Source organism: Agelaius phoeniceus, chromosome 1 (genome assembly GCF_051311805.1).
Source record: "Agelaius phoeniceus isolate bAgePho1 chromosome 1, bAgePho1.hap1, whole genome shotgun sequence".
NCBI lineage: Eukaryota > Metazoa > Chordata > Aves > Passeriformes > Icteridae > Agelaius > Agelaius phoeniceus.
In genome coordinates this window covers 2,413,273-2,514,630 of record NC_135265.1, presented here as the reverse complement: position 1 = coordinate 2,514,630, position 101,358 = coordinate 2,413,273, and the positions used below count along the sequence as shown (strand labels likewise).

General features: G+C 49.5%; 5 protein-coding genes across 19 annotated transcripts; 2 read left to right on the top strand and 3 right to left on the bottom strand.

Annotated features, from left to right (window-relative positions):
* Positions 1-7,642: 7,642 nt before the first annotated feature.
* Positions 7,643-57,075, bottom strand: GJC2 (gap junction protein gamma 2). Of its 5 annotated transcripts, none has more exons than XM_077184227.1 (5): positions 56,689-57,075; positions 54,976-55,146; positions 54,407-54,482; positions 50,175-50,285; positions 7,643-13,595 (listed from the first exon to the last, which is right to left on the bottom strand). In XM_077184227.1, the coding sequence occupies exon 5, from the start codon at positions 13,573-13,575 to the stop codon at positions 12,325-12,327; it is 1,251 nt and encodes a 416-aa protein (XP_077040342.1). In that variant the 5' UTR covers positions 13,576-13,595; positions 50,175-50,285; positions 54,407-54,482; positions 54,976-55,146; positions 56,689-57,075; the 3' UTR covers positions 7,643-12,324. The 5 variants fall into 5 exon arrangements, with proteins under 5 accessions (XP_077040342.1, XP_077040372.1, XP_077040436.1 ...); XM_077184257.1 differs by having other exon boundaries at positions 54,976-55,031; XM_077184321.1 differs by lacking the exons at positions 50,175-50,285; positions 54,407-54,482; positions 54,976-55,146; positions 56,689-57,075 and adding an exon at positions 46,440-46,536.
* A 1,158-nt stretch (positions 57,076-58,233) lies between these two features.
* Positions 58,234-73,434, bottom strand: GUK1 (guanylate kinase 1). Of its 3 annotated transcripts, none has more exons than XR_008534648.2 (8): positions 70,650-70,801; positions 64,920-65,033; positions 64,155-64,196; positions 63,330-63,426; positions 60,900-61,075; positions 59,611-59,695; positions 59,236-59,321; positions 58,234-58,411 (listed from the first exon to the last, which is right to left on the bottom strand). XR_008534648.2 is itself a non-coding variant. In XM_077183728.1 (8 exons), exons 2-8 carry the CDS (start codon positions 65,029-65,031, stop codon positions 58,376-58,378), a joined length of 597 nt encoding a protein of 198 aa, XP_077039843.1. In that variant the 5' UTR covers positions 65,032-65,033; positions 73,296-73,434; the 3' UTR covers positions 58,234-58,375. The 3 variants fall into 3 exon arrangements, 2 of the variants coding, with proteins under 2 accessions (XP_077039843.1, XP_054493158.1); XM_077183728.1 differs by lacking the exon at positions 70,650-70,801 and adding an exon at positions 73,296-73,434 and having other exon boundaries at positions 60,937-61,075; XM_054637183.2 differs by having other exon boundaries at positions 60,937-61,075.
* Positions 70,776-72,456, top strand: MRPL55 (mitochondrial ribosomal protein L55). Of its 7 annotated transcripts, none has more exons than XM_077184011.1 (4): positions 70,776-70,811; positions 71,372-71,456; positions 71,817-72,003; positions 72,242-72,456. In XM_077184011.1, exons 2-4 carry the CDS (start codon positions 71,434-71,436, stop codon positions 72,383-72,385), a joined length of 354 nt encoding a protein of 117 aa, XP_077040126.1. In that variant the 5' UTR covers positions 70,776-70,811; positions 71,372-71,433; the 3' UTR covers positions 72,386-72,456. The 7 variants fall into 7 exon arrangements, with proteins under 7 accessions (XP_077040126.1, XP_077040262.1, XP_077040219.1 ...); XM_077184147.1 differs by having other exon boundaries at positions 70,777-70,811; positions 71,820-72,003; XM_077184104.1 differs by having other exon boundaries at positions 70,801-70,864; positions 71,820-72,003.
* On the top strand, positions 72,525-75,779 carry C1H1orf35 (chromosome 1 C1orf35 homolog). 3 transcript variants are annotated; one of them, XM_077183580.1, is made up of 9 exons: positions 72,525-72,585; positions 73,394-73,530; positions 73,623-73,776; positions 73,855-73,900; positions 73,987-74,069; positions 74,158-74,230; positions 74,562-74,641; positions 74,903-75,061; positions 75,233-75,779. In XM_077183580.1, the coding sequence occupies exons 2-9, from the start codon at positions 73,437-73,439 to the stop codon at positions 75,441-75,443; spliced, it is 900 nt and encodes a 299-aa protein (XP_077039695.1). In that variant the 5' UTR covers positions 72,525-72,585; positions 73,394-73,436; the 3' UTR covers positions 75,444-75,779. The 3 variants fall into 3 exon arrangements, with proteins under 3 accessions (XP_077039695.1, XP_054491821.2, XP_077039722.1); XM_054635846.2 differs by lacking the exon at positions 72,525-72,585 and adding an exon at positions 72,614-72,844; XM_077183607.1 differs by lacking the exon at positions 72,525-72,585 and adding an exon at positions 72,623-72,748.
* A 1,857-nt stretch (positions 75,780-77,636) lies between these two features.
* Positions 77,637-92,522, bottom strand: ARF1 (ARF GTPase 1). Its single transcript, XM_054635963.2, has 5 exons — positions 92,364-92,522; positions 82,937-83,116; positions 81,655-81,765; positions 80,916-81,040; positions 77,637-79,242 (listed from the first exon to the last, which is right to left on the bottom strand). Exons 2-5 carry the CDS (start codon positions 83,082-83,084, stop codon positions 79,081-79,083), a joined length of 546 nt encoding a protein of 181 aa, XP_054491938.1. The 5' UTR covers positions 83,085-83,116; positions 92,364-92,522; the 3' UTR covers positions 77,637-79,080.
* Positions 92,523-101,358: the final 8,836 nt, after the last annotated feature.

Below are 101,358 nucleotides of genomic sequence, written 5' to 3'. Positions count from 1 at the left end.
TGATTTGCTCTCGCAATTAAAAAATAACTATTGGGTGAATATTAAGAAAAGCTTTAGTGAAATGTCCTCTGTGTTCTCCCCATAGTTCCCTTTCCCCCCCTGTATTGTTGCCATCAGACAGCCTGGGTTGTCCAGGACAGGTACAAAGAAGCTGCACAGATGTCCCTGGCATGGGGCAGCTGGGAATGGAAAAGCTTGGGGGTGCTGAGGGGGTGAGGCATGGTAACACCTGAGCTCCAGTCCAGTTAAAGAAGAGCTGACAGGCTTTGGGAAGGGTCAGGGCTAGCTGATGCAACCCCCAGGGGTATAAAACACTGAGCATCCAGCTTGAAGATGAACTGGCCATGTGGTGTTCATGAGGGGCAGCTCCCAGTGCTGCAGCTTTTTCCTTGTGTAGTCCTTGGTTGTATTTTTGTTAAGGTTTAATAAACCTCTTTAAGTTTGCAAAGTGAGCAGTTGTGTCTCACATCCCTGTCCCGGCTGCTCCACGTTTAATTGGAGAATCAGCCAGGCTGGAAAGGACCTCTGGGATCATCGAGTCCAGCCATGCCAAGCAGAGCATGGCATGTCCAGTCATTCCTTAGCACCTCCATTGCTGCCCCTAAAATTCAAACAGAAAGGGCACTGAGCCGTTCTCCCCCTCCAGGTTTGGCTGTTAGGGTGGAAAGGACCCCAAAGGTCCCTTTTTTCTACTGGTTTGTTTCCACAGGACTCCCCAGCTGCCCTCCATCCTCTTTCAACACCCTTGGAGAAACTGTCAGTGGAGTAAATTATAATGTTTGCTCGTGGGAATTTCTGCTAAGTATTGCATGGGAATAAAACCATGGAATCATGGAGTGGCTGTAAAGGTCATTAAATCCAACACCCTGCAAGGAGCAGGGGCATGTTCACTCCATCATGGGCATGTTCAACCCATCAGGGGTATCTTCAATCCTCTGGGGTCATTGAGTCCAGCCATGCCACCCAGAGCATGGCATGTCCAGTCATTCCTTAGCACCTCCATTCCTGCCCCTAAAATTCAAACAGAAAGGGCACTGAGCCATTCTCCCCCTCCAGGTTTGGCTGTCAGGGTGGAAAAGACCCCAAAGGTCCCTTTTTTCTACTGGTTTGTTTCCACAGAACTTGCCAGCTGCCCTCCATCCTCTTTCAACACCCTTGGAGAAACTGTCAGTGGTACCAGATTGGAGTAAATTAAACATTTGTTATAACAGAGTAAATGATAATGTTTGGCAGTGTATAACACTTGGCAATTATAAAAGCTGACAGTTTAGCAGGAATTTCTGCTAAGCATTTCATGGGAATAAAACCATGGAATCATGGAATGGCTTTAAAGGTCATTAGGTCCAACACCCTGCAAGGAGCAGGGGCGTGTTCAGTCCATCAGGGCCATGTCCAATCCATCAGGGATGTGGAAAATGTGTATTTTATGATTGGCTTTCCTCAAATATTAAAATGAATATGATATATGTTATGTTAGAAAGTTATGCTGTATTAATTTTCTTAAGTAGTGTGTTAAATATAGTTTTAGGTATAACAAAATGTTAAAATAGAAACTATGCTATGTAGGATACTTTTTAAAGAAAGGACTCGCAGCGAGATAGCAGCCACAGGACACCTGAATCCTTCAGAGAAAGAGAATTTATTGCCCCATTATCAGGAGAAATGAACTTCTTCCCACCTTGCTCAGCCCTGAAGATGCAGTTAGGATTAAGAGGAAGAAGTTGACACTGCCCTGACAGAATCCTGTGTTTGAATGGAATTTATGCATCATGGATGAGGTGTATGAATATGCAACAGGCTGTTGCTTTTAAGGGTTAATCCTCTGTTAACCTGGGTCCTTTTTCAGGCTTATTTTGCCCAGAAAAAGGTACCTGGACATCTGTAACTCTTTGTTTCTATTGTCTCATATTGTCCTAATCCAAATTGTCCAAATTATCATTACTCTAATTATATTGCTATTTTTATAACCACTCTATTATCATTAAACCTTTTAAAATTTTAAAAACAAGTTTTTGGCGTTTTGCACGGGGGCATGTCCAATCCATCAGGAGCACATTCAATCCATCAGGGACAGGTTCACTCCATCAGGGACAGGTTCACTCCATCAGGGACAGGTTCAGTCCATCAGGGACATGTCCAGTCCATCAGGGACAGGTTCAATCCATCAGGGACAGGTTCAACCCATCAGGGACAGGTTCAACCCATCAGGGACATGTCCAATCCATCAGGGACATGTCCAGTCCATCAGGGACAGGTTCAATCCATCATGGACAGGTTCAGTCCATCAGGGACATGTCCAGTCCATCAGGAGCATGTCCAGTCCATCAGGGACAGGTTCACTCCATCAGGGACAGGTTCACTCCATCAGGAGCATGCCCAATCCATCAGGGACAGGTTCAATCCATCAGGAGCATGTCCAATCCATCAGGGACAGGTTCACTCCATCAGGGACAGGTTCACTCCATCAGGGACAGGTTCACTCCATCAGGAGCATGTCCAATCCATCAGGGACAGGTTCACTCCATCAGGGACAGGTTCAACCCATCAGGTTGCTCACCCCAAACTGATCTTGAATATTTCCCAGCATGGGGAATCCCTGTGTTAAACCCTCCCAGTTAAACCATGGAGCTGGTGTTGTTTCCCTCTGTTTTTCCAGTGGCTGTTGCTTGGTTTGAGCCCATCCTGCCCTTCCCTCTGCCACCACCAGCAGCTCTCTGGGCAGGGGGAGTCTCCTGGCCCCCATGACCTCACTAAAACCTCCAGGACAGGCAGCACCAGCACAAACCCACCCTGAATGAAGGGAGGCTCATTTTCCAGGAGCTGCAAATGTGCTGAGTTGATGCAGGGCTGGGCTGTCCCCTTGTGCCCCACAGTGATAACCTTATCACACATCCCCCAGTGTGTCCTGGCAGCACTGAGACATGTGGGGGTGTTCACCCTGGAATCCATTCCCACTGGAATTTGGGGCTGGAGAAATAAAGGTGTTGGCAGAGGTGACCTTGGCACGTGTTTGTGCTCTGCCCACCTGCTGGCACCAGCTGTGTGTCCAAAACGGGGCTGGACAGGCCTGCCTGGCTCTGGGGCAGCTGGAGGAGCAGAGAGCTCTTGCCCAGGGTGGTTCTTTGCTCCCCCTGGAAGGGGAAATGTGCCCAGAGCAGGAGCTGGGTTTGCTTTTTGAAGGAGAAGGGGGGAAAGTCACAAACCTGGAAGCACAGCTGGGCTGGACTCCAGAGTCCAACAGGCACCATGGAGCCACATTTGTGGGTTTTTTACCTGTTCCACATCCCTGCTCCACCCAAGCCTTTATTTTATATTCTTTTAAGATCTTTTGAAGGTGAGAGTTCTAAGGGGATATATTGTTATTTTTGGTATGGTTATATATATTATTGTCATATATTGTTATCTTTTGAAGAGCTAAGCTTACATTTTATCTGGGGCAGGAAAACCTTATAGAAATACCACTACACCAAGCTGTGGGGATGGTCAGTGTCCATCCCACAGGCAGCCCTTTGCCAGCTCCCTGCATTCCCAACCACCACAGGTGTGCTGTATCAAACCCCACAGAGACATCTGAAAGGGCAGCAAGGAGAATAAAAGTAAAAATGGAAAACAATCAGGCAGCCAGTTTGAGCCTTTATTTGTTTCACCACTTCCTACTGCTTCTATTCCCTCCCCTCTGGGTTTGCCTTTCTTTTCTCATGGAGTTATTCAGTTATTGCATTAAAAAATGCATGGAGTTATTACATGCAAAAATGCATGTTTGAGTCCAGAATTTAGTGGCTAATAAAGTCATATTGAAAAATTTCAGTGTCAGGAACTACAACCCTGCCAGTTTGGTGCATTAAATGAGCTCAGGGCATGGTTTGAGACGATCCATGGTGTAACTGAGAGCCCTGGGAAGGTTTGTGGCAGCCCTCAGTGGGTGTGTGCCTGTCTTCACTCAGAATGGGGGGCCTGAAGCCTGGGGGGAGGGACAACACAATTCCCAGAGCTTCCATGCCTTTAATTTCTACAGGGAAGTGTGAAATTCTAGTGGGAATCCACTAGAATTCCACATCTAGTGGGAATCCACTAGAATTCCATATCTAGTGGGAAACCTCCAGTGGGACTCCACTAAAATTCCATATCTAGTGGGAATCCACTAGAATCCCATATCTAGTGGGAAACCTCCAGTGGGAATCCACTAGAATCCCATATCTAGTGGGAATCCACTAGAATCCCATATCTAGTGGGAAGCCTCCAGTGGGAATCCACTGGAATCCCACATCTAGTGGGAATCCACTGGAATTCCATATCTAGTGGGAAGCCTCCAGTGGGAATCCACTAAAATTCCGTATCTAGTGGGAATCCACTAGAATTCCACATCTAATGGGAAGCCTGCAGTGGGAATCCACTGGAATTCCACATCTAGTGGGAAGCCTCCAATGGGAGGTGTCCCTGCCTGTGGCAGAGGGTTGGAACAAGGTGATCTTTAAGTTCCTTTCCAACCCAAACCATCCTGGGATTCTGATGGTGCCCCTGACAGCTCATCCCCCACCAGCTTTGTGATTTCTGGGGGTGTTGGTGGAAGGAGAGCTGGTGGCACAGGGTGACAGGACACAAATTCCCACCTCTCAGCCCGTGAGATGCGTCAGGGTGGCTCAGGATCCCTTCCCACAAAGGACAGAGTTCCCTCCCTGTCCCTCAGCACCCCCTGGGTGCTTGCACAAGCTGCCAGCAGCCTCCTGCTCCATCAAATTTCCACTCTCTGCTCTCCCTGAACTGCCTGAAACCCTGGACAGCCTGAGGCTCCCACTTGAGAGGGCTCATCCTTGGCATTTAATTGTCAATAACTCATCCTGACCAGGCATAACCTCTGCAGGCAGCCCTGCAGGGTAATTCTGCCATAATAAACTCGTTTTCTCCAGCTTTTTCCTTGGGTTTTTAAGCACAACCCCCACGTGAGCTGCAATTATTCCTCCCAATCCCTGTGCATGAAATATTCTGGGAGGTCAGCCACAGAAAACCATAGCAGCACTCCTGGGACAATATCCCACAGCCTTGGAGAGGAAAACAGGGACTGTGGCAGCCTGGGCCATGCAAAATCACTGCTGGTAGGGGGGAATTGCAAGCACAACAGGCAGGAATAGAGCAAAGTGGAAGCTGAGCTTGGAGGGAGTGAGTTGGTGCATCCAAAAGCTGCTCTGAAAGGAGGGTGGGCACCACTCTTTTCTCCCAGGGAACCAGGGACAGAGGAAACAGCCTGAAGTTGGCACTGGGTGAGGTTTAGATTGGATGTTAGGAAAAATTTCTTCACTGAAAGAGTGGCCCAGGGAAGTGGTGGGATCACCACCCCTGGAAATGTTTAAAAACTGCGTGGATGTGGCACCTGGGGACGGGGTTTGGTGGTTGTGGTGCTGGGTTAATGGTTGGAATCCAACCCAGAGGACTTTTCCAACCTTAATTAAGGGCTCTGTGATTCCTTCTGGGGGCACTGAGAGGAAGGGACAGCTCTTACTGCATTTCCATGGTGTGGCTTTGTGCTGGTGTTTTACTGTGGCTGAGAGTAAAATGGAATAGGTTGTTGTTGTGTTGTCCTAAAGTCTTTATTTTATATTCTTTTAAGATCTTTTTAAAAGTGAGAGTTCTAAGGGGATATATTGTTATTTTTGGTATGCTAGGAGTAGTGAAATAGTAATAACTGAGTGGGATTTTGAGTAGGTAAGAGCTAAGCTTACATCTTGTCTGGGGCAGGGTAACCTTATGGAAATCCCACTACCATGGTAGAATTGTGCCTACGAGCAAAAAAGGCCTCTGCTCTCTGCTCCAGCTTTTTAGATCAAGGCACTTAGTGTAAGTTTCTACTAAAAGCTAAAATCTATATTCTAAATCTATATTTCTATTTCACTTTGTAGCTTCATATATCTCACTTTCTCCAGGGGTTTCAGGTCAATCCCTGTGCCCTGAGGGGCTTGCATTCCAACAGCCTGGGAGGAGGGACTGGGAGCCAGGGGGATGCTGTGGCTGGAATTCTGAAATTCTGTGACCCCAGAGAGAATTGGAGAGCCACTGGCAATTTCACTCTGGCTTTCCAAAGGAATGGGAGGGGTTGTGTGTGGCATTCACATTCTCTGAAAAAATCCCTTCGCCCAGGATTTTTCTCCTAGGAAGCTGAGAAGCTTTAGAGGAAAATGAAAACAATTCTGATCTCATTTGCTTCTCCTGTGTTGTGCTCACATGTGGAATGTGTTTGGAGATTGTTCACCCACAGGTGATTGTTTCATTGGATGCTGCTGTGAGTTGTTTTCACTCTTTGGCCAATCAGGGCCAAGCTGTGTCAGGACTCTGGAAAGAGTCAGGAGTTTTCATTATTATCTTTTTAGCACTGAGTATCTTTTCTGTATTCTTTAGTATAGTATCGTATTCTTTAATATAATTTAATATAATATTATAAAATAATCAATTAGCCTTCTGAGAACATGGAGTCAGATTCATCATTCCTGCCTGGCACGAGGGTCCCTGCAAATACAATAGTGGTGATTACTCTGCCTGTTCCCAAAATGCTGCTGGATGGGGGCTGCTTTTGCCTTTCTTCCTTCTGTGAGTTGGGATCAACCCCCAGGGCAGGGACACCTCCCAGCAGGCCAGGCTGCTCCAAGCCCCATCCAGCCTGGCCTTGGCTCTTCCCTGTCTGTTGGTGGGACCACATCCTGTGTCCTGCCAAAGAAGTTGTCAATTGTCACCGTCACATTTTCTGAAAATTCCCTTCACCCAGGAGTCTTCTCCTGTGAAGCTGAAAAGCCTCAGAGAAAAATGAAAACAATAATTACCTGATTTGTTTCTCCTGTGTTTTGCTGCTTTGGAATGTGTTTGGAGATTGTTTACCCACAGGTGATTGTTTCATTGGTTTCATGTGAATTGTTTTTACTTAATGGCCAATCAGGGTCAAGCTGTGTCAGACTCAGAGGAGAGAGTCAGGAGTTTTCATTATTATCTTTTTAGCCTTCTGTCTGTATCCTTTCTCTATTCTGTAGTATAGTTTAGTTTAGTAGTATTCTTTTATAAAATACAGATCATAAAATAATAAATTAGCCTTCTGAGAACATGGAGTCAGATTCACCATTCCTCCCTTCGTTGCAAGTCTCAGAAAATACAGTCAGTATTTTACTTATATATTACTCAGTCAACTTAGCTTCCAGAGAAACAGAAAAAAATGCATGTTTGAGTCCAGAATTTTTTTCCTGAGGACATTTGGAGAGGGGTTGTGAGTGCCCAGTGTCTGTGATTTAATGGGAGCAGCACACACTGAGGTCCTTGAAAAGCCAGGCTCTCTCACAAAGTGCTCTCCCATCCTTTGCTCACCCTGAATCATCAATTTCTCCCAGATTCCCCAAAGTTTCCTTGCTTTTGAAAGGCCAGGCTTCCTTCCCCCAGCAGCCTGAGCTCTGTGCCTGAGGGATCTGCAGTGATTCATCAGGGAGACAAGGCATCCCAAACAACACCAAGGTCAAATGCTTCTTAAGGCAAAACTATTCTGGGATGGTTTGTGGCCATAGCAGGGAAAACAGAGCTCCTGCGTGGCCAAACCAGGCCAATCAGAGATGGAGAAGGATTTCTCCTCATCACTCAGAGCCCTGCTCAAGCAAGCACCACACGCTTTACATACTGTAACAAAATGTAAGTTTTATTCCATATTATTAGTAATGGATGTGGAATAGCCACAGTTGAGTTGGACTGATGTCCCTTTCCCTTTTGACCAGTGGTTCATATTCTAACTACAGCCCAGATGTAACATTTACACTGCAAAATACTTACAGATTCAACCTCATACTCCAAAAGTTCCTAGTACAAATACAGTTAGTACATTAAAAAAAAACACAAACAAACAAACAAAACAAAACAACCAAAAAAAAAAAAAAAGAAAGAAAAAAAAACCCCACCAATCCCAGACACTTTGTAACAGCACAGACTGGTTATGGCCTTGAGTTTAGTTCAAGTATTTCCCAGTGGAATGCAATGCAAGCAAGAAGGTAATCTGGCTTTTGTGGGACATTCCTGGCCCTGAATGGTAAGAAGAGAAATGTAAGTGTGGGCACTTTATCTGACCAAGTTTAGTGAGAGAGTCAACATTTATGATTAGTTCAGCCACAAAGCCAAACCTTCCTTGTGTGTGTGGACAAAACTGCTACCTGGAGAAAAAAATAAAAGCAAAGCATTAATTACACCATTGGCATTTCTTCCATGGCTGATGCTCCACCCTCTAAATTAATTTCCACGAGCTGCTGGTTGAGTTAGGAACAATTGTGGTGGGGATTTTGCTTGTGGCTGTGAATATTTTGCTGCTCTATCCTTTTCCTGCCCCCAGTGACAGGATGAAAGAAGGGATTGCTGCTCCTGCCTGGATAGGAGTCATTCCTGCAGGGTCATCATCATTGCATTTGGTCACCTTTGTGGCAGTGACTCAGTGGAGAAACCCAGCATCCTAAAGGGTTTACACACTCCTCACAGAGTGGAGGAGGAAGGGGGGAAGTGAGCAAATCAGTATATATAACAATAATAATAATTGTAGTAATAATCTTTTCCGTTCCTAGGAATGTCTGACCCATGCTGGCTCCTGTGTGTGGCCCAAATGGGATTTGGAAGAACTTGGTTCCCTCCTCCTCATGCTCAGAGGATCAGCAGTGTCCTCCAGGCTGGCTGGGACCTCACTTTGCATCCCTGCCAGGCACCCCTGACACCAGCTGGGAATACACCCCTGTGCTTGAGTCCCTGGCTAAACTCTTGGAAAACATGGGAAAGCAGGATCAGCTCCCCTTGGGAAGGGATGTTGTGCAGGGAAATACTCCAGGCCTCAGGGATGAGCAGGGCTGGGAGTGGTCACCCCATGTCCCTGCCCAGCAAGGGGGTTATTGATCCCCCAAGAGTCTGCCCTGGCTCTGGCACCCATCAATAATGCAATTATTGACTCTCCCTGCAGAAAACAGCCTGTGCGTGTGAGATGTGAGGGTGACACCAGCTGGGGAGAGGCTCCCAACCCTCTGCAGGACCCAGGGGTCACTCAGAGCCCCCTTGGCTCACTGTGTGACAACAAAAACGGGGTTTGAGGGAGGGCAGGAAGATTCTGACTGTACAACCACACATCTGGAGAGGGGAGCAGCGGGGTTTTGGGGAGGAGCAGAGTGCAGGAAGAGGAGAAGGGAGGGAAGGTGACACGAGGAGCAGCACTGCCACACTGCTGCCAAGCCTTCAGGTGGCTGCTGCTGGTCCAAAGACACCAGAGAAAACCATGCTAGAAAATCAGCCCTTGCAGAAAGGTTGGTGGGGCTGGAGGTGTTCAGCTTAAAGCACATTTGAGGGTGAAAAAAGCCTCCAAACAGCCAAAATATGCAGAGGTTAAAGGCATGAGACTGTCCATGACTCCATGGGGTTGCAGAGAGGGGGTTCATGGCACCCTTCAGGGACTCATTTGATGGTGGCAGGTTGGCCAGAAGATCCATGGTCTTTTCCCACCCTGCTGCTCCAAAGCTGGAATCTCCTGCTGGGGTATTGCTGGGGCAGCCCTGCTAGACAGACTGGGTTTAATGGGTTAATCAGGTCTCTGTGACCAGCTCTGGGGGGTTTTAGCTTAAAATCTGCCCCTGGCTTTCCCTCTTTCCCTGGCTTTGGGAGGTTTCAGCTTAAAATCTGCCCCTTGGTGAGGCGTTGGCCAAGATTTTTTCCTGGAGCAAGAGCAAGGGAGTGACATTCCTGTCCCTGGTGTGGTGACCCAGGGGGGGATCTGCAGGTCAGCAGGAGCTGAGGGGCACATCTGAGTCACCAGCAAGTGCTCAGGCCATGGATGGTGCTGAGGGAGGTAGGGGCAGGAGAAACCCAAAATCCTGCACTCCTGCCTTCCAGCATCGTGTGGGAAGCACAAGTTTATCTGGGGCTGTGGGACTGTTGCTCATGGAAAAGGAATCAGAAGAACCCAGGCAGCATCCAGCCATGGTTACCCTCAGAGTTTCCATCCCTCCCTCGGGATCACAGCTTTAAATGCACACAGTTTCCCCTGGGACACAGGGCTGGGAATAAAGGAGAAGTGCCACTGATGTGAGGGACGAGCTCATGCCCTGCACAGCTGCAGTGACCAGGGAACAAATTTCCACCCAGGGAACAAATTTCCCCCCAGGATCACCTCTCTCCTCCCCAGCAGCCTGGGCTGTGGCCCTGTAGGAATTTTTTCCCAGGTTTCAGCAGCCCTGTGAGCAGCCACATCTCCTGCTGTGCCCAGCACATCCCCAGCCAGCAGGGAGCCCATTCCCACGCACAGGACAAGGACAAACAGAGCACTTGGATATGTTTGTCTCCCCAGCACCATGGTGTGACCCTCCTGAGCCTTTCCCCCCTGCAGAAGGGGAAGGGTGGATGGCACTGCTGGCTGCTGCTGTGCTGATCCTCCTCCTGCATCCACTTACCCTTTTCTCGAGCTGCAAGAGCAAACAGCATTCCAGGCATTTTACCAATACCTTCAGCAGCACCAGGAGCAGGCCTGGAAGGTTCCCCAGACAGCTACACAAAGCCACAAAGGGAATATTTGCTGCTGGATACCTTGCAGGATTATTTGATTGCAGGATGTTTCTCTGCTTTCTTTTTAATTCTGATTTTTTTTTTTTTTTTTGCTTCCAGGACCGTTCTCTAATGCATCACACAGCTCAGCCAAAGTTCCCAGGAGATGAAAGGCATATCCAAATTCCCTGCCTGTTCCCAAAAATGGCCAAAGGGATGGACATTTAGGGAACAGGCATCCTCAGGGCTTGTTAGGGACTGACCTCAAGGACATGAGAGTGATGTCCAGCTAAAAATCAGGAATATCCCATGAATAAGAAATCCTGGCACAGCCCAAGGGAACAGCTTGGCACAGGGACAGTGCAGTGCTCAGGGAGAATTTACTTCTTTTGCCATAGGTTTGATCCTGAGGGCTCTGCCTGTCTGGGTTCTCTGTGGTGGAGATGAAACCACACTCTGACCAAGAACAGCAGGAGCCTTGGAGCTCAGCAGCTTGATTTTAACACACACCCAAAGTACTCTAAGTGCATGAAAACCACCCTAAAATCAAGCCCAGCTGAGAAAAATTCCCCATAAACCCAGGAAAAACTTCCTGCTCTTGTCCTGGTCCTGTCCCCACTGAAGCCAGACCTTCTGCAAAGCCCTCCCAGTTCCCCAGGTGGGGCTGGAGGCTAAAAGGCCCAGGATGAGATCAGCCCCAGCCCTGGAGCAGCTGGTTTTTCTCAGGGGAGGTGGAAGGCTGTGGAAGGAGCAGAGGGTTGATATCACATTTACACCAAGCTCTCTATGTCTACGTTCACACTCACGTGTTCACGGTGCCTGTATCTACACATGGACACACACACACCACTATGCATAGATCTGCCTCCTGCCACTATTTATAAGGGTTTGATTAATCAGAAAAACAAATTTGCCAATAGTGCTTTTCCTCAATTAATCAGAAAAACAAATTTGCCAACGCCGGCTGCCGAAAATTCAGCAAGTAAAGGAGCCTCAACCCTTTACACTTTTGTTTTCCTGGTTGCATAAAGGCACTTTCTGATGATGTGAAGCAGCAGTTTGTTAAAAACCCTGTAACTGCAACAATTCCCATCACATCTGTAGCAAGTGCTACACAGGCACCAGTAGGATGCAATGTCACTGCTCGCTGCTGCTCCAGAGGCTTTGGAGCAGAGGAAGGAAAGAGGAAACCTTCAGCCCTGTGCTGGTTTTGGGTCCAGTCGCTCTGTTCCTGCCCCAGACCCAACCTGGGTGCCAGTTCTGGCTCACAGCATCCAACAAGGCCCTCATTGGCATGTGCCAGCCCAGGCAGGCCATCAGCTGTGAGCCTGCCACCAAGGTCCCTGCAATATGTCAGTGGTTTTCTTACCAAAGGATCAGGAATTAATTTGATTAAGGGTGTTTAGTAATTAAACACTGCCTGGCCTGCAGCACTCGAGCCTTGCCGTGCAGGAGGGTGGCTGATCCCTGTCAGCCTCACTTCTCTCCTGAGCCACCAGCAGCTCCTCTTCCCAGCACAGCACATGGTCCAGTCTCTGCTGGGGGCTCTGGTGCTCAGCCAGGGGCTGGGAGGTGGGGAGGGTTTGCTGTTACTCACTGGAGGTTCCCAGCTGGAGAACACGTTGGAAACAGGGAAGAAAGTCTTTTGTTAACTGGAAGACAGCACTAAATTGGTCTGAAACTCCTTTCACTCTCTTGACTTCCACACGAAAACCAAGCCCTGCGAAACAAACGCGAGATAACACCGAAAACCAGAAACAAACCAAAAATCAAAACCCCTCTCGTGCCTTCCTGACAGAGTTATATCCACACGGACGTCTTCCCATCTTTACTGCTGGAGCTGCCTTTCTCCAGCGAGGCCTTGGGCTTAGCACCTTGTTTCTCCTGGGCGGTGTTGGCCCTGTTCTGCTCCACCACGGTGCCCCCCGAGGCGGGGCTGCTGGTCCGAGAGGGCTGAGTGTTGGCCTGGGTGCTGCTGTAGCTCTGGAAGGCGATGTCCAGCTGCTCCTGGGCCACCCTCAGGTGCTTGTGCAGCGTGGACAGATCGGCGGGCAGGTTCTCGTCGGGGCTGGTGCACTGCTGCTCCTGAGCCACGTTGGCCAAGTTCTGCTCGTGGGCCATCAGGCTGTTGGGGATCTTGGTGGACTTCTCGGATTTGACGACCAGGTTGTACTCGGGAGGGCAGGAGATGTTCTTGGGGTAGGCGTAGTTGTAGGGCGGCTGGCGGAAGCTGTTGATTTTCCGGTTGCGGATGGCATCGCGGATGGTCCCGAAGCCCAGGTGGAACATCTCGCACATGTTCAGCAGCAGGCACAGGCAGCTCACCACGTACATCACCAGGAGGAAGATGGTCTTCTCCGTGGGCCGGGACACGAAGCAGTCCACGGTGTGGGGACACGGGACCCTGTTGCAGACGTAATAAGCTTCCACCTCAAAACCGTAGAGCAGGTACTGCCCTATCAAGAAGCACACCTCAAAGGAAGCCCGGGTGAGGAGCTGGAAGACGTAGATCTTCATCAGTCCCTCCTGCTGGATGCGCCTCCTCCCGTCGTGCTTCTGCTGCTCCTTGCACTTGGGCTTGGCCTTGTTGGCCTTGTCGTGCTCGGCCGCGTCGTCGGAGATCATGGGCTCCTCCTCGTCGGCCTCCATGGCGTCCTCCATGTTGCGCACGGCCTGCCAGTTGAGGGCAAACTGCTTCTTCTTCTTGAAGCCCTTGAGCTTCTCCTCCTCCTCGGCCGAGCGGGCGATCCTGTGGATGGCGTAGCCCAGGTACATGACGGAGGGCGTGGAGATCATGATGATCTGGAAGACCCAGAAGCGGACGTGGGAGAGCGGCGCGAAGGCGTCGTAGCAGACGTTGTCGCAGCCCGGCTGCTTGGTGTTGCAGGTGAACTTGCTCTGCTCATCGGAGTAGATGGACTCGCCCCCCACCGCCGTCAGGACGATGCGGAAGACGATGAGCACGGTGAGCCAGACCTTCCCCACGAAGGTGGAGTGGTTGTGAATCTCTTCTAGCAGGCGGGTGAGGAAGCTCCAGCTCATGTTGGTCATAAGGGCTGCTCAGTTAGAACCTGCAGGGAGAGGGGGGAGATAGAAAAAAATAAACAGGGATGGGAGGTCACATCTTGTGCCAGAGCAGTGACTGACCCTTGTGCTGGGCACTGGTGAGGCCACACCTCGAATCCTGGGGTCAGTTTTGGGCTCTTCATGACAAGAAAGAAACTGAGGGCCAGAGCAGTGATTGACCCTTGTGCTGGGCACTGGTGAGGCCACACCTCGAGTCCTGGGGTCAGTTTTGGGCTCCTCATGACAAAGAAGGACACTGAGGGGCTGGAGAGTGTCCAGAGATGGGAATGGAGCTGGGGAAGGGGCTGGAGCACCAGGATGTAGCCATGATATTTTCTGAAGAATCCCTTTGCCAGGATTTTTCTCCTGAGAAGCTGAGAGGCCTCAGAGGAAAAGAAAAACAATGATTATCTGCTGCTGTGGAATGCAACAGGTGCATCTTTGATTGGTCTCATGTGGTTGTTTCTAATTAATGGCCAATCACAGCCCAGCTGGCTCAGACTTTCTGGTCAGTCACAAGATTTTATTATCATTCTTTTCTATTCTGTTCAAGCCTTCTGTTTAAATCTTCTCTTCTATTCTTTTAGTATAGTTTTAGTATATCATTCTCTTTTAATATAATATATATCATAAAATAATAAATCAGCTTCTGAAACATGGAGTCAAGATTCTCATCTCTTCCCTCGTCCTGGGACCCCTGTGATCACCACCACACCAGGAGGGGCTGAGGGAGCTGGGCAGGGGCTCAGCCTGGAGCAAAGGAGGCTCAGGGGGGCTCTTGTGGCTCTGCACAGCTCCTGACAGGAGGGGACAGCCAGGAGGGTCGGGCTGTGCTCCAGGGAACAGGGACAGGAGGAGAGGGAACGGCCTCAATCAGCACCAATGCAGGTTTAGATTGGATATCAGGGAAGATTTCTCCCCTTAAAAAGTGGTCAGGGCTGGAGCAGTGGAGGATGCTCCCACAACACAGAGACTCGCCCTGCTGAAACATCTTTCATTAGTAAAGCCAGAAAAATGCAAAGAATCAGTGGAAGAATGGGAATATTTATGTTTACAGGCCGATGGCCCTTTTAAGTTCCTCTTGAAACAAAGCAAAACAAAACAAAACTTTAATCAAATACAGACTGTTTCAAAAATAAACCTTGAGAAGCTTTCAAGAGAAAAGCATGGATTTATTAGGAAACCTGGACAGCTGGGGAGGAAGAGCTTGTAACAAGCATTTTGTGTTTAGCTTAATGTGCAGCGAGTTCCTTGGGTGACCTCAGGCAGCACTAAAGACAGGAGGCAATTTCACTGCTTGGCTGGCACAGATACTGAGAGATGAGAGCAGTAAGGAAAGCACCTACACCCCCCCCCCCCCAAAAAAAAAAGAGAAAAAAGAAGAGAAAGGAGCTGTTTTCCTATGTGGAAGAAGTATGGGCATCAACCAGAACTCTCCATGCTGGCTGAACAAGGCTGAGTGGGGAAAATGATCATAAAATCTCCAAATCCTATAATTTTTGGAGGTTGTAAGGGACCTTAAAGATCCTATGCCATGGGCAGGACACCTTCCACCAGACCAGGTTGCTCCAGCCCCATCCAGCCTGGCTTGGTGATGGATGAGACACCAGCCTGGCCTGGCACCACTGGAGACACAAAATTCTGCTGTAGGGTTTCCATGGTGGGAGCACAGCAGCAGGGAGGGAAACGTGCCCCACTCTGTTGTCCACATCCAGCCCTCCTGGAATGCAGCTCTGCTCCCACTGCCTCCCAGGAGAGGAGCCAAGCAGGGCTGCTTTGGTTTGCTCAGCGCTCTCGAGAGCAGGCAGATGGAATTTTCTAACCCTGCTATTTCCAGATCAAACAAATCCCCTGTGAACACAAACCCCCAAGTCTTCACACGCCGGGCTGGGGCTGTGGGAGAGCTCTGCAGATGGTGCTATTCCTGTTCTGGGGCTGGGGAAACTGAGGCACAGCTGGGTCATCAGCCAGGAGGGGTGGGGAAATTCTCCTCTCTGCACCAGCCCCCAAAGCTGCTGGGAGCAGAATCCTGCTCTCCTGGCCCCAAAAGTGATGCCTTGGTTGCAGGTGGGATAATTCAGCCACTGCAGGACATGGGAAGTGATGGCCGTTGAGATATTCTTTATTTATTGAGGAAATTTGGTTTATTCAGGGGTGAGATGGGGAAGTTCCCTGTATTTAACTTTCCCTCTGTGGTGTTCACATTCAGATGAGGGCAATTCAGGGTGTTAAAGGATTTGCAGAGTTAATCCAGGCACTCAGCCAAGCTCCAGCTGTTGGGGGGCTGAGAAGGGAAGACCCTGCTGGGGAAACTGAGGCACAGCTGGGTCATCAACCAGAAGGAGAGGTGGGGAAATTCTCCTCTCTGCCACCAACCCCCAAAGCTGCTGGGAGCAGAATCCTCCTCTCCTGCCCCAAAGTGATGCCTTGGTCAGGGTTGCAGGTGGGACAGTTCAGCCACTGCAGGGCATGGGAAGTGATGCCCACTGAGATATTCTTTATGAACTGATGAAATTTGGTTTATTCAGGGGTGAGATGAGGAAGTTCCCTGTTTGAGTGCCTTTTTTTTGCTTCCTTACAGTGGGTACACCCCAAGGAGTATTTAACTCTTCCTCTGTGGTGTTCACATTCAGATGAGGGCAATTCGGGGTGTTAAAGGGTTTGCAGAGTTAATCCAGGCACTCAGCCAAGCTCCAGCTGATGGGGGGCTGGGAAGGGAAGACCCTGACCCTGCTGGGTGTGGGGCATGGTGCATCTGCCTGTGGAGCATCCGGGGCTGGATCAGGCAGGGCTGGATGCAGCCCCACCTTGGCTGGCCCCATGCAGGTGTCCAACCCCCCCACGAGCTCCAATCTGCACCCCAAATTAGCTGCAAGCCCCAAATTGTTCTTAAAAATGCACTTTGAATCCTGTAGGGCAGTTCATCCAAATTTCAGGGCTGCCTTAAAGGGTTTCTGAAGCTTACACCAAGGATAATTCACCGTTTTCATAATTCACAAGTGTTACTCCTGGGCACAATGCCCAAAGCTCCAATGCACCTCCCAGGAGCTGTGTGCTGGGGCAAGGAGGGTCTGACCAAGGTTTTCACAGATTTTGGAGTAAATATTCACGTTTTGAAGTGGTATTTGTCAGGGTTGTTAGCAAAGCACCCCCTGTCTCCTCTAGGAGACACATTTTAGGAAGGGGAACCCAATGAAGTGGTCCCAACTCTCCAGAGCCAAGGAAAAGGAAGGGAATTGTAAAAATATCAGAAGTGAGGGGGTGTTGCTTTGAGAAGAACATCCCTGGCTACCAGCTCCACCCTGAGCTGTGGGTGCTGCCACTGCCCCTGCTGCCCAGCCCTCTGTGCACATCTGGATCTGCAGGAACATCTGCAGGAAACGGCCCTGAGCTGTTCCTGCACCCCGGGACCCTCCCGTGTGGGGTCACACCTTGGTGAGCATGGCTGAGTGGGGAAAACGATCATAAAATCTCAAAATCCTACAATTTTGGGGGGTTGGAATGTGGTTTTTACCAAAACACATTCTGGTAAAAGCTCCCTGGCTGTTGGGGACACCCCTGTGTGCCCCCCTGCCCTCCTGGCACTGGACCTGAGAGCAGGAGCCAAAGGAAATGAGGTAAAAACCCTTCCCTAGAAACCAGTTTGGTTAAAATTTCCGTGGGGTTTAGGATTCAAACTGTGGGATTTCAATGCTTTTAATTGCTTGGGTGGGGGGTTAGGGCACCATGATGTTTTGGAATTAACTATAAATAAAACAAGCTTCCAAGGAAAGGCTTGTTCACAGTGCAGGACTGGCACTGGGAGAAGGCTGTGTTTCCTCTCCTCTGTGTCTCCTCTCCTCACAGTCCCAACCACCAAAGCACAAAGCACAGATTTTTGCATCTTTCCACCTGCTGCAGACCCAATTCCTCTGTGCAGTGTGAAAATTATGCAGTCTGGGTGACAAATAAACCCATCTGGGTGGATCTGCAGCAGGCAGAGGGATTAGATGAGGTGGTTCGTGTAGCTTAAATATCTTCCCACGAAAGGATTCCTCATCCCTGTGGCTTTGAAACCCATTTATTCTGTCATCCATCATCACCTCCAGAGGTGGCACACACAGGGCACAAGCTCCACTTCAAAACAGCTACAGAGGACAGGTTGGACTGCTCAAAGCACCACCAGCTCCTAAAGCAGTACAGGAATGAGATGTTCTGACCACAGTGACTCCCCAAAACCCCCTGACCCCTCCACACAACTGCAGGCACAGCTGTAGGAACTGGGAAAAGTTTAAAAACTGAGTGTAAAACATGCCAAAGAATGAAAAAAACCATAAATCAGTGCTAGCTGGCTGTCAGTCCATTCTGGACAGTTCTCACTCTGCTGCCTGAACTACAGTGCAGATTGATGTGGCTGAATTAACTCCCCAAGAAAGGACTCCCCATCCCTGTGGCTTTGAAATCCCTTCATTCAGTCATCCATCATCACCTCCAGAGGTGACACACAGTGTGTTAAACACATACAGGGCAAAAGCTCCACTTCAAAACAGCTACAAAGGAGGGGTTGGACGGCTCAAACCACCACCAACTCCTAAAGTAGTCAGAACTGTGTGTAGCCAATACAGGAATGAGATGTTCTGACCACAGTGACTTCCCACAGCCCCCTGACCCCTCCACACAACCGCAGGCACAGCTGTAGGAACTGGGAGAACTTTAAAAACTGAGTCTAAAATACACCAAAGAATGAAAAAAAACATAAATCAGTGCTAGCTGGATGTCAGTATGTTCTGCATGCTGCCTGAACTACAGTGCAGATCCATGTGGCTGAATTATCTCCCCAAGAAAGGACTGCCCATCCCTGTGGCTTTGAAATCCCTTCAGTCAGTCATCCATCATCACCTCCAGCATATGAGACACACACAGGGCACAAGCTCCACTTCAAAACAGCTACAAAGGACAGGTTGCACTGCTCAAAGCACCAACACTCCTAAAGCAGTCAGAACTGTACAGGAATGAGATGTTCTGACCACAGTGACTTCCCAAAGCCCCCTGACCCCTCCACACAACCACAGGCACAGCTGTAGGAACTGGGAGAACTTTAAAACCTGAGTGTAAAACACGGCAAAGAATGAAAATATATAAATCAGTGCTAGCTGGCTGTCAGTCCGTTCTGCACACTTTTTGCTCCACTGCTTGAACTACAGTGCAGATCCATGTAGCTGAATTATCTCCCCAAGAAAGGACTGCCCATCCCTGTGGCTTTGAAATCCCTTCAGTCAGTCATCCATCATCACCTCCAGAGGTGACACACAGTGTGTTAAACACACACAGGGCACAAGCTCCACTTCAGAACAGCTGCAAAGGAGGGGTTGGACTGCTCAAAGCACCAACACTTCTAAAGCAGTACAGGAATGAGATATTCTGACCACAGTGACTTCCCAAAGCCCCCTGACGCCTCCACACAACTGCAGGCACCGCTGTAGGAACTGGGAGAACTTTAAAAACTGAGTGTAAAACATGCCAAAGAATGAAAAAAATATAAATAAAAAATATAAATCAGTGCTGAATTATCTCCCCAAGAAAGGAGTCCCCATCCCTTTGGCTTTGAAATCCCTTCATTCAGTCATCCATCATCACCTCCAGAGGTGACACACAGAGTGTGAAACACACACAGGGTAGGAACTGGGAAAACTTTAAAAACTGACTCTAAAACACGCTAAAGAATGAAAAAAAAAAAATATAAATAGCTGCTAGCTGGATGTCAGTCTGTTCTGCACGCTGCCTGAACTACAGGGAGGGGGAAAAATCTACTTACAGAGACATGATGCTCCTGGCCGTGGCTTTCCCTCCTCCACCGGCATTCCTGTGCCTCCAGTCCCTCCTCCCTGCCCTGGATAAAGCCCCAGCAGCTCGGGCCAGCCCCGCTCCAGCGCTGGGCCAGCCGAGCTCCCTATTTAAGGCGCTCAGACCCCGCCTTTGCCCGCAGCCCCTGCCCGACCCTTTCCAAGCCTGGGGAGAAGCTGGGAAGGTGCTCCACAGCCACTCCAGGAGAGAGAAAGGCACTGGTTTTAAATCCAAACAAGCTGCCGGGGCTGGTTTTAGGAACGCCGCCTGGAATTCTGCTTGAGTGAATTAATAGCATCAGCTTGTGGCACTGGTGAGAGGTTTGGAAAGGCTGAGAGCGTGACTAATAGGGAACATGTGGAAAACGCATTTTGGTAAAAGCTGCTTGGCCGTTGGGAGTGAAAAATAAATAAAATAAAAGAAAATGAAATGAAATGAAATGAAATGAAATAAACCAAAATAAAATAAACCAAAATAAAATAAAATAAAATAAAATATAATAAAATAAAAGAAGCTCGCTAGTGGGGAAACCTGCCCTGAAGCTCCTGCTTTGCTGCACTGCCAGGAAAAGCTGTCCCTGTCCCTGAAGGAGGGGATTCCCCTCTCTCCAAGCTGGTGGAAGGAGCAGAGAGCAGGTGAAGGATGGGAAAGGGATTTTGAGAACCTACAGAGACTTTTCTGGCTTCTTTGCAGCTGCAGGAATGATAGCAGGGATGGGGATGCACAGGAAGCCTGAGGCAAGGGGTTCTCAAGAAGAAACCTCCACCCTGATGGTCCAAGGAGCAGCTGCTCCATCCACGAGGAGCTTTGGCATTGCCATTCCAGCAGCACCAGGGCTCAGGGTGTCAATGCTGTTAACAGAATAAATAACATTTCTGCTGTGCTCAGAGTGGAAGTGGACAGTCAGGACAGAAATTCCAGCAAGGATCAGATCCCTGAGGGCAGAAAACATGGGAAGATCTGCACTGGGGATTACAGGGGGTGTTGGAAACTGTATGGTTTATCAGGAGCTGGTGCTGACAAAACAGGATATTCAGAGCTCTGGCTGCCCAAAAAGCCTGAATGGACCTGGAAGGGCAATTCCTGCTCATTGGAACTTGTTGCCTGGATGCTCTTGCAAGAAGCGGCTGCATTTTATTGCAGCTCCATTCCTCGAGGTTTCCTGTTATAAACTAATTACTCACTTATCATCACTGATAAGTTTATTCCCTGTTTGGAATTAGTCACCCAAGATAGGCAGGAAAAGCCTTATCAGCAGGGTGAGGTGTAGGGATGAACACACCTTGGTGGGAATATGCCACACCAGGAAAACCAGGGTCTGGGAGGCATTTTTGGGGGATAAACCTCTAAAAAAGTTAAATTACCACAACCCTGGCTTCATGCTTCAGCTTCAGCATGTGGCACAGTGACAGCTCGCTCTCCCCAAGGACACAGGGAGGTTCCAGAGGAGAGCACCAGGGCTGGGGATCTCCAAACCAACCCAGGGCTGGAGATCTCCAAACCCCTCCAGAGCTGGGGATCTCCGAACCAACCCAGGGTTGGAGATTTCCAAACTCCCCCAGGGCTGGGGATCTCCTCACTCCTCCTAGGGATGGAGATGTCCAAACCCCTCCAGGGCTGGAGATCTCCAAACCCCCCAAGGGTTGGGTTTCTCCAAACCCTCCCAGGGCTGGAGATCTCCAAACATCTCCCAGGGCTCGAGATCTCCAAATCCCCCAATGGTTGGAGATTTCCAAACTCTCCAGGGCTGGAGATCTCTGAACACCCCAAGGGTTGGGATCTCAAAACCCTCCCAGGACTGGGAATCTCCAAACCCCTCCTGCGCTGGAGATCTCCAAACCCTCCCAGGGTTGGGGATCTCCAAACCCCTCCCAGGGCTGGGGATCTCCAAACCCCTCCCAGGGCAGGAGATCTCCCAGTGGATGCACAGGGGCAGTGGATGTTCCTTGGGTGCATCCCCCACAATCAGCACATGTCACACCTGCTCCTTCCTAAAGCCACACCCTGTGACATCCACCAGTGCTCAGGGATGGCCACCAAGAGCTCGTTCCCACCCCAGAGCTGTGGTGAAAGCCCCACCTGCTGCTGCTGGTGCAGGACGGAGCTGCAGGGAAGTGCTGTTGGTTATTTAAAAATAACCAGCTGAGAACAACTCCCAGGCTCAGCTCAGAGATAAAAGGCAGCTCAGCGTGGTCCCAGCCCCGTGGGTCAGGCAGATTTTCCAGGCTCTTTGCTTTCTAACCATCAGGGTTATTTATACACACAGCTCTCATGGCTGGGTGAAGATTTCTGTGCTTCAGGCAGGCCAGGGAACATCTGCTCCTGCTCCAGCCATCCCTCTGGCAGGGACTGAGGGGTTCCCATCACCAAACCAGCACCCAGGCAAGGAGGCAGAGCCATAAATGAATGTTCAGGGAAAAACCCACCCCTGCAGCATCCTCAGTTCAATGCCTGGCCGGGAGAGATGGGAACAAAAGAGAGGAGACAGAGGGGAAAGGGTGTGATGGAGCTTTGGGTAATTGTGGCTGCTGCTGGCAGTCACCTCTCCAAGCCACCTCTCCCCCAGGCACCATTTGTGTTTCAGAGCAGTGATCTGTGCATATTTATTTAAATGTCCCATGGAAATACAGGAGTGCTGTCACCAATGATAATGAGACCTGGTGTAACAGCTCCTGCTAGAGCAGGAATGAGGAGTGACCATAATTACCCACTCTGAGCACAGAGCTACAGAGCTCTGGGCTGGATGGTGCTGACAGGTCATTGTCTTTGCTGATTTTCCTCTTTTGGGTGTTCATTTGTTCAGTTTTTAAACTGAAGCAATGAAGGTATGCATCTCTGTGCAAATGATGAGCCTGTTTTTAAAACAGGGCCCACTGTGTTGAGACAGATGTGACAAAACTGGAATAAATTCAAAGCACCATCTTTTTACCTTATTGACTATTGTTGTTTTGAGATGATGGAATTTCCCATCTGAGAAGCAAAAATGTTTGAACACCCCAAGCGAGAGCAAGATGCAAAGCAGCAGTTTTAGTTCTTATCTTTTTTCTCTTGGATTAACTTCACTAAAAACTTTTTTCCCCTGACTTTTGGAGGTGGGATGCAGGACTCATCCTCGCCTTTGGTGGCTGTGGGTGCTGCCCACTTTGAAAGGGATTTGTGATGGAAAACGTGGCAAAGGGACAGCTAAAATGGAATAAAAATGGAATATTGGGATGTGGAAAATATTATTTTTCTTTTGCCTAGACCAAAAATCTACAGAACTGTGTTGCTATTTGCCAGTAATTTGGTGGCAGTTATGGGGAAAAGGGATCTGGGGAGGAACTCTGAGGTTTCACCCCCTTCAAGATGGGCTTCAGGGGTTGACACCTCCTTCCTCAATGTGTCCTCCTTTCCTCCACCCCCTCTTGTGCTCTCAGAGCTGCTGGCCCAGGAGCACACAGGTGTGGGGGAATCCATGGGTTTGGAAGAGGATTTGGGCTCATTTTCAACCACTTTGGTTCAAGCCAGCCCTGAGAATTTGACATTTCCAGCAGCACGTGCCTGGCTGAGAGGTGAACGGAGCCCTGTGGAAAATCCCAGAATGGTTTGGGTTGGAAGGGACCCTAAAGAGCCTCCAGTTCCACCTCCTGGCCATGGGTGGGGACACCTTCCACTGCACCTGAGGGCCAAGCCGTGTCCCACTGGGACATCTCCATTTGCATTTCCTGGTGGCAAAGAGGCCACCAGCTCCCACGGGAGCCCCTCCTTCATGCCTGGATTCTCCAGAGCCTTCAGCAACACCAGGACCCAAACTGCGTCCCCAAGGACCCAAGCTATGTCCCCAGAAACCCAAGCTGTGTTCCCAAGGACCCAAACTGTGTCCCTAAGAACCTAAGTTGTGTCCCAAGGAACCCAAGTTGTCTCCCCAAGGACCCAAGCTGTGTCCCTAAGGACCCAAGTTGTGTCCCCAGGAACCCAAACTGGGTCCCCAATGACCCAAGCTATGCCATCAGGAACCCAAAATATGTCCCCAAGTTGCCAAGCTGTGTCCCCAGGTTGCCAAGCTGTGTCCCCATGGACCCAGCCTGTGTCCCCAGTGACCCAAGCTGTGTCATTGCCCCAGTGACATGGCTGGGCTGGGGCTGGGCCACATCTCCTGAATGCTTTGGGACAGCTCCCAGCAAGGATGGGAACCCCATCCTGGGATAGGGGTTGGGTTAATGGGTGGAGGGGCCACACCTGGGGACAGAAGGAGCAATTTCCTCATGAAACAGGAACCCAACCAACAATTCCATGGGTCAGGGGATCAGGGACGAGCGTGGCTGTCCCAGGGAGCTGTTCAGGAGCTGGGAAACTGAGGCAGGGGTGAGCAGGTGGGAATGGCCCTGGTGCTGCTCAACTCACCCATGCCAGCCAAGGGCTTCCAGGCTCATTTTCAGTCCCAACAAATTCCCTGATTTAACACCAAACCCATCCCAGCTGTGCAAACTTCTCCCCTCCTTCACACAGAGCTTTGGGTGCTCTCCAAGATTTGGGGCTAATCAGGGCTTGCATCCGAAGAACTCAGCCAGAACCTTAATTCTCTTTAAAAAACCAATTTACAAGCAGCAGAAAAAGCTGTGCCAGGGTCTGCTGCTAAAATCTGCTTCATCACAAAAACTCTGCTCAGACCTTTCAGGGCAGTGGTGATGCCAACCCCAATGCAAATGTCACTTCAAGGACAGAAAGACAAAATCTCTACTTATTCATCATCAGGTTGATTTTTATCCTGCATCCAGCTCTGTTGGATGAACCTAAGAAGGTTTTGATGTGGAAAAGAATGATGTGGTTGGTCTCTGGCTCTTTGCAAGGATGAAACAGGGAAAATCTGGTCTTACACATTTTTCCAAAGCCCGTGGGGATTTTGGCTGAATAATGTAAGACTGTTTGAAAGCGAGGTGAGGGATGTTTTCCTTCATGCACTCTGAAAATGTAAACTCTGGCTCTGAGCTGCCATGACATTTGGACCACAGCTATGCCTCAGTTAGCACAAAGATAGGTCAGAAAATGGAATTTCTGTGAAGTTTGCATTGGTTTGTGCCTGGAGCCAGAAGCCAGGGCTGTTAGCAGAATAAATAACATTTCTGCTGAAAAACAGGGAAAGTTTCCTTCAGATATCACTGGCTGATCACTGCAGAAAGGTAAAAGCACTTCACTTTGAAAATGACCTAAAAACTTATCTGATATGCTTAAATAACAACAAGATTTATATTCTAAAGTACAAAAGCCCAGAGGAAATGTTTAAACCCAGGCTGGAGAGCAGAAGCAATTTATTCCAGCCCTTCCCAGCTGAACATTTCTCTGCCGTGGACACATTCCTGAGATAAATTTCAGTGTTGAGAAAAAAACACATTAATTTTTCTGAGGGGAACCTTTCTGCTGAAGTGTCTGAGGCGGTGAGATGGCAATGAGATGACACTGAGGGATGGCAAGAAGGGACTTAGGTGGAGCTCTGAGATGTGGCTCAGCAAAGCCCTTTGTAGCATTTTTTCCCCCCGCATCTGCTCCTGCTCCAAAGAAAACATCTGCCTCCATAGCCAGAGGTCCAATTGAGCCATTATTCCCTCCTCTATTTGCTTCCCTTTCCTGAAGTAGCTGGGGGAGCAGTGGGAATGAAAGGCCATCCCCAACCCCACCCATCAGGGTCATCCCTGGAGCTGGAGCTGCCCCTGTTCCTCCTGGAATCCCATCCTGCCTCCCTGAGCTCTCATAACAGGAAGCAATAAAATTTCCACTCGGTGTTGCCAGCCCTGTGAAGCCAAGCCAGGCTTGACTTGCTCTAGACCTTTCTGAACTTGTACAAAAGAGTGAAAAGAAATGAAAAAAAAAAATTAAACAATTCAATTAAAATCAGAGGAAATCCATCCCCAGGCTGTGCAAAAGTTCACAGCTCATCTCCTCCTCCCTCTGTTGTCCATGTGGACATTCCTCCATCCAGCAGTGCCTCAACACAGGTGGAAAAGGGTCAGGGTGTATGGGAGAGGTTAGGGAATGCTGGAAATAAAAAGGGAAATGGACACATTTTTGGCTGCTCCAGCAAGGTGTGGGTTTGGTGGTTTATTTCCCCAACACCTGTGGACGGGCAGAAATGGAGGGAGCTTGGAAGAGCCCCAGGAAAAAGGGGTCAGGAGAGGGTGGAAGTTCAGCCACAGCTTCTGAGCTGCATTCAGGAGCTGCTGGGCGAGGTCCCTGACTGGTGCCAAGTGGGTGAAAGGAATATTTTCCCCTATTTTTCAGCAGCATGAAAACCCCACTCCCAATGTCAGTGTGGGAAGAGGGAAGGGGATGGGAGCAGCAGCACCTCAGGGACAGCTTGAGCATAAATCAGCAACCCCCAGGGTGGAGGTGGAGCAGTTCTGTCCTTGGCACCTTCCCAAAGAAAGGCATGGAGGTGACAGAGCTGGAGCCCCTCTGCTCTGCAGCCAGGCTGGGAGAGCTGGGAATGCTCACAAGGAGCTCCAGGGAGAGCTCAGAGCTCTCCAGGGCCTGAAGGGGCTCCAGGAGAGCTGGAGAGGGACCAGGGACAAGGGGTGGAGGGACAGGACACAGGGAATGGCTTCAAAGTGAAAGAGAGAGAATGGTTAGATGGGATATTGGGAAGGAATTCCTGGCTGGGAGGGTGGGCAGGGGCTGGGATGGAATTCCCAGAGCAGCTGTGGCTGCCCCTGGATCCCTGGCAGTGCCCAAGGCCAGGCTGGATGGAGCTTGGAGCAGCCTGGGACAGTGGAAGGTGTCCCTGCCACGGCAGGGGTGGAACTGGATGGGCTTTGAGGTCCCTTCCAACCCAAACCATTCCATGATTCCATGGTTCTCTGAAAGCTCAACACCTCCTCCAGCTTTCCCCACCAATCTCCCCCTGCAGACACCTGCAATTCTCACAGGTTTGGGGTGGTTTTATGTGTGGAAAATGCTTTGCAATGTCACAGCCAAGCTGCTGACCCTGAGAGTTTGACTTTTTTTTTTCCCCCAGAAGTTCCAGTGGAAAAAATGATTGGTGTCACTTCTGTCAGCACACTCCTCATCCATGTCAGACACTGCAGCAGATGGCACGAGCTGCTCACACCCAGCCAGGACAGCCATCAGAAACAGTCCAAAGTCATTTAATGTTTTTATCTTCTCTTGGATAACAAGTGACAGGACAAGAATAAATGGTCTCAAGTTTATGGCACCAGGGGAGGTTTAGATTGGGAATTAGGGAAAAATTCTTCACAAGAAAGAGCTGTAAAACACTAGAACAGAGTGCCCAGGGCAGTGGTGGAGTCACCATTACTGGAAGTGTTCAAAACTGCGTGGATGTGACACCTGGGGATGTGGTTTAGGGGTGGTTATGATGCTGCTGGGTTGCCTGGTGATGATCTTAAACAATTCTATGTTTCTAATGATTCTAATTTTTTACAAAAGCAAAAATATCTGTAATTTGCCAACCAAAAGGAACCTCTCAACTCTAACAGGGCCAGGCAAGTCACTGGCAGTGAGCAAGTTCTCCATCAATTTGTCCAGGAACAGGACCCAGACCAGGTGTTTGCATCAGGTCCAGGTTTGTTTGCTCTGCCAGGTCCTCAGGATGGTCCCTCACACTGCCCTGGCCAGACCCTTGCACCACTGAGGACTGCCCTGCCCTGTCCTGCCCTGTCCTACACCATCCTTGGGGCAGAGCTCATGTCCTGCTGCTCTAAACAGCCCTGAGGTGGTTAAGGACAATCTGGGGCTCATTTGGAGCAGCTGCTGGGCTTGAGAGCAGCTTCAGGGTCCTGCTTGGGTGTGTCCCCTCCTCAGGGTCCTGCTTGGGTGTGTCACCTCCTCAGGGTCCTGCTTGGATGTGTCACCTCCTCAGGGTGCTGAGTCACACTCTGGGGCTCAGCCTGCTCTGCCAGCAATGGAATCACGGAATCCCAGGTGTATTTGGGATGGAGGGGATCTTAAAGCCCATCTTTAAAGCCATGGCAGGGACACCTTCCACCATCCCAGGCTGCTCCAAGCCCCATCCAGCCTGGCCTTGGGCACTTCCAGGGATCCAGGGGCAGCCACAGCTGCTCTGGGCACCCTGTGCCAGGGCCTCAGCACCCTCACAGGGAAGAATTTACTCCTAATATCTCATCTAAAGCTACCCTCTATCAATCAATCTCTATCCCCCTTGTCCAAATTCCCCCTCCAGCTCTCCTGGAGCCCCTTTAGCCACAAGAAGGGGCTGCAAGATCACCTTGAATCTTTCTCTTCTCCAGGCTGAACAATCCCAACTCTCTCAGCCTTTCCCCACAGGACAGGTTCTCCATCCCTCTGGTCTCTCAAACCCCCCACCCACCACAGAGGTTCTGCTTGCAGGAGCTGAGGTGAAGCTCAGGCAGCAGGACTTGTGAGATAAGACAAAATTTTACCCAAACCATCATTTCTGAAATAGCAGATCTTTCTGCAGATTCCAACACTCGTTGCTGGGATATCTGTTTTATCTATTTCCCAATCTTTTGGCTTTGGAGAAGCCTCTGACTTGTCAGGTCAGACAGAGCCATAACAGTGAGGCTGCTCCATGATCCAAGTGTTGTGCAAACAGGGACAAGGGCTGGGAACAGCTGTCAAACCCTTCTCTCCACCATAGAAACCCTTCCCTGTGCCCTCCCCAAATAAATATGCTGCACACTCACCACCCCAAATCACCAAAATATCCTCCTGAGCTCAGCCCTGGACACCAGATTTTCTTCATGGTAATAAAATCTTTATGGTAAAGAAATTAAATTTTAAAATTATATTGAAGACAGCAAGAAGTTGCCCAGAGAGGCTGTGCCCTCCCCAGATAAATCTGCTGCACACTCGCCAGCCCAAATCACCAAAATATCCTCCTGAGGTCAGCCCTGGACACCAGATTTTCTTCATGGTAACAAAATCTTTATGGTAAAGAAATTAAACTTTAAAATTATATTGAAGACAACAAGAAGTTGCCCAGAGAGGCTGTGCCCTCCCCATCCATCCCTGTTCCAGACCAAGCTGGACAGGGCTTGGAGCAGCCTGGGGTAGTGGAAGGTGTCCCTGGCAGGGCTTGGAATGAGGTGATCTTTAAGGTCTCTTCCAGCCCAAACCATTCTGGGATTCTATGGAGACAAGAAGGAAAATGCCAGAGCAGATCCAAGACACTCAGGTGTGACTTCGTGACCCGTTTCCCCATTACTAATTAGACCTAAATGGAATTAAAAGGGAAGACAGAGACTTGAGCATGAAAAATAAGGCAGCAGATGGGTCTTGCCAAACTGTTCTTAGATAACAGACACAACAGAAAGTAAGGAAAAATAGGAAACATCATTTCCACAAGTGCTTTCCTACCCTCCTGGCCGGGTTCCCAGCACAACCAGGGCAGGTTCCCACTCTGCTCACCGAGATATTTCATTACACAGATATCACCAGCAAATATTTAATTACCCCTTAGGTAATTAAGCACAGACTCAATTACACAGCCAGGTTTGCATGCAAAGAGAGAGAAAAGCCCAGAGGAGAGCCCAGGGCTGGGTGGGCAGCACAGTACCTTCCAGAGCTCCAGGCTGGAGCATCAGCCAGGGCTGCAGGTCCTGATCTGAAGAGGGTCTGATCTGAGGGGTGGAACAGGGACAGGAGCCTTCCTGGACATGCTTACATAGGTGGTCCCCACCCGCTGACGTGCAGAGGTCAGCAGCTCCTGCCTCACATCTGGACAGCCCCGCGTCCCCCGTGCCAAGAAGGGACACTGCCAGAATCACATTTCCTGGAAACATCCCTTTTCTCAGGATTCTTCTCCTGGGAAGCTGAAAAGCCTCAGAGAAAAAGGAAAACTATAATTATCTGATTTGCTTCTCCTGTGTTTTGCTGCTTTGGAATGTGTTTGGAAATTGTTCATCCAACAGGTGATTGTTTCATTGGTTTCATGTGAATTGTTTTGACTCTTTGGCCAATCACAGCCAAGCTGTGTCAGGGCTCTGGAAGGAGTCACAAGTTTTCATTATTATCTTTTTAGCCTTCTGTCTGTATCCTTTCTGTATTCTTTAGTATAGTACAGTATTCATTAATATAATATAGTATCATAAAATAATAAATTAGCCTTCTGAGAACATGTAGTCAGATTCATCATTCCTTCTTTTATATTTTTAGCCTTCTGTCTGTATCCTTTCTGTATTCTTTAGTATAGTATAGTATTCATTAATACAATACAATATCATAAAATAATAAATTAGCCTTCTGAGAACATGGAGTCAGATCCATCATTCCTTCCTGCCATGGGGCACCCCACAAATACAACAGGACACGATGTGTCTGATCATCCCCAAAGGCTGCAGGGGTGTTGGGTGAGGGTCCCTCTCTCCCCTCAGGAGTGGGGCAGTGCCATGGGGAAGGCTGACCTGAGATCTGCAGTGCTGGAGTCCTTTGGGCACCCAGGGGGGCTCCAGCAGCACCTTCTCCACCCCCTCACCACAGTGGGAATGAGCACACACCTACCTGTTGGACAAACCCTGCACCACAGCACCAAACCCTACACCAGCACACCAAACCCTACACCATAGCACCACACCCTACACCAGCACCACAAAAACCTACACCACAGCACCAAACACTGCACCAGCACCACAAAAACCTACACTACAGCACCAAATCCTACACCAGTACCACAAAAACCTACACCACAGCACCAAACCCTACACTACAGCACCACACCCTACACCAGCACCACAAAAACCTACACCACAGCACCAAACCATGCACCACAGCACCAAACCCTGCACCACAACACCAAACCCTACACCAGCACACCAAACCTACACCACAGCACCACACCCTAGACCAGCACCACAAAAACCTACACCACAGCACCAAACACTGCACCAGCACCACAAAAACCTACACTACAACACCAAATCCTACACCAGCACCACAAAAACCTACACCACAGCACCAAACCATGCACCAGCAACACCAAATCCTACACCACAGCACCACACCCTACACCACAGCACCACCAAACCCTACACCAGCAGCACCAAACCCTGCACCACAGTACCACAAAAATCGACACCAGCACCACCAAACTCTACATCAGCACTACAAAAATCTACACTGGCACCACCAAACCTATACCAGCATCACCAACCCTATACCACAAATTCTACCCTACACCACAAAACCCACACCACACCACCAAACCTACAGCAGCAGCACCAAGCCCACACCAGCACCATGAAAAATGACCCAACACCACCAAACCTACACCAACACCCCCAAACCATCACACTTCAGGCCAAGGCAGATGATCCCAGCCTTGCTCCCTGCCCTGTCCCAACAAAGGATGGACCAAGCTGGTTGGACAAGGATGAAAGGAGCCAGGAGATGTGGGCTGCAGCCAGGTGTCCTCAGGGGACCATTATGGGATGGCACCTTCCTCCAGACAGGATCCACCGTGTGGCCGCACTGCAGGAGCGCACAATCCCTTCCAGCCTCAATCCTTAATGAACAGGTCATGAAATCACAGAATCCTGGAACTGTTGGGGTTGGAAGGGACCTCTGGAGATCAGCCAGTCCAACCCCCCTGCTCAGGCAGGGTCACAGAATCACAGAATCACAGAATCACAGGTTAGAGGTTAGAAGAGACCTCTAAGATCAACGAGCCCAACCCAAGCCCTAACACCTCAGCCAGACTCTAGCACCCAGTGCCATGGCCAGTCTTTTGTTAAACACATCCAGACATGGTGATTCTACCACCTCCCTGGGAAGACCATTCCAGTACTTTATTATTCTTTCGGTGAAAAATTTCTTCCTAATATCCAACCTGTACCTTCCCTGACATAGCTGGAGGCTGTGTCCTCTGGTTCTGTCAGAGACCAACCCCACCTGTCTGCAGCCTCCCTGCAGGAGTTGTAGAGAGCAATAAGGGCACCTCTGAGCCTCCTCTTCTCCAGGCTGAGCACCCCCAGCTCCTTCAAACGTTCCTCACAGGGTTTGTGTTCCCAGCCCCTCTCCAGCCTCGTTGCCTCCTCTGGATGCACTTGAGCATCTCAATGTCCTTCCCAAACTGAGGGGCCCAGAGCTGGACACAGCTGGGGGAGAAGCTTCATTCAGCTGTGCCTTCCACCAGTCTTTTCTTTGCTCCAGGTGACCTGGAGCAGGTGGCACAGGAACTCATCCTGGTGGGTTTGGGGTGTCCCCAGAGAGGGGGGCTCCACGCCCTCCCTGGGCAGCTGTTCCAGAGCTCTGCCACCCACCATGGGAAGAAGTTTTTCCTCATGTTGAGGTGGAACTCGTTGTGTTTTTGTTCATGGCCATTGCTCCTCATCCTGTCCTGGGGAGGTCACCAGTCCTGTGAGGGACAGCACCCCTCACTGTCCCTGGGCAGCCACAGCAGGCTGTGCCCCACACCAGCACACACTCTGCTTCCCTACAGGTTGCTCTGGGCAATGAGCAGCAATAAAAAGCTGGAGAGAAGCAAGGATAATGTGGAATCCAGCTGTGAAAACAAAGATTAAATCCCTCTGGGCCTACGACCTCCCTTGGCCGGCGCGCGGGAAAAAACGCGCCAACACCAATTCCCCTCCTCACGTCCTTCCAACTGGGAACTTTTCATGAATGAGCACACTGGGGCGGAAGGGGAGGGCAGGAAGGTGGAGGAGGATGAGGAGGAGGAGGAGGAGGAGAGCCTTCCCATGCCTGTTACACAGGGGAAGCTGCAGCTCGTGGCTGTGGGCCCAAGCCAGCAACGCTCCATGCTCAGGGCTGATCCACAGCCTGAGACAAGAGGAGATGAGGGCTTGGTCTTTGTTTTCAGGTTGGTCCTGAATGCAGAGATCTTCCCTGTCAGGAGCCAGGACATCCCTCTGGCTGTCCTGAACAGCCAAGAGCCCTGCCAGGGGTCTCAGGGGAGCCCAAAACCCCTGTGGGTTTGATTATGACCTGTGGAGCAAATTACCAACCTTAGATGAAGATCAGCAAGCCACAACAGTTTAGGCAGAATAATAGTGAAGTTATCAGGGGGTGGAAAAGTCGATTTTAGGGTTTCTGGTATGGGGGTTCAGGGGGCAAGATGGAGGGAACTGGGTGTGTCCAGCCTTTCTCCTTCTTCTTCTTCTTCTTGGCCTCCATCTCCTGCTGTGATGGTGGCACTTTTGGATTGGTTTAGAGTAGAAGCTCACTGTCTAACATAGGTGATAGGTATTGAAAAGTAACTGTAAATATTGTACACGTAATTTTTAGTATAAAAAGATAACAAAGCCCTGGGGGCAGGCAGAGTGCCTCTGTCTGCCCTGCTGGATGGACCTCAGCGGGGCAGGAGAAAATTTTTTATAGATAAGACACAATAAACAACCTTGAGACCAAGAAAGGAAGAGCTCTGACTCCTTCTTCGGCCGCCAGGCTGGGAAAAGAGACTTTTGAACTTTTCTCAGGGTCACTCTGAGCAGCTAAAGATCCTGACACTTCCCAAGGGAGCACCAGGCCTGTGGGCGCAGGTAGGGATGTGCCCCCTGTTGACAGAGTGACCAAATTATCCTTTGTCTCCTCCAAAAGGAAAAAAGCCCAGAAGTTTCTCTCCTCAGTTAGGTGAAAAGACATCCCATAGGACCTTGGGGACTTCACCTCAAACCTCAGGATAGCCAACTGGACAGGAGCCAAAAGGTCCTGCCTGGGCGATTTACTAGAAAAAGAAGAGAACAAAGAAACAAATTGCTTTTGTGAGGTGTTTTATCAGGAGCAAGAACCTCTTGCACCTGGCTTGTTTTTTTCTCCATAAAGAGCTTTGTTATTTTGCCCTTTATTAAAACATTTCTGTTTCCAACACTGCCACAGAAGCCATCCTGCTGATTTTATGCCTTCTAAGGTAGCTGAGCTATCTTGGGTGTGATATAAATCTCCAAGAGCTTATGAGACCTGGCTCGAGGAGACCCCAAAATCAGGTGCAGGTTTTGCTAGAGAAAAGAACAGCTCAGGTGAGCCCTGCCCTGCTCACCCCAAACCTCCACCACCCCTGGGAAGGGGCAGCTCCTGCTGCCAGGGCAGGTACCCCTGGTGAATTTGTCTGGTTCCCAGGCAGGGATGCCTGAAGCTCCTCTGTGAGGCTGGGGATGGGACACAGAGGATGTTGCAGTCATGGTTTAATTCACAATAATCCTAAAATCCCTCCATGACGTGCAGCAAGCCCCTTCCCAGGCTCCCAGTCTGGTGCTCACATTTCTTCCACACCTTCTGCCAGCCAAGGGCTGGTTCAGCTTCCTCTGCTAAGTTTAAAGACACAAAAAACACAGAAAATGCTGTGGAAAGGGGGTATTTAAGGGGAAAAAAACCCTGATTCTCCTTCACTTAGTGATAAATAGACCTTGAGAATGCCAAGCCAGAGTCTCTGACCTCCAGGCAGCTTTTGGGACAGGTCTCAGTTTGATGCTGAGGTCCATCCTCTTTGCTGTGGTGGTCGCTGCCTGGGCACCCATCCCACCACATTTCAATATTCCAGGAAACCCCCTGAGAATTTTCTGGAGTGAAAAGCTGCAATCACTGACCCTGGCCATCACCAGAAGCTGAGGAAAGAAGATGAAGTGGTGGGAGGCTCTGCTTGAAAATTCACTCTTTCCATCTCTGGTTCTTTCCCTCCCTTCCTCTCCAAGTCATCCTCCCTTCAAGCCTCCAGACAGAAACAATTAAGAAACCACACCACCATCTGTGTTTCTGAGAAACTTGAAGAAACAACCTAACATGAAACAACCCCCCCAAATCATGTCCTGCTGGGGGGCCTGGAGCCAGAGGAGCAGCCCCACACCTGACTGGTGGCACCCGACTCACCGAGCTGTGGTAACTACAGAGCCTCTGAGCTTCCTTGTGTCATTTTAAAGCAGATCTGCACCCATTATCATCTTTTTTCTTGGCTGCTTTTTGGTCTCTACTGATCTCAAAGCCTTGGAGCCTCCACTCAATCCTCTGGAGCTCATGTCAGTGCTGCTTGGCCAGCTCTGTGCTGCCCCTGGGGTGACTGCAGGCAGAAATGAGCAGAAGATCCCTATTCCATGCCCTTTATTCCCTATTCCACCCCTGTGGAATCCCACAGGGGGTTAGCTGCAGTGGTGGAGTGCTTGCTCAGCATGTGTGAGGCAATGGGATTGGTGCCTGCATTCTCCTTCTGGGAACCAGATGATCTTTAATGTCCCTTCCAACCCACACCATTGGATTCTGTGATCTCCCCCTGTCCCAAGGGAACAAGGGAAATCTTGGTTTTGTCTTCCCTTGAGCTGTGAGGGTCCTGCAGACCAGGATTGACAGCACCAGACACAGCCCTGGGGTGGAGGGTGGCTGAGATATGACAGGGGAAGGGACTTGCCTGGTGGGGGACAACATCCAAACCAAGCCCTGGATGTCCCACAGAAGGTTTCTCCCATGGCATTGTCACCCTGTCCCATGTGGGACCTGATCCCAACCCTCCTGCGTGGATGTGTGTCACACACATCTTTTATGAAAAATCCTTCCCTTAGGATTTTTCCTCCTGAGAAGCTGAGAGGCCTCAGGAACAAAATGTAACCAATGGTTATCTGCTGCTGTGGAATGCAACAGGTGCATCTGGGATTGGGCTCATGTGGTTGTTTCTCATTAATGGCCAATCACAGCCCAGCTGGCTCAGACAGAGAGCCTGAGCCACAAGCCTTTGTTATCATTCTTTCTTTTTCTATTCTTAGCCAGCCTTCTGATGAAATCCTTTCTTCTATTCTTTTAGTATAGTTTTAATGTAATATATATCATAAAATAATAAATCAGCCTTCTGAAACATGGAGTCAGATCCTCATCTCTTCCCTCATCCTCAGACCCCGGTGAGCACATGGTCACAGGGTGTGTGTGCCTCTTCTGCCGTGACAAAATTCAATATTATCACCCTGCCATGAGCCCAGACCCAGCTTTGTGTCCATCCCCACTTTTTTGGGGCCCCAAAAGTGAGCAGGCCTTCTCCTGGCACACCTGACCCCACATCCCAGCAACCTCAGCAGAGCAGGTCCAGCCCTTGTCCTGCTGCTGCCCATTCAGAGCTCCTCACCCCACCCTTCCCAAAAATCCTGCTGACCAAGTGGGATTTCTCCTTTGGCCAAGGCCCTTCTCTTCTGCTCTCCATTTCATTGCCAAGAATTTCCAAAACCTGGCGGGAAATTAGAGAACCAGCAAAACCTGCCCTGCCTTGGAGCTCATTTCCTGCCAGCCATCCTCTGTCAGGCACTGAGAGCAAAATATTTCAGGCTTTTCCAGGCACTAAATCACCCATTTGGACTGGTAATGGGGGCAGCTGAACTACACCTATTGAAATGATGGCAGCAGTTCCACCTATTGAAATGATGGCAGCAGCCTCCATCCCACAGGAACTGACCCCTCTGCTGCTGCTGGAAGTGCTGCTGACATCCATTTCCAGAGGTGTTTGTGGAGCCTCCACAGAGCCTGGGGTGGGTGGAGGGCTGCAAGCTCCAGGGGCTGGAGATGGGAGGTGGGGTGTTCAACCCAAAGGAGAAGCCAAAAGCTTCATGGAAAAGGAGAAATGAATGAGGTAGGGAGTAAAGAACTTAGAGGGAAAGCATTCTGAGGGGATGGAATGGGGGTACAAAGGATCAAACCATTTCTCTAACTGAGAATAGCTATTTTTTGTAACAGAAACAACAATAAAACTTGTAAAAACACACAATGCCACAGACAGGTACACAGCAGAAATATCAATTAATCCCAAATTAATGCAAATCCCTTCTTTGGGCATCCACCTCCAATTCTAATTAAATGCAACAATGAATGCAACACCAATTCCTTATACAGAAGGAGAAGAAATGAATGCAGCTTCAAAGCCTGAAGAAGGAGCATCTTTGCAGAACACAAACCCACAAATTTATTACCTTCATTAAAAAGCCTCCCCAAACCTGCCACAGACCCTCTGATTCCACTCATGCAATCCCATCCTCTTCCCAGGGATTACATGGATATGATGAATTAGCCCTACCAGACTGATCATTAAGGGAAATTAAGGTTGGAAAGGAGCTCTAAGATCATCAAATCCAACCATCAACCCAGCACTGCTGTGTTCACCTCAAACCATGTTCCCAGGTGCCACATCAATGTGTATTTGAACATTTTCAGGGATGGTGACTCCACCACTGCCCCGGGCAGCCCCTTCCAATGCCTGACCACATTTTAGGGAATAAAATCACCCTAATATCCAATCAACACCTCACCTGGTACAACTTGAGGCCGTTCCCTCTGCTCCTATCCCTGTGCCCTGGAGCAGAGCCCGATCCCCCCTGGCTGTCCCCCCCTGTCAGGAGCTGTGCAGAGCCACAAGGGCCCCCCTGAGCCTCCTTTGCTCCAGGCTCAGCCCCTGCCCAGCTCCCTCAGCCTCTCCTGCTGCTCCAGACCCTCAATGTCCTTCTTGGCCTGAGGAGCCCACACATGGACACAGAATTCAAGGTGTCCCAGCAGTGCCAGCACAGGGGGACAGTCCCTGCCCTGGCTCAAGCTGGTTGCTCAGAATCAGCCTATTCCAGCCACAGAACCAGAGAAAATCCAAACTGGAAAGGTTCTACAAGGACCAACACTCTCCAGTCACCACTGAAGTTCTGCATTCAGAAACACCCAACTGGGCTTCATAGGACTGAGAAATGGGGCCACCATGGAGGTGACCATGGGCTCCTCCTGCAGCTCTCAGCACAGTCTGCCCAGCACAGAAGTCCACACACACCCCCAGCCCATCACCTGCCCCATCCTGGCCACCCCGAGAAGTCATTGCTGCCCCACCAGCTCTCCCTGCCCAGATTCCTGTCCAGCCCCCACTTCTGGAATTTTGGGTGCTTTCACTTGTGGTTTGGGAGATGACCAATTTCACCCTGCCTGTGCACACAATGTTAAACTAGGGACAAGAAGGGGATTTGGGAACATTCAGCCTCTCTGCTGGGCAGTGGAAGGGGCTGGGTGAAATCTGCTTCCCTGGGCAGATTTTCCCTGTTTTTGAAAAGCAATTACTGGCAGGGAAGACCAAATCCTGCATTCCTCAGCGAAGGAATCTGGATGATGTCACCTCCTGCCCAGTGGCAGGAGCATTCCTGCCCGAGTCCTCCCGCCAGGCAGCCCCTGCCTTTCCTCCAAATATTTGTTTTGGCTGGTTTTTAGGAAGCTTGGACTAACAGCAGGATGGGCTTTCCTACTGTAAGGTCTGCCCTGAGCAGCACGTTCACAGGGCCAGGGGTTAACAGAGGCTCAAATGTGTCAGCCAAAATTTTACTGCCAGTAGCAAAGTGGGGGATTTGTTGCTTTTGTGTTTTTCCTCCTCCTTTACAATCTGTGTGGTTCAGGGCAGGCTGAGAGATATCAGAAATCTCTTAAAAGAGAAGGTTCTCTGCCTCACTGAAACACTTTGAACCAAATTCCTTAAATTTTCTTGTACTTGTGACTAGACTAGAGGCACGTAGATGTGCTTGTACTGCTGTGCCCTTCCTTCCCTCCTTTCTTGTTAGGATCCAGCCAGCAGGACACATCTACTGAGGTGCCTAATGCCAGCCAGGACCTTTCCAAAACAGCTGGCCTGGAATCAAGTGCCCTTTTGCCTGGCAGGGGAGTCCCAGTGGATATTTCTGGGATAAGGGCTGCAGGGGTATGGAGCAACTCTGGGGTGATGCAGAGGCAGGACCTTGTGCCATGGTCTCCTCAAAAGGATGAAATCTCTGTGGCATCCTCCAGGACTGGATTTAAGGCACTGGGGTGGGATTTCATTGTTTAAATTTGGGTGGTCTACCCTCCTTGGAGCTGAGTGTCACAGGCATCTTTTATGAAAAAGCCTTTCCTTAGGGTTTTTCCTCCTGAAAAGCTGAGAGGCCTCAGGAACAAAATGTAACCAATGGTTATCTGCTGCTGTGGAATGCAACAGGTGCATCTGGGATTGGGCTCATGTGGTTGTTTCTAATTCATGGCCAATCACAGCCCAGCTGGCTCAGACAGAGAGTCCAAGCCACAAACCTTTGTTATCATTCCTTCCCATTCTATTCTTAGCCAGCCTTCTGATGAAATCCTTTCTTCTGTTCTTTTAATATAGTTTTAATGTAATATATATCATAAAATAACAAATCAGCCTTCTGATGCATGGAGTCAGATCCTCATCTCTTCCCTCAACCTGAGATCCCTGATCCACGGTCACAGCTGAGCACAGGTGCCCAGAGCAGCTGTGGCTGCTCCATCCCTGGCAGTGCCCAGGGCCAGGCTGGATGGGGCTTGGAGCAGCCTGGGACAGTGGAAGGTGTCCCTGCCCATGGTCCTTCCAACCCCAACCATTCTGGGGTTCTGTGACAGCCAGGGACTGTCTGGGACTCATCTCAGCTTCCAGCTCTCCCCTCCACCCCTCTAAATGTCCCCACCTGCTCTGAGGAACCAGGAGACCCAAAGCACACCCTGCCCAAGGTGTGGCACCCCCCTGCAACTCTTTTTACATTTTACACTGCCCTTAAGAGTTCCCATCCCACACCAAGGTGCTGCTCACACCCCATGGATCACCCACTTCTCCTCAGCACCTGTGATGTGGAGAAGGGAAGGTGGACATGGCTGGAGGGATCAGGAGCTGAATTCAAAGTAGGTTTCTTAAGGCAGATGCATTAATTCTTTCCCTATGCTCCAAGATGATCCATTGCTGGCACCTGAAAAAGTTTCCTGCTCTCAGACTAATTCTGCAGGACTCATGGGAGGGGGATAATCCAGTGGAAAACGAAGAGCAGGAGGTTGTTTCTTGTGAGGGGCTTGTGAGGTTCAACCACTCCAAATCCCACAGGGGATGATGGGATCTCACCAAGACACTGATTTCACTAAAACCTCAGCTAGGACACTGAGATCCTACAAAGACTTGGGGAGAGGAGTGATGGGATAGAAATGAGCCCCATTTCCAACACCAGCACAAGGTGTTACCCCACATCTGAGTTATAAAAAAACCCCACATTTAACCAACTGCTTCTTTTCCCAAGCTGAAACCTCTTGCATTTGCTGATCATCTTGTTCTGTCAGGCTGTGAGCAGGGACAGGAGCCTGAGGCACCACCACAATCTGTCCCTCTCAGTGCCAGATGTGACCTTCGGTGGCAAAATGACCCAACCTGGATGGATCCCACCCTGCTGATGGCTGAGATCATCTCTCCTTCCCTTTGGGGACTGCAGGCAGCAGCAGCCCCTCAGAGCCAGGCATTTTGCAGCCCTGATTCAACCCTTCTGCAATTAGCACAGGGCTTCTCATCAGCTCTCTGTTGTTTTTCAGCCCTGGTGATAAAAGGCTTCCGTGAACGTTTCCAGCCGTACACAAACTGCAGCCTGCCAACATAAACACCATAAAAACACTCCCAATAAATCAGAGCTCGCCCTCACTAGGCCTATTCAAATTCTCTGGAATGGCTAAAAAAGTGCTCTGGGCTGCCAGGAGGCTCTGCAGCCACAGGATCTGGGAGGGAGGGAGACAAACAGGGAGAAGGACTGTGAGGAAGCTGGAGCTGAGCTTCCTCCTCATCCTCCCACCCCGGGATCTCCAGGAGAGCTCTGCTCATGGAGGAATAAATAAAGGAGCTCCACGCCCACACAGGTCCTGGCCAGAGCACAAAACCTCGGGTGTTTGCCCTTAGACACAGAATTTCTTGCAGAAAGCTGAACCTGTGAGCTGGCCATGTGCCTCTCCTGTTTTCCAGGGTATCCCTCTGTGCTGTAACCACCCCACACAGCAGCTTCAGGAGCCCCCTCAGCAGCTGAGGATGGGCACAGGAGATCAAACCCTGCATTTGCCACTGGAGTTCTCCCCGATCTCCAGGCAGAAACAGCCAAACCAACCCCAAAAGCCAGGCAGGGTCTGGAGCAGCCCCCAGGCAGGGTCCAGCCCCACTCTGCTCATTTTGCCGTGGGTCTCACCCACAGAAGGACCAGCCCCAGGTCACCTCCCAGGCTGGGGCTGAAGGAGAGGCCACACAAGTCCTCCCTTCTCCCAAAATCCTGGAGGCACACAGAGTCCCTCTCCTGGCATTCCCAGCAGAGCTCCTCACCTCTCCACTCACACCAGGGTGCTGGGCAGCTCTCCATGCCCCAGGCAGGGATGTCTCATGCTCCAGCAGCCCGGCTCTCCCCAGCACACGCCGCCTCCATGCTCTGCAAACCCCTGGCTCCATCCAAGCAGGCGCTGAAGCCGCGGCTGATCTCACCCGTGTCCCTGCAGCCTGGGAAACGCTTTGTCCGGGGATTCTGTGAGCCTGACAGCGACCACCTCCCATCAAAGCAAGCCAAGCATGCAGCACAGCCCCGTGGGAGGCAGCCTGGCTCTGGATGCCCTTGGAGGAGAGGCTGCGGGAGCGGCGAGCGGCTCCTCCCGAGCGCTGCTGGGCAGCTGCAGCATCCCAGGAGCCTGGCAGAACTAATGGGGTTTGGCATCTGGAAAGACCCTAAACACCTCCCCAAAAACAGCCTGGGGGCTCTGGGTACCGAGGTCAGGCCCTGGTGGTCCCCCTTTTCCTGGGGAATCTCCCAGGAGAAGCCACGCTGTCAAACGAGGTTGTGTCTACAGCAGGGATTGCTTTGCAACGCCCCCGGCATCATCTTTTCCCTCTCTCTCTTTCTCCTCCCCTCCTCTTCTCCTGTTGTATTTGCAGGGATTCCTGTTGCAGGGAGGAATGGTGAATCTGACTCCATGTTCTCAGAAGGCTAATTGATATTATATTTTTTTATATTATATTATATTAAAGAATGCTATACTAAACTATACTAAAGAATACAGAAAGGATACTTACAGAATACTAAGAAATAATGAAAACTCCTGACTCTTTCCAGAGCCCCAACACAGCTTGGCCCCAGTTGGCCAATGAGACAAAACAATTCACACCAGAATCCAATGAAACAATCACCTGTGGGTGAACAATCTCCAAACACATTCTAGACTTATGGTCCCTGAGCAGAAGAAAAGCCATCTCTGGGATCCTTTGATGTCAGATTTGCTTCGTTATCTTTCACTTCAAGGTTGGATATTTGGTCAGGGCAGTGAGATTATGATTGATGATTATGATGTGATGACTATCATGATGATGATGATTTTATCTATAGTTGTAGTTATTAGAATGACTATTATGGTTATGGTTTTATTATATATTTATTGTGTTTGCTTGGTCCCCTGACGAAGGAAGGAATGATGGATCTGACTCCATGTTCTCAGAAGGCTAATTTATTATTTTATGATACTATATTATATTAAAGGATGCTATACTAAACTATACTAAAGAATACAGAAAGGATACAGACAGAATGCTGAAAAGATAATAATGAAAACTCCTGACTCTCTCCAGAGTCCTGACACAGCTTGGCCCTGATTGGCCAAAGAGTGAAAACAACTCACACCAGAATCCAATGAAACAATCACCTGTGAGTAAACAATTTGCAAATACATTCTAGGTGAGCAAAAAACAGGAGAAGCAAATGAGATAAGAATTATTTTCCTTTTTCTCTGAGGCTTCTCAGAAGAAAAACCCCGAGCAAAGGGATTTTTCAGAGAACGTGAATGCCACGTCCTCCAGCACCGCTTTCTTTTTTATCTGCTTTGAGTGAAGCCGGCGCTGGCTCCCACCTGCCCCGGGGCACAGGAGGTGCAGGGAGGGAGCACAGTGATGCCACCAGGTCACTGAGACATGGCCTGATGATGCTCTGGAGAGCGGCGCCTCCCCGGGGCTGCGGGGCAGGGGGAGGAAAGGAAACCAGGACATTCATGTCTGAGCCAACCTGGTACTGTCTGGAGTGCAGGGGAAAGGGCTGGGCAGAGCCCTGAGCAAAGCCATTGTCACCGGCAGGAACAAAAATAAAATAAAAAAAAAGGATGATGAAAACGTGCCTGGAGGAATTTGGCTCGGGTTCATGTTTGAACTGGTATTGTCTGGGGCTGCCACTGGGAGGGAACAGGATTTGGGGTCGTGGCATGGATTAACCCTGCCTCAATCCAGAGGGTGGCACGGAGGAGGGATGGAAGCACCCAAAGGTGCTCAGGGCTGGGCTGAAAGTGATGCCTCTCCCAGTGGGGGATGAGCCCCATTTCTGGGCTGTTTTCTCATGATTTTGCCCATTTCCATCCCACTGCCGGTGCCATCAGGGGCTCGCTGCTCCCTGCCATGTGTTTGAAAGGTGCTTCACACCAAGCAGACTTGCACAGCTCCCAGCCACTTTAAAAGGGTGTGAAAAGGGGTGAGAAATAACAACACCTCAGAGGTACTGAGCTCTCTCAGTCCTGGCCCTGGGGAAATGGGGATTCTGGGTGTAAACCCCTCAGAATAGCGTCCTGTGGCTGGTGGAAATGGGGATTCTGGGTGTAAACCCCTCCTGTGGCTGGTGGAAATGGGGATTCTGGGTGTAAACCCCTCAGAATAGTGTCCTGTGGCTGGTGGAAATGGGGATTCTGGGTGTAAACCCCTCAGAATAGGGTCCTGTGGCTGGTGGAAATGGGGATTCTGGGTGTAAACCCCTCCTGTGGCTGGTGGAAATGGGGATTCTGGGTGTAAACCCCTCAGAAAATAGGGTCCTGTGGCTGGTGGAAATGGGGATTCTGGGTGTAAACCCCTCAGAAAATAGGGTCCTGTGGCTGGTACCACCCTGCCACCCCCCTGTGACAGTGACAGGGCCCAGCTGGTGGTGGTGGCACCTCCCAGAGATGACAAGCAGGGATGAGGCTGTGGGGTGTCATTAATGATCAGGGTGATGGGACTGAGTCTGTGGTGCTCTGTGCTGCTCACAGACATCCCAAAAATACTCCATGGAAGGACAAGATGCAGCCAGAAGAATTTCAAGTGGATAGGAAATAAAACTCTCCCTGCCAAACATGGGGTGCTGGTGGCATCTGCACCTCCTGAGGGACCTCCAGCCTCTGCTGGCCTGTGATTGCACAAATCACCCTCAGACCCTCACCTTGCTCAGCATTTCCCACACCTCCACACCCACTGGAGCCAGGAAAAGTTGGCATCCACCCCCAGAGGATGGAGAAGGAGCGAAAAGTCAAACTGAAGAAAAAAGAGAGTGTGCAGCTCTTAGAGGAGCAATTCTGACCTGCTCAAGGGCTTGTCCTTATCAAGTCACTTCATGTCAGAGCCCAGGACATTGCTCTGGCTGCCCTGGAGGACTCGAGACCCTGGCAGGGGCTCAGAGACCTTGGCACAGAGTCAAAACCACCTGTGCCTTTGATTTTAGCCCATGGAAACAATTCCCAACTTTGTGTGAGGAGTTGCAAGCCACAAGAGTTTGAGTAGAATGACAGTGAATTTATCACAGGGTGGAAAAGTAGAATTTTGGGGATTTAGAATGGGGGTTCAAGAGGCAAGATGGAGGAGTCTGGGCGTGTCCTGTCCTTCTTCTTGTCCTCCATCTACTGCTGTGATGGTGGCACTTCTGGATTGGTTTAGAGTAGAGACAGACTGTCTAACATAGGGGATAGGTATTGGAAAGTTATTGTAAATAAAGTACAGGTAGGTTTTATTATAAAAAGCCAACACCACCCCAAGGGCAGTCAGTGTGCCACAAACCAACCTGCTGGACAGATCTCAGCAGGTCAGAGAAAGAATGTTACAGATAAGAGAAAATAAACAAAGCAGGACCAATGAATCTCGACTTCTTCAGTTGCAGGGCTGGGAAAAAAGAGACTTTCTAATACCTCAGGAGCCATTTCAACCACAAAAACCTGAGAACTTCATTCCTCAGGGTGGGACATGGGATCCTCACCTTCTGAGGATGCAGCCAGAGAAACAGTGGCACAACCCATAGCACCAAAAAATGGGAGAGGCAGGGAGATAAACAAATTGCTCCAGCAAAGTTTATTCTCATGTGCCTTAATTAATTTATAGCATGGGGCTGCTCCTTTGCTATCCGTGTTCCCTGACTTCTACTGCTTCAGCCCCAGGTTGCAACGTGCAGAAATCCCACAGAAACTCCTTTATTTTCCCTTCTCCTGGCAGCAAGGAGCAGAAAGCACATGGATTTTCATGGCTGCTCGTCAATCTCCAAGGGACAGAGCGGGTCAAAGGGAGCTGTGCAGCCCTAAATCTGACCCTTGGGATGCTGGGGTGAGCACTGGGTGGAGGAACTCCAGCCAGGCCATAAATGACAGGAGAAGAGAGCTCTCCCCAGCCCTGGGATCATTCAGGAGCATGGTGCACACCATATTGCTGGGGAAGGAGTGGTTTCCTTGTGACATACGCACACACACAAAAATAAAACCCTCCTGGTATTTTGGTCTTGGACAAGACCCAAGGATTGTCAGGGAAATGGCTCTCCCAGCTTGCAGGAGGAGCAGATTCCCATCTGCCTCATGGCCCTGTTCCTGTTCCCATTGTCTGGAGCTGGGATTTCCTCCCTCTGCCTCTCTAAGGAAGCTTGGACACAGGGCAGGTTGCCCTCCTGTGGCATTCCAAGGGAATCTGGGGGAAGGGAGAAGGTCCCAGGGTTTAAGGGACTCTGTTTCCCTTTGGGGGAGTCATGGAATTTGCTCTCCTCCCACCAGAAGAGGACACAGCTCTCTACCAATAAATTAATTCAGCCAAACTCCTGTGCTTGGGATAGATGGAAGAGCTTTTTGGGATGGGAGGAGATGGAAGGAGGAATTCCCTCCCCTCCCAGGCCACCTCATGAACAAGGAGGGTCAGGAGCTCCTTCCGGCCCCCCTCTCCAGGAAATCCTTTGGACAACTAAATCTGCAGAGATCTGGAGGCAAAAGGGACACAACTCAGGGTCACCCATCAGCCACAGGGAAGATCTTTAGGATTTTGAAGAATGGGACAAACAAAAGCTGTGGAACTTCAACAGCATCATCACATGAGGTTCATCTCAGGAGCTTGAGGTGGGGATGGGGGATCCAAGTCGGAGATCCCAGCCCAGAGGAGCATCCTGGGTGTTTGGTAGCCCAAGGAGAGTTTTCCCTCAAGGAAGGTTGGCCAAGGAGATGAGGCCACCCAGGAGCAGGTTCAGCTCCCACTGGTGGTGATGCTGCCCAGCCATGGGCTCCCCCTGCCTCAGTTTCCCCAGCTGCACAGGAGGGAACACAGCCTTTGCAAGGTGTTTGGGATGTGAAGATGAAAAGGGTGCTCACAGCCTTGGATCTTATTTTAAAAACAAGCCAAAAGCACCTTACAGAGAAGATAAACTCATCATGGATCAGATACACCAGCTGCAAATCCACATCTGCTGCTGGGATGAGCCCCCATGGCTGCTGCTCTCCAGCTGTGCCTCACAGCCCAGCTCAGCATGCAGGAGCAGGGGATCTAAGCTGGTGATCCCAAAGCCAGGAGGATGCAGATCCCAAATTTTGCAGAAACCTCAGGAATGGAGCACAGGATCAGCAGGGAAACCAGAATTTGGTGTTCCTCCCCCCAGCTTGGGTGGTCTGAGATAAGAGGAGGTTTGGGATGGGGATTGGCAGGAGGTCCTGGAGCTCAGAGGGGTTTGACAGAATCCCAGAATGGTTTGGGGTGGAAGAGACCTTAAGGATCACCTCATTCCACCCCATGGACAGGGACACCTTCCACCATCCCAGGCTGCTCCAAGCCCAATGTCCAACCTGGCCTTGGGCACTTCCAGGGATCCAGGGGCAGCCACAGCTGCTCTGGGAATTCCATCCCAGCCCCTCCCCACCCTCACAGGGAAGAATTCCTTCCTTTTTCCATGAGGAAAAAGCTGAACCACGTTTGATTTAATCCCAAACTGCCTGGACATGGATCTGCTCTGCCCTGCGTGCCGGGGGATGATTTACAGCAGCAAAGTGTGCACAAACCGATGCCAAATAGGGATGTTGTGGCTCCTACCCCGGCAGGAAGGGCACCACAGGAACACTCAGCCTCAGCAAACGCATTTCCCACCCTAATAATGGGGAAAGGGCAAAAAATGAAGGGCGGGGTGGGAGCAGAGCAGGGGGGTGCAGCACAGGGAGGGGATCTGCACCGAGCTACAAACGCCGGCAAAACCAGGAGGAGGGAAGAACAAAAAACAAAACAAAACAAAAGAAAACAAAACAAAAGAAACATGAAAGTAACATACGGAGAAGCGCTGGGCTGAGTCCTTCCCAGAATGGTCCCATCCTGGCCAGCTGTGGGTGCCTGGATCCCCGTCCGGTGCCGCTCCCTGCGCCGCTCTCCTCCCTCCCTGCCTCCCTCCCAGCACGGCTCTGACGTGGGACGGGAAAACTCCTCTGGATCTGCACCCCAGCACTCCCTGGGACAGCAAGGATTCCTTTGCTTCCCTTGGTTTTGTTTTTGGATTTTGCTTCTCAGCCCACCCTAAAAACGCCATAAAAAAAATACAGCGAGACGAATTCAACTCGCTCGCTCTAACAGAGCCCAGAGCGGTGTTTATGGAAAAAAAAAAATCAAATAATTCAAATAGTTGAAGGGTTTAGGGCTAAAAATAGCAAAAAGAGCTCCTTGGAGCGGGAGAGGAAGGCGGGAAGCGGAGGTGCTGCAGCTGGATAAGAATGTTTCCTTCTTGTTTGGGATTTCTTTTCCTTTCTGCACCAAACCTGGTGGAAAGTTGGCTACAAACTCTCCCTGTCCTTACAGCTGCAGTGAAACACTGCAGCACCACCAAAAAACTCCATTTCTCCCCGCAGTTTTTATGCCCAAAGCAGTGCCTGTTGGTGAAATTTTGTATTTTAATGGCTTTTATTGACCAGAGGCTCCTCTTCACCCCTGTTCTGCCTTCCCAACCCCGTTTTGCAGGGCAGGGGGAACATCTGGAAGGGAAAACAGCTGGAAAGGGACAAGAGGGACATTTTCCTCCTCCTCCAGCCCCTCCTGCTCTCTGCCAGAGGGATTTTTCTCCTCCCTGTGCACATCCCTGCTGCATAGGGGGGGATGTTGCCCCTGACTCAAAGCCTCAAGCAGGGATTAAATAATTGCCCCACGCCGAGGCCACAACCTCTGGCACGTTGTCATCTGCTCCTTCCCCTTGCCAACCCGCATGATTTTCTGGCTGACCTCACAAAAATTGATGTTTTCCTTAAAGGCCCCGTGTTGTGAGGGGAGATCTGGCTTCCAGGAGTCCAAATCACTGAGGTTTTACTCGCTGCAATTAAAGAAAGCCCCAAAATTGAACAGAATCTGGCATGAAGAAGGCCCTAAACCTTTAAAATCTGGTGGCTCTTCATCTCTTAAACATACACAACCCTCAGTGTGTCCTAAGCAGCTCTCTCCATGTGAAACTCCTCAAAATAACTTGTTTTTCCTGGTTTGAAGGAAATTTTAAGAGATGTCCTCGCTCCTCAGAACAGCTGGGATGGGGCAGCCAAGTTTTCATCCCCTAATTTAATTTCTCAAGTGTTTTTCTGCTCTGCAGCTGCTCTGGGGGGGAGGAACAGGCTGGGAGCAGCCTGGCTGACTGGGCAGGGGTTATGGGATCCCAGGAGGAGTTTTCCAGAGGAAATCAGCTCTGGGATGCTCCAGGGAGGGAGGAGGAGGAGGAGGGAGGAGAGAGGCAGCACCACAGCACTTGCTGCTGCAGCTGCTGCTGCCCTTGGCACAGTCACGAGCCCAAAGTTCAGCCCAAATCTGAGGATTTCAGGAATTTTGGGCAAGAAAATTCTTAGGGAAATCATTTTTGTAACCACACAGCTCAAAACCAACCTTAAATATGCTCCTTCAAAAAAAATCTCAGCCCTGCTCTGTATCAGACTCTGAGCAAACTCTCATTCAGCCTTGTATAAAGGGGTTCCAAGCAAAATCCTGGATTCAAATTTTAAGGGATTGTCCAGACCCCAATGGAGTTGGATTTCTGTATCTTATGCAAATATTTAATGCAAAATATTTTGCAGGCTTAGGAAGAAATGATCATTTTCATGGCTCTCGATGCTGCCTTGATAAATGCAATATATAAAATATAATAAATACACAATATATTACAAGGATCACTGAAACAGGGACACAGACTCCTGGGGTGAGGAACTTCATTTCCCTCCCCAGTTTTTTTTTTTGCTCCCAAATCCACAATCCCACCCTGTCAGTGCCCCCCCAAAGAGGCCCATCCTGGTTAGGAGGTGACAATGAAAAAAAACAGAAAAAGCATTAAAAAACTAAAACAAAATAAAACATTGTTATAGATAGATAATGACATGTCCACAAGAGCAGTTGCCAGCACTGTGAATTTTTCCTTATGTAGTCCTTTTGCTGTATTTTTAAAGGTTTGACAAACCTTTTAAATTTTGAAAGTGAGCAGTTGTTTCTCATTACATTAAAAAGAAAATTACCCATCATTATAAAAAAATCCCTATAATAACAACTTCAAGCCTTAAAACCCTATAAAATGAGTTACATCAACTTTATTTCTGCCTCAACTTACCTCAAACATAACATTAAAACAATTAAACCAATTAGAGTATTAGCTAAATTAAAAAAATTAATACTGCTGCCATTACAATCAATGACACAATAACAAATTATGTTATGTCATAATGACAAATTGTTATGTTATGCTATAATGACAAATTGTTACATTATAATAAAAAGTTATGTTATAATGACAAAGTATTTTTATGTTATATAATAACAAATTTTTGTTATGCTATAGTAACAAATTATTCTGTTATGCTATATCATAGTAACAAATTATTCTGTTATGCTATAATAACAAATTATAGGGATTTTTAATTAATTATGATGTTATGCTATATCATAATAGCAAAGTATTGTTATGTTATACCATAATAATAAATTATGTTATGCCATAATAACAAATTATTATGCTATGTTATGCCATAATAATAAATTATGTTGCTATATCATAACAGCAAATGTTGTTATGCTATATCATAATAGCAAATTATTATGTTATGTCATAATAACAAATCATTATGTTATATTATCATAATAAATTACTTATGCCATAACACAAAATTATTATATTAGGTTATATTATAATAACAAATTATTATGTTATGCTATATCACAATACCAAATTATTATATCATAATACCAAATTATTATATCATAATACCAAATTATATCATAATAATAAATTGGTATGCCACAATACCAAATTATTATGTTGTGTTATATGATAACAAATTATTCTGTTACATAATAATAACAAATTATGTTATGCACAATAATTATGTTATGCACAATATATCACAGTACCAAATGATGATGTTATGGTGTATCACAACCCCAAATGATGATGTTATGCTATATCATAGTACCAAATGATGATGCTGTGCTGTATCAGAGTACCAAATGATGATGCTATACTATATCACAACCCCAAATGATGATGCTGTGCTGTATCACAACCCCAAATGATGATGCTGTGCTGTATCACAACCCCAAATGATGATGCTGTGCTGTATCAAAGTACCAAATGATGATGCTATACTGTATCACAACCCCAAATGATGATGCTGTGCTGTATCACAACCCCAAATGGTGATGCTGTGCTGTATCACAACCCCAAATGGTGATGCTATACTATATCACAACCCCAAATGATGATGCTGTGCTGTATCACAACCCCAAATGGTGATGCTATACTATATCACAACCCCAAATGATGATGCTGTGCTGTATCACAACCCCAAATGATGATGCTGTGCTCTATCACAGTACCAAATGGTGATGCTATACTATATCACAACCCCAAATGATGATGCTATACTGTATCACAACCCCAAATGATGATGCTGTGCTGTATCACAACCCCAAATGATGATGCTATACTAAATCACAACCGCACATTCTGATGCTATGTCACAGTAACCAATCCCCCTGCAGGTGCCCCAGGCTGTACCTTTCCCAGGCAGGAAACGGAGCCGGTGGAGCGGCGGCTGCTCGGCTCAGCTCAGCGCATTCCCGGAGCGCAGGGGAAGGGAGGGAGAGCCCGGGCAGCTCCAGCTCAGCCCTGCAACAAAGCCAAGGAGGAGCCCGTCAGCCCCGGGCATCTGTGCCAGGCACAATACGGCAGCACGGGGCCACTGTCCCCTCAATGGCACCATTGTCCCCTCCCCGGCCACGCTCCTGCGGCTGGTGGCACCACGGGGAGAAGCTGCTGCTCCTCAGAGAGTGGCGGATTTGAGGTTGTTTGGTTTTTTTTACTTAGAGTAACTGATAAGTGTTTTAAAAACTTTTATTTTAGTCTTAGAGTAATTGAGAAGTGCTTTAAATTTTTTTTTCATTTTATGTAAAGAGTAAGGTAATACAGATATTATAATTGACACCATTATAATCAGAAACTATTTTTAATTACAATTGTTTCTTAACTTATTGACTTTTACCACACTATACTGTAAATCCTTTAAAAGTAATTATCTAAAATGACTTCTCATGAGTTCTACTGTACTGTAGCTTTTATAGTTCTATTTCTCTAAAATATCCAGTCTAATTTATAAAACTATCTTTTAAAACTTGTTTCTAATTCCATTTCTCTGTCAACAATATCGATCTTATTCTATAATATTTCTAAGTTGACATTTCCCATCTCAAAATTTACATACCAATATATACTATGCAAACCTTCTATGAGACTTTAAAAATTTTCTACAAATTCATTTCCCACAAGAGATCTCCTGAAAGGCTTCATGCCACACCTGCACAAGAGCAGGAGGCTTTGTTTTGGTCCCAGTTTTGCCCTGACAGCAGCACTGGGGTGAGGTTCCTCCAGGAGAGGAAGGAAATGGGATCTTGGGGGATATAAATCAGAACAGGAGGTCACAGCTCACTGATCAAACAGAGGGATGCTCCCAGGGGGGTTTTGTTTGGATCCTTGCAGGAGTTTGCACCTGGATGCTGATTCCAGGGAAAGCACACTGAGGAGATGGAGGAATCTTAGAATCCCAGATGGTTTGGGTTGGAGATGAGCTAAAATCTCACCCAGTGCCACCCCTGCCATGGCAGGGACACCTTCCACTGTCCCAGGCTGCTCCAAGCCCCGTCCAGCCTGGCCTTGGGCACTGCCAGGGATGCAGGGGCAGCCCCAGCTGCTCTGGGAAATGCAGGGAGCATGGTCAGGGCTGGAGGATGGGCTGCACAAGGGGAGGCTCAGCAGGGAGACTTCACTGATAAACACAACTCTTAAATGGGAAAGTGGTGAGAAAACAGAGCCAAAACATCCTCAGAGGCACCCAAGGCCCAGAGGGGCAGCACATCTGTGGCAGCCACAGTGGTGACAATGCACAAGGGAAGGTCCTGCCTGCCTTTGGGAACACAGGAGCTGCTGCAAGAGCACCAGTGAAATGTCTTCTCTATAAGATAGAGGGGATCAGGGTGGGTTTCAGACAAAAAAATCCCAGTAAAGATCCCAGAGGTGCCACCACAGCAATGCTGTGACCTTGAGGATGACCCCAAGGAGCAGCAGCATCTGTGCTTGGGAAGACACGGGGTGAATAAAATATTATATATTAAAAAAAAATATGGAAAGGCAAATGGAACCAAGAAATGGTGCTGTGCTGGAGGCAGGCAGCTCCTGGGGATGCTGGCAGGGAGTGCAGGCAGCCCCTGGAGGAGGGAGCTGGGAGGTGGGGATCAGCTGCAGCAGGAAGGAGCAGCCAGACCCACATGGATGGAGGGTGTGGGATCACCCTCCCTGCTCAGGGGACAGCCTGACAGACACCCACCCTGCCAGGGAGGGAGCCTGTCCCTCTGCTCTGGGCTGTGGCACCAGTTTCACCCCTCCATCCAAACTGGGGTGCTGCTTTCTCCCTCCAGTCCATGCCCCCCACACCCAGGATTTTCAGCCATGTTCAAAGCAAGGGATGCAGTTCACATATCCTGCACTTCCAGCCAGGAAAAATGATGAATCCCAGGATTTCAACCATGTTTAAAGCAAGGGATGCAGCTCACATATCCTGCACTTCCAGTCAGGAAAAATTAAAAATCCCAGGATTTCAACCATGTTCAAAGCAAGGGATGCAGCTCACATATCCTGCACTTCCAGCCAGGAACAATAATAAATCTCCTCTATTTCCTGATCCTATACCCAGCATCTCCAGGTCAGCACATTGGTGGTGACTGGAGCATTGCTCTTGGATTTCTGTTTTTTTTCCATCACCTCCATGCTGATTCCACATCAGGGAGCCAGGCCTTCCCTAAAGTTTGCTTCCCAGACATTTTGTTTTCCATCAAGAATTGATAAAAACAGGAGCAGCAACCCCTGATCCTTCAGGGAATATCTGCAAATTAATGCAGGGCTGATGGCTTGGGCACCTTCCCTGTGCTCACTGGACCCAGCTCCCAAGGATCTTATTCCCCACATGGCTTAAATAAAATAAACCCCTCTATATGACAACTGAGGAATACAAATCTATATTTGCCCAGCTCCATCTGGGTACTGAAATTTTCCTTTTTCTGCCTCCCTTCTTTTTATCCCCTCCTTGCATCTCTGGAGATGGGGAATGTAAAATCCAGAAAAACATCCTGTTTTCCCTCCTTTTTGTGGCTGGACACAATTCAGTGCCCACCACACAGACACTTTGTTTTCCATTAGGAAGTGATACAAAGGAGCAGCAACCCCGGATCCTTCAGGGAATATCTGCAAATTAATGCAGGGCTGATGGCTTGGGGACCTTCCCTGTGCTCACTGGACCCAGTTCCCAGGAGTCTTATTCCCCACATGGCTTCAATAAAATAAATTGTATTCCTCAATTTCCCTCTATGTGGAAATGAAGGAATACAAATTTATATATGCTCCACTTGGATACTGAAATTTTGGGTTTTCTGCCTCCCTTCTTTCTATCCCCTCTTTGCGTCTCTGGAGATGGGGAAAGAAAAATCCAGAAAAACATCCTGTTTTCCCTCTTTTTTTGGGCTGGACAGAGAGGAATCAGGAATCACAGAGGAATCAGTCAGGAGGGGGATGCACCCCTGACTCCACACGCATCCGGTCCTTGCGGTGGCCGTACCAGTTGCCAGGGCACAATGAGAATTGCAGATGGCTTCTGCTTATTTACAGGGCTGCAGCACGTCCAGGACAAGCAGAATCACAGCTGCTGCTGCTGCAAAAAGCTGAGCCTGTGGTGGATTGCTGAGTTTTGGAGGCTGGGAGCAGGGGGAGGCGGGCAGGCTGTGCGTGCCATCCCGGCCGGAGCCGGCCGCGCTATGGATCAGCGTCCCGCGCTCTCCAGGGATGACACAGTTGCACATGCAGTCGATGTGGCTGACCCAAATACAGCACCCAGCAGGGCAGGCACAGCCCCTGAGCCAGCTGCCAGGGCCACTCTCAGCCTCATGGAGCTGATGGGCACGGCAGGACTCCTAGGAGCAGCCTGGAGCATGCAGAGACACGGCACGCTGGGCAGAAAATCCCGTCCTCCCACTCAACTTCCTTCCCAGAGGCAGCACAGCCAGAGAAAAGCCCTGGAGGAGGAAATTTGGCTTGGGCCAAAAGCCCTGGAGGGGCAAATTTGGCTCGGGCCAAGAGCCCTGGAGGGGCAAATCTGGCTCGGGCCAAGAGCCCTGGAGGGGCAAATCTGGCTCGGGCCAAAAGCCCTGGAGGGGCAAATCTGGCTCGGGCCAAAAGCCCTGGAGGAGCAAATTTGGCTTGGGCCAAAAGCCCTGGAGGAGCAAATTTGGCTCGGGCCAAAAGCCCTGGAGGAGGAAATCTGGCTCGGGCCAAAAGCCCTGGAGGGGCAAATTTGGCTCGGGCCAAAAGCCCTGGAGGGGCAAATTTGGCTCGGGCCAAAAGCCCTGGAGGGGCAAATTTGGCTCGGGCCAAAAGCCCTGGAGGGGCAAATTTGGCTCGGGCCAAAAGCCCTGGAGGGGCAAATTTGGCTCGGGCCAAAAGCCCTGGAGGGGCAAATTTGGCTCGGGCCAAAAGCCCTGGAGGGGCAAATTTGGCTCGGGCCAAAAGCCCTGGAGGGGCAAATTTGGCTCGGGCCAAAAGCCCTGGAGGGGCAAATTTGGCTCGGGCCAAGAGCCCTGGAGGGGCAGTGCCATGGCCATGGGATACTAGCATGGATCCATTTGAGTCCCACATGGATCAGTTATCCCAGGGAGGGTTTTTGGCTGGTGTGGGATAATGGGACCTACCTGTGGTCAATGTTGGTGGTGCTGGAGTTTCAGTGTGAGGTGGCAGCAGCTGGAGTGTGGTGGTCACCTCCCTGTCCTGTGGGAGAGCACAAGGGACATCAGGATACCCTGGCATGGATCACACCACCCAGCCCAGCTGCAGCCTCCTGAAAAATGCTCAGGATCAACACAGTTCAGGATAATCCATCCCAAGCCCACTTCCCTCTGCTCCCACCATTCCACTGCTCTTTATCCATTTTGGAGCAGCTGGGAGCTGCCAGAGGTTTTTGGGGAACACAGGCAGGTGGCTCCAGTGTGGAGGGATAAGGATGAGACCCCCAACTCCCTGCTCTCCTGTTTGAAGCCATGCAGGCTGCTGGAGGATTCCCTAGAAGATCTTTCCCTCCCGGATAGAGCAGGAAAGCTGCCTTTGCCAAAAAAGGTGGCAATTAACAGCCTGCCCTCCTGAACAGCCTCTCCAGAAGATCCCAGGAGTTCTTCCTCCCAGGATAACTTCTGGCAGCACTCAGCCACCCACCACACACCCTCCTCATGCCCCACCACGAGCACATCCCCTCAGGCTCCCATACCTGGGCTGCTCGATCCCGGTGCTGCCGTGGGAGACGCGCGCGGAGCGAGGCGGGCGCTGATGGACAAGCAGGAAAATCAGGGTTATTCCTGCTCCTTCTTCCCCTCCTTGCTCATTTTCTACGCCAGCTGCCCAATTATTTGCCAGGCCAGCTCTGCCCCGCGGTGCCTTTCTGCAGTGGAATGGAAGGAAGCCTGAAAATCAGAGCTGCCTCCAACGGCACGGAGATACCAAGGAAAACCACAGCAAGGACAAGTCTCTGAGCTCATCAGGATGGATGAAAATGGGCTTTGGGCTAATGTTGGCTGCTTCAAGGTGTCCTGGAGTGTGGCTCCAGCTTTTCTCGGGTGCTTTGGGGAATGCCTGCCTTCCTGAATTCCCAGCAGCTGGGTGCTGCTGTGTCAGAGCAGAAGTGACCTCAGTTCAAACCTCATGTTCACCCCTTGAAGGAGTGATTCTATTGCCAAAGAGCTTGGGTAGGCATGAAAATTGAAAAACAGGGGGAAAATAATCAGCTGCTGCCCCAAAAGCAGCATGTCAGCCTGGATTCAGCAAAAAACAATGCAATGACTGCAAAGCAACAGCTTTGAAGCAGAAGTGCTACAGGGCGTTGTTATTTTCTTGGCATGGGCTCCAAAATATCCTCAGCCACAGACAAGAGAGCTCCCAGGGCAGGTTTTATCCCAGCTTTTACCATCCCCTGCCCTCCTCTTCCTCCCCCAGCATCCTCCTCCTGCAGGGATATAGGTGCTGCCACATTTCCCAAAGCATCTCAGCTGAAAAAAGCTGAAGTCTGTCCAAATTTATCTCAGTCTGACAGAACAGTGAATATTTAGTTATATAAAATCCCCATTTCTGACATTTCTGGAAGCAAGCCAGGAGCAGGCCTGTTCCTTCACTTGGGTGTACCCCAAATTGGGACCAGCACCTTCCTGCCTGGAAGACCTAGGTGGGAAAATGTTCCTCCAGAAGGAGCATCTTTAATCAGACAACCCCTGGGCTGGAAGGCTCCTGTATCCACACATTTCCAGTCTGATCCCTCAATCCCAGCCCTACATGGAGCACTGGGAGCAGATGTTTGCAGTTATGGAGGGCCCAGCATTTGACACCTGCCATGCTCAGCGTGGTCCTTGCCTGCCCCAGGGATGTGGGAATGGAATACCCCAAGGAGCCAGTACCAAACCCACAGAGCCAGAAAGGCATTTTTGGCTGCAAACTCAATCAACAAACCAGACATTTCATTTTTGGGATGCAGGAATTAAACTCACTTCAACAAGTGCCTTCACCCACCCAGCTTTGGGATTCAATGAATAGCACAGCCCTTCCAAAACACCAAAGCTGGAGAGGGGCACCCAAAATGACACTCTGGAGATGCTCCACAGCTGTGCCACCTGTCTGGGGACCAGCCTGCCTCCACCACCCACTCCCACTCCCTCTGTTTCCCACTGCCATCCTGTCACCTCCATCCTGTCAGCTCGCGTTAGCTCTGGCATTCCAGGCGTTCTCCATTGCTCCATCACACACAGCAGCTACAGCAGGGCACCTCACCAGGCTGGGACACCCCGCCAGGCTGGGACACCCCGCCAGGCTGGGACACTTCCTCCTTCCCCCTCCCTCCCTTCACCAGGAAGGGGGACCCAAACCATCCAAAGGATGGGCTGTTCCCGTTTCCCAAGAGCTGCCCCCGCTCCCGTTGCGCGGGGTTTGCACTCACCCGTCCCGCAGGGCTGAGCCGAGGCCGGGCTGGCAGCAGGGATCCGCAGGGAGCAGCAGCTGGGCACTTCCATGTGGGGACAGCCCCGCAGGTGCCACGCGGTGGCCGCAGAGCCCCGCACCGAGGCGGGCGCCGCGTCCTGAGCCTCCCGCTCGGCTGCTCCGAGACTCCAGCGCCTTCCCGCTGCCGTTCCTGCCATCTAGAGGGGACCTTTTCCCATTGCAAACGCGTCCCTCAAATTGTAACAAAATCCCACGGTTCAGAAGGAAAAATAATCAGAGCCCAATAATCAGAGCCCAATAATCAGAGCCCATCACTTGAAACAGGACAGGAAAAAGCACAGGAAAAGCCTGCGTGGTTCACACCACAAATACACACAGGATCCTCCTGCTTGTTTAGCCAGTCCCAGAACCAAGCAGTGGGAAATCCACGACAGGAAGCAATATTTTCTAGGAAATCTAGGAAAGATTTATCAAAGCAGTCCAAGAAAGGTAAATGAGCAAAATAATCATCAAGTCATGGCTGTGAATGCGAGGGACTAAAAGGGTGGCCCAAGGAGAGTTTCTGCTTGTTGTCCTCAAAGTGAAGGATGGAGGTTTGGAGATGACCTGGACCAAGAGGTGCTGCAGAGCAGCTGGATAAACTGGAAGAATGGGATGTGAAGAGGATAAAACCCAAAAATGAAGTGTTTAGGCACAAATCTGCTCTGGTAAGAGGTGATTTGGGTGAGAAAATATCCCAGCCTGGCACTGCAGACCCAGCTGCTGGGGCTGTGTGGTTTGGGGGGAAGCAGCTGAAGCCACCCCCTGTGGGACAGGAGCTCTGACAGACTGCTCATTCCAAGGAAGGGAATCACACAAGGGTTGGGGTTGGAAGGAACCTCAAAGCCCATCTTGTTGCAATTCCTGCCACAGGCAGGGACACCTTCCACTATCCCAGGCTGCTCCAAGCCTGTACAACCTGGCCTTGGGCACTGCCAGGAGTCCAGGGGCAGCCACAGCTGCTCTGGGCACCCTGTGCCAGGGCCTCACACCCTCCCAGCCAGGAATTCCCAATTCCCAATCTCCCATCCATCCCTGCCCTCTGGCACTGGGAGCCATTCCCTGTGTCCTGTCCCTTCATCCCTTGTCCCCAGTCCCTCTCCAGCTCTCCTGGAGCCCCTTCAGACTCTGAGCTCTCCCTGGAGCCTTCTCCTCTCCAGGTGAATACCCCCAGCCCTCCCAGCTTATGTTCTGCTGGAGGGACTGAAGGGCTTGGAAGTTTCATGAAAACATCAATGTTAAAGCTAAAGAACACTTGGGAATGAAATGCAAAGCTCTCTAGGTCTCAGAACAGAGAGCTGTACAAGCAACAGCTACTGGATGTAGAGGATTCCCCCTAGGAAAAGGGATTTATTGCTGCCTTCAAGCACATCAGCCCAAGAGCTTCTCTACAGCCTTCCATGAGGGCTCAGCCCTTTGGCAGCTCCCAAAGAGCCTGGAGGTACAAACCTGAGAGGGAGCACGTGCTGAGCATGCAGTGAACAGAAGCACAAGCATGACCAGGTTTCCTTTTCTTTCCTTTTAATACAAACATCCTAGGGTGAGTGGGGGGTAGGAGCAGCCTACAGGGAATGTCTTTTGGAATAAAACACTGTGACGTACTTCGGGAATGATGTGCAAAATTGAAAGGGCCAAGCAGGGCCAGCTCAGGACTTCCTGGATTCTTCAGTCTTCTTGATTTCCTGCAAGGAGATCAGGAAAGAGAGTGAGAATTTACCACTCTTTGGGAAACAGCTCTTGGTTTCACAGCTTAGGAGATCAGGAGTGACCAACTGTGGCAGTGTTGTGGGTCCCAGGATGAGGTGAGAGATGAGAATTTGACTCCAAGTTCTCAGAAGGCTGATTTATTATTTTATGATATTATATTATATTAAAAGAAATTATAGACTAAAACTACACTAAAGAAAGGAGACATCAGAAGGCTAGAAAGGAATGATAATAAAAACCTGTGACTGACCAGAGAGTCTGACACAGCTGGACTGGGATTGGCCATAAATAAAAAACAATTCACATGGGACCAATCCAAGATGCACCTGTTGGTGAGCAACCTCCAGACCACATTCCAAACAATCAGATAATTATTGTTTACATTTCTTTTCTGAGGCTTCTCAGGAGAAAAATCCTGGCAAAGGGATTTTTCAGAAAATATCACAGTGACAACCAAAAATTCAGACCAGTTCCATGACATCCCAGGACCAAGCCCTGAGTCCACCTTTAGGGACAGGGCAAGGTTTGACTTGGAAGCTCCAGAAACAGGAATCCCCTTCTCTGCTACCCAGGGATGAATGCTTATTTTGCCCCAACTCAAAAGGATTGTGAAAAAAAGGATTGTGTTGGATTCATTTCTCACTCTCTGATCCACCATCACTTGTGCTCAGTCTGTCCCTCAGCAGCTCAAAGCAGACCAAGTGTGAGATGAGGTGATATTTCTGTGGCTGCCTGAGAACAGACCCTCACCTGCCTGGCCCAGGAATGAGGTGGAGAAAATCCCCAAGGACTCACTCACCTCCAGCAGCACCTCCTTCAATTCAGAATAGGCCTTTTCTAAATCATCATTAATGATGACCAGGTCAAACAGCCCAGGCTCTTTACCTGGGGAAGGAGATGAGGACAGAGTTAGAGGACAATTTTTCTCCCCTGTGTCAGCTCTCGTGCACAAAGCCCCATGGCATTTTAACAAGATATTTCAGTATTATTATTAGATCAGCTGCTGCTAATGAACTGCTCTGCCAAGCACCCCCGAGGAACTGCAGTGGGAAGTGCAGCAGTGATCCAACTCAGCTCATGGCAAGCCCTGCCAGCGCTGCTGGAGAGCACAAAACCAGTTCCCAAATCAGCCAGGCACCCCCCTCTCCCTGCACACAGCCCTCCAGGGACTCACTGAGCTCCAGGTCCACGCGGGCTGCAGTCAAACGCTTCTGTAAACTCTCCTCTGTCTCCGTCTTCCGCTCCCGGAGTCGCTTCTCCTAAACCCAGGGACAGAGACATGAAGGGAATGAGAGCTCTGAAAGCTGCAGGCACAAACCACCCCCACCCTCAGGCAGGTGCTGTCTGTGACCATGGGCACGTCAGAACACCCTGCAAAGGGTGAGGGGCCTCACTTACAGCCCAGTGCAAAGCAGTGGCCAAACTGGGCTTGAGATCTCCTACCCACAATTCAGGGTCCCAGGTTTCTTTTACCTCCCTCTCATTTATTTATTTTTCCAGGTACTGCTGGAAATGAGATCTCTCTGCTGGGCTCTGGCATCTGGTGCTGCTGGCTTCCTCCTCCACAAACTCAACGAGAAACAGAGCCTGCCTGATGTACTGAGAGCAAGAGGGGAGAGTCAGGAGTTGTCCTCATGTGTCCTCATCCCTCTCTGAACCATGATCATCAGTGATTGCACTGCTGCAAGAGTCCCACTGCAATCACTTACACAGGGTAAGACCAGAGGAGCACAGAATTTAGGGTGCTGCACAGAATTTAGGGTGCTGCACAGAACCAGCCTCCCTGGGTTTAATATTAACTGTGAAGGGAAATCTCAGCACAGCATGAAGCACAATTAATGCATTTAAAGACTTGCCATGCTGCAATGGAGTTCATAACCAAGGTGTGGAAAACATTGAGGAAGGACTCAAAAAACAAAACACAGGAAGATTTATCCCTGAGAGCCAGAGGCTGGGGAGCTGGGCTGGATGCAGATATGTTATAGGAGCCTCCTCAAGCCAGGTCTCATAAGCTCTTGGAGGTCTATAACACACCCAAGATAGTTCAGCTACCCTTGGAGACATAAAAATCAGCAGGATGGCTTCTGTTGTAGTGTTAGAAACAAAAAGGCTCAATAAACAGCAAGACAAGAGCCAAGTGCCAGAGGTTCTTGGTCCTGGTAAAACACCTCACAAAAGCCATTACTTTCTTTGTTCTCTTCTTTTTCTAGTGAATTGCCCAGGCAGGACTTTTTGGCTTCTCTCCAATTAGCTATCCTTAAGTTTGAGGTGAAGTCCCCTAAGCCTATGAGATGTCTTTTTACCTAATTGAGGAAAGAAACTCCTGGGTTTTTTCCTTTTGGAGGGGACAAAGGACACTTTTGTCACTCTGTGGCACGCTCCTAGAGGGACATGCTTGGGGATGTGCTCCCCACCTGGAGCAGGGCCCTGCAGAGGGAAGGGGGAGCCGTGGCTGCTGATTACCTCTAAGCGCTACCGGCAAAGCAAGGCGGGCGCTCACCAGGATCTCAATGGAGGGCGGCTGCACCGAGATGTAGATGGGGTCCAGCTCCGTCCTCTTGATGTTCTTCACGCCCTGGATGTCGATGTCCAGCACACAGATCTGGTTCTGGGCCTGCACGGCCTGCACAGCTCCTTTACTGGGGACACAGCACACAGGGAAGGGGTCAGACAGCCCAGGGGTCCCAGGATGAGGGAAGAGATCAGAATTCGAGTCCATGTTTCACAAGGCTGATTTATTATTGTATGGTATATATTATATTAAAACTATACTAAAAGAATAGAAGAAAGGATTTCATCAGAAGGCTGGCAAGGAATAGAAATGGAATCTTGTGACTGATCAGAGTCTGAGCCAGCTGTGCTGTGATTGGCCATTAATTAAAAACAACCACACGAGACCAATCCCAGATGCACCTGTTGCATTCCATAGCAGCAGATAACCATTGGTTACATTTCATTTCTCAAGCTTCTCAACTTCTCAGGAGAAAAATCCTAGCAAAAGTATTTTTCAGAAAATATGTCCTTGACACAGGGACGTGGTTATTAATTGTTGTGGGTCCCCAGGAGGAGGGAAGAGATGAGAGTTCTGACTCCATGTTTCAGAAGGCTGATATTATATTATATTTTATATTTTATTATATTTTTTATATTTTAGATCCTATTTTATATTTATATTTTTATATTCTATAATTTTATAATATTCTATATTCTATTATTTTATAATATTTTATAATTTTATAATATTTTTATAATATTTTATATTTTATAATATTTTATTTTTATATTTTATTTTTATATTTTATTTTTATATTTTATTTTATTTACTTTTATATTACTTTTTATTTTATTTTTATTTTATTTTTATTTTATTCTTTTATTTGGCATATGTTTTATAATAAAAAATATATGTAAAATAAAATATATTATAAGAAAATTATATACTAGAACTACACTAAAGAAAAAGAAAGGAGACATCAAAAGGCTAGACAAGAATGATAATAAAAACCTGTGACAGACTGAGAGAGCCCAGCACAGCTGGACTGGGATTGGTCATTAATTAAAAACAATTCATGTGGAACCAATCAAAGATGCACCTGCTGGTGAGCAACCTCCAGACCACATTCCAGATAATTCTTGTTTATATTTCATTTTTACATTTCTCAGGAGAAAAATCCTGGCAAATGATTTTTCCTAAAATATGACAGTGACACAGGGGGGTTGGGGTGTCCCCTCTAGCAGCAGGGGAACCTCACAGGGCTCCCCAAACTGTGGCAGGAGGGGACAGAGCCTGCTCTGCTCTTGATGAAGAGTTTCTCCAAGTGTCACTGCTCTGGCTGAGCAGGGAGCTGCTGGCTCCTGCTGGAGGGGCTGGCAAAGCCATGCTGGAAGCTGTGGGGATGGATCATGTGTGATTCTCCCACAGGATGGGTGGGATGTCCATAAACTCCTGCCTTGGCAGAGCTTCACCACCTGGAGCGAAGAACCAAGGCAGGAGGTTGGAACTCGATGATCTTAAAGGTCCCTTCCAATCCAAACCATCCTGGGATTCTTTGACAAACATGGAAACAACCTTCATTAAAGAGCAAAACCACTGAGAACTGCCCTTCTGCAGAGATCCACTGACTCTGCTCAAGGATGCTGGATGGACATGGATGCTCCATCTGTGTCACAGACACATTTTATGAAAAATCCCCTCCTTAGGATTTTTTCTTCTGAGAAGCTGAGAGGCCTCAGGAACAAAATGTAAAAATGGTTATCTGCTGCTGTGGAATGCAACAGGTGCATCTGGGATTGGGCTCATGTGGTTGTTTCTAATTAATGGCCAATCACAGCCCAGCTGGCTCAGACTCTGTCCAAGACAGAAGCTTTTGTTATCATTCCTTCCTTTTCTATTCTTAGCTAGAATTTCATCAGAAGGCTTTCTTCTATTCTTTTGCTATAGTTTTAATATAATATACATCATAAAATAATAAATCAGCCTTCTGAACCATGGAGTCAGATCCTCATCTCTTCCCTCATCCTTGGACCCCTGTGAACACCCTCACACATCTGGGTCACAAGATGCATTTAATTCTCCACTCAGTTTTTCAAGTGGTGGCTTTTATATGCTGTAAAGACAATTCCTCTTCCCCAACATGGAGAATTGCCTCAAGCTTTTTAATCATTTATTATAATTCACTGATGACTTAAGGAGCAGAAAGGATTGGTGAGAACTTCAATTCTGCTAAGCTTGAGGGACTCTCCATTTATCCCACATCTGGGCAAGAACATCCTCAGGGGCTTGGAGAGATTCTGAATTGATTTTCTAACATCCCAGAATAGTTTGGATTGGGAAGGATCTTCAGGACCCTGTAACTGCAGCCCCTGTGGCACAGGCAGGGACACCTGCCCTACCTTGTCCCGTACATGTTCCCAGAGAACTCCGCGTGCTCGATAAATTCACCAGCATCGATTTCCCTCTGCATTTCCTCCCTGGTCACAAAGTGATAATCTGGAGAGGGGCAAATGGGAAAAATGGAGAGAAATTAATGTTCTGAAGGTAAAGTTCATGGTCAAAATGACACCCATGGGTTTTTGGGGGAGAAAACACTCAAAATCTGTTTTAAATAAGGATTCACTTCCTACTTCCACACCAGTTGTCCAAGCATCTGCTCAAAACTTTCTGGAGTTTTCTGTGTGGTCAAAAATGCTGCTCTAGCCCATTTTTCATATCCTTTCCCATTCCTGGTGCAGTGGGAACTTCTCCTCCCTTGCTTCCAGGTGTGGGACACACTACAGCAGGAATGATGAGGCCTTTCATTTAAAGGGTTTCTAATTAAAGACCAGAATGGGATGAGAGAGAGGGAGATAAAAGGGAACATCAAAACCAAACTAACTTAAAAGGAATATTTCTCTATCTTCTGTTGAAATTCCTTCCTGTCACTTCAGAGGGAAAACTGCCATTGGAAATGAAGAACAAACCTCATTTGGTTGTTTCTTAAATATGCAAATACATGAGAAAACAGCTGGGCACAAGCAATTAATACAGCTAAAACCATCTCATTAAGCAGCTGCACTTCCCAAAGCAGTGGCCATTGGAAATTCCTCCCCAGAACTACCTGGAACTTTGGAAAAATCAAATCACCCAAGTTCAGAGCACAGCACCTAAAATGAGAGCCCAGCTTTGAAAACCTGAATTTGGAGAGTGCAATGAGACAGACCTGACTGCAACAGGCTCACCTTTGCCATTCACTTCTCCAGGTCTTGGCTGCCTTGTGGTATCTGCAGGAAAAAAAAGAAAATAAAAAAAAGAAAAAACAGCCTTGTAAATTCTGTACATCACATCACCCATGGGTGCTGCAGCATCAAAGAAATGCCAAGGTCTAAGTGGCACATGGATCTCCAGGGAAAAAAATCTCTATAAAGAGGGTTTGGGAGAAAATAAGGTTTAGTTTGGAGTGAGATGAGAGATGCAGTTGAATCAGGAGCATGGGATGACACACACACACAAAATGGATAATTTTAAGTTTTTTTCTCCTCCCATAGCATTAGATTTTTAAACATCCAGTATTTTTTCTTTCATGGTGGAGTGAATCCAGATCTCAAAGCACAGGTTTTACTTTCAGTACACAGTGTTGAGACATTAAAACACATTTTGGAAATGGACCTAAAAACATCTTACAAAGCTCCATTGAAAAATCAAGTGGCTTTTGAAGCAGAACTGTGGGGTGATTTTGTGACTTTCACAGTCAAGAATCACTCAGAAGAACCTTGTTTCCTCTCTGAGCTGTGTTTAGAGATGTGCAGAGTCACTAAACCTGGAAAGCTGCTACTCCAGACAAAGCTTAGACTCACCATTTAATACCAGGACTAAAAGGTGCCCTGAATTACTTAAACATGCCCAGGATCCCACAGACAGACTGGGACACAGGCAAACCATGCAAAGCCATAATCTGGGGTATAAATAGAGGGAGGCTCTGAGCTGGCCCAGGCCTGGGTACTCACGGGAGACGCTGAAGCCGAAGATGTTCTCATAATCTTTGAGCAGTTTCTTTAACAAAGTGCTTTTCCCTGCACCTGAGGGGCCACTCAGAACCACTGGCCTTGGTCCCTGCATGACTGGGGAGAGACAGAAAAATGGGTCTGGTTAGAAACACCCATGGAAAGGCAGCTGTGGATATCCCAGGAGTGCTCAGCCCCTCAAAACAGCACCAATCTTTTACCCTTGGGTACAAATTCATGCAGGAAAAGCTGAAATTATGCAAAATCACAAGCTTAAAGCTGATAAAAAAGCACTGGGAGTGCAGAAACATTTCTCAAGAGACTGAGGTTAAACTCATAGGATGTAACCCAAAGGAGGAGGAAACTGGGATTTAGCTGCCCCTAAACTGGGATGATTGAAGCCAGCTGTTTCCCATCACAGCTGGGTCTCACTGGGACCAAAATCCTAAGGAAAAAACTCCCTCTAAAAGGAACAAAATCCTATTTGTGCCTGGTGGCATTTGGAATCATGGGACATAGGTACAGTCCCAGTCCCCTCCCTCTCACAGGGAGAAAGGACAGTTTGCAGATAAAACTTTATATCACCAACCCCAAACCCTTGCAACAGCATCTGAACTCAGGTGCAATCACTGCCATGAACAGGCTCAGGGTTCATTCCCACATTTCCTGAAGCACCAACTCCATCTGCAGGTGTTTCATGGCAAGAAAGAAACAGATCCCACCAATCAGTTCCTGGTACGGGTGAAAAAAAATGCAGCCTTGGGCCACACAGGAGGAAAGGGAGAGGGGAAAAAAGAAAGAAGGGAGAGGGGAAAAAAGAAAGAAGGGAGAGGGGAAAAAAGAAAGAAGGGAGAGGGGAAAAAAGAAAGAAGGGAGAGGGGAAAAAAGAAAGAAGGGAGAGGGGAAAAAAGAAAGAAGGGAGAGGGGAAAAAAGAAAGAAGGGAGAGGGGAAAAAAGAAAGAAGGGAGAGGGGAAAAAAGAAAGAAGGGAGAGGGGAAAAAAGAAAGAAGGGAGAGGGGAAAAAAGAAAGAAGGGAGAGGGGAAAAAAGAAAGAAGGGAGAGGGGAAAAAAGAAAGAAGGGAGAGGGGAAAAAAGAAAGAAGGGAGAGGGGAAAAAAGAAAGAAGGGAGAGGGGAAAAAAGAAAGAAGGGAGAGGGGAAAAAAGAAAGAAGGGAGAGGGGAAAAAAGAAAGAAGGGAGAGGGGAAAAAAGAAAGAAGGGAGAGGGGAAAAAAGAAAGAAGGGAGAGGGGAAAAAAGAAAGAAGGGAGAGGGGAAAAAAGAAAGAAGGGAGAGGGGAAAAAAGAAAGAAGGGAGAGGGGAAAAAAGAAAGAAGGGAGAGGGGAAAAAAGAAAGAAGGGAGAGGGGAAAAAAGAAAGAAGGGAGAGGGAGAAGGAGCTTTCATGTTCCTGTGTCTCTAGAGAGAGAGTTTACAGATAAAATTTTGTATCACCAACCCCCAAACCCTTGCAACAGCATCTGAACTCAGGTGCAATCACTGCCATGAACAGGCTCAGGGGTTCTTTCTTCTCTAGAGAGAAGAAAGGTTGATTACCCACATGTGAAAAAGAAGAAATGCTGTGTGAAGGTGTGGGGGTACCACTGGGGACCCTCATCCCTCAGCAGCTTCCAAAGCAGAAGCGATGGTGAGAGTGGAACAAATCAAACAAGTTCCTCCTATTGAAGTTTCAGCAAGCAATCCAATCATTTCCTCGGCCTCTCGGGCCGGGTGTGGCCCGGGGAGGCCCCAGGCGAGAAGCAGATAAAGCCTTTCCATTTTCAATGAGCTCACAGCAATGTCACCCTGACCTTACACATCACTTTTCAAACGGCCTTAAGGCAAATGCTGTCTCACCAGAGCGGCCGCGGGCTAATCCCGCCGGGCTGCCCCTCCCTGACCCCGCGTTTCCAGCCCTAAATCCCTCCTCCCTCGGGCAGCACGGAGAATTACACAACTTTTCCCCGAGGATCCTCGTCTGACCGCAGCTCATCCCAGGCGGGGTTTAATGCACGAAGGCTCGGGAGGTGCCGAGAGCGGCAGCGTGGGCGGTGAGAACACCCACGGTCGATAATCGTCCAGAAGGAAATTCCTTGATTCCGTCTTTTTTTTTATTTTTAGTGCCCTCCGAGTGCTGCAGCCTCAGAGATGCAAGAGATGAAACCTTGGCAAGGACCAATCCCATCACCACAAAAGCAGAAGGCTGAACAAACTCTAGGAAATCCTTTGGGGGCTTTCCTACCATTCCCTTGGTCCTTAAACGTCTGTAATTTCCTAAAAACACAGGTTTTGCCTAAATGGTCAATACCCAAAGAAAGCACCAGGGAAATGCTGCTCAGTGCTTGCAGAGCAGTTACCCAAAGCATTTTCTTCACTCTGTACCACAGAATTCATCAGGTGAGCCCTCAGCATTCCTTGGAAACCACTCCACACAAATCCATCCCTTCAGCCATCCCAAAGTGCTTCACAACATATTTACCCCAAACAATGCTGCTCCATCCCACACCAGCTTCCACCAGCACCCCAAAAACCCCACAAGGGCATTGGGCTGTCATGGATGTCCAGCTTCCCTTCCCAGACCCAGCTGTGCCAACAAGAACTGTGCTGGGTGCACAAATCAGAGTCCCAGATCCCCTCATCTCCCTCAAAATTCCACCTGCCCTTAGCAAACACCAGCAGAAACACAAAACTGCATAAATCACTTCCAATCATTCCATTCAAGCCCAGATAAACTGGGAAGGGGGCTGGGAGAGGCCCCAACACATCCTTACCTTTTCCTTGTGCTCCCTTGCAGCCAAGGCAAGCAGAGTGGCAGCAGCACAGGCTCCTGGGGCCAGAGCTGGGCTATTTGTGAGCTCCTAAAGCCTTAATTAACCAGCTGCAATTGAAGGTGGCCAATGAGAACAACCCTGCTGAGCTTTAATCTCCCCCTGCTTCCTCCTCCATCCACTCCCTGCTCTCCTGGCTGCCAACAGCCCCAAAAGGCTGAGGGGTGGCAGAGCTTGCTGGGCTGGGATGATGGAAAACACCAAAGCTGCTCCTGGCCCTGCAGGCACAAGGATTTTGTCAGTGTAGAATCCTGGAATGGTTTGTGTTAGAAGGGACCTTCCAGAGCATCTGTTCCACAGCCCTGCCATGGGCAAGGACAATTCCCACTAGGCCAGGCTGCTCCAAGCTCCATCCAACCTGGAACACTTGCAGGAACACTGCTCTTCCTTTGGAGCAGATCCACACAGCTTCACCTCAGCTCCTTCTCCTGCTCACAGATCCAAACCACTCCCCCAGTGGGACCCCCTCCTCCACTTCACTCCCTTTTCCTTCCCCAAAATACTCCTAACTAAAGGAAAAGACAGCTGGGCTGTGATCGTGTCTCACTTCTTGCAAAACAGCTAAAAATAAACCTAAAGACTTGCAGGTGTTTCCTCCTGCCTCCCTTGTGAATCCCTGCTCTTGCTGCAGATCTGCAGAGGAAAACTGAGAGGGAACAAAAGGCATTTCCACCCCCATGGAATCCCATCACGGGCTGGGCCCTCACAGGAGGGAAGGTGGCAAATTGGGAATTTCACAGAATTCCAGAATGGTTGGAAGTGACCTCAAAGCTCACCCAGAGCCACCCCTGCCATGGCAGGGACAGCTCCCACTGTCCCAGGCTGCTCCAAGCCCTGGCCAGCCTGGCCTGGGATGGAGATCCACAATTCCCAGGGCAATCCCACAATGTCCCTGCTCCCCAAACACCACAGCCCTCAAAACCCACAGGTAAAGCCCTAAGAAAGCCCCCAAACCCCAGACCTGGTGGATCTGGGGCTTTTTTCTCTCTCCTCTCTGGTTCCAGGCATGCATTTGTGTATCACATTTCCAAGCTGGCTGCAGCAGCAATGTCACAAAGATGTGTTTATTTTAGGCAGAAGCTCCATGTTTTTATTCCCCCTTTTGTCAGGTTTTGGCATTTTCAGAGCAGCCAATCTGCAAATATCCAGCACAGAGAGTTTCCTAAAAATGAGTTGGGATCCAGCCTAATCCACCAAAACCACTGCAGAGTTGATCAGCAAGAGAGCAGCCCAACTAATTAACAATATTAATTACCTCCCACACCTGGGCCTGAGGACAAACAGCCACAGAAACCCCTTTGGGCTGCAGGGGTGGTCACAGGAGGATGCCCCCAAGGCAAGGAATGGCTCCTGGTCTGCTTGTGCTGCTAAATTCACCCTGGATTTTCCCCCACAGGTGGCAACATAACCAGGGGAGCAAAGGACAGACATCACAAGAGTTAAACAAATTAAAAGTGATTAGCAGAGAGGCTTTACAGGGAAGGCAAAGCCACCTTATGAAGAAGGAAAGAAGATTAAAGCACGGTTTCCCTGGAGCCTTGAGAAAGGTCTCCTGGATTAGGATTATAATCCCACCCCCTATTTTTAGCAGGTTTGTTATAAAGGTGCCACCCCCACCTTGGTAAGATTTGGGACAGGTTCCAAGAAGGGAGAGAGCTCCTGCTGTGACAGGGAATGATCTACAGGGAGGCTCCAACCTTCCAACTTCACCCATGCTGTGATTCTGTGAGGAGCAGAGCATCCCACAGCATACAGAGCTGGAGCTCAGCCACCTTTTTCCTGGAAATAATTACCTCCAAAGCACTAATTAGCCTCTCCACTGGCTGCACCCTGGCTTGCAGGGAGTGGTGATGCTGCAGACAGAACACAAAGCACTTGCCCGAGGTCACTGCAGAAATCAGGGAGCTCCAAGCCCATTATTCCCAGACCATGTCCTCCTGTAAACCAGAGCAGCTGAACCCACCAGGAGGATGAAACCCACCTGGGAAAACCTCTGGAGAGGTGAAGCTCACACAGGTGTGGCTTTACCATCCACTTCCCCACACGTGTTTGTTTTAGGATACCTGAGGGATGCTTGTCCCTAAAACTCTCTAACCTCACCCCACCCCACAGTGCCCACAAACCCCACAAGCACATCCCTGGCTGGTTTATCCAACCAGGGACACCTCAGAGCCACCCTGGAGCAGCTCAGCCACGGGGACCCGGTGTGGATGTTGGGAAGGGCACACAGCCAGCCTGGGGACAGCCCCGTGGGGCTGTGACCTCTGCCACCCCTTCAGCCATCCCACATGGATAACACAGGACAGAGCAGGGAGAGCTCAGCCTCCCCAGGGCTGGGTGGGGGGGGGATCAGCACCCCCAGGTCGGTACCTCAGTGTTCTGGCACCCCCATGGGGCACTCAGCAGCCTGGGGCCAGCTGGGTCCCCTCAGCCCAAGGCCTTTGTGAGGGGCTGAGCACCCCAAGGCCAGCCAGGACTCCTCAATGCAGAGCCCCAAAGCCAGCCAGGACTCCCCAGTGCAGGGCCCTCAAGAGGGGCTGAGCACCCCAAGGCCAGCCAGGACTCCCTAATCCAGGGCCCCCAAGAAGGGCTGAGCACCCCAGGACCCCTCAGCAGAGGAACCCCGTGAGGAGCTCGGCACCCCGGAGCAGGTTGGGCCCCCTCAGCCAAGGGTCCTTATGAGGGGCTGAGAAGCCCAGAGCCGGCCAGGACTCCTCATGCCAAGCCCCCGTGAGGGGCTGAACGCCCCGAGGCCACTCAGCCCAGGACCCCCGTGAGTGACGGAGCTCCTCGGGCTGGTTAGACCCCTCTGTGCACGGCCCCTGTGAGGGTCTCGGCACCCCGTGCGTGGCCGTGCCCCTCGGCCCGCGGTCCCCGTGAGGATGCGAGCCCCGGCCCCATCCCCGCTCACCCGCCCGGGCGATCCCCGCCCCGCGCATCCGCCCGAGGATCATGAGGGGATTGGGAGGGGGGGGCGCTCCCGGCAGCCCCCGCGCGCGCCCGCCGCCACCGCCGCGCCCCTGACGTCACCGCGGGGGCGGGGCCCGGGGGGGCGGGGAGCGCGCGCCGTCACGTGAGTGCTGGGCGGCGGGGGGACGGACCACGCGGCGGAACGGGCGGGGGGGGGTGAGCGAGGGGATGAACCATGATTGGGCGGGGGGAGCAGCACGGGCAGGGCCGTGATGGCGGGGGGAGTTGGGGGAGAACGGAGGGGCAACATGGGCTGAACCACGGCGGGGCGGAGCGGAGGTGGTGGTGTTGGGCCGAACCACGATGCAGTGGCGGGAGCCATAGTGGGGTTGGAGAGAGGCGGGAGGGCTGAACCAAGGTAGGCGTGGGGGGGAGGCATGATGGGATTGAACCATGACGGGAGCTATCATGGAAGTGACCTATGGCTGGGCAGGGGGACGTGTTGGGCTAAACCATTGCGGGAATGGGGGTAACCCTAGTGGGGCGGAACCACGGCGAGGGCGGGGGAGACGTGGGGCTGAACCATTGCGGGAATGGAGACATACTATGGCCGGAGCTGTCATGGGGCTGCCCCGTGCTGAAGGGGGGATGTGGAAGCTTCACAGCGATGGGGACACGGCGGTGTCACCCCACAGCCACCCCAGCACCTTTCCTTGTCACCAGGGTGTCCCCAGGCTGTGTCCCCTTCTCCGTGTGCCGGGCCCGTCCCTCACAGCCGGGCTGCGATGGCGGCCAGCCGTGCGCTGAGGTGAGCACGGGGTGCCTCTGGGGCAGCGGCGGCTCTCCCGCCGGGAGCGGCCCGACGGAGCTCCTGTCACCCTCACAGTGACACCCGGTGTGAGCTCCCGTCACCCTCACGGTGACACCCGGTGGGAGCTCCCGTCACCCTCACGGTGACAGCAGCCGGAGCTCCCGTCGCCCTCACAGTGACACCCGGTGTGAGCTCCCGTCGCCCTCACAGTGACACCCGGTGTGAGCTCCCGTCACCCTCACGGTGACAGCAGCCGGAGCTCCCGTCGCCCTCACGGTGACACCTGGCTCAGCTCCCGTCCCCTTCACGGTGACACCTGGTCCCTCACGGTGACACCGGCTCTCCCCCCTTCCCTAGCAGTGCCCTGCGCCTCCTGGCCCGGTCCCGGCCGCCGCTCTCTGCCTGCACCCGCAGCAATTCCAACCGTGCGGCCATCGGGCACCTGCAGCGGCAGCGCTACGGCCGCCTGTACCCGCTGCTGCTCGTCAGCACCGACGGCTCCACCGTCCGCCTGCGCTACGGAGAGCCCAAGAGGATCCTCATGGTACGGGGACAGTGACAGACTGGGAGCAGGGAGGTCACAAGGGCCTGGGATGTGTCCTGGGGGGCTCATGTTCAGGGGGTTCACACCCTGTCCCGGGGCCTGGGAGCTCACACTGTGTCCCTGGAATCTCACACTATATTCCAGGGATCTCACACCATGTCCTAGGGGTTTCATGCCATGTCCTAGGGGTGTCACGCTGTGTCCCCGCGGTCTCATCCCGTGTCCCCCGTGTCCCCAGATGCCCCTGGACAGCAACACGCTGCCCGAAGCCGAGCGCAAGGCTCGTCTGCGCCGGCAATTCCCCAGCAAACCTAAGGCCAAGGAGGAGGAAACCTTCGAGGGCATCGACCTGGACACCTACAAGAAGTTCTGGAAGAAGTGAAGCACTGAAAGCAGAAGTGTTTAAATGTATAAATAAATGTATCAATAAATGTATAAATAAGTACAAGTCCAGCCGTGTGTGGGTGTCGCTCTGCAGGGTTCCCCCCGCGCTGGGCGGCGCGGTGGTACCGCCCGTCCGCTCCCCCCCCGGCCGTGCACGCGGTGGTAGCGGCGGGGCGGGAGCGCGCTCGGCGGCCGGAGGTGCGTGAGGGGAGCGGGGGCGGGTTCGGGATTTTGGGGATTTGGGGAAATTTGGGGCTCCGGGTGTGACCCCGCGGGTCCGGCACGCCCGATCCTCGCACTCCCCAATCCGGAGGAGCCCGGGCTGCAGGGAACCGCCCCGAGCTGCTTTCACACGCCTCGGGTACGGGCAGACTCTCACCTCGGGCCCGGCAGCGTCCAGGTCCTGCAACCTTCCCCGGCCTTGAATCCCTTCCCAGACCCCGAAACTCTCCCCCAGGTAATGCCTCACCCCGGGCCGTGCAGCTTCTCAGGCTGTACAACCTCCCCACCGAGCCCGCCCCAGGCCATGATCCCTTCTTCCAGCCCATCCCATCCAGGCTGTGAACCCCCTCCTAGACCCTCCATGAACCCTCTCCCTTGAAGCCCAGAACCCCCATGCGCGCTTTAAACCCTCCAGCAACCCTGCAACCTCCTCGCAATCCCCCAGAGCCTTCCCACTCCTAGTCCTGAACTGTCCCCACCCAGGCTTGTGAGTCCCCCTCGCTCTGAATCCCCCAAGCTGTGACTGCCCCACTGCTGGCCCTAAACCCTGCCTGAGGCTCTGAACCTCCCCCAGACCCCCCTCCTCTCCCGGCTGGGACCCTCCCCAAGCCGTGCACCCCCTCCCACCTCCGGGTTATAAACCCCCCTCTAACAGCCCCACAAAGGCCTTTGGTTACTCCACTCACCCCTGGGGAGCCAAATTTGCTTCCCTGCGCCTTCAGGAGCCCCCCTAGAGCTGCTGGAGGATCTGGAGTGGGTGAACCCAGGGCTGATCTCTTTGCAGGTCTCCAGAACCCCCTGAATCCGCTGCAGGGTGTGGCTCCACCATGTTCGGCTCCTCCCGGGGCGGGGTCCGGGGGGGCCAGGACCAGTTCAGCTGGGAGGATGTCAAAACAGACAAACAGCGTGAAAATTACCTGGGTAAGGGCTGATCCTGCTCCAATCCCACCCTGCCTGTCCCCTGTGTGGTTTTGGGGTGTGATGAATGAGGGGGGGGTCATTGTTCCCCACAGGGAACTCCCTGATGGCGCCGGTGGGGCGGTGGCAGAAGGGCAAGGACCTGACCTGGTATGCCAAGGGCAAGAAGGACACGGGGCCCCCGTTATCCCGGGAGGAGGAGCTGGCTGCAGTCCGCCTGGCCGAGCAGGAGGCCATGATGGCAGCACTGTGAGTCCCCACCCCACAAAAACCCCAAAACCAGCAGCTGCGTGTCCCCACACACGTCACCTGCTCTTGTTTTGACAGGGGCTACAAGAGCTTGAAGAGGCAGCCCACGGGCCTCAGCAAAGAGGTAACAGGGGCACCACGTGTTCCCCCAGTGTCCCCTGGGCTCTGATTTTGGGGACACACACAGGACACTGTCCCCTGTCCCCACAGGACCTGGCTGAGGTGTGCAAGAGGGACGGCGGTGAGCGGGATGAGAAGGACGTGGATCGGGTGGTGGGTTTGGGCAGCTCCAGGTAAGGACAGGGAAGGATCCCGCAGCCATTTCACATCAATTTGTTTGATTTTAGTGTTTTTATGCTTTTTTCTGTGGTCTCTCTGCAGTGGCAGTGCTGGCAGAGTGATGCTCTCCAAGGAGGACAGGGAGGCTGCCAAGATGGGGCTCTCGGTCTTCACGGTACGGTGCCAGTCACACTGTCCTTGGAAGGTTCAAAAATAGCTGGGAAAAGGCAAAAAGCAGTGCCCTTCACTTGGAATATTTGATCTAAAAACCATCTGGGTATTGTAGCACAGAGACCTGCAGGAGTTTCCTGTGTCCTGTTGGCACAGAGGTCATTTGTGGGGCTTTAATTTGGAAGCAGCTGTTAAGGGTATTCTAATTTTCCCCCGAATGTAATTTAAATTTTTTTCTAAGTTTAATTTTTAAAGGGAGAAAACCCTTTTGTCTTGTAATTGCAAGCTATGGGCTCATGGGTTCACTCTGTATTTTTCCCCCTCTCCAACCCTAGCACCAGAAAGTCTCCAGCAGCCCAGAGACATCTGTCTCCAAAAAGAAGCAGGAAAAGGAGGAGAAGGTGGAGGAGAAAGGGTGAGGATTTTTCCCACTTTGGTGGGAAACCACCAGAAATGCCCTGGCTTTTATGGGAAATATTTTACAAAATGTTTCCATGGCTCTGTTTGGCACTGGGCTTGTTTTGCATCTCTGAATCATCCCCAAAAGCCTCTGTGGGCTTCTCTTTGGCAAAGGAGGGATGTGGTGGGATGTGCCTGGAAAAGGGGATGGGGATGAGGTTTTGGAGCCAGAGGGATGCACAGTGCAGGGATTCTCATTGCTTGATCCATCCTGCAGACCTGAGAGCAGCAAAAAATCCAAAAAGGAGAAGAAGAAGGAGAAAAAGAACAAGAAAAAGAAGAAACACAAGAAGGAGAAGAAGAAGGACAAGGAGAAGCATTCCAAGAAAGATGCTGCCCCATCATCCTCCGATTCTTCCCCGGACCGGGATAAGAGGTAGCTGGGTTGGGCTGGGGCATCAGCAGTGCAAAACGGGAGGAAGGATTCAGGAGAGCCACGCGGTCATGGCTGCCATCTCCTCGTTTTCCAAAATCCCCTTTTCACGCCCAGAATCACTTGGTTGGTGTCCCCTCTGTCATTGCTGTCACTTCCCCCCTGTCCCCGCAGGCACCACCGCAGGAAAACCCCGCAGCAGCAGCACGGCCGGCGGCGGCACCGCACGGAATCCGACACGGAATCCTCGAGCAGCGGCAGCCGCAGCAGGGACGGCCGCGGCCGCCACCCGTCCCCGCGGAGGAGGGGCAGGAAGAGGAGCAGGTCCCGCTCCGCCCCGGCCCGCGGGCTCCGGCAGCGCCGCGACACCGACTCGGAGGACTGAGAGGGAGCTGGGCTTGCTTCAGGGACAGATAGCAGAGATTGATTTATTTTTTAAGCGATGAAATGAAAAACGCTGCAGCCCCGCGGGTGCCGGGGCAGTGTGTGTGGCAAAGGGCATCGAGGCTGTGGTGGCAGCAGCCCCTCCCCTGCCCGCCCAGGGGCAGCAGCAGCGGCTGTGGGGGCAGCAGGGCGCCCTCCTCATCACCCCTAAACTCCATCTGGGAGGTGCTGTGGCTGAGGGCTGCTGCTGGGGTGCTGACAATGCTGTGGATACCTCGTGTTTATGGATAGACACTTTGGAAGAGATTATTATTATTATTTATTATTGTTGTTATTATGATGGGGTTTTGTCCTCTTTCTCTGCCTGTGCAGTGGCTGAAGAGTTTCTTTAAAGATTCCCTAAGTTCATCAGCTGCATGGATGGGAGTTTAAAGCTCATCTAGCTCCAGTCTAGGGACACCTTCCCCTGGGCCAGGCTGCTCCAAGCCCTGTCCCACCTGGCCCTGGACACCTGAATAATTCCTCAATTTACAAGGAGAAAGTGGATGGGACCAGGTGTCTCCTTAGGCTTTTGCCCTGGCCACATCCACCTGCCCCAAGGGGCAGCAAATTCCATTCCCAAGCCTCAGCACGTGATTATTGATGTTCTTGGCACACTGAAAGAGGGGAATTTCACACCAATAAATAGAAATATTGATCCAAGTGCAAAGGGGGTGTCCCGAGCAGCTCCGCAGCATCGCTGCCAAGCACAAGGGCCTCATTTGTGTAATTAATGATGCAATTGAAGACAGGGAGGGTTTGTGTGTCTTGGTGGACAAAAGCCCAGTGGCACCGTGCTCAGGAGCTCACAAAGCCCTTCTGTCCCAGCAGTGGGAGATGCTGCAGAGCTGTCACAGCCTGTGGTGATCCCACCCCAACACCATTTTTGGGGTTGGCAGCTCCTTGGCACCAGGGCTGCTCCTGAGCCATCCCAGGGCACAGCTGGGGCACCCTGAGCTCCTGCACTCCCTGGCCAGGAGATCTGGCCCTGCTGGTGCTCACCAGGCTGAGCTTGGGGTCACCTTCATGGGATCTTGGGATCCAAACTGTGCTTGGAGCCTGCAGGGAACATCCCACTGTGGAACAGCAGAGCAAAAAACCCACAAAGCCCAGAGTTCTGCTCTTCCATGGGCTCCCACATGCCACCTTCACTGCCAGGCTTTGGGCTGGATGGGTGGCAGGGGGATGTGCACCCACAGCCCCTCAGCACAGGGACAGGGTCCTGGTGTGCCCAAGCACTGCTGGCCCAGCTCAGTTCAGCTCTCCTGGGCTTTCCCCTGCTCTGCCCTGCTCCTGTCTCACACTCAAACCAAGATCAGTTTGAGACACACAGGACTGCAAAGCCTGTGCTGCCCAGAGCAGAGGGCACAGCTCAGATAACATCACCACATTCCCCGTTTTCCACACCAGAGCAGCAGCATCCTAATCCAGCTGGCCCTTCAAGTTCAATTCCCTCCCAGAACAGGAATAAAGAGCTGTCCTGCTCTATTAGGGATGCAAATATCCTGATTCACAGCTGGAAATTCCAAGGTGGATTCCTGACTTGCAGGAGGTTTGTGATCCCAGTTTGCCCAGTGCTATTTACTCTGTACTCCAGTGCCAGGTTACCCCCAGGGAATTTGCTCTCTAACCTGCAGGACAGACCTTTGATCCTGCAGCTTTCCAGTGCTCTGGGGGAGCTGCTGCAGCTGCAGCCAGGAAAGCAGCCAGGAGCTGGCAGGCAGCCTGAGCACTGGGGAGAGGAGAAGCTGCAGCTGACAGGGAAGGCATGAGGATCATCCAGAGGGAACTGCAGAAAGGGAAAACGCAAAACAAAGCACTTAGGAAGGTGGAATTCCTATTTTTCCCCCCACAAAACTGCTAATTCACAGATGGTGTAATTAACTGGGACCAGCAGGAGGAACAACCTGTTGGGGGAACCGATGGGGCTGCTCAAGAAGCTCAAGCTGTGCTGCCCCAGAGGCAACAAAGTGACTCCAGCAGAACCCAACAAACCCCACCCACCATTTCACCTGCAGGGTTCCAACCAGGAATGATTCATTTCTTGGAAAACACAGGAGATCTCCTCAAATTTCCATGCAAATCATGATGTGGCAAAAAGCTGCCTGGATTTGGATCCCCTGCACAAAGGTGATACAAACCAACACGATACCAGTGCAAGTTTCATGAAACTTTTTATTCAACAAGTATTTAATTATGATTCTGCCAAGATGATCGAATGAACAGCAAGGCATAAAAAACATGAAATAGTTAAGAGATTTTATTCTAATAGCTTTAATTACAGTGCTTGTTTGTCGAAATGAAAACTGAAAACAAGTATACAAAACAGTTGATTACTAGTTGTGTATTGAAAGCAATAAAGGTTTCCACAACACTAAATAAACCAGTTCTGATAGTTCCTCGAGTTAAAGTTTAACAGCTCCAGCTTCTTCAGTGTTTATCAAAATACAAAAGAAAAGTAAAGAGGTCTTTTTTTTATTTTTCTGATGGCAAATCTGAACCTTGCAGTATGAGGGATGCCAAGGGTTTTCACACATATACAGATATGGGATTGTTCCAAAATGGGATTGAATACTTGCAGAGTGGAATGACTCTCCAAACTCTCATGCTTTTTGTTTTGTTTTTTTCCCTAGACACTATACATAGATGTTTGGTGTTTTTCATGGCAATTCTTACGTTAAGTACAGTACTTTCTGCCTATAGAGCTTAGGACTAGGACAGGCTGTGCTTCCTGTGGAAAGGTTTTGCCTTCTGGAGTGGTTTAAGCACAAGAAAAGTACAAAACACTTTTTGACAAATATGACAGGCTAAAAATGTCGACTTCTGGAAATGATTCAAGTTCAATGGAAACGAGAAATCTCACCTGAACCAAAAGTCAGATGTTTAGCATGAGTCTGCAAAGCTCATCTAAACCAGGCCCAGCAAATCCTTGAACGGTTGTGAACGAAGATGAGCACAGACTACGAGCTACAGAAAGAGCCAGAGATCTACTACTTATGATCTGGTCATTAAGCAGATGAAGCTAATTGGGTGTCAGTCATTGCTTCACCCTTTCAAAAGAATCAAGAGTCACCACGTTAGAGCTGGAGCAGCAGAAGCGATGTCAAACGTTTGTGTGTTTTAAGTGTTTTTACTTTTCCTTGTCTATTTAAAAAAATACAGAATTCAGGTTAAAAACCAACCACCAAAATGGATCTCACAGATCTCACAACCCAACCAAGATGGAATCCAGCTCTACTGCACAAGGACCACTGGCAACCCTTACGTTATTAACCCACTGAATTCCCTTCCAGGTACTAAACAGTGACTCGATTCTTTACAATAAAAAAGCTGAGTAATATTGCATAGGAGTACCAGAAACTGCCTCATTGGAAACAAAAACTATTTACATTAAATAAGAAACCTAACTGTTTTCAGGCTTGTATTTGCCACATTTACAGCATGATGCAATATATACTGTGACAAAAAAGAAATGAAAACAGCTTCCGGCACTCAATACCACAAAGTAGCACAGTTTGCCACATTAGAGTAAAGCGAAGGGCGAGTAGGAGGAGATAAGAGGGAGGGTGGAAAAAGAGGGAAGAGGAAGGTTTATGGTTTCATTTCTGGTTTCTGAGCTGATTGGACAACCAGTCCAGTCCTTCATAGAGACCGTCTCCACTAGTGGCACAGGTGGCCTGGATGTACCAGTTCCTGTGACGAAGAGAATGCAGTCCGAGTTTGTCTGTGATTTCTGCTGCATTCATGGCGTTCGGCAGGTCCTGGGGGAAGCAACAACAGTCATTCCCTGTCACACACACCTTTTCTGGAAAATCCTCCCCTTAGGATTCTTTTCTCCTGAGAAACTGAGAGGCCTCAGGAACAAAATGTAACCAATGGTTATCTGCTGCTGTGGAATGCAACAGGGGCACCTGGGATTGGGCTCATGGGGTTGTTTCTAATTCATGGCCAATCACAGCCCAGCTGGCTCGGACAGAGAGTCTGAGCCACAAACCTTTGTTATCATTCCTTCCTTTTCTATTCTTAGCCAGCCTTCTGATGAAATCCTTTCTTCTGTTCTTTTAGTATAGTTTTAATATAATATATATCATAAAATAATAAATCAGCCTTCTGAAACATGGAGTCAGATCCTCATCTCCTCCCTCAACCCGAGATCCCTGGGAATACCCTCACAATTCCCCACTCCTCCATCACCAGCTTTAAAGTCATAAAAGAGCTCTCAGAACTTCTCTTTCAGAAAACCCCAGTGGATTACTGTGATATTCAAGCTATTTCCCCAACACTGACAAAAGCCTCAAAGGTTCAGCAACCCAATCTAAATCAACATTATGGAATATTTGAATATGAGGGAAGCAACAACAGTCACTCCCCACTCCTCCATCACCAGCTTTAAAGTTAAGAGCTCTCAAAACTTCTCTTTCAGAAGACCCCAGTGGATTACTGTGATATTCAAGCTATTTCCCCAACACTGACAAAAAGCCTCAAAGGTTTAGCAACCCAATCTAAATCCACATTATGGAATATTTGAGTATTATCCAGCCATTCCCCCAGTGCTGACACTGCTCACATTTCCAAGTCCACATTTCAAAATTATTGAAGCATAATGACAATTCTGTGAGAAGGACCTTAGGATTCTCAAAAACACTTGCAAGGCAAATGACTGCTGACACCTGACTGTTCATCCAAGGTCTTGTAAGGAACTAAAACTTTGGAAAACCCACCTCAAATTCTAATATATTATCTGTATGTTGCTGCAAGTGAATTACAAGTCCCAGTTTGTAAAATCAACTCCTGTTTCCACTCAGGAGTATCCTTTCTGTGACTGCAGGTATTTTAGCACCCAGTCCTACTCTGCTGAGCACAGCTTCTTTAGAGGCCACCTTTCCTGCTCCTGTGGCACCTCCACCCTCCCCAGCTGGGGCTGTGCAATCAGTGGAGCAGGATGTTCTTCCCTCTTCACATTTCCTGGTCACATTTCAGCCCCTTCACATTTGGGGCTAAGCTGCCAAGGCCTCCACAAGCAATAAAAGCACAACTCTGAGGCCTGGCAGAGGCCAGCTCACAGATCAGCACAAACACATCAAAACTCCAGTGTTTCCACCCTCAAACAGCCTAAATGAGGAATTCAGGGAGGCTCTGGCATCCAGCATTCCTCTCTGCAGGAAGTCTGGGCAGGTGCTGTAATTGAGCTATGTCAACCTTAAAAATCAAACTGATTTTCACTAAAACTGAAAATCTTTTAGCCAAGACTGTTTAGAAGGATGTTCCTTTCAAATGAGAATTTAAATCAATTTTTTTTCTCCCTTCAACATACCTAAATAGCCATTTACTCTGAAAATATGAAAACCAAGGTCAAGATCTGGCACTCACAAGGGTGGTGGAAGTTTTCAAGGGTTTAGACAGACAGACAGACAGACACCTTTCTTGGGCATACCTGTTTGTTAGCAAACACTAATAAAACAGCATCTCTGAGCTCATCTTCTGCCAACATTCTCATAAGCTCTTCTCTGGCCTCGTTCACACGTTCTCTGTCATTGCTGTCAACCACAAAAATCAGACCTAGAAATAAGCAAACAAAAATAAACATAAACAAAAATCAGACCTAGAAATAAGCAAACAAAAATAAACATAAACAAAAATCAGACCTGGAAATAAGCAAACAAAAATAAACAAAAATTTGAAGTCTCATGTCTGTGAGAAAGTCTGGTCTTGCTGAAAGTTGGTGAAAACTGGTGTTGGTTTGCATTTGTTTTTGCAACTTGGGTATTCTTTCTACAGAACCACTTGGCATTTTCCAGGAGCAGCAGCCCCTGAAATGCTGTGACAGGACTCAAAGACACACACATGGAAAAGGCCCAGGAGTGACAGAAGTGACAAACTCCCAGCTCATGGGGCTGCAGAGCTTTAAGTAAAGACTCTGCTTTGAAGTGAGGGCAGAGCTGTGCTGCTGACAGAAGAAAAAACAAACTCCTGAGCTGCTCTGAGTCAGAAGGACAAGGAAGACTGGTCTGTGGAATTCTCCCCATCCCTCTTTGAACCTGCAGTGAGCAGCACACAAACACACCTTTTATAATAACAAATATTTCCTCTCCCCTCCACAAACTGACTCAGTGAAGACAGCCAAGAAGTTCTTTCAGACTCTGGAGAGCTGGGAATGAGGAGTGTGGGCTCACCTTGTGTGTTCTGGAAGTAGTGGCGCCACAGGGGTCTGATCTTGTCCTGACCACCCACGTCCCACACTGTGAAGCTGATGTTCTTGTATTCTACTGTTTCCACATTGAAACCTGAACAAGAGAGGGTGGCACAAATCTCACCTCAACACAGCTGTTGTAATTAGCAGGTCACACTCTCAGACTGTGATCATTTGAAAAAGTTCACTTAAAACTGGAACTGCTTTAAACCAGCAGAATCCTGTGCTGAAGCTCTGGAAGCAAAACCAGCTTGTCCTGCTCCCACCATCACCCTAATGAACAAATCTAATTGCTATTTGAGCAGCTACAAAAAACAAACTGTGTTGCCTTAAAAAAAACCCTAACAACAACAAAAAAACCCCAAACAAACAAAAAACACAACTCCAAAAAAAAACCAAAAAACCCCAAAGAAATAAACTCCCCAAATAAACAACAAAACCCCAACCAAAAATCAAACCCCAAAGGAACCAAAAAATATAAACCCCAAAGGAACCAAAAAATATAAAGCCCAAGGGAACCAAAAAATACAAACCCCAAAGGAGCCAAAAAAATATAAACCCCAAAGGAGTCAAAAAATACAAACCCCAAAGGAGCCAAAAAAATATAAACCCCAAAGGAGTCAAAAAATATAAAGCCCAAAGGAGCCAAAAAAATATAAACCCCAAAGAACCAAAAAATATAAAGCCCAAAGGAACCAAAAAATATAAACCCCAAAGGAGCAAAAAAAAATATAAACCCCAAAGAACCAAAAAATATAAAGCCCAAAGGAGCCAAAAAATATAAAGCCCAAAGGAACCAAAAAATATAAAGCCCAAAGGAACCAAAAAATATAAAGCCCAAAGGAACAAAAAAAACCAAACCCCAAAGAAACAAAAAATACAAACCCCAAAGAAACAAACTCCCCCGCAACCAAACAAAAAAACTCCTCAACCTGCCCTGGGTTTTAAGAAATCTCAATACCTTCCAATCAAAAGAGAACAAAGAAAAGGTGAAGTCCTCTGCTGCTCAGTCTGACTGCCATGATGCCCCAAACTGGGACACAAATTGCCTTTCTGTGGCCCACAAAGGCTCATTCCACAAGTGACTGAGAGAGGGAGGGGAGTGAGAAGGGTCCCAATCTCCCCCCATGGCAGAATATTTATTTGGCTGTGCCACCTTCCCACCCACCACAGCTCTAACAAGTGTTTGCTCTGGCAGACAAGTCACTTAAACCAGCTGAGACCCAGATCTCCAAGCCATCAGTTCTAGAAACACAAACTCTTACCTATAGTAGGAATAGTAGTTACTATTTCACCAAGTTTAAGTTTGTATAAAATAGTTGTCTTTCCTGCAGCATCCAGGCCAACCATTAGAATGCGCATTTCTTTTTTGCCAAAAAGGCCTTTGAAGAGGTTAGCAAAAATATTTCCCATGGTTCAGATATGTTCTCACTGGCCAGTGAAGTCTGGAGGAAGAAAAAGATCAGAGTATCACTGATGAGTTACCAACAGTTGTGTCCTGACCATGACATAAAAAAACCCACAAAAAACCCAAAGTAAGAGATAATGTGAGTCATTTATAGACACACCAGGCACTACTGAACATTTTCCCCACACTGAAGCAACACAAAGATGAACAGATGTGCCAAAACTCAGTGCTCTTGAAATGACTCAGCTTGAAGTGCTTCAAATATTCTTTCAGAGATTTTAGCATTAATTGCTGTTCTCAAACTTCTGCTTGCAAAATTCATGCAGCTGACCACTTCAGGTACTTTGCTCCCCACTGTTATGGGATAGTTTATCTGCAGAAAAGTGGCCCCATTAAACAAACTTTTCCCAATTGACCTGCAGATCACAAATTTTTGCTTAGCACAGCAATAGCTGCTCCTTCTTTTGGGAAGGAAACTGAATGCAGCTTGGATTTTCTCCTACTCAGAAGAGTTTCCTTCCTCTCCATCCCTGAGGAAGTGGTCTGTGAAGAGCACATGAACACAGAGCAGTAACTTTCATTAACAGTGGAGGGAGACCTTCTGTAGGAAACAAACGCACATTTAATCAAGTTAACTGTGGAGAATGAGCAGCCACGTGAGAGGAGCACGTTCAGAGATGAGCACTTCCCTCTCCTGCCTGTGATTGAAGGGATCCATGTCAGCAGGAGCTTCCTGTGTGGGAGCTGCAGGAGCTGCTCTGCACTCCAGCCTCAGCCACCCCCTGTGCCCTTGGGACCTCACCCATCCCATCAGGAATCCCCCCTTTCCAAACCCACTCCTGCACAGTTTACAGCAGGACTGAAATCCCAGCAGAACCATTGCTGGGCCTGGGAGCTCCCAGACACCTTCCAGGGACAATCCACACCCTCCTGATGCTGCCTGGAGAAGCTTGCAGGTGTCAGTTTAAGAAAAGACAGAACCCAAGTGAAAATTCAAGTTTCAGACCAGATGCACCAACAGCCAATAGATTCAAAGCATGAGTTTCCTGTAAACAAAACCAAATTTAAAGCATAACATGAAGCTTGAATCATCTCTGGAAATATTCTGTATTTCATGATAAAGCAAAACTCTCCCTAGAAAGAGAACAGAGTATCTATACAGAATATCTATTTATTTATCCTTATAGAATATCTATTCTATTTATCTTTACAGAATATCTATTTAAGAACAGCTAGATTCTATCTACTCTAAAGCAAGATTTGGACTGACAAGCACAGCACAGCACAAAAGCCTTTTCCCACTCTGTCCAGTGATGTCCTGGCCATGCCTGAAAGCCTGGCTGCCTCACTCTGCACTGGGAAAGGCCTCAGCAGTTCTGTCCTCCTCAGGAGCTTTGCTGGGTACAAGTTTTACCCCAAAAGTTAAACTCTGGAACATGAACCAAGGCACGTGTCTGAGCACTCCCAGCTGCACAGGGAAGTTCAGAGTCCACTCCAGGGCTCCAGCAGGACGTCAATCCCCACACACCAACTCTCTGAAGCAACTGAGTCCAAGATTTGTTTATTTTATCTGCCTGAAGCTTTAAAACTCAACTCCTCTACAAACCAGACTGGGGATTAAAACCAAAGGGGAGCTTTCAAACTTCTGTTATTCCACCATTTCCTTTTGTATTTCTGCAACACGACCATGGATATTCCACCCCCACTGGAATATATGAAGGCTATATAAACAGGAAGGTTAATTAGGAAGCAGAGAAAACAGTTTTGCTGCAGTCTCCATTTGTCCACAGCAGGAAATCTCCCATCCCAGCCCACAGCACAGCTCCCAGTGGCCTGGAGGGCAGGGAGGCTGTAAAGCTTCCCCTTTGTCTGGCTGCTCATGCCACCTCTATCTCCTGCTTCATCTGGAAAGCAGCAGCCAGGCCTGAACTGTGACCTTTTAGAGAGCTCACAGAAGCTGACTGCAAGAACTTTCCCAGCAAGAGAACCTCAGAAGCCTGCACAAAGAATGCCTTTCTTTGCTTTGCACACGTTTAAAAGCATAATGGCTTATCAGGTGCTTGGACTGATCACAGGAATTAGTAAAAAGAGCAAAATCCTATCATTTACATCCAGGACAGCTTTCCACACACTGCACAAGGCCAGGCTGAACAAGTTGCTGGTACTTGGCACTAGCAGCAGTGAATCCTGTTAGATCCTTGTTTTCCTGGCAGCTATTTCCAGGTCAAGCCTGCCCTTTGCCATTGAAGCTGCTTCTATACCACCATCCTCCCTATTTTTACTTTTTGTGAAGATTTAAGAAGTTAAGATCCATTTAAGCACTTGGTTTCCATTTGCCCTCTTGTTCTCTTCCACATCCCTCCTATCCAAACCGAGTCTGTAACTTTATTTGGTACTTCAGGGTAGGTGGCATTACAAAAAAGTCACATTTATTTTTATAGGCAGCACAGTATAGTTTACAGCCCACTCCTGCAAGAAAAAGCATGTTTACAAGTTGACTAAAAAGTAGCTGAATCCTTGCTGTCTAAAAGAAGAAAAAACCAGGAGAAATCCATCTGCAGAGCTCCCACCAACTGTTTTGGTTCCCAGGAGGGTTTAGTTGGATGGGGCAGAAATTCCTCTGGTTCACCTCTTCCCACAGGAAGGAACTCACACTCCATGGTTTGCACTGCACCCTCCTCACCCTGCAGTGCCACAGGAGCTGCCTGGGTTAATGCAGCTCAGCTGAGGGATCACGGGACTGCTCCCTCTGCTCCCCGGACTCAGCTTTCATTCCCATCCCAGCCCATTACCTGCACCACGAGAAAAGCCTTCCATTTCCTCCTATTTTAAGCAAAAAAAAATCCTGTTACCTTTCAGGCATTATCACCATTTGTCTCACCAATATCTGACCAGCATTCCTTACTGAATTTAACTTCCTCCTTCTCTCCACCCGAAAGTTGTCAGTAATTGCTACACGGATCGTTTTGGGAGCCCAAGTCGGATAAAATTCCTGAAAACATGAAAGACTGAGGCTTGTGAGCTGCTTGTAGTGCTCGAGTACATCTTCAAAAGAGGGATCCATCAGGCTAAGTGGGAAGATTTGAGTATGAAAGGGAGCGATTTGAATAAACAGCAGAGAGTATTTTCACAGAGCTGCATGAGTTTCTTTTTCTCCCCTCAGCACAACTCCAGCTTCTGGAAACGGCAGCTCAGCACCCCAGCACTGAAGTGTCCGTCTGTCTGTCCCTGCCCAGGCAGTCCTACAACACTTTAACACACTGCACTCCACCTGAGCAGCGCTAGAAACCCGTCAGGCAGGTTCGGCCAAGGCACAACGTGCCCTCGGTAAACAGCAGCGCTGACGTTCAGCGGGGAAGATGCAGTTTCGTTTCATGAAACCAAAGTATTTTCAGCTGCCTGTTTTCTAGTAAGTGATACATTGAGAGGAGCCCTCAGGAGAACGGGCAGCCTTTACAAGCAGCCTTTACTGGCAGCCTTTTGCAGAGAGGAGTTAAAAATGAATGAGTGTCTGCAACAGCAGCAGCCCGTGGTTGTTAAAGTGATATGGCCCATGAGGAAGGAGCAGAATCTGCTTTTATTAATTGGAGGTGGTTGGAATAAGAGCTCTGAGGAATATCTCAAGGCCAAAGAGCACTAAACACTTCATCATGCTGCAGAGTTTTGGATTTAAATGCATTTAAATGTCATTTCATTCAAGCTGGTATCATGAGATGTCCAATCTGCTGCTTGACCTCCAAACTCCTTGGCTGAGCTTGGCCAACAACCCCACGTGTGTATGACCAAAGAGAGCAAAACACACCTTGGAATTCCCACAGAACCTCAGCTCTACACCCCTGCAAAAGTCCTTATTGGCCCCACAGAGATTAAACTTCCCTGAGACAGGAATTGTGTTTCATTTCAGTTCACATCATTTCTTTCAACACAGCAGAGACAAAATGAGAGGATGCCATTATTGAGTCAAACTACACTGCAGTATAAAATTCATTTATTTCACTTCTAGACACAGCACTCACCACACGAGGCTCCCACAGTGAATAAATAAGGCTCCAAACTCTGCAAGTGTTAAAATCAAGCAGGCTGGGCCCAGCATTTTGGCAATGTGAAAATCCCAGCAGCCATGAACACTGCAGGGGGGTGGAACCAGCAGAGTTTCAAGGTCCTCTCCAACCCAAACCATTCTAGGATTTGATGGTTCTGACAAGATCACTCAAGGAAAGTTCAAGTCCCTGTTCCTCCCCTGCCCAGCAGCTGGGACAGAGGCACAGAGGGCATTTGCTGTCTCTGGGATATTATATTTGCTGTTCCCATCCTGTTGAAATGCCATTTTCAAGGAGATAGAAACACCAATGGCACACTGAGCTCTCCACAGCTTCAATCAGACAAAATATTAAACACGGGTAAAACCCCCAGCAGCTGCAGGTTGACCTAAAAGCTCCTTCCTGCACCTTGGCAACTAAAACTGGCCTGTTTAAAAAGGCAATGGAACAAAAATTCCATCTCAATTTAAAGAAGAATCTCCTTGCATTGGCCTAAGCTTTAGCTCCATGTCTAAAACAATTAGAAAAGCCCCAAATCCATAATTCCTAACCAGGTATTAACATCCTGGTTCTATCAGTCACAGGGAATAAAAATGGATCAATTTGTTATTTACCAGAAATATTGATTTGAAATTCAGCCAGTTGTCACTAGTTGGCCTGGATCATTCTTTCTCATTTATAACATTCTAGAATGTTTTAAATTAAATTATCAAGAGAAGCAAAATAGTCACACAAGAAATCACCAAAGCAATGTGCAAATAAGAGGTGAGAATGCATTTTTTAAAAAACCCATGCAACTCCAACAGCTGTTACTGGTGTAACACGCAAGAACAACTGGCAAATAATTTCAAGTGCAAATCTCACTCCACAGCTTGTTATTAACAGTATAAAGTGTGATTTAAAGGAGAATGTGAGAATAGATCCAACAAGAATAGAACACTGCTAAAATTCAGGATTAATCCACAGCCCCAGTGTTTCACACCCCCACTCAGCAGGGAACAGTACTGATGTGTTCTCTTGAACTTGAAATCATTTCTTTACAGATTCAAGTGTTCTGTTACAGCAAATTTTGGAAAGACCTCTTTATATATAGCCAGGGTGGCCCAATACTATTCCAGTACAGCTCCATTCAACTATTTTTAGGAACTGTTTACTGCCCTTCCACATCTGCTAAGCTGAGAGATGAAATTATCAAGTCAAACCCTTTCACTCTGGGGCCTCCACACTGCAATTCAGCTGAGATCAATTTGATTTGAGCTCTTTGGGCCATACCAGGAGCAGGAGGGATGGATTACGTGGAACATGTGAGAGCAGCCAACAGGCAGGCCTGGCCCTTTGTTCACAGGTGATTCATTATCCTGCACAAACAGCTCTGTCATAAGGGCCATGGCAACAACATCTTCCCAGAGCTCTTCATTAATATCACTCCTCACTCCTTGATTGATAATTTTAATAATTCAAACCAGAGGAGTGTTAATTGTGGAGACTGACACTGACCACTGGCACCATTTCCTCCCAGTTCACACTGGGGCTGCTTCTGCCAAGCTTGGCATGGAAAAGGTCCTGAAGGATCCTAATCAGGTTATTTGAGGGAAAAAGCAGTGAAATGCAAGCTAAAGGTACAGAACTGCTGGATTTGGCCAGCAAAGGCTTGCAAACTAAAGAGGGCTCCAAAAGCACTGCACATGTCCAAGGCAGATGGAGGACAAGGCAAGCACAGGTGGGACTCCAGGTGAGGGGAAATCTCCTTGTCCAGCAGCTTTGTTTAACCAAGGAGGCTGAACACCCCCCTCTCTACACACCTTACCCAGCCAGGACATTCCCACATGCTGGAATATTCTCCTGAGAGCACTGGGCTTGGAGGGGCAGAAAACACAAAATAATCATTTCACTTACAAGATCAAAACAAGGACACGGGGGGAAAGTTTCCTTTGGGGGCATCCCTATTTCTCAAACATGAGAACAAGTCACTCCTAAAACAACAGCCAGAATAAAAAGAGTCAGGATCAGAGGGGGTTGCCTGACTTGATACTCAAACCCCAAATCAGAATTATTCCCTGAATTCTCACCTTCAAGCAGGGAAAGCAAACTGCTGCTGTTTCACAAGAAAGCTTCCAGCTATTTAAAGATTTATACACCTGAGAGCACACAAACCAAGCCAGAGACACAGGTGAGTGAGTTTGCTCACCCTTTCACCCAATGCAATTATTCCAACAGGGAAAGCAGCCCAGCAGGGCCCTCCAGACAAACTCAGTACCATCAAACCAATCCCAAAAACTTTCCTTTCAGAGAACCCCTTTATCCATAAGGCTGTACTCCTATTTTATTCCATTATAAACCTGATGAATAAAAGCAAAATAAAATATCTGGGCTGGAAAATACCTTATTTAAAGGGAAGGCTGACAGGTGAAGAGCACAGAGGGAGCTGCATCCAAGCCCTCCCTGCTCAGGAAATATTATGATGCCAAAAAATGAAGATGTGAACCCCAAGAATGGCTTATGGCTTTCTGCTCACCAGTTCAGCACTGGGTACACTGGTATGTGAGAACTGGTGGGTACAGAGAATTTCTTTTCAGATAAGCAGTGCACAGTTGGGGTGGGTTTTTGGGTTTTTTTTTTTGGTTTTGAGGCTGAATTGTTCCTGAGCTCAAAATCTCCAATTTTAAGCCCAATATCCTGTTATTCATTCCTGGGAACTGGGCACTAAGTCAACATTGACACTCCTAGTAGAAATGGCAAGAACTCACAGGAGAGCTCCGTGCAGCAATGAAATTGGCTTTTGGTTTGGGGAAATGTCAAGGCAGAGCCCCTGAGTGCTGAGGAGCAGTGGGTGAACAAGAGCTGCCAGACACGAGGGTTTTATGAGAACTGAAACATCAGCAGAAGCTCCACCACAGCCCCTCTGATGTTTGAGTGCGTTAAAAATAAGGAATAAAATCGGATACTCGCAAGCAAAAAGGAAAAAAATGCTGAATTACACAGAAATAAAACAGCTGCTGTAGTAGGAAGCTGATTCTGAACTTCTTTACTCATCAGTTAAAGAAAGGAAGGGAATAGCACAAGCTCTGTAGCATTCCAGGAGCAGAACTTCCAAGAGAATTCTAAAAAAAGAATCAGAACTATTTCTTTTCAGATAAAGTTAGCTCACGTTCACCAAATTTATCCACTAAAAAGCAAGCTGGATGCTTGGGAAGGCTGCTGAAATCCACAAGAATCCTTGCTTGAAAGCCCATCTTTATAAAGAAGAGACAGAAAAGCCTCTGGGATGTGCAAAGGTGGTTCTTTACATTTCACCACAGCCATTTCAGCTGGAATCCTGCGTTTTGAGCCTTTCCTCCTTCCACCAATTCATGGCATGCATGGCTCAGCTGATCATTATCTGTAGAAAGCTCCTGCTGGAAGCAGCTGGAGCACGGCAGAGTTTGGTGAATTCCCAGGAGCAGAATCCAGCCCCGACTCCCACACACGCAGTTTTGCCTCCCCCCACTCGGTCAGCATGACTAACACTCACAGGGAACTCGGGGCACGGCTCCTGCCAGGCCCTTCCACATTCCGGCGATTTCACAACCGAGGAAACGCTCAGGGAAACCCATCCGAGCTCCTCCTCGGACCATTTACACCCAGGGGTTTGTTTGACTTCTGACAGGATTTCCATCACAAAAAACACAGAGCTGTTCTGAGGGGAGGGCGGCTCTGTTCGGGCCGTTTTAATTCCTGATGCTCCATCGAAGGAAGCACCAAGGAACTTGGCAAAGCTGTGGAATTGCAGAGGTTCAGTCGAGGTGAGTTTGCTCACCCTTTCACCCAATGCAATTATTCCAACAGGGAAAGCAGCCCAGCAGGGCCCTCCAGCACTGCAGACATGTTTGTAGCAGAGAAATATCAGTGGCATCAAACCAACCCCAAAAACTTGCCTTTCAGAGAACCCCTTTATCCATACTCCTGTTTTATTCCATTATAAACCCCATGAATAAAAGCAAAAGAGCAATCCTCCATTTCAGCCACACTTCCTTTTTTTTTTCTTTCCCCCAGAAGCGCTCCAAATCAGCAGCAAAAATAGCAAGAAAGATTGCTGAATGACCTTGGAAAAACCCACTTTGCCTCGAGTTTCTCCTCCTGGAAAATAAGGTTAATGGAATACCCTGCAAAGGGGTGCTGCGAGCCTCGCAAGACAAAGCTCAAAGTATTAAATAAATACTCGGAATTTTAGTTATTGACAAAGCGACAATTTCAACACCAGACCTCCGGCCAGGACTGTAATCAACCTGCGGAATTTGCTTTGGCAGGAGCAGAGCGGCAGAGCCACAAGGTCAATGTCAAGCACCACAACATTTGGGGCAGTTTTTATGGCCCGGCTGAGTTTTGGTCCGGCTGTGCTGGGGCAGAGCCGGGCTATCACTCCATCACAGCGAGCTTTATCAGCCTCCACGTATCACGTTCGCCTCGCACAGAGGCACGATGGAGTATTTTCAGCCAGAATATAATATCCTTATCCTCCCAGCGGGAGCTGCTCGGCCAAGGAAAGCTGATCTCCCACACCACCGAACCCAAGGCGATGCATGGCAAACAAGAGTTGTTTGCTCCACGATAAAGCTCAACTCCTCTGCCCGGCAAAAAAAACACCAACTCAGCAGCCAAGGGCTTACAGAGAATCAACCTCTGCCCCAGGAGCTTCATCCGAGGCTCCTTTCCCCCATCCCACGAGGGTTTTAGGGGAAGAGGACAAGGAGGAAATGCCTCTCCTTGCTCGGAGCCGTCCGCGGGCGGGGCAGGGGCCGGAATGAGCGAGTTTGGGGAAGGGAGGACAAACCCATCCCGTCCGATCCCATCGCTAGAGGGAGCGGAGAGGGGCCTTGTGCAGCTGCTGCCGAGCTGGAGCGATTCCCCTTTCCCAGCCCTGCCTATCCCAGCCCTTCCCACCCCATCCCACCCACGAGCAGGGAAGCGAAAGGCCCGACCCCCCCCTCCTCCGCCCCACAGACGTGCAGGGGGGGACGGATGGGGCAGCGCCGCTCCTGGAGGTTCTCTGAGGGAAAAGGAATCAGTAGGGATAAGATGGAGTGAGAAGGAATTAAAAGGAATGAGAAGGAAAAAAAGGGGAAAGAACAGCCCGGCCCCGCTGCCTCAGCGCCCGCCGCGCCTTAGCGCCAAGGCCGCGGGATGCGGGCGGGGGCGCGGCGCGGGGGGCCGGAGAAGGGAAAAAAGGCTCGAAAGGAGGGAAGAAGGAGGTGTCGGCAAACCCACCGGCGTCGTCGGGAGGCGCGGGCCGTGGGTCTGGCTGCGCTCGGAGGGTCCCGCTCGGAGCCCGCTCGCCCCGGCCGCGATCCGCCCTGGAGCACAAGATGGCGGCGCGATGCGGCCACGTCAGTGCCCGCCCCGCGCGAGGCACCACGGGGAGGCGAGGAGGGAGCGGGGGGCGTGGCCTGCGCCCAGGGGGCGTGGCCAAGCCGGGCTGCCGCAGGGCCGGGAAGCGCGGGGGGCGCGGCGTAGAGACGCAGTGGGCGTGGCTAAGGAATGAGTGACAGCTCGGTGAGAACAGGGGCGTGGCCTGAAGCGAGGAGGCGTGGCCACAGCGGGAGCAGCCGCTCCTGGACGGTGTGGGGGCGTGGCCTGTGAGATGGCCACGCCCACTCTGCGGCGCGTGAGCGGAGCGGGAGCGGGGCCGGGATCCCGCGGGAATGCGGGAATGGGATGGGATCATTGGGATGGGATGGGGTTGGATTAGTCGGGGCCGTGCCTGCCCTCCCTGCACAGCTCCCCCTTCTCTGCACAGCGCCCTCCCCTTTCCGTGCACCGTTCCCGCTTCTTTCACCGTTCTTTCCCCCTTCGCGGTTCCCTGCACCATTCCCCTTTCCCTGCACCATTCCTTCCCTTTCCCTGCACAGTTCTCCTTTTCCCGCTCTGTTCTCACTTCCCTGCACCGTTCCCTTTTCCCTGCACCATTCTTTTCGTCTTCCCTGCACTGTTTCCCTTTCCCTTCATCGCTACCCTGTTCCCTGTATCATTCCCCTTTCCCGACATCATTCCCCTTTCCCTACACCGTTCCCCCATTCCCTGCACCGTTCCCCCTTTGCTTGCACAGTTCCTTCATCTCTGCACCATTCCTTCCCTCTTCCCTGCACTGTTCCCCCTTCCCTTCATCACTCCCCCTTTCCCTGCACCTTTCTCCTTTTCCTCTGCTGTTCCCACTTCCTTGCACCATTCTTTCCTTGTTCCCTGCACCCCTCATCATTCTCCTTTCCCTGCCCCATTCCCCCTTTCCTTACACCATTCCCCCATTCCCAAATCAGCCAAAGATCCTCTCTGAGCTCTCCCACCCTGGCTGCTTCTCCAGCCTCTCTGTGCCTCAGTTTCCCCAAACCGGCAAAATTTCCTTTTAAGTTTTTTTTTTTTTTTTTTACCTAAGCAATTAATTTTCATTATTTAAACTAATATTAATTTATGTTACCTTACACAGCATAGAGGGAACAGGTCAGCACAGCAGAATCTTAAATCCACATGGACAGAGAATAATTCATATGGTTCCAAAGCTTAAGAAGTTGCTGTAAAAACAACTGTGCACAATAAATTTAGACTTATCTCCTTTCTGTTTTGGGTTAACTTTGAGATAAATCAAGGCTGTGTGCTCTTCCAGGCTAAATACTAAATCCTTTGTTAAGGAAAAGTTTGGAAACACAGCAGGAAGCCACCAAAACTGCTTATTTCCAAATTTCCCCCTGATGCTCATAGGAAATGAGTGCCTCAAAGACCTCCATCCCCTGTCCAACAGGGCTGAAATCACCCAGAATTACAGAGAAGGCAGACAGACAGATGGGAGTGAGCCCAAAAGCTTCTTTTCCTAAAAAAGAACTGGGTCACACTCAAGAGAGATGGCAGCAACAGGGCTGAGAAGTGCCAGGAGGGAGCCTGGGCAGGAGGCAAAATCATCCCTGGGCTTCTTTCAGGGAGGAACCATCCCCAGGCAGAGCAGGTTTAAATTAGTATTATTATTTTGCTTTAAAAAGCCCCTAAATTGCATTAAATCTCCCCAGAGGGTCACTCAGCACCACCAGCACTGATGGGCTGAGAAAGTGACAGCAAGGACACGCCGAAAAATCAAATTAATCCTGTTTTCCTGCTCTGTGGAAGCTGAGCTGGCTGAAATGGGGGGTTCAGGAAGAAGAGAATATTCTTGATTGGTGCCCACCTCGATGGCCAGGCATGGACAGCTCCCACTGGCATCACAGATGTCCCTGTCCCCTGGTGCAGCCCTGGCTTTGGGACCTGTTTGGGACACAGCAGCCCCCAGAGACTGACTTGAACCAAAAATACCCAGTGAGATTTAAGGAGAAAAGGGAGATTTTGCACTTGCTCAGGGCTCCTGGGGAGGAGCTGCCTCTGTCCTTGCTGGATATTTTGGGTGAGCCCTGGGGCAGGAGCTGAGCTGGGACCTCTGTGTGTGCCTGTGACAGGAGGAAGCTGCTTCCAAGCCAGCAGCAAAAAACCCAAATTTCTCCCCATCCCTGTCACACACATCTTTTATGGAAAATCCTTCCCTTAGGATTTTTCCTCCTGAGAAGCTGAGAGACCTCAGGAACAAAATGTAACCAATGGTTATCTGCTGCTGTGGAATGCAACAGGTGCATCTGGGATTGGGCTCATGTGGTTGTTTCTAATTCATGGCCAATCACAGCCCAGCTGGCTCAGACAGAGAGTCCAAGCCACAAACCTTTGTTATCATTCTTTCCTTTTCTATTCTTAGCTAAGCCTTCTGGTGAAATCTTTTCTTCTATTCTTTTAGTATCATTTTAATGTAATATATATCATAAAATAATAAATCAGCCTACTGAAACATGGAGTCAGATCCTCATCTCTCTCCTCATCCTCAGACCCCTGTGAGCACGGTCACACATCCCCAAATCCCCTGCTGGGCACAGCTGAGCAGAGCAGCCCTTGTTTCACAGCCCTGTCTCCATGCCCGGGCAGTGAACCAGATCAGGGCTGCTCCGAGTTAAAAATAACCATTCTCTCCTTTTCTTTAACTTTTCTTTTTTTTTTTTTTTTCTTTTTCCTTTTGCTTTATTTTTAACCCAGAGCAACTCCTCCTTTTAGCTCACTCAGGGCAGAAGATGCTCAACCCCACCACCCCAGTGGGGTGAAAATCCAGCTGCAGAGCGACTCAGGGGAGGTTATTTCATATTATCACCCATGAGACATCACCAGGGAGCTCTGATTTCATGATCATCATCCTCTGGGAGACCTCAGTGGACGCTGAGCTCGAGGTCTCATCCCTCTGATTCATTCCTGTGCTGCAGCTGGAACCCTTTGCCCTGTGACTCACAGCATTCGTGGAATGAAAAGAGGCCTCAGGTTCTTTTTCAGAACTGCCCTTTGCTTCCTCCATCCTAAGGAAAAAAAAAAAAAAAAAAAAAAAAAGTGAGAGAAGGACAAAACAGGGCAGCTCAGCTCATCTCCAGGGCAGCTCAGCTCATTTTCTGGGTGCTCCCAGGGTTCCAGAAAACCCCTTGGCTTTTCCTGGATGGCCCCTTTGGAGCTGGAGAGTTTTCCTCCCTGCTGGGAGCCTCTGATGACAAATCTGCAGCTGAGCTACACCCTGTTCTCACTGCCCTTTTGGATTAAAAAAATAAAAAAAATAAAAATGAAAGAAATGTTTGTGCAAGGCGATTTCTGAGGTTATAAAAATATCACCTGGAGTCTCAGAGCTCTTCCCAAGCTGTGCTTTTCCTTCTGCATCTTCCCCCAGGGAAAAACACCACAGGCTGGATCTGCTCTTGCTTCAGGGTCCCCCAAAATAATCTTTTCTCCCGAGTGTGGGCAAGCTGTCTTTACTGGGAAGATTCTTGGTGTGAATATATGGGATAAAGGGGTGGTGGAGACCCCTGAGCAGGTGGCAGCGATGTCTGACCATTAAATCCCTCCTGGTGCTGATGGAAAAGTAATTTTGGGATGGAGACCCACCCCAAAAGGGTGGAAGGGGCTGAAGGACATGGGGACCCATCACTGCCCCCTTTTCTGCTGCCCTGGAGCTCCTGGCTGCTGTCAGGTTGAGGATTTCTTGGTGAGAATGTTTGGGATAATGGAGTGGTGGAGATATTGGGGTGGTGGACACCCCTGAGCAGGTGGCAGTGATGTCCAAGCATTAAATCCCTCCTGGTGGTGATGGAAAAGTAATTTTGGGGTGGGTCCATCACTGCTTGGTTTTCTGCTGCCCTGGAGCTCCTGGTTGCTGTCAGGTCGAGGATTTCTTGGTGAGAATATTTGGGATAAAGGGGTGGTGGAGACCCCTGAGCAGGTGGCAGCGATGTTTGACCATTAAATCCCTCCTGGTGCTGATGGAAAAGTACTTTTGGGGTGGAAGAGGCTGAAGGGCACTGGGGTCCATCACTGCCCCATTTTCTGCTGCCCTGGAGCTCCTGGTTGCTGTCAGGTTGAGGATTTCTTGGTGAGAATGTTTGGGATAATGGAATGGTGGAGATATTGGGGTGGTGGAGACCCCTGAGCAGGTGGCAGCGATGTTTGACCATTAAATCCCTCCTGGTGGTGATGGAAAAGTCATTTTGGGGTGGAGACCCACCCCTAAAGGGTGGAAGGGGCTGAAGGACATGGGGACCCATCACTGCCCCCTTTTCTGCTGCCCTGGAGCTCCTGGCTGCTGTCAGGTTGAGGATTTCTCACCTCTGAGTCTCTCACCTCGAGGTGAGAATTGCAATTACGCACAGGAGCTGAGAAATTCCACCACCCTCCAACCCTCCAGCGATTTGCTGTGTTGCCTACCAAAAATAGCCATGGTTCCTGGGATTTGTGCTCCTGGGGTCACCTCTAGATGGGCCTGGGCTGTTGGAAAGATGACAGATCTAATGTTGCTGCTCATGTTTCACCATCCTGCAAGAGAAAGGAAGGTGGAAAGAGGAGAAAAGCAAGAAAAACTCTACACAGCTGCATGGAGAGGCAGGAAAATCAAGAATATTCACAGCCAGAGCTTTTATTTTGCTGTGGTTTCTCCTTCCAGAGCTGATTTAGGTGGCAGAAGGACCCACTCAGCTGGAGCAGCTTTGAGAGCCCCTGGAGAGCAGAGGGAGCAGCTCTGTGCTCCTGACACCACCTCCAGGGATGTTGGGAAAATTGCCTCAGCTCTCTCTGCCTCATTTTTTATCCTCCTTCACTTGGAAGCAGCTGCACTTCATGGCTCTGTGGCATGCAGGGTCACCTGGCAGTGAGGGGAGGTTTAACATCAGCACTGCTGGTGCTGGCACCTCAGGGGGGAACTGCAGCAGCTGTGGGGTGATGCCTCAGGTTCCAACTTTTATATTTTCAGATTCTGTGCTGCTTTAGTGTGTGGGCCTGAGCTTCACATCAGGGCATGCTGAGCTCTGTGCACAGAGCAGGGAGACAAAACAATTCCTGCTCCAGCTGGGCACCAAGGACTGTGGTATTCACACGCCCTCTGAACAGAGAGAAGCTATAAGAAAAGTAGAGAAAAGAATAATTAAAAAGAATAATTAAAACAATTCTTATCTCATTTACTACTCTTGTGTTTGTGAACATGTAGAATGTGTTAGAAGATTATTTACCTGAAAGAATTTGATATTTAGATTCTACTGAAGATTGTTCTGTTTCCTTAACCAATCACACAAAGCTGTATCCTGACTGTCAGGAGCCAGTCACGAGTTTTCCTTGGTATTCTTAGTAATAAGTGTGATATAGTATGGTGTAGTATCTCTCTTTAATCTAATATTTTATCTCTCTGTAATATAGTTGTAATGTAATATAATATAGTTTTAATAAAGTGACTGTTCAGCATTCTGAAGCCTTGGAGTCAGATGCCAATCATTCCTTCGAGGGTCCTGATTTTACTATAAAGGACAAATGATCCAAATCTCAGCCCCAAGAGCACAAACCCCGTGGGCTGGAGAGAGAAAAACAAGCAGGGTGGGACTGCAGGGGCTAAAGCTGGAATGGGACAATGAACTGCAAGATGCAAATGGAGCAGAACTGATCCCAGGGAGAGAGCCCGGGAGCGCTGGTGCATTTTGGGGCCATTTTGGTTCATCTTGGGTGCAGCCCTGGCTGGGCTCTTGTGCTGCCCAAGGTGCATCCATGGAGGAGATCCTTTTAATAAATCCCTGCTTTATTCTTTAACTCTGTCCAGCCCCTGTTCTAGGGCAGCCCTCACAAGGCATGAGGGTGATGCCCTCTTTGGGCAGCCTTGGTGGTGCCTTTTGGTACCCAGGCAAGGTGGCTTGGGCAGGAAAAGTTGATTTTTGTGCTGTCATAGAAGCACAGAATGGCTTGGAGGGGATTTTAAATATTCCCCATTCCCCCCCTGCCATGGCAGGGACACCTCCCACCATCCCAGGCTGCTCCAAGCCTTGTCCAGCCTGGCCTTGGACACTCCCAGGGATGGAGCAGCCACAGCTTCTCTGGGAAATCCCTTCCAGGGCCTCCCACCCTCAGGTGTCAATGGAGATAAAGAGGAGGGGCTGGGATAAATGGATGTAAAGAGGAGGGATTGGCATAACTGGAGATAAAGAGGAGTGATCTGCCCATCCTGCTCCAGACAGCACCTGCAGCAGCTCCATCACCAGGGGAAATGACCATGCTCAGCTGCTGGGATTCCCCTGGGAGCACAGCCATGGCTTGGCTGTGTTTCCCACATCATTTTGACCCCAAACATTTAATTCACTCAGCATTTAGGTTCTCTGGCTGGATGTTTTGCCTGAAAAACACCCTGTGACCTGCTCAGCCTGCCCTATGACTCAAACATATTTTAAAACTTTAAATTTTAAGTTTTTTCTTTAGTGACATTACATATTTTTAATTAAAGTATATATTTGTAGTTTCAGTTTCATTAATCAATTGTGATGGGATCAGGTCCTTAGGGACACCCCAATATTGCTTGATTTCTGATGCTGTAGGGTGTGCTGAGTTTGTCTGGCCTCTGGGCTGGGCAGTGCAGCAATCTCAGAGGAAATTCCCTGCTCTGCTCCTACCCCCAGCCCATCAGACACTGCTGGGGGTGTTTTCTGGGGGGGGGAGATTCTCTCTGAGTGTGGAGACAGAAGGTGGGAGCATTAAAACCAAAAGCTGGGAGGATTAAACCCAAAGGTGGGAGCGTTAAATCCAAAGGTGAGAGCATTAAACCCAAAGGTGGGAGCAATAAAAATCCCATTTGGAGATCTCTGTGCAGTTTCCCAGAGCTCCATCAGGGAAAGCTGTCTGACCATCCCCAGGGCACCACGCTGCTGTAGAGGATTTCTTGTGGCATGAACCCTCCTGCTTTTAATGCCCCCTGACAGAAAATCGGGATTTTTAAAGCTCGGCTGAAATATTTGCCCTCCATCAGCAGAGTGCTCTGACACCTCAGCAAAGCTGCCACCTCAGAAACTCTAAATGTTGCATCCTGTCTCTCAGGACACTTTTCCAGCCAGGATTCCTTGGGAAAAAAAAAAAAGGAGAAAGGCTCCTCCTTTCCCTGTGAAGTCATTGCTGTGGAAGAGAACATCACAGCAGAGGGAGCAAAGTTACTGCCACGGTGTTTGCCTGGCTGGGAATGAAACCTCACCCGCCCTCCATCATCAAAACCTCATTAAGCTGTGCAGCCACTAATTGATAAGCCCAAACCTGACAAGGAGGAGATGGTGGCTGCCCTGGGAGCTGCCAATCAATGTCACAGCTGGCCCTGGCCCCGGGTGAACTCTGACCGCTGGCAAGAATGCTGGAATTGTTCCTTTGGGAGGGGAGGCATGGAAAGCAGCCTAATTAGAACATCAATGTCAGGTCACAGCCCCCCCACTGGACACCTGCCTGATGGAGAGGGAAAAAAAAACCTCCCAGACAGTGGTGATTGGGGTCCAGCTTCTGTTTCCAGGCTGGGAAAATGTCACCTTGCAGGGCTTTGTTCAGGCAGCGTGGGTTTGTGGAAGGCTGAGGATGAATGTTGCAGGAGGGAGGAATTCCAGCATGGAAGGGTTGGTTTGCAAGGCAGGAGGAGCTGGACTGGGGAAGGGCCATGGAGAAGCTCATTAATTGTACCTTCAGTTTTACAACATTCATGTATTCACCTTCTTAATTCAAAAGTTGCAGAAATCCAGGCCTCCATGTAAATCACAAAGTTTTCCTTGCAGAATTAATGGATCACTTAGATTATCAGCCATTATTAATGGACTATGTGTTAATGATTCAACTTCTGCAAACCATCGGATAGAGGAGGGTTTGGGGGTAGGAGAAAGGTGTGGGGGTCAAAAAGTGTTGAGTGTCTAACTCACAGCAGAACAGGGTAATTTAATCTCATTTTGAGCAATCCCCTGAGTTCATTCCCTTTGAATCATGGAAAAACATCACCTTGCAGGGCTTTATTCAGGCAGTGTGGCTTTGTGGAAGGCTGAGGATGAATGTTGCAGGTGGGAGGAATTCCAGCATGGAAGGGTTGGTTTGCAAGGCAGGAGGAGCTGGACTGGGGAAGGGCCATGGAGAAGCTGATTAATCTCCAGATGTTGCTATTTGTACCTTCAGTTTACAACATTCATGCATTCACCTTCTTAATTCAAAAGTTGCAGAAATCCAGGCCTCCATGTAAATCATGAACTTTTCCTTTCAGAATTTATGGATCACTGATTATGTGCTAAAGATTCAACTTCTGCAAACCATTGGATGGAGGAGGGTTTGGGGGTAGGAGAAAGGTGTGGGGGTCAAAAAGTGTTGAGTGTCTAACTCACAGCAGAACAAGGTCATTTAATCTCATTTTGAGCAATCCCCTGACGAGTTCATTCCCTTTGAATCATAGAAAAAACTGGACAGTTTGGGTCAGAAGGGTCTTTAAAGAACATTCAGTGCAGCCCTGCAGTGAGCAGGGCACCTTCAAGCACATCAGGCTGCTCAGAGCCCTGATCTGAGTCCACCATGATCCTGAATGGGCTGGGCCATCTCCATCCTCCTTTTGCAGATCTCTGTGCCAGGAGGAGAAGGAGAATGAGCAGAGGCACGAGAGGGACCCTGGGCTGACTCTGCCCTTGCCATGGTGGCATCTGAGGGGTCTCAGATCAGAGGGGCCCTGGGCTGACTCTCCCTTGCCATGGTGGTGTCTGAGGGGTGTCAGATCAGAGGGGCCCTGGGCTGACTCTGCCCTTGCCATGGTGGCATCTGAGGGGTCTCAGATCAGAGGGGCCCTGGGCTGACTCTCCCTTGCCATGGTGGCATCTGAGGGGTCTCAGATGAGAGGGGCCCTGGGCTGACTCTCCCT

Excerpts from the sequence above, each read along its gene's own strand:
- MRPL55 (XM_077184011.1), top strand. The coding sequence starts at position 71,434 with ATGGCGGCCAGCCGTGCGCTGAG. Across the intron at positions 71,457-71,816 it reads GCGGCCAGCCGTGCGCTGAG|CAGTGCCCTGCGCCTCCTGG; the intron begins GTGAGCACGGGG and ends CCCCTTCCCTAG. Across the intron at positions 72,004-72,241 it reads AGCCCAAGAGGATCCTCATG|ATGCCCCTGGACAGCAACAC; the intron begins GTACGGGGACAG and ends CCGTGTCCCCAG.
- GJC2 (XM_077184227.1), bottom strand. The coding sequence starts at position 13,575 with ATGACCAACATGAGCTGGAGCTTCCTCACCCGCCTGCTAGAAGAGATT.
- GUK1 (XM_054637183.2), bottom strand. The coding sequence starts at position 70,692 with ATGATCCTCGGGCGGATGCGCGGGGCGGGGATCGCCCGGGCGG. Across the intron at positions 64,197-64,919 it reads CTTCGGCTTCAGCGTCTCCC|ATACCACAAGGCAGCCAAGA; the intron begins GTGAGTACCCAG and ends TTTTTCCTGCAG. Across the intron at positions 59,696-60,936 it reads CGCCCTCCATTGAGATCCTG|GAGAAGCGACTCCGGGAGCG; the intron begins GTGAGCGCCCGC and ends CCCTGGGTTTAG.
- C1H1orf35 (XM_077183580.1), top strand. The coding sequence starts at position 73,437 with ATGTTCGGCTCCTCCCGGGGCGGGGTCCGGGGGGGCCAGGACCAGTTC. Across the intron at positions 73,777-73,854 it reads GAGGCCATGATGGCAGCACT|GGGCTACAAGAGCTTGAAGA; the intron begins GTGAGTCCCCAC and ends TTGTTTTGACAG. Across the intron at positions 74,642-74,902 it reads GAGAAGGTGGAGGAGAAAGG|ACCTGAGAGCAGCAAAAAAT; the intron begins GTGAGGATTTTT and ends TCCATCCTGCAG.
- ARF1 (XM_054635963.2), bottom strand. The coding sequence starts at position 83,084 with ATGGGAAATATTTTTGCTAACCTCTTCAAAGGCCTTTTTGGCAAAAAA. Across the intron at positions 81,766-82,936 it reads AACTACTATTCCTACTATAG|GTTTCAATGTGGAAACAGTA; the intron begins GTAAGAGTTTGT and ends TCTCTTGTTCAG. Across the intron at positions 79,243-80,915 it reads TAGTGTTTGCTAACAAACAG|GACCTGCCGAACGCCATGAA; the intron begins GTATGCCCAAGA and ends TGCTTCCCCCAG.